This window comes from Triplophysa dalaica, chromosome 12, assembly GCF_015846415.1.
Source record: "Triplophysa dalaica isolate WHDGS20190420 chromosome 12, ASM1584641v1, whole genome shotgun sequence".
Taxonomy (NCBI): domain Eukaryota; kingdom Metazoa; phylum Chordata; class Actinopteri; order Cypriniformes; family Nemacheilidae; genus Triplophysa; species Triplophysa dalaica.
Window position 1 is genome coordinate 3,797,404 of NC_079553.1, and position 111,220 is coordinate 3,908,623.

The window sequence follows — 111,220 nt, forward strand, 5'->3', positions numbered from 1 at the left end:
TCCTTTGCTTGAACCGAGATAAAGCCGATTTCTAATCGTCAGAATAGACGTAAAAAGTTTGGGTTTACCTTTTCTGTTAATCTATTGTCGAAACATTACTTCATAAATTAAGAATGATGCTCAATCATTCACGTAAAAGTTGCGTGACAATACCGAGTTGCGTGTTTTCACACACATTTCTAGCGCGGCAGGCCACTTAAAGGATTAATGCAACATTTTTACAAGAAATTAGAAACTTAATGAAGTGGAGAAATTTCTGTCAGTGTTTTATAGCCTGTAAATTGTGTTGATGTGGGCTTCTCATAATGAGTCGTGACAGTGTCTGCGAGGCGTATCTGTTTTACTGTCGTCTTGCTATATTCAAGCTCATATTTAACAAGACCGCTCGAATAATGGTCGCCGTAGACAATAGTGGTTCCCATAAAACCGAATTAGCCCTCAACACTTAAAAGAATGAAAAATAGAAGATCTCCTCAATTATTATTAGAGCGCTTCTCAAAGTGATGTATCCAGAGATTGCCTATATTGTTTAATGAGGCTTTTAGCACTTTTTATAAGGACCTGAAATGAAGCACTTGAAATATAAAGAACAACCTGAGGTAAAAATTGTGTTCTATACCTTTGATGTGAGGTTTACCTCAGCGGCAGCGCGTCGAGAATGTGGTTCTGTTGGATTATTTCATGATTAGATGTTTTTAGTACTTTGCCGCCCCCTGCCGTCACAATAAATTTCGTAAAAATCGATCCGCTAGTTATGCGTCCGTATTTAACTTATTGTCATTTATTTTTTCCTTTACACTAACTTTCTATTGCACAAATGATCGCATGAATGACCTTAAATTAGAGAGATTTCTGATATTGTACACTCGTAACTCTTAAACCTCATGTAACAGATCCCAGTTTATCACTTAAAAGTCCCAGTGAAATAAAAAATGCCTATATTTCATGAAATAGTGCAGTGTTTATTGTACAACTTTATCAATGTGGTTCATTCTCGTTTTTAAAATCTTGTATCCTTATAATCACTTATTAAAATCTGAAAATGTACTTCCGTCTTTTAATGATCCATCTCAAGTGACATAAATTAGACGGCTTGGGCGGAGCATCCGTTAACTCCTCCCCTTTAACTCTCAGTCTGCTGCCTGTTCTTCAAAACGCAACGAGGGTTTTTATACATACACTCAAATTACAAAGACGAAAGCCACGAACACTGTTTTTCTCATGAGAAATTCCGTCAAAATACGGGAGTAAAAACATTCGCAGCTTCAGGTTTACGGGACTGACATATGAAGGGGAGGAGTTAACGGATGCTCCGCCCAAGCCATCTAACGAACGTCATCTAAGATGGATAGTCACTACAGGACAGAAGTGCATTTTCAGATTTAAAATAAACTTAATGAGGGCACAGGATGGCCCACATTGATAAACTATTTACAATAAACGCTGCAGTATTTCATGCAAAATTGCATTGTCATTTCACTGGGACTCACACTCTTGTCATTTCCATCCTGTATTACTTTCTTCTGCAGAACACAAAATAAGGTTTTTAAATAATGTTGGTAACTAAAGAACGGAAGTACCAATTTACTCACATTGGTTTTGTGGCCATACAATAGAAGTGAATGGGTATGGCCTTCGTTCAATTATTTAAAATATATTTTGTGATCTGCAGAATAAAATCGTATGGGTTTGAAATGACAAGAGGGTGAGTATTGACTGAATTTTCATTTTGGGTGAATCTTTCACTTTAATGGCTTCTAAAAGAATCACAAGCAGGAACCTAAAATATAACATGTGTCACGACATCTCAATCCATCTCCAGTGTTTTGACAAGTCAATGACAGCACATGAACTTAGTTTCCTGTGTTTTTATACATGTTTTATTTCTTGTGAATGGCAACACCTTGGGCAAAATGCAAAAAGACACTCTTTCCCCTACATGTAGTCTGAGAAACAAGAATCGCAAGTGGGTTAAAAGATCAGTTTGCGATCTCTCATTCAGGTAGTGCTTTCATCCCAAACAAAACTAAAAAGCTTGAACTGATTGCAAGACGACATGAAGCATCTCTAGTCTATACACATGCATGGAATGAATTAAACTTATATTCAATGTTTTTCACTTCAGTCATCTTTGCAATTCATATTCAGCAGATTTTCTCTCAATCGAAAAAACGTACTAATCAGTGATTGGAACAGCAAAAGCGACGGTTACCCAGTTATAATGTGAATGCGTGCGAGTCCTGGCACCTCAGAATCGGAATGTAAGTGATGAGGGGTTGCATGAGCAACATGCCATAGATGATATAACATAACTTGAGGGCAACGCTAGTGAACAGCATAGCAGGTCTAAGTTAGTTAGGTTCCCTCACATCCACTTGAGGTAAATGCATTCACAGTGTTCCAAGAGGTCAAGTGGAACAGTTCAACTCAAGCACTATCTCCATGTGACGTCTGGGCCCTAAACCTGTGCATATACATAGATCCCCACCCACCCTCTCTTTACTGCTTGTGTATTCAAACACAAACATCTACATCTCATAAACAGTCTCTAAAAGCATAAGAGACAAATTCAAAACCACATTTCAATCCCTTTTCATTTGCTTAAGTAAACCTTTGTAGTACAAGTGTCTTGTGCATGTGTATACAAGAGGCTTGCATCAGACAGGCCTCTTCTACATAAGGCTTGAGAAGCTTTATGTGTACACTCAACCAAAGTTGTCCTCCAGTGGGTGCACCACAAATTTCACAGTCTCCCACATTCACTTGAGGTGTAAACCGGGTACCGTTTTAAACTTGGCTACTGTGTTAAAGTGATCGGCAGCATATCATACAGCATTCGTCCAGGTACTTCCAGTCCCAGGTGAGACAGGTTTTTTTTGCTGTGCTTTTCTCTCGTTTGCAGTCTTTTATTTTCATCTTGAGGTTCGTTAATGCCTTTTAGTAAAACGAAAAGTAATCCACATTCTTTGTGCCTATCCCTTCCATCCTTCTGCAGATTTGCAAGTTTACCCATGTTATATTTAAGCATCAGCCCTGCCCATTGCAGCGAGTCTTTATTTTCGGTGAATTTCAGGCCTTTTGCTTTGCTTTTTAAGCTTTTGGGAGCAGTAGTGGCAGTGGCTCTCTCGTTTTACCTTACCCACCGACTCCGTACTTCCATCATTATCTCGGTCCTTCTACACAGTGCTCCTTGGGGTGCCATTTAAGGCAACAGTCTTCATGAAAGGGGTGCCAGGTGGCTGGCTGCTTGTTCTTGAGTTGGATGCACCCACTTCGAACACCTCGTGAATGGCTTTGCGGAAACAGTGGAAATTGTAGTCTATCAGTCCTGTACCAAAAAAGTCCAAATAAGCAGTTACAAAACAGAACTGAAGATCAGCTATTAATGAGATATTTTACCTCAAAATTTAAAAGGTTGTCCAAATTGTAGATTTTATAGGATGGGTCACAAGACAATGAAATTTCTGTCATCCTTTACTCACCCACAAGTTGTTCCAAACCTGTATAAATGTTTTTGTTCTGATGGACACAGAGAAAGACGTTTAGAAGAATGCATGTAACCAAACCATTCTGGGTCAGCATTGAGTACCATAGTAGGAAAATAATGGTAGTCAATGGCCCCCTAGAAGGGTTTCCTTTCCCACAAATCCTTAAATATCTTCCTTCGTGTTTTACATAAAGAAATTTATTTGGAATAATGTTTGTAACCAAACCTTTCTGGGTCACTATTAACCACCATAGTTAACGCACTAGTTAACATGTTTGGAACAACTTGGGGAATTTTCCTTTTGGGGCAAACTACCCCTTCCATGATATACCAAAATGAACATTTTTTGTAGCAAAACAGAAATGGTGTAGCCTACCTTTCCGTTCAAAACTTTCCTCTCTCAGGATGCAGACCAGAGCAAGGAACTTCGTGACCTCTTTCAGGTAGAGCACTGTGGTGTTGTTGAGTTTGATGATGGCCATTGACTCCTTGTCATACGCACTGCCGCTACCATCCTCCTTTAAACTACACGGTCAAATCACAAGTCAACGCAAGCCAATAGCTTTTCGTGAAAGAAAACTAGAAAGCAGTTCTTCACTAAAGACCAAAACCAAACTTGCATCCAAAACAATAGATGTACAATAATATTCACATCTAGGCCTTTTGCAGACTAGTCGAATTCTGCCCAGCCATTCATTAGAAAGGGTGTTCACATTCTTTGGTCCATATAGTGTATGCACTTCAATATACGAGTAGCCACACCATACCAAATCTCACCCGTAAATACAAGAGACGTCTATGACCACATCGATCATGTCACAGCAGAGCTCGTAGGACTGCATGTCCACCGGTGAGCTGTCGGTGGCGATGTAAATCTTACTGACGACGTCAAACAGGAAGGCTTTCTCGATCCCTGAATTCTATTAGGAGAGAAACACATACAGAAAAGCATTACATAATGCCCTGCAGCGCTCGATATAGGATCGCACAGTACTAAGAGGATAATAAAACATGCATGAGCACGGCTGCAGTGGAGATGATGGAGCGCATGAAAAAAAAGCTATTTCCACCACACAATGGAAGCATTTTCATTCCAGCTGTGTATTACCATTTCACTTTAGACTTTAAAGTAAATAAAACATACAGATATGAAGATGTTGAGAAGGTTCTCCAGCGTGGGAAGCTGAGGGATGAGCTTCTGCACCACTTTACTGAAAGCCTCGAAGATTGAGTGATCGTAGATGCTTGTCAGATAGAAACTGTGGAGGACAGACATAAAAAACGGTTGATAAGATCAGACAAAAGATCTGGGAATGACTATTTCTTAAAATGCTGACCCTCTGATATCTTGGATATTTATACAATTATTAAAACGGTTAGTAATGGTAATGTGCAACGTGTTTGTAAATGAAACTCTGACTGCATTTACAATGTCAACCGTTTGCAATGCTTAAGCCACATATCAGATTTTATCGCATGCACGCAGACAACTAATTATGATAAAGTGAAGACTTAAGAAATGAATCTAGGCCTAGTTCGTTTATGAGTAACTTTCTCACAACATGACTAAGCATTTAATACAACAAATGCAATCTCACAGGCACTTGAGTGTGTGAAGTATGCTTTTGAAAAAAGAATCAATGTTGCATTGCTTATAATACAATATAAAATAAATAGATTTATAATATGATTTCTCTCTCTACTGGACCTAGGCATTAGACCCTGCGGTGTAAATGCAGAGCATTTGTGAACACGTTTAGGTACACAAATCTGTCGACAAATGAACAAAGATATTCGTTTAGCCATGTCATATGACTCCTTTAATGAACTAAACAGAATTCCGAAACATCTTTAACATTTGACGACATTAATTAACAGTTTGCTAAATAAACTTTGATTCTATGACTTCTGTACAATCTTTTCTGATAACAGAATTATAGAGGCTTAAATCATTTAACATCCCTTATTTGCAAGTCAATAGACAAAAAAATGCAAATATGCCATGTGTTCACCTGAGGTGTAGTTTTTCCAAGCTGGCATCTGCGAGATCATCATTAGCCCTCTGGTGTATGTCCCTCTGGGTCTCAATCTTATGGTCATCAGACAAGCCATCTACTTTATGGATAAACACTTCAAAATTGATCTCCGGGTTGACCCTATATGCCCGTGAAACTGTTAGGTGGAGTCGGCTGAGGGCCTCCACATAGTCATCCTGTGACGCAGAGGAAAAATGCAGTGCGGCATGAGCTGCCATAAAATTGCGATTCACAAATTCAGACTCCTGAAATGTGCGACATCTTTACACTGTGAGCTTAAAGAAACACACAAATGCTTGAGGAAGATTTACTTCAAACCAGAAAACTCTGAAATCTATTTAAAGACATAACAGAAATAACAATCTTCAAAACATAAATACTTCCTTACACTGTACATAGGGAGGTATTCTATGGTTGAAAAGTTTAAAATAAAGACAAATGGACTGCATTACATTCAATTATGATGCAAGACACACATCTATTTACAAATACGTTGTTTGGGTGTATAGAACAATTAGAGTCAAGCCTTGAAATTCCTGTTTCACCTGTGCATCGATGACAAATATCAAGGCCCCGGTTCCTCTGAAAATCATCTCATAGTCAAAGGTCGGATCAAAGAAGTCGACTTGTCCAGGAAAGTCCCAGATCTGAAAGTTGACGAAGGAGCTGCTGGAGATGTCATCTTTGTAGATCTTGTTGGTGCTCTCCAAAAAGAGGGTCTCGTTGGGGGACATCTTATGAAACACCACCTAATCATAGAGACGGTACACGTAAGTTTCCATTCGCCCGATGGGAGCATAACAAAGCCTAGTCCACGAGTCACTTCTTATGAAGAGGTTTTTTGGTGGCAAGGATTAATTCTCAAGGGGCTCAAAGGTTTGCTCTATGCTAATGTGAAATCATACGGTCAAAGTAAGGCAAGCCATTTTAGGGCCTGACCATTGACAACACAAAGACCAAACAACAAAGCTAGATATTAATGTTAAAATGAACAACGCGAGACAAAGTTAAGTACACAATAGGTGTGACAAATGTCATTTATATTGCACAAATATAATACAAGGATTTCTGCTTGTGTGAACTATACCATCTGCATTGAGAGGGTGTGGTGGGTGCCGAACGCATGAAGAACTTTTAATGTGAATATGTCACGTGCCAAGTCAATGTCAAGCGAGTCAGCACAGCCTGAACATGGGACGTGTGTTTTGCTTGGCAAACTGACCGAACGTGTATCTTTGGCCTGCATGGTATCATATGAATGCATGTCTGGGTTAGAAATAGACTAGCTCTAATGGCCGTGCTTGGAGATCCAGCACATGGCCAAAGAGACCGAAGCGTGCCCCAGAGAGCGTGATGTTGCCCGGTTGCTACGGGACTTTGCACCAGTGCTAACTTGCTCGGCTAGTCATCGGTCCAAATAACATCCCTGCCACCTACCTTCTGTATAGACGACTTCCCGCTCCTGCGCAACCCCATCAGAAGGATTCTCGGCTTGCTGTCGGTGGATGAAGAGCTGTCATCGATGTCGCCCTCCTCTTCTCCATAGCCGAAATCTTTAGGAAACGAATCGGCTACCCCGTAACTGTCAGCCAGCGGCGCCTCGAACTGGATCGACATGATAACCCCCCTCCCCAACCCCGTTAAATTGTCACTCGCCCGATTTTGGCGCACAGCTGTTGCGCTTTAATCAGCATGAAATAAATGAGGACTGAATAAACATTAGACCGCTTTAAACTAAAAGTGCAGGACGACAAACTTATTACAGATTCTCCTTTAAATCTTCCGTGTCTTGTGTTTCCCTTCTCGATGAAACGCCTACTTGAGATCTACGTTTGAGGGTGATTGGACGGTTGTTAGGTAACTCGTACGCTGATTGGCTAAAGGAGGTGTCACTCTGCTTAGGTGTTATAAATGCGGGCGGGTCGTTCCGAATCATGTGCTCGGTGGTCACCTGACTGTTTTGGTTGAACGCAGTTTTTTGCCTGACCTTTCACCTGAATTTGCGCATGCTGAACAAGATTATTGATAAATGTTACTGAAGATAAAAACACGTAAAGGATACTAAAAGACTAAATGTAAAAACTAAGATGTTTTTTTTTCTGAATATCAGGCTTTGTAAATTCAGACTTTGTAACATTACAACGTTGACTTACCAAAACTCATGCAACAGACCACAGATAATAATGCTTTTGTTTCTTTTTTACTAATCTAAGGCAATATACTGGGTACACAGGTTTGGCCATTATCTCAGTTTTGCCAAATTTAGTGTAACGATCGCAAGAACGTTGCCTACGTAAGACACAAATATTACGTACATATGCTTTTTGTGAATATATTGTAGGACATTACACCAAACGACATATCAATTATAAACAAGATATTATTCCTAATTTTATCAAATTGTATTTGCTATAGGAGGGTTTAATTAGACATGTCGAACTTTAAATCAAAGAGAACTAATCTAAACAATTTGTGTGTAGGCGTCACGTGTTCTGTTATTGAGGTCATTATGGCAAAGAAAGAATATTTTTCGCACCTGTTCCTCTAAACTATTCCAGTAGATGGTGCTGTGAGCACATCCATCAAATATAAGGAACTGTCGATAATAATGAGCACCTTTTTCGATAAAACGTCGAAAAGGGAGCAGGGGGAATAATAAAGATAATATGTAAGTTGCAAATAACTTTATTCCTTCCTACTTTTCACTTAATGTATAATTCTATTACAGCCAAATGTAAGACATCAATGCATGAAAAGGAAATAAATATACATAAATATATAATTTACACATATTCATTTTTTACAATCTGTCTGATTGAATATTTTAATGCAATTCTTTGTTTACACCATAATACACTTGACTTTAGTTCAAATTGACTAATAAACTATTAATTATCAAACAGTCTATTAACCAGCTTGTTATCTACTTTACGGTAATTCTAACAAAAAATAAATCATTTTGAAATTTGATATGTAAATAGGAAAAAGTTTGTTAAATAATTTAATCCATTTACAGTGTAAAAGTCCATTCGTGCAGCAACATTTGTCTCCTTTGAGAGAAAATGGTGTTTATTTGAAGCCCTCTTCACTCTCCAAAATCTCAAAAAATTGAATAAATAAAATATTCTGTGCCGTTGAAATAGCCTCATAATATTGACAAGATATATTCAGAAGTGATTATAAAATCAATCCCTACCAAAAGATCATTTGAATATCATTTTGGCAATTTAACCATTCTCTAATCTAATAGACATTTAAGTTGTTCTCATATCTGTAAGTCTGTGGGAGCTGCTCGTCTGCTGCTGGCACTGCTGGCCAGTGATGTGCGACGGCTTGGTGACGCTCGCTGCGGGCTGTGCGGGGACTCTGAACTAGATTCTTCAACTGAATCAGGAGTGGTCGGCCTGCTCCTTTTAGCGTCGGACCTGGAGGAAGTATGACCTCGCACTGTTGCATAGGGACAGTGGGCCTTTGCCCCATCCAGAGAATCAGAGTCAGAGACGGTACCTTCTACAACTGTCGAACAATTCCAGGGCGCACTAGCCTTCCACGGCTTTTTTCCCACACAAGATGATGCGTGAGAGGAGTCCCTGTGGTGGCTTGATGAGTCTGAAGGCTCCTGCCTTTTCTTGGTTGGCGGTGAGGGCAGAGAATCCTCCACCTCTTCCTCGTCCTTTGGAGGCGTGATAGAGTCGCAAGGTGGCGAGCGAGTGTCGCTGCTCGTGTTGTTGGAATTGCTGTTGTGCTCTGTAGGACTGTGCTGCGAGTACTTTGGTGCATCGGATCCGTCTTTGTTTGGCATATCACTATGAACGGGCAAGAAAGCCGAGGATGAGTTGATCATGGGGTAGGCAGATCCATCAGGTGGTTTGTCAAGGAGAAGGTTGAATCCGCTGGTTGCAGATGCAATGGTGGTCTTGCGACCCGAGGTGCCGATGCACGTCTGATGCACCACAGAATCTTTCTTCATCTTGTTGGTATAGTAGCTCTCATCTACATCGTCCCTCAGTTGCGGGTAGAACTTCAAGATGGCCTTTTTAATTTTTTTGTAGCCAAGGTGCATGATCTCCAGAATGTTAAGGAACAATGAGATGGCAGCAATGCTTTGCATGAACACCATGAAGACGCTTTTCTCAGTGGGTCGAGATACAAAGCAATCCACCGAGTTTGGGCAGGGCTCCCGCTCACATTTATAAAGTGGATCCAGTTGGAAGCCATAAAGGAGATATTGCCCAGTCATGAACCCCACCTCTACGGCCGAGCGGGTGACTATGTGGGCCACATAGGTGTGGAGCAGAGACCCCCTCAATGGAGCTTTGTTCAGCTTGCCCTGGTCAATCTGCCTCATCTCGCGCTCAATCTTGCGTCGCACCTCTGCCATCTCCACATCCACAGCTCCAAGTTCACTCCTCAGTGCCATCTTTTTACGTTGGCGCTCCTTTTCCAGGGCACGGAGGCGGTAGAGGGCATGGCCCATGTATACCAGCGAGGGCGAGGATACAAATATGACCTGCAGCACCCAGTAGCGGATGAGGGAAATGGGGAACGCTTTGTCATAGCAAACGTTGCGGCAACCAGGCTGCTCGGTGTTGCAGATGAAGTCAGCTTGCTCGTCGTTCCACACGTCCTCTGCGGCCACGCCGAGCACCAGCATGCGAAAGATAAAGAGGATGGTCAGCCAGATCTTCCCCACCATAGTGGAGTGGATATGTACCTCTTCCAAAATGCCACCAAGGAAGTTCCAGTCTCCCATCTTCACTCGGGCATCTTTGTGTCTGTTCAGAGGTGAATCATGAAAAAAACATTTCTTATTTATTTATTGTGAAATACTTTACACATGAAAGTATTTATTATAAATAACAGTATTTGATCAGTTTAATACTTGCTTACATTTGAGTTGATTTTGCATTGAAAAGAAACAAATGGCAAAACTGAGAACCAATAGTTCCTATTTAAAATGTTAATTATATTTCAAATATATAAAATATTTAAGTCTTGTTTATTCATTGTAAATGTACATCCCCCCCCATAAACAAATGTGGAAGATTATGAATCTCAATTTATTTATATAAATGCATAAACCATGCATTTCTCATAGCATCTCAGATTTACATCTCAGATTGTTAAAAAATTATATATAGAGATTTTTGTTAATAGTAAACATTAAAACATAAACAGTGAAATAGCTACGTACCTTACTCACAATAGGAGAAAACAAATGAAATAAAAATCTTCATTGGTATTCAAACCAATAGACAATAAAGAAATAAGCTTGTCCAGCTGATGCCATCCTGGTCATCTACGACTACACAAAGAACAAGCAAGCAGCTCTGCTTAGCACCCACTTATACTCATGCAGGAGAAATCAATGTGTCAGTTACCTTACAACAGCATGGAGAGACTGCCGGTGCTTGAAATCCCTGCCAGTCATACATGCGCGACAAGGCCGCCAAAATATGTAAAAAATCGTTGGTGACCGGCACATCTGATGCAGCACATCACCTGAACTTGCCTGAACCCCAATCTTCTCTCTGTTGGTGTCAGAATAAACAGGGTCTGTTGGCAAGCCGGCTGCTTCTGAATGCCAGCAGCATACAGTGTGTCAATAACCAAGTACACTGCTGTAAACATGAAACGAACATTGAATTGATTCAGCGCAGCAACGCTGCCAAAGTATGCCAAGCGTAAATAAAAGATGTTATGATAAACTCCTCTTAGCTATTAGAGATGTCCCCATGTTTCCAGACAGGCTCATTGCATGTTATCCAGCTGAAAACAATACAAATCCTAATGGTTTTCATTACAAATACCACTATAAACTTTTAGTTGTTTACCATTGAACCCATCACAAAATGTATGTAGTGTGTTTTGGGTTTTATTCCGGTAGGATTTAATGGTGTTCTATTGATTACCATTCACACCATCTCACCCAACAGCAGAGACCCACAGAGACCAAAACAATTCCCATTATAACTCTTAATTACATTATTTTTTTTATTTTTTTGTTGGTTTCTATTTTTTTCACCATCATGTCATTCATGAACTGCGTTTAACGTTTTTTTGTAGAGCACAAAAAGATATTTTGAGAAATGTGTCGATGGTTTTATGTCCATATACAAGGGCAGTCAATAGGAGCCAACATTTGGTTACAAACAGTCATCAAAATATTTTTGTGTTCTGCAGAATAAAGTCATACAGGTGTTGAATGACATGAGGGTAATGGTGAAATAATTTTGTTGAACTATCCCTTGAAGTAAAATTGTTGAAATGCAAAAATGTCCCACAGGTTTGTTGTCTTTTTAACCTTTTTCCTGATTATGCACAGAAAACCAAAATGACATTATTTGTGTAATGTAAAAGAACACAACAAAAAGCGTGGTGTGTTATCCATGAGTGGTCACTTTCCCACACAGTCTGTGTTGGCACTATTTTTATTAATCAATATGAAACAGAATCAATCGGTCATGTCCGATTTCATACTCTGCTGGGTTCTGCCCAGTGTAATTAAGTTGTCTGCCAGTTGTGGCGATATTTTATTCCATTTAAAAGAAATCGATGGTGCAACCCCATTACACTCACTAATATGCATTTGTTGGTTTCAGCAGAGGCCTGTGACGTTCTTTTAGGGGCATATAAGGCAAACCCTGTTTCATAGAGCGAGTCTCTTAATTCATTGCACAATCTGGTTTGTATTGGGCATGTTTTTGATAATTAACTAAATTAAAGAGTCTAATAAAACCGTGCTATGACATGCTATGGGAATTTGACATAATAAAAGCTTAATAGGTTTGCTAAAATGCTTTTCATGCTCCATGATGAATTTTCTTTTTAATGCAATGTCCATCCCCACAAAAACCATATTAATGAGTCAAGTTCATTTATGTTCTGTGTTTAAATGTTAACAAATGTAACAATAATATTTGTGTTGTTTAATATTTTCCTGTTTACTGAAAAAGGTTGACTTATCCGAGTAGCAGCTCACTCATTTATGCTCTCTACACAACTTATACTCTTAAAAAAGCTGCTTCAAAAGGTTCTTCGCTCCGAAGACAGTATCATGTTGCAGCAATAAAACACTGCTCATTTTTTGCATGCAGTCAGTGCCAAAAGATTACATTTTTGATGTACGTTTAGGTGTCTAAGGCAGTCAATCATTTTCTACATACAACACTGAATTAGTTTAATATATATTATTCTACGGGTGAGTGATTTTCACATTGATTTCCTCTCTGGTATTCTTGGTACTGGTTTATTGTTCTGCTGGTCATAAAGCTGATCTGATTGGTCAGATAGGGGAAAATGTCTGATACAAGCCTACGGCCTGTTATCATGAACCCTGTATCTTATCCTTGAATAGCCTTAGAGGACTCGGGTAACATCAGATGTTGCCAATTGCTGTACATTTCTGAATAATACGTTGAAAGCTGACGGTTGAAAAACGAAATTAAAGTAGAATAGAGTTAGCATACTTTCGTTTATAAAACTTGACTGAGAACAAAAACGCTAGAAATCACTAATGTGCCATTATTTCTGCAAAAAAGTATTGCATTGAAACCACGGAAAGTTCCGTTTAGGCTGGCAAGAACAATGCATCTTTATTGACCTATAATCCATTATCTTTTATGGGGACAACTTAAACAGAACTGAGGGAGAAAATAGGCAAGTATTCGGTTTAAAATTTTATTAAAAAATAATCGTTATTATCCAAACAGAACCTAAGAAAGTTTTAACCAATAGAGGAGAAAAACAATTAACATCAAATCTCTAAACTACGAAATGATAACTAGAGGTACAAATGTAATGTAATTGATGACATTAACATTTATATGACACAATTTCATATGGTTGACAGGTCAAGGGCTTATGCAACACTATGTTAAAACTAAAAGTGGTGATCTTAGGTAAAGGTCTGGCACATGCTGAGCAGTGCTACCATCTACAAATAGTTTTTGGTAAAAGCAACAAAATAAGTTACAATAGCTAAAACTATAAAGTAATTTCATAACATATGATAAACATTTATGGTCCATAATAAAAACAAACAAGAGAATACACAAAGTACAAAACATCATATTAAAACATTCTTTGGACTTGTAAATGTAAATTTAACATTGTTATGTGAATTAAATATATAAAGTCAAATACCAAACTTTCTTTGTTTAGTGTTGTAGCATCTAGCTTTACAGTCATAAAACTTGTTGATCCAATGTGAACAATGGTATGGCTTTAACCATTACATATAAACACCCTTACATTGAGGATGCCGGTGACAAAAAGATATTAAAAATGACAGCAAATAAAAGGAAGGCAATGTATCCCACGATACACATCCAGAAGCGTGGGTCTTTTAGGAGTTTTTTATTGTAGTTAGTGAAGAACACATAACCAATGGTCATGCCTGCTACTCCACCCCCAATGTGGGCCACAAAAGAGACCTGACAAATAAAAAAAATGTAGGACCTTCTGCATGAAATTTGATATTACATTTGGTATAATTTAGCCAAATAATAACTGAAAGCTCCGATATAAGGGACCTAGTTTTAAAGACTAGTAATCGAGCCTGTAATGAATATAATGAGTAAATGCTTGCTGTAAATTCTTATCCAAGTCTATAGCCCAAAGCATAAAGAAAACCAGGTAATCTGGTTCTCTTTTCCCAAAATAAAGAAACCGTTAAAATAAAATCCCCTATAAGAGAAACATACTTAATTTTCCTTCTTGAACAATAGATTATATTAGAAGTGCAACTTAACATTTTTCCAATAAATAAAAGATCATCCTTTGTTATACTTTGAACATTTAATTGTTTGGATTATGAACCATAATTATGAGTCTTACCTTCATGCCACTGTCATCAGTAAGAAATCTTCTGTACAGAGCAAAGGCAACATCTGTCCCAACTGGAAGAGAGTTGTATTATTAAAAATGATTAATGCTTCTAGTTTAGTTAATTTAAAATGAGTGTAAAGCGAAAAAATACATGACATACCAATCAGAACAATCATTAGGATGCGAAAAATTCCGAAAACCAGACTCATTTCCTTGAAATTCTATGGGAAAATGGAATTTGGTGGTGTTTAAATATACAGTTTCAATCAGAAGATTCTATGTAAATATACAGACCATCGAAAATGACTAAATCTACTCACCACCACAGCGTTCATGAAGTAACCACCCATAAGGGCATACACACCACCCGAGGCCCCCACAAGGGCGCTGCGAGGATCAAAAATGGAGCTGGCAAGAGACCCTGAAAGTGGGTTTAAACATTTCAGTGTGTTATAAGACTAAAATAAGCGCCAAGAGTTCTAATTTCAATTGATAGTTCACCCAAAAATAAGAGTTCTGTCAACATTTAAATTTCAAACTTTATTTCTTCCACAGAACACAAAAGAAGATATTTTGAAGAAAGTTGGTAATTGTATGGACACAAAACCAATGCAAGTGAAATGTGCCGGTTTAAAATGATAATAGGGTAAATGATGACAGAAGTTTTATTTTTGGTTGAACAACCATTTTAAATAGAATGTCCTCGCACCTGTGCACATACAGTAATATCTAAAAAAATAAATAAATGAAAATTACTAATTATACATCCAAATGCCTACCTGCAAGTACCCCAGCCATATAGACCATGCCCACTTCAAAGCCCTTATGCACCAGCTCCAGAGGAATGCCCAGAAGTAGCTGCATCAGCAAGTTACCCATGATATGTTCCACCCTGAATAAAGAAAGATCAAAGTACATATCAAAGATCAAAGAAAGTCAAATACATATCAAACACCGATAAGGTATTAATGTCTGATCCAGAAACACATCAGATCGGTCATTCCACAGTAGAACAAGTTCAAGTCACCCAGAAATTAAAATTCTGTCATTATTTACTCATCCTCTTGTCATTTCAAACCTGTTTGACTTTCTTCTGCAGAACACCTTAGGGTGCATCCGGAGGCAGCAACAAGCAACGGGATTTTCAGCATCCTGTGTGTTCCGTTTTCAGAGAGTTTGTGTCTGATTTGTTATGGTTGGGATTTATGTTTGACATGAACAAGCGCTTTAAACTTTATACTCCTCACCTGAACCAATGGAGCTGCTAATTATTGATGCTTTCTGGACTTTTATGAACCAGATTCTTGTCTGTCATGGGACCACGTTTCGATCTCTGAGGCTACGACACACCAGGGATCAATTACTTGAGTGGAATACGCCGAATCTAATCCGCAGACAGCATTAACATCTTCAGTTTCCCGATTGCATTCTCAGGACGGAGCATATTAAGTCTGTGCCAGGTGTTGAATGCGATTGAAGAAAAAAACCTTTGCCATCTTTGGTTATTATGGGGAATGTTCAGTCCCTACGAAACATACTTGATGAGTTACAAAGAAATGTTTGGTTTCTTCGGGAATACGGAGACAGTTGGCGTCATGGCGTTCACAGAATCCTGGCTAAGGATCTGGACTTTGATCTGCTTATAGATGGATTTGGCACTCCATTTTGACTGGATCGGTATGCATCGACAACCGGGAAATCCTACTGAGGTGGTCAACAAGCGAGACTGTAGCTCTGTGACTGTCCGAGAATTTTTTTTGCATCCCTTACGTGCTGAATTTCAGCTACTTTGCTCTGGTTGCCATTTTGTGGCCCCTTGGTGGAGGAACAGACGTTACAGGAATACTTTTGTTTAATTGATTTTGTGTCCATACAGTAGAAGTAAATGGGTGCCGGGGCTTTGGTTACCAACTTTCTTCAAATGATCTTCTTTTATGTTTTTTCAGAAGCAAGAAAATCATACTGGTTTGAAATGAAAAGAGGGTGAAACAATAACAGAATTTTCATTTTGGACGAACCATCATTTTAAATGACGTCATAAAAGGTTCTTTTGATTTTTTCACTCGTTTATTCCCATTTTCCCATTATGCGCTGGAATACGCTAAACAAACCGTGTTACAATGGGACCTTTACAACCTGCCCAACAATAGAAAGTCGTACTTCTACAGAAACAAGTGGAAGAAAGCAGCATTATCCCTTACCCAGCGTGCACAAACATGTAGGATATAAACCTCCACGCCTGTTCACGAAGTTCAGGTTTGTAGGTAAGAGGACTCTCCCAGATTCCCACTCCTATAGTTATCCATTGCTTCTGGGGCTTCCATACTGCATAGTAGATGAACACTCCCAACTGTCACAAGTTGAAAAAAATGTTGACACTGATTCCAGGGCACAATTTATTATGTCATATTTATGACAGTAATAGATTATGTATGGAGAAGAATGGATAAATGGACAATACCGCACATGTGGTCAGTATGAATGAAGAAAATGAATTGCGCTAATAACTACTTGGAACTGTGGTTACAGAGAAGAATGGCTTTTCATATTTCTTATTTGGGGGTATATGTTACATACTCCTTTGAAGTCTCCTCGGATAAAAGCTAAATGAATAAATGTAAATGTTCATAATCCTGAGAGATTTGTTTTTTTAAATGTTCTGTCTTTGAGTTAGACATCCAGTGGCAACATCAATTAATCTGGCTTTTTAAACTTTGTGGCTAAAAGATGTGGCATGCACAAATGGAAAAGTGGAGAGATGAGCTCAAAATAATCTCTGTTTTTTTTTAAGGCCATACACCAATTAAAAAAACATTAGTGGAAATCCACAGGTTGCTGTAAACAGTGGTTCCTATACCTAAAAAAAGAATGAATTACACTACTGCCAAGCTTTATATAATATAAAGGTTTCATATCAAATATTTGAATATACCTCTACTATGCTGACAAGGATGATGAAGATAGGAGGAGGGCAGCAGTTGGCTCGCTCCAAATACGTCTCTTGTAGCTCTTCGGGCAGCATCCATTTAGAAACATTCTTTTGAAATTTCTCCACCCGCCGTCCCCGTCTCCTTTGAGTTCCTTGATTCTCATCTTCTCCGTCCCTCTCCACCGGAAATGTGTCCTGTTCTTCAATGTCATTGTCCATTTCTCTATCTTTTTATATTAAAGAAACATTTCAAGTGGGTGAAAAGTAATTTGTCTCCATCTACACCAACAAAGTCATTATAGTTCATGGCAAAAGAATGTAAAGAACACGTCTTTTCACAATTGAACATATTGTCAATAAACAAAACAAGGAAATATGAATTAATTGATCTTAATTTAAAAAAAAGCATAAATAAAACCCTATAGATGATAACTTCTTCAAGACACAATTACTTCCAATCCCATAGTAACATCGGGAGAATCTAAGTAAATCTCGACGTTTGAACGGAAGTGTATATTATTGCAGATTGGGAAAGTTTGGATACTCTCTCTTCCGGAGTTGTGCTTCCCATATAAACAAACTTATCCTGTATGTAGAGGCTTTATTATCATAAATCATCGGAATGTTCTTTTATTGTTAAAAAACATCACAACCAGAAACTTTGGAGACAATCTTAAAATGTGGCGGTAACCTAACGAAAGCGTTTTTAATAAGTTTCATTTAACAATTCATTTTGAGCTGGAAAACATCCGGTGTTTTAAACCATAAAACTACATTGCAATGTATGTATCTGCACAAAAGCGAACATACCTTATTTGTCTTCTCCCCGTCACCTCTCAAAAAAAAACACACGAATAAAATAAACCTTTAAATCTTTCAGTATAATATACATGCAGAACCCGTTGCGAAGCTCCCTAGGACCTAAAGACGTACGTGCTGACAATATTTATAGTCTTGCATCCAGCTTTTCCGGTTACAGTCTTCCTTCCTCTTTCATCTAAATGGGGGGTCTGTGATGTCGACTTTTCTGAAATAAACAACCTCTGACCTGCAAAAGTTTGGTAGACTGCACTCTCTACCTGAGCTTCCGCAAACTGCCACACCTGGAGTCACGTGATCTCATTAACATACATTCTTGCAGGTATGTGCTCTACAACATGAGGAAAAGCAGATCGTCCCTGTCGGAGCATGCTTTCAACTGACAGTCCAAGCTCTGGTCATATAAAGACTGGACTACTGCAAGCATATATTGGCTGGCCCTCCAATAACTCTGTCAAGAAAATTAAATATTTTTTGTTCATTCTCTCCTTTGCTATCTCCAGCTTTAATCCTCTTAGTAGCATGGCCTTCTGAGAAAATGTTTATATGCCCTTCTACTTGTAAGTCGCTTTGGAGCGTCTGCAAAATGTGTAATGTCATTTTGCGTTAAGCGTCTGTGTGCCAAAACTGTGCGCAAACCAACATAAAACTACTATGTTTAAAAAATAAAACCATTAAAACCACAGTTTTACTAGGGATAGATGAGCACCTTAAGAGCGCTTAATATAGATGCCACAGGAGGGCGACATAATATCAACAGCCAGGTTTCTTGCATTCAAACAGAACGTCACGACGCGTTGAATGTTGCGCCATCTTAGGAGAGTGGCTGCTGGTGTGTTCAATGCAGTGTTTTTGTTTATTCTTACACCAGAATCATATTTACATATAAAACTGCAATAGCATTGCACAGAGTCTTTCAGGAAAAGCCCCTGGTTCTTTCACTTTCTAAATGTATCATACAAAACAAGTAATGGACTTGTACATATCAAAACAACAATAGCAGCAGTCTGATCCTCCCAAGATGGTGGCGCCGCTGCAACATAGGGCGTGAGGTCAGTTTCACACCTGCATATACAAATTAAGAGAAAAACACGCTTGACTTTTCACATATCTTTTATTTGTCAAAAAAAGAGAAAACGTTTATGGAGAGTTAAAAAACAGATCGAAGAAATAGGGAGAGTCTGGTATATCTGCTGCAGGTCAGTCACGTTACATTAAACAGAGATGATCACATCAGCCAAGCTTTATACAGCGGTAGTTTGACATGTTTTCCCACAAATCTTTAAAGATTAAACTTCCTTAGAATGCATCTAGATATGCGTGTTTGGTGTTGGGCTATCAGTAACAGGTTCAGCGATAAAAATGAGTTAAATGTGGATAGACCATGGCACCCAAGCACTTATTGGGAAAAAGAAAACATAGTAAAAGGAGGAAATTTCAAATGAAACAAATGGGGCCGGTTCTACAGAAACCGGTTTCTGAGGGGTAGTACCATCTACAATGCTCTTCAAGACACATCTGTAAAACAAAGAGAAGACTATAAAAAAACATCATTTGGAATGGGATGGAAGCCAACAACAATCAAATCTTTTGAGAGAATGTTTACTGGCTAACAAACTCCAGCAGGAAAGTTTTACTTACAGCTTGCAGGCCTGGTGCCATATCTTCGCATAATCTGATCCTGTGTGAATTTCACGAAGGACTCGTATTGTTCTTGGGAAAGCAGATTAAGATCAAAATCATTACACAAATTTTTTTATTTCTCATTAAGAAAAACTTGGTTCTTTAATAATATTTCAAACATATTTGAAATGAAAACGCAAAACTTTTAGATATTATCATGATGTGGAACTGCCATTGTTTTACCTGCCAGCTTTGTGTTTAGTATCTGTTCGTACTCTTCACGGATCTTCTCCTCGTGGTCTTTGATAAGGCGCTCGCACAAATAGCCAACCTGCCTCAGTGTGAAGAGTGGCTGGTCCTTCTTCAAGGATGAGGCACCTAAAAGCAATTATACAGAAAGCTGAATTAAACACAAGAGTCACTAGGAAGTGCACACGTGTATGACACTCTTTAAATTAATTTGAATATACTTTTAATATTTGGTATTGACATTTGTTCTAGTCGTGACAGACCTCTTTGATACTTAATCATTACAATCGGTTTTGTGTTGTCAAACTGTATATGTTCTCACACACACATACACGTCAAACACATTAAACCAACATCGAGACAAATAGTGGTTAACAGCATATACAAATAGATATTTTATTCGAAACATTCATGCACGCCTAAAAACATCTTGTGTTGTGCTGGCGAAAAGACAACATATGAAGGACCTCACAGCTGTGATAATACATAAAACCGAGCACCATTTCAAAGATTACTGTTTTAGCTCATCAAGTTCTCATGCTCTTTGATGCCACAATGTTGATGTTTAATCTTGCATTTCTTGGCTAATGTAGCAGAGATAAACCAGACTATGTCTGTAATGTTTAGGAAATAAACTGAGGCACTGTTTTTTGAAAGGATAATACACTGGTTGCGTTTTTAACGCAGACTCTTTTATAAACTCCCCCCCAAAAAATATATATGCAAAATTAATAAAAATTAATGTTCAAGTGCATCTTGTAAATTATTAGAATGATTATTTAAAGATACAGTTTGTGACTTTTTAGAATTTCCAAAAGCCACTAACAGTGTTATATATTTTGTTAATTTGAGTACTTACAATATCTCAAAAGTTTCCAACGATTTGTAAATCGTAAGAAAATTGTCATTTTAATCAGTGACACAGGGCCATGTCTGGAGGTCGCCTGTCAATGGCGTCATATCCACTCTAGATGGTAAGCCTGCAACCTTTAGTCAAAAAAGAAATTACGGAACGCAGGAAAGCAAACTAGACGCTGTTATATGATTGGCTGAGGTGGCTAGACCTTGCATCAACTTAAGAACAGTCTCTGGCATTACCCTCGGTTTCTGCATTTACTGCCATAGAAACCATGACAAAACAGCCTCGTGGACAAATGTGAAAGTATAAGCTTGTAGAGTCTATCTAGCAACTATCTTGTTATGCTCCGTCGTTATGGAGCACAATTATTCTTTACCGTTTGCAGCTGGTTCTGTCAACATAGACATTTTTACTAGACATTGATTTAGCATGCGTTTTACTAGACAGATGAGTAACTGTTTAGATTCCTTTACTGACAGAAAACGTATGATTTTTATATCGATCAACCAGATTTGAATGTCTTTTTTTAATTTACCATGAGTGTCTAGTTTTTGTCTAGAAGACAGTTCCAATTTTCCAGCTTCTTCAAAACTTCAAGCTACGCAGTTGTTGTTGTTTTTAACATATCTGTTTTGAATGTGTGCCCCCTAGCAGCAGATTTTACAAACTGCGCCTTTAATGACATGGATGGATTCTTCAGTCAAATTAAAAATGACCAATACACTGTCTAGCTATTTACATTCATGCTTTTGGCCAATGCTTTATCCAAAGGGACTTACATTGCATTGTATTAAACATTTATTTCTGACTATGCGCAATCCCTGGGTGCGAACCCATGACCTTTGCATGCTCTAATCAATGAGCCACAGGAAAGCTATTGTCCAGAAACAATAATTTACTACATAGCCTTGCTACTTTTATGTCTCAAGTATCACACTTTTCCCTCCTCTAACATAAGTTCAATATTTTTAAAATAAAAAAATTCACGGGCATTTTTAATGTGGAAACTAGCTGACACAGTGGAATGTCAATCATCACACTGTCTGGGTTTATTTATCTATAAACTGGGTTTATTTTATATATAGAGACTTTTTAATTAAGAGACCATTCAAAATTAAGGCACCATTCAAAATGTTCATTTAATCAGCATTTCTAGATGTATTATGCCCATTCCAGTCCAGTGTCTGTTGAATTTCAACTATCAAACCTCATAAGTAACAAAGTCATCTAACAGTATTGTGAAAGACTGACAAGCATGACAAGACACAAGAAAACAGTGATAAACTATCATTTTGAACTTCTCGTGAATACATGTACAAATATAACTGTATTATTGCTTCAAAATGAATATGAACTTGTTTCTTGCAGTATTTGAGGTCTAAAAAAATAATAATAATAATCACATCTTTTCTATTACTTTGACCTGTTTCTCCAGTTCATTTTCTGCAAATGAATGCAAATGGAAACTATATTTCTATTGGAAATTTGGGAGAAGTATTGTTAGTAGTTCAGAGACACATACCTATAAATACCAAATTCAGAAAAAACAATAATTAATTTTGTAATATACATGTCCATGTGGATTTGCTAAACAAACCTAATTCAAATGGAGAAACGCTACCATTAGTTTAAACGAATAAACAAATGATTAACCTGAATGTGAATATGTCATTCCTTGGATTAATTATCAGACATAACTAAACAGTTGGTTTTCATCCTTCTGGGAATAAGGCTTTTGAGCGGACTGACCTGTGGGAGAACTTGGTGAGGTGAGGGAGGGGCTGGAGCTCTGGACGTCATTGGAACTGCAGGCCTCGGTTTGGTTGAAGGCCCCTTCCAACTGCCGTCGCCTCTGATAGCGGCTATACTCCTGACGAATGTTCTGAAAGATTTGCTCTGTTGGGACAAACAATATCAATTGAAAGATTACGAAGCTAGCAACAGAACGAAAATACCTTTGCCTCAACCGTTTTGGGTCATTCAGGTTTTTTCGCAAAGAATAAATTAAAGGAACAGATCCCCAAAAATCTAAATTCTTCATTTAAAGACCCTCAAACTGTTCCAATTCTGTATGTTTTTGTTGTTCTTATAAACATCAAGAAAGATATTTGAAAGAATGTTTGTAACCGAGCAGTTCTTGGCCACCCTACTACCTATACCTCCATACTACCAAAGTAAGAAAAATTGCTTTATACATTTCTTTGTTCTGTTGAACACAAAAGAAGATATTTTGAAGAAGTTAGGAAAGCAAACAGTTCTGGGGCACTTTTTTCCTACTCAAGAGTCTACTTTATTTCTCAACTCTGCCACATGTACAGTACATACATGTACAGAGGATGGAAATTATGTTACTCTCAGACCCATGGTGCATACAAATAACAATACACAGAACAAATATATATATATATATATATATATATATATATATATATATATATATATATAAATACTATGGTAGTCAATGGTGGCCAAGAACTGTTGGTCACAAGCTTTCTTCCAAATGTGTTTCTCTGTGTTCATCAGAACAAATACATTTAAACAGATATGCTACAACTCGAGGGCGAGTAAATGAAGACTGAATTTGTATTTTTGGGGGAAGTGTCCCTTTAACCAATGTTTAATTATCTTCGATTAATAATTCTGAGGTGGAGAAAATTAACAACATGACGTGCCTTCGATTATCCCCTGCATGACTTAGATAACCACACACACTATGCACAGAGGATATCCTGCTTAATTCAGAACCAGTCCCATCACAAAGTACAGAATGAGGTTTCACTTCACTTTTACAAGCAGCCGAAATGACACTCCATGTCACCAATGAGTCATCACAGCCAATCCCAACATACCAAATCAGAAAAAAGGGATGCTAGACGGTTTCATTTGGCTTTGTGGTGGGGCAGGCTTATTTCTGGAAGCTGAATCTAGGTGACTAGGCTGCATTGCGGAGGGGTCGAAGAATTTCTTTAGCCTCGTTTACTAGAAAACTAGGTTGGGTTTGGTCCCCAGTCCTAATTTTCGACACCAGCAGACGACTCACAGCACAAACCAACAATATGGCTTCCGTGAGTTTAATGACTGAAATCATGTTCTCTTCATTTATCGAGTAAAAGGTCAGGGGAATGACTCTAAAACTATAAAAGTGGGTCATTTAAAGGTTGCGTGGAGGAATATATCAATTCTTTCAATCTCACAAGCAAACATGACCGCACATATCTATGGGACACTGCGGCACTTATCTTGGGTGGAGAGCTCAAGGTTTTCCTTTTAGTTGTGTCTGCCATCAACTAGAGGTGGGAAGAGGGTGAAACTCGAGGGGTGCCAGCTACTCTCTCTCGAAGCTAATGCATTCCAGCAAAGCAGGCAGTGTGGCTACAAGCCTAACTGAAGAAGAGACTTCCTGTATTTATAATGCAGCTCTCATTTGATTTGTTTTTATTTAGTTAAACACACTTTTTGTGTCCAAGGAGAGGTGTGATGAAGGGGCTCAATCATAACAATACATTGGTTTTCGCTCCAGATATCATTATAAGGGCCTAACCTTCACAAAGGAATTTTAAACAATCTTGTAATAAGGGTCTCTCTCACACGCACTCCTTTCAAATCGCTTTGTTAAATCTACACCGAATGGTTTTACTACAAGACAAAGAAAGCTTTCAAAATGGCTCCAAGTGTTCATATACTACGAACGAAAACTTAGAGGCACCGCCACAGAAAGACGCAAAGATTTTGATAGTCTACGAACAACGCCAGCCCCTGTGAATGACAGGTGAAGCCCCTCTCCCACTGCTGGGCTGGCGGTATCAAATGCTGCCAAATGCTGAGACTGGGTCCAACAGGTTACTAAGCAACTGTAACCTTATATGGTCAAACCAAGCAATCAATCACAGTGGCTTCCTGCGAAGTGATTCAAGACCCAAAACCACAGAACAGGGATAATACGACTACAATGGAGGTGTGGGATGAACTGGACTTGGGGGAGGGGAGTGTTAAGGGTGTGTAGAGATGGGGCGTCTCATTCACTTCGGGCTTTGAGGAGGGAATTTAAAAACCCCATACAGCCAGGAAGTGCCCCCGAGCTAGGGTCCCATGCCTAGGGTGTGTTACTGCAGGGAGCGGGTATTGCTTTGTTCGGCGTTGATGTGCCCCAGATTAATAAGCAATTTGAAGTCCATGGCCTTGTTATTAGACAACTAGATAAAGAAAATCTAAAATAAAGGAAATAAGGGATGCTCCTAAAAAGAAATGCCTCTCAATGGTGGATAACTGTCTAGAGACATAAAAAGAGCGATGTTACTCCTGAAAAACAATAGTCTTTGGTTTCACAAAGTACACAGGCACTGGTATGACAGAATAACCTAGCACATAAATTCATGATGTACATCAACATGCAAGTTGATATTATGTTGCAAGTTTGCAATTTTTACTTATTTCCCTCATGGTTTAACTCATCTCAAGTGTCGTCACGGAAGATTTAAACGTTTACAAGCTGTAAAAACGGCATTTGGGCGGGTTCGGCAAGAGTCCATAAGATCCTTTTCAAAGCAGACTGTGTATAAAGGAAATTAGATAATTAAATTATGATATTAAATATTAACATTGCATTATTGAAATTGCGTGTTTGCACTTATATTTTAACAAACGCCTGGTTGAAGTATTTTGTCTTAAATTACGCCACTGCAACCTTACTATGGTCCACATAACGTTACCTACATTTCCTCTTTGTTTGGAAATACTAGTTCAGTCCTGCTAATAAACCAACAAGCCGTAAGCCAAACGTTAACCAGCCCGGTCAGAGGCAGTCAGTTACACAAAGGCATTTTCAAGTGTATTGTTTTCAACAGTAATAGTCGACGACTGTGTTCACACACTAAGCCACGGGAGTTAAATGAAGCTCTGTGTCAGCTAGTCTGCATTAGCTGCCGCTTTCAGTTCAGCTAGCGGAGCTCAAAACAGCTATTCATCCTAACTGCATAATTTCCTTCACCCCAAAACAGACCCTTTACAACCACCACCTCATCCCTTCGTAAACGGTGGTACAAACTTCCCTCGGGAAACCGCGACGAAACGTTCAAAGAACGAACTGTCGAAATTCAAAAAACCACTAACGTTAGCTGGCTAGCTGAGATTAAACAACCCCCCATCCCCTCCTACATGTCAAACATACCAACGTTCAACGGCGAGAATCGAGCCTTTCTCACCTGGAGTTAGCCTGTGTTCTCCAATAGTTTGGGGCGACATCGAGTGTACTGGGCTCTCTGTTGGCGGGCGAAGATTGCACCTCTGCGGGGAAGGAGTAGTCGGAGTCCCGGGTAGAGGATTGCACCTCCTCCGCTTTGGGGACTGCGGGCTGAGAAGGGCCTCGAACTCCATGGATCGCTTCAACGTCGCGCCGCAAGCCATGGTCGCTGAATGAACGTTACAATTACCCAAATCAAACGATAAAACTAAATGTTTTCAAGACAAAATGCCGTCGAATCCCCTTTTAATTTCGCCTTTTTTGTTGTTGCGCTTTGTACAGTGTCGGTGGCCCCCCCAACGTTCGCCACACCGGTTTAAACACCAAGTGCCAGATTTGTAGCAAAAATGCTAAAACGACTCGCTCGAGGACTGTACCATTCTCGAAAGGGTGGGAACAGTTTTGTTTATGATATTTGTTTGAATTAAATCCTATTTAAACGCTTTACATGGCAATCATCCACGTTTATACGGCGTCATATTTCACATTAATGTTATTCTTATTTTAAATAAGTTTATTTAATGGGTGATGATAAAACAGTAGTACGCGCTCCAACCAGTGGGTTGAGGTTTTTGTTTTGGCCCTGTCTTCAACCTACAGGTTCCAGTGACGTGAAATGTTATTACAAATCAAACCTATTAATGAAAGTGAAATTTACTTGCTTGACTTGAATAAACACCATCTTATCAATCTACACGACATGCTTTCGTAAAGAAAACTTTTGCTATATTTTAACTAAAAACGATGTTATACTATATAAGCTATACTTTCCTAGGTCTACATATATCAAATCCCTTTATTTTCGCTCAACCATATAAAGTGCAACAGTAGGTATGACATATATGTAGCTTTACTAGTATCAAAGAGATACAATACTTTACAGTAGACATTTCTTGTTCACATTTACACAGTAAACATTTCTGTACAAGTGTTAGACCATATTATAAAGAATGACACATAATTTACATGTAACTACACATGTAGATATATATAGACACAAATAATATTACTATGTATGTTATTGTTCAATAGCCTAGGCCTATGTAAAATATCCTTGCGTACAAAATTATATTTTTACTTTGCTACTTATTTTGCAATATATTTTCTTAATTTTTCTTAATTATTATATTTTTACAAACCTATAGTATGACTTAGCCTATACTACACATGAATCATGATGTTTTTTTATTTTTTTCATAACTTCACTCCAGTGAAAATGATATCAAATTTAGGCCTAGCTGATTAATAACACTGTGATGAAAAAAATATAACATTCGACCCATTCAAACAATTCTGTTTTATTGAATAAATGAGTGAAATCCAGACAATCGATTAGTTTAACTTAAAGCTCTAAAGCATGACATGATGTTAACTATCTTCTTAAAACCTAAACTTAATTTTAACTAAAGGCTATAAAATCTAGTTAAGAGGATAAATTACATCAACTACGTAGCTTTAGCAGTTTTTGGATCTTTGCCTTTTTGTCAAATAATGTATTGTAGATACTAATTCTTAATAAATTAAGAAAAACAAGCCATAAAGAACTATTATGTACCCATATCGTGATAACATAATTCTAGTAGGCCTACCACAAAGCTTAAGGTAGACTGTATATTAAAGCAGAGCTATCATGCTTTGTCATGCATTCTGACTTCTTTACACTCTTAAACGTGCTGGCTTCTGCTTAACATGGTCAACTTATTAAAAAACGAGTTGGACGTATGACATAGTGTTTCTGCACTTGATACACTCCCCCAGCACTCCAACTTGATTATGAAAGTTTTTTCTAATTCCGGATCCCTGTGTCGTCACATCCTATTCCTTTTATTGGCCAAAATCAAGTTGAAGGGGAAAGAGCCTGCACATGATCCAACCTATGAGCTTACCATCAAGGTTATCTGCGCTGTGTCAAGGTGGGCTGCATTGCAGCTCGTGACTCTTGCGATAGTGAAGTTTAGGTGTGTCTGTTCACAGCATTTCATTGATGGATGTTATATAAACGGTGGATATAACGCTGGATTTGGAGATAGTTTGAAACTGATAGATGGTGCGATGCCAGTGCTTAAATATGCCGGACATGAACTGAACACAGTAAGTCAAACTAAGTCATACGTCTGTGTTTTGTTGGCAGTCGGCGTGTACATGCATAATGTATAAAACACGAAGGGATTAATGTGACAATGTGTTGCTTGCTCGTGCTGTAGTTCCATCCCACTCTCTCCACTTGTCCCACCTCTAGCATCTCATGTTTTTCCTAAAATAATCGCACAGTTGTATCTCTCTTTTATAAATTTGATTAAAACTAAATACCATTCGAAGATACGTATGCAATACAACTATATAGGCACTCAAGATTAATATGAGATTGGCAGAAACTGCCTGTGATACATGATCTTTAAGAAGGTCATTTTAATTTTTGCTTGCTGTCTCCATTAATGCTGTTGGTATTTTATTTCACTCAAACTACTTATGTTTTGGCAGATGCCTTTTTTATACGCTTGGGTCTAAAGTAGCTGATGAGTCAGCTGTATTGAGAGTGTTTAGTAGATCATTTTCCTCTGTTAGAACAGGATTATCTAAGATCATCTCATAAAATACACAGACCTATTGTATGTTAAAAAATTAAATTTCATTTTGTGTTTACAACTTTTACATTTAAATGAGAATAAGATACTGAAACTCACCGCAGAATCTAAACATAGTACTAATGAACATAAAAAACATACACGAAATGAGTCATGTGTAAAATTCAAGGCATGTATATCAGAAATAGTTTATAAAGTAAAGTAATAACTGACAGTAGTTCTTCATATTGCTTACCTTATTGTTATATGTTTAAGATAAACGCTGTGGTCGAGTGAAAATGTTATCACATTTTTTAACAAAATACTCAGACCATCACATGTATTATATCTGAATGCTGTTTTCCTGCCTATCTACACTCTCAGAAATAGTATCTCGGTTACTTTGTTCGAGGGCCTGGTCAGTGTTCTTTCTGGCAGCCCCAAGATCATTTTCTTCACCTCGATGACTGCTTTCCGATGTACGTTCCCTCCATGCCTTGCAGAATCCCAGCAATGCCAATAGCTCTCCCCGAAGGTCACGGCATCGCAGAGCGTACAGGACCGGGTTTACGCATGAGTTCACTAGGCAGAGTGTGCTACAGAAAGCAAACATTCGCTGTTGTTTGTTCGAAATGGTCACAGAGGCATCCACCATCATAACGGAAAGGACTGGCAGCCAACACACTGCAAGGATTAAGAGGATCAGACTAAAGGTCTGTGCAAGCTGGATGTCCATGCGCATTCTAGCTTGTCCTCTGAGAGTTTGTCTCCCTATCTGTGATCCATCCATTGCCGCTTCATGCCGATTTGCTTTCCACAGTATGAGGATGTATGCCACCATGATGAGAAAGAGTGCCACAAGTTGCAGGCCCGTCCAGCAGGCCAGGTAGTGATGATCCACATAAGGGAAAAGACGAGAGCAAGGAGGATCCAACTGGGTTGTACATCTCCAACCCATCAGAGGCAGGAAGGAAATGAGAACTGTCACACACCACAACAACAAAATAGCCAGAATGGCCCTGGCGCGTGTGAGTAGCACCTTGTAATTGGTGGCCTGGTAGATGCAGAGATAGCGATCTAGCGCTGTCAGCAACAGACTTCCCAACGAGCCTGTGAAAGCCATTGTGACACCGCCCAGCTTGAACAGATACATATCAGGGCCATCGTCACGACTATACAGATGGAAATCTAAAAAACTGACGGTGAAGAAACAGCTGGCAAAGGTGTCAGCCAGTGCCAAGCTGGTGATGAAGAGGTATGTTGGGCGACTTCGCAGAGTGGCAGAGCTGGCTATGACTCCCAGGACCAGAACATTCTCAAGGAACGTCACAGGGCCGGCTAGGAAGCAGATTGAGCCAATAGCATTCTTCTCTAGTTGAGTCAGGACCGTGTAGCATTTAAGACTGTTGCACAAGTTTTCACCTGCAACAGTTTAAGAATAGCACAGTTGGATTATTATTATTCTAAGATCATCTAGTATTGCATGACAGTATTACTATTAATAATGTACATTTTCACAGAATGTTTCTTAATAGAAATTGCAAAGAGATGACAGAGATGATGAGAAACTACCTGTTTTTGAAAGGTTAAGTGTACTTTCGTTTATATAACGTACAGTTGTTGCTTCTTGAGAATGTTCGGTTTGGCCCTCCATATTGAATCAAACGTGCTGAAAAATATAAAATAAAATTCCTAATATTTGAATCCATAAAATCTTATTGTTCAGTTTTCCCACATGAGGCTTGCTTTGGCTACTCTCGCCACACAGTTTGTAGACAATAGTCATCAACCCTAAAAGGTTAAGTTTAACACATTGCAACTGTTGTTAAAATACAAACTGTTAAATGTTAGAATACAAACAAAACAAAGTTTTTGAATTCCAAGTTCTGAATTTGACACAATGCGCATGAATAAAACGCACACACAAAATCCATACAAGTGAAACATGTCTCCAAGCAATATTTTTATAGGCTAATACATTCTATAAATAAAGCTGCACATTATTCATGCATGGGAGATGATGTTTTACTGGATGAGGAGGAAACAGCCTAGCTCTTAGAACTTATAAATGATTTAAACAAAATATTGATGAACATAAATTACCTTTTTGACCTTTGTTTTTTTATTTATAAAATTCTTCAACACAAATCACTGTGGTCTATGTTAAAGATGATATTGCCCTCTATTGTCAAAAATACCAAATGGGGTAAACAGGATATTTAAATGAGCATTTGTCAAGACTATGTCGTATTAACATTTCACATAATTTCTGAAACAAAAGCTAAGTCAATACATGCAATCTTTTAAGCGAAAATGTTGTAAACATTTGTTTCACATAGTCTAGTCAAATACTTTTTGTTTATTCTTTTTTTAATAATATCAGCATTTCTTAATAATCTTAATAATTCACATGATTTCTTGAAGCTGATTCCCACTCTCTCAAGTTAAATGTTTTTTTGTAAGTACTTAAAAAATTTACTGTGTGACCTGTATTCACAATCATGTAAATGGTTTACACATAAATTAAATTTCTTAAAAGAAAAAAGAAAGTAAAAGAAAAAGCCATTGGAGACATATCAGTTCACACAGGAAGTTTGAAATAGACTAAACATGGATCAAATAATGTGATTGCTTACCTTTCTGTTTTGCCGTTGGTAAAATGGTGTATTTTCACTGTAAAGCAGATATTGTTTCACTGTCTTTCGCAAATCAGTCCTTTTCTGCAGTTGCCTCTGATTACAACAGCATGCACCACACCCCCAATGAAAAACAGAAAGAGAGAGAGAGAAAGAGAACCACAATAAATTAAGTTCCAGTATCGCTTCCTTCCAGACATTTATTATCACATTAACTACTGTAATGTATTTATCAATCAGGAGAGATGGATGTAATTAAACCCATTAGGCACTATTTTAGACCAAAGAAAAGTCACAGATGAAAAGAATCAAACCTAGTTTCCGTTTCACCAAATATCACCCAAAGAGGAACTTTTGTGTCACCATAAAATAACAGTTGAATATTAAATGCTAAAACATCTCCCTGCCAGAGAAATTGTAGAATAAAAAAAATGTGATGTATTACACAAGCTTAAAGCAACTGGCTGAGTGTTTAAGCTTTAATAATAATTTAATAATATTTAATAAATAATTCGTTTTTACATTTGAATATTCAAGTCACATAGCGACTGGATTTGGTAACGTATGGTCACATTTAGTAACATGTTTACAGATTCGTCAATTTATTTCTTCTCAAGTAGAATCTCAAAATTCTGAAAATAAGAGAGATCCTAAATATATGTTTATGAAATGCCAATTAGCAGCATGACATACCATAAATGTATGTTGTTACATTTTAACATTTATATTTATGTAAATATACATATTGCAGGCCTACTTGTAATTATCTTATTTCATATTTGGTGTTTAATATTGTGTCAATATGTCCAACTATCACAAAAATGCTACAAACAGCCCTTGATACTTCAGGAAGGCCACACCCTTGCAAAGCAGTGTTCCAGATGTGCAGATATTCACTATATGACATTCATGCATTCTTCAGATTGTCCTTATGCAAAACAACTAACAATGTATTTAAGATATATTTTAGGATTTTGTTTTTTTCCCTGAAAAAATAACATGTGACCTTGTTGTTTCTATCTATTTGTCTCTATGAGAACAAAAAAACACCTTGTAGATAATACGAAAGAGTGTTGATTTGAAAATGTAAAATGCATAAAGCTTTGTGTGAGGGTTATGAGATGACATATGTTGTACAGTATCAAAGTATTGCTTTGTGTTTTGTATTTCTGGTCGTGTGTTTACATCTTGATGGTCCACCTCCAACAAATAATCTACTCAAGTCACATGATAGACCAAAACTGACCTACTTTCCAAACTTAGGACAAGCCCCCCTGGAAACTAGAAACCGGAAACCAACGTTTGCATGCCGAAGGTGTGTACTTCCGTCACCAAATAGGGATTTTGATTAAACAGTCAGACTAGGGCTCTGTTATGCAACAGGTTTACTTGTGGAACAATGAGAATGACATCATATAGGCTTCAGCTGAGTGAACCATGGTTAAACAATACATAAAACACATTTATAATTGAAAAACAACTGTGAAAGGAAATATATAAATACAACAAAACCACTGTAGCAAAAATTACAAGTTAAGAGTTTTGGGTGCAATATTTATTAAGAAAAAAAGTACGGAAACCGTTTTGGTAAAATTGGCAAAATAGCAGGAAGCAAGAGGTCAAGGTTTAAATGTGGCCAAAACTAAATGCTTATCTTCTTACAACAGCTGTTCAATTTACAGCACCACCATCTAGGTGGACATTTTTGTTCAAAAACACCAAATGGGCCATATGTGCACGTCATTGATTTATGAATATCCTGCACCCCCAAAACAACACCTTTGTCTGTAGATTCTGTTATAAAAGTGAAACACATTTTCCTCCCATTGTCATTCACCGACAACGTGTTTTATCTACACGTTGTCACACGCCAGCAGGTGATGTGTGATACATTTAAAAGGTAGTTTCGAAGAGGAAGGTATTTCCTTTATCCCAGTCACACCTTCCCAACGGCTATGCTAATGGCTGCTGCTTCTCAAACCTATTCATTTGTATGTCCCCTAACAATATATTTAGATTTGCTAATCTTGATTCTGTTCTTTTTTGCCTCTTATCATTATATTCATAACATATCACGTGTCTTGTTTATTTTTCTTTTATATACAAGATCTATGGAAGCTTCGTTTTTATCTAGCCGTTTTGGACAACTGAAGACGAAACGTGTGTTCATCACGAAAGCCACGAATCTTTTGCGTTATTTAGATACGCAAAGTCTTGAAAACGAACATCGTTTATTGATCCACACTTGTTTACTGGGAGCTGACTAATGACGCATTACGCACTTTCAAGAGTGTTGTGCCTGTTGCTACAAAGCGAGGACGATACAAAAGATTGTGCCTAGTAGGTACATTTCAGTGATCGTATTTGGAGATATCGCAACCGGAACACACCATGTGACATTCTTTTTTTATATTACAGTAACACGGGAAAAACAATTTTTTTCTTTTGAAAAAACAAAAATTCCCCATACACGTATTACCGTCCGTGACGCAGAAAGCGTGGCAACAGGCGTGTTCGCGGCTCCTATTGGTCAGACGATGCAAGGGTCGGTCCCTCATTGGTCAGGACTTCGCACAGCAGAACTACTTATGCTTTGTTGAGGATCCATTTTGTTGGTAGACGGAGACAAACTGGTGAAGGAGGTGAATGCCGTTCCGTTGTATCCTCGGATTTCACAAAGGCAAATATTTCAGGAAATATTCTCTCAACTAAAAGCTACGGTTTACGGACTTAATCTAGAGACGGCAAAGGGGCTTTTTCCATCACAGCCTGAGGAAGTCGGTAAGTTGTTTTACTGACTTAAAAACACAGGGAGTCGTCGACGATACTGGCGCCATGTTACGTTCAAGAGTCTTTGTTTTGGTACGGGGCCAGAAAACACGACCTAACTCGCTTATTTTTTACATTTAAGCGACTGTTGCGTTGCTGTTGAGTATTGTAATCTTACAGGTACAGTTGTGATATCGAATGAATTTAAAATGTGGATGTTTTATTGGAAAATCGCTATATTAAAAATACGACGTTGATCGTTGTGATAACCTTACGTAATGTCCTCACGTCACAAAACATGCATTAAATGACTTTTCTTTTGTGACTATTGAAAACCGTATTTTCAACGATTTTTTTTTGTTTTACTCCAATGCTGGTTATCTTATTTTTTATGTTAGATTAAATTAGACACGCAGTGCTTATGATGATGTGTGCACTCCTATTGAATTTCCTTTTTTTTTTTAAATAGATCTACGACTTCTAGAGCACCGTGCGCTGAGCTGAATTCATGTTCATCTCGGTTTCACGAAAAAACAACGCTCATTGGCACATGAAAACCTCAGATCCTGCTGGAAATAGATGTGCAGCGAGGAGTATATCAACTACTTTAAGGACCTGGAGCCCGGTTGGCGAAGAGAAATTAAGAAGTAAAGAAACCTACGCACTCAACTTTTTTACAACAGCTAGGTAAGCGGAGGAAGTGACTGGGGGATGGGCAGAGGCGGCAGAGACGCCATGACTGTCTCGTTCTACACGTAGCCCTTTGTTGTTGCTGTGCTCAATTACTTTGTGATATTTAACTGAAGCAGTCTTTAAACTTTTGTTGCACCCTTAACTATTGTGTCTGCAAATGCTTTGCTGTTATTACTTTCAAATTAACATTATTTTTATTACTTTTAGATTAATGCATTTTTTTATTACTTTTAGATTCATGTATTTTTATCTATTTTGTTGAATAGGTGACATCCAATCAAATCAGTATGGGAGGTGGTGAGAGATACAACATTCCAGATCGTCCAGCACCCAAGAAGAGCCATCAGATTGGCAGGGGGAAGCAGAGAAGTCGAGACCAGAATGGAGTTGTGCATTCTGCCGCCTCGGGAGCCTTAGGGGTGCCCCATCACCGCAGGGTTGAGAGGGGCACCAACTATTCTTGGTCTCCAGAGGCGTGGCAGGCCATGTCTGTGGACAAGAAGAATGCCTCTGTTCGTTTTCCCACACCGTATGATCAGAATTGGGAGGGTACCCTGTCCCAGCTGAACAAACTGTTGTCAGCTCAGTGTGGTCAGAACTATGCTGGGGCCAAGTTTAGTGAGCCCCCATCACCAAGTGTGCTGCCCAAGCCACCGAGCCATTGGGTGTCTCTTCCAATGGGCGATCACCGTGAAATTATGACCTTCCAGTTGAAGAGCCTTCTGAAGGTTCAGGCCTAAGAAGGTGTCCGACTGCTGCTCTTTTCAAGCCAATCTATGAAGAAAGCTCCGTTTTGGTCTCTTGCCCTCCCCTAGAATGCTCCAATGATGTAATACATTTTACAGCTATTTTTAGATTTGTCTTAATAAGGTGGTGAACTTTTGGCAGGCAGATGTTTCTGCTAATGCTACTCACCTTTTTATTTTTGAAGATATCCTTTCGACTAGTTATTACATCATTGAGGTCTTAAGGGGTGGTTGTGAGTTACTATCGGAGTTTTACGCCATGACAAATGATGAACTGGATATCCTCCTCGCATGCTCATTGCTCTGTTATGCTCCTGTTTTGTTTTGTTCTTTTTTTGATGGCTGTTTGTGACAGTCGGTGTGTTTTTCTTCTCAACCCGCCTAGAATAGATCTAAAAAAAATACATTTTCTACGTCTTCAGTTTTTGCTTGCTGAGGATGATTGCACACTCTCGATTTGAGTTTTATTCATGTAGGGAGTGGCAGAAACCTCTTGGTGCTAAGCACAGCAGCATTGGTAGCGTTCTAGTGCTTACTGCATTCCCAGGTGTCTCTTTTGTTTTACTTTTTGGGAAGTAAAAGCCACCTGACTTCGTTCTGCAGGGAGACTTTATCAAATAGACTATGAAGGGGAACAAGCTTAAGTGAACATAGGTCATATGACTTGCCTCAAGCCTAATGAGGTGGCACAATGGACCTTGTGCTTTCAACACCTGTACTTTTTTATGGCGCTGTGCGCATTGCACTATAGGTGTTGAAACGCACTATGGTTCATCAACTATGTTGCAGCAATTGAACTTTTATGCATCCCTTGTTATAGCTTAGAAAACTAAGTGGGATTTTTAATGTTTACCAAAGCTTTGTAATACGCTACTTTATGTTGGAATCCCCTTGCTGACCAAATTTGGTTACAAGTGCCATAAATAGTTTTGGTTAAGACATTAGGCCTATATCAAAGGTTTTGATTCTTTGACAAATCACTTCTGGATTTAAAATTTTCTATCATTTTCTTTGCTGTATTTAGAACGATCGCAGAGCAATTTTGCGGAGGAGGGTTGTGGCTGCAAGACCACAGGATGGTTTTGTTTCATGGCCTTGTTTGCTCTGCGATGGGTTTTGATAATTGACATTTATGAAATGTGTGTATAATGATGCGGGGGACTTGAGGCGTAAAGCGTAAGTGCAGTGTGGACGTTTACATACAGTGTTTAAAGGAGTTAGCCCGTCAGTAATTTACACACACTCTCCCCTTTGTTATTTTTGCACTGCTGTTTATGTGTTCTAAAGTTTCAGACAATGTTGGTCTTTCAACTGTGGAAATGTGATTTAAGCACCCCCTTCCCACTTACTTATGAGTGTGGTTAACTACCTCTCTTGCAGAACGTGATCTTAATAGCTATCTTAAAGATGACAAAACAAAGTTGATGAGTTTGGATCTGTGTAATGGAGCCATGTAAATAATGAAATGTATAAAATGTTGTAGCATATTGTACATTTGTGCAGGGATATTTGAAACCTGCTGATAAAGTATTTTTAGTAATAACACTGAATGTATAAGTCATGCTAAGGACGTGGCTTGTTTTCAAATGCTGAAGAATATTTTGTTAAGAAAAAAGATAAAAAAATGCCTATAGTGCGTCAATACCCCTCCACTGTGCGACTGATGCCAGTGATCTTGCACATTTTTTGTATTATGCACTAGGTAGGGGCAAAGTGAGCTCTATGTGCAAAATAAAAAAAATATAAATAAGATCTGACCTTTTGAAATTGAAAGGGACTTTTATACTTAAATTTTTTTTCACCTTATGGAAATGAAAAAATGTTTTTATTTCACTTTACTGAAGCATTTATTTTGTCCTTTAAGTTAAGTAGCAGCATACATTTGCACCAAAGCACTGGTCTTTCCTCCGCAGACTAATGTTTTATGCCAATGATGTTGCGGCAATTGCAGATTACATTTTAACCTTTCAAAAGTAAATTATTTTAATGTAATGTGTAAAAGTCCTTTTCCTAAATTGAATGTACCCTGATAAATTGGCTTTGAATTTGTCCCAACTGAACATGTCACTGTAATGAAAACTGAAAGCCCATATAGCAAGAATTGGTTTAAAATTAATAAAAAAAAGTAATTAGGATGTCTAAAATGAAAAAATAAAACCCTTCCCTCCCCCAATATTACCTGTGTGTGATGATTTTTTTTGTCTGTGAGTTCAGTACAAGAAACACTATTAGATATGTTGCATGATAAATTGTCACATTTTGGTGTATTGCTAGTTATAGTCTCTTGTAATTTTCAGTAAGTACCATAGTGAACAGTTTGTCAGTGAAAGGGGTAACAGGTGAATAGCAAATTTAATGAAGCGAAGTTAATATATTAATGAGGTTAATATATTAGTTAATGAAGTGACGCAGGTTATTCAATTTTTACGTTTTAGACACCTTCATTCTTTAGTCCCGCATCTCCTGTAACACAAGACACGCCCCCCAGTGCAAAAGTACAAGTAGCTCATACACAAGCTGCCTAGCAGGAGCATTTATGACATCTACAGAAACGGATGGTGCTTTTATTATGTATTTGAACGATACCATAACGTTACAGGCTAATATTAAGAAATACAAGAACGTTACAGTTTTAGTAATTGTAGACTAAGATACACAACCATACAACTGCGATACAAAGAGAATCTGGAGTAAGGGAAATTAATGGTTACAGTGTAAATAATCAGGGGTCAATGGACAATATGAGCTCTACAGCCAGCTCTGGTAGAAGTGAGGCAAATGCTTATCCAATTATCTACCATAAAAGCTATTGGGATGAACTAACGTCAATCTTAATAAGGTTAGTATAATAGAATTGAACAACGTTGGGTGTAGTAGTTTCCGTTGTGTATTGGCACAGCACCATCAGCTGTCAAAGTACGTATCTTATCTTATTTCAGTTGGATACAAATGTTTACGTAAATTATTATTGAACAAACCACAGACTTAACAACTACATAGTTCAGACGAAACAGTGAACCGTATCGTGTGTAACGTAGACGTACATTAGAAAGGTTGCAAAAGTATACGGAAATAAAAAGCGACCTTTATTTTGAAAAGTTGACGTCATTCTGTGGTTAACGAGGAGCTGTTCGCGCATGCGCAGACCACAGCGTCTCACCTGTCAACGACTTTCATCAAAAGTGGAGCCATCCGCAGAGTATATCGCCAGCTCAGACTGATGTTAAAACCAACGCTCGGGTATACAAGATGGCTTTATTAAAAGCAAATATGTAATCTCGTCAGCAGTGTTCTGGAGCCGTTTTTATCGTTGTCTGTCACCGTTTCCACCGACGTCCGTGACCGTACATCGCTCACAACCTGTCCATTCTTACATCCATTTATTCATCCATCCACCTTAGACAAACACAAACAGACAGCCCCCCAAAGCTCAGACCTCATAGCGGAAGTCACCGCACGACTGACAACGGTAAGCAGCAATTAACCGGAGACGATAACTGTCTATAGCCAACACACCGGAGCCTAACGTTAGCAGGTTAGTGTGTGCTCATGACATTTGATTTTTCGATGTGGAGGTTATTCTCAGTGTGGATCGGACATATCGTTAAGTCGCGATGTTTTGAGGTAAACAGGCTATGAACCATTCATGCATAGTGGTCACAACGAACTGCCACCGAGGACATCAGATGGGCCTGCCATCACATAATGGTCCCTTGTTTACATCTGGGAAGCACAATGCCTGAAAATAGCTGACGAATTGGTTATTGTATTGTATGGTTATTTTATTTCATTTTTTCATTATTTCAAGGCCCCAACTATACTGCTTTTAACGGTGTATAAAATTTGGTTTTGGTTGGAATTTTTGGTTCAGTAAAATGGTTTGGGTTAGTGGAATGAGTTCCTTGACAAACGGGTAACCATAGGTTTTTACATCATTTTAGTAAAACCCCAGTAACCACAAATGCATATGGTCTTACCAAAGTAACCGTAGTTTAACCATGTGTGTTGTAAAACTATGATGATGCAAATGGTTACCTAATTGTTACTATAATATAACTATTGTTCGGTGTCAAAGGGTATTTGGTCTGTTTCAGCAAATCCTGAAGCATGATTTATTATGTCAACGTTTCTTTGAAGAATGCATGTACACGATAATAACAAATGATTGTGAATTAGACTGCAAATGATAAATCCAGCTGTATTTATTTTCCCTCAGTCAGTCCTTTTAGGCCCTTTTGTTGTTATTTCGCTTTGGGTTATAGCTTAAGGTGTCTCACTTACATTCAGTCTCGCATGTTAATAATTCAACAGCCTCCCACACTGTCCTCACCTTTGTTAGGACACTGAAGGCTCGCCGTGCTTGAGTGTAAACATCTATGGTGCAGTCAAGCCTAAGGTTCAATTTGGGTGTGAGCTCACATATAGTCATTTCATAATCGACCGCATGATCTTCATTGTAACATGACTCATTTGAATACTCTCTTTTTAATGGAGCTTAACCGTTCTGCATTGTTCTCTGTTTTTCTTCTCTTAAAGGGTAATGTTCATGCGTGATCTCGGAATCGGCTTTTAGTCCTTTTGTTTAGGACGATGAACGCAGAGGAGTTGGAACTCCTCGGTGACTCGAAGTACAGAAACTATGTGGCAGCTGTAGATAAGGCCCTAAAAAACTTTGAGTACTCCAGCGAATGGGCCGATCTGATCTCAGCGCTCGGGAAGCTCAACAAGGTGATTGCCGCATCCCCAGTAGTCACTTACAGACAAAGGTGAGCAGGTGGCAGTAGGTGATCGTTTATTCTGTATTTTGTTACAGGTATTGCAAAACAATGGCAAATACCAGGTTGTGCCCAAGAAACTGACAATTGGGAAGCGTTTGGCCCAATGCCTCCACCCGGCGCTGCCCAGTGGGGTTCACCGCAAGGCCCTGGAGACCTACGAGATCATCTTCAAGATCATCGGACCGAAGCGCCTGGCAAAAGATCTTTTTCTTTATAGGTAGAAGTTGCGTAAAATTGATGTTTAATCTTAATTTTACTTTTATTGGCTAATCCATAATGTTTCCGTACTCCTCAGTTCTGGGCTCTTCCCTTTACTATCCAATGCTGCTATGTCTGTTAAGCCGGTGTTACTTGGGTTGTATGAGATTTACTACCTGCCCTTGGGGAAGACTCTCAAACCAGGCCTGCAGGGGCTCCTGACCGGTGTACTGCCTGGTCTGGAGGAGGGCTCGGAGTACTATGACAGGTAAAATTGCTGTTAATATAATTCATAATTGAGGAAACATCTTTTACTATAAGTGACATATTCTTGATTATACCCAATCAATGGTGCACATTTTTAAATCTTATTTTATCTCTTGTGAAAAGAACCAATACCCTTCTGGAGAAAGTGGCAGCAGCTGTAGAACAGCCGGCATTCTACAGTGCCCTATGGGGCAGTATTCTGACCAGCCCTGCTGTACGCTTGCCTGGAGTCTCTTTCGTCCTTCTGCACCTCAACCGTAAACTGTCCATGGAGGATCAGCTTTACATCATCGGCAGTGACATTGAACTGATGGTACACAGATCATTGACTTAAGCAAAAAAAAATATTATAATAATTGATGGTTGCTTTTTTTTTACAGTAAAATGAGTAGAAATTCAAAAACATGTTTCTATCCAGGAAATAATGTTGGTAATAATGTTATCATTTTTATCAGGTGGAGGCAGTTAGCACGTCAGTTCAAGACTCCAGTGTGTTAGTACAAAGAAGCACCTTGGACCTCATTCTGTTCTGCTTTCCTTTTCATATGAGCCAGGTAACACCATACACAGCATTCACTTAAAACCTCTGGAGCTCTCATCATGCCCCACTAAACTATATTCACTTTAATATTTCTTTCACTTTAAGGTTTTCATGTTTTCACTGGTGTAAAAGACAAGTTTTTGTATATTTGGCGTTGTAAGTTATTTTCCATCACAAAGATACTATACACTATAAAACAGCTGCGGAAAAAATGAAGAGACCATTTAAAAATTATTTTCAGCTTTTCTGAATGTACTATTAATAGGTATGTGTTAAGGTAAAATTATCTTATTTTTTTCATTCTGTGAACTACTAACAATATTTCTACCAGATTTAAAATAAAAATATTTCTATTTGCATTTATTAGCAGAAAATCTAAATCAAAAGGAAATTAACCTAATCTCAAATATTGCTGTTCATATTCACTTTTAAGCAAGTAATATTTGTACATGTATGGAAAAGTTCAAAATATGTTTTTTATGTGATAAAATCACAGTTTTCATGTGTCTCTTTATTTATATAGCGCTTTTTACAATTTTTATTGTTACAAAGCAGCTGTACATGAAACATTGACTATAAGCGAAACATTTTAAGGTATAAAAGTACAAACAAAAAAGGTGAAAATTTTGATTTTCTTTCAGCAATAGTGGCACCCGTTGCCGACCCCTTTTATACAGAATACAACTTCAATGTCTGGTTCTTTAACTGTCTGGTTGTTTTAGGCAACACGTCCAGATATGATCAGGATTCTGTCAGCTGCACTTCATGTGGTCCTGAGGAGAGATATGTCTTTGAACCGTAGGCTTTATGCTTGGCTGCTGGGTGAGACATGCACCTCACAAATCCCTCTCATATGGCTTTGGTTTTTCTTTGTTCCTTAGTTTCAGTGATACGGCTCTTCATGACTTTCTACTTTCTCTTTCATTTCTTGTTTTGTACATAGAGCATTTTATTATAATGGGGACATTTAATGATATTTTGAAATGGCATTAACAAACCAGCAGTAATATCTATGCATGTCAACAACCAAATGCGTACATAATGTCATATCTGTAATATAAATCTTGATGTTTGTTAACTGTTTGGTTGGTTGACTTCATTTTGCTTCTTACTTGCCACCTCTTGCTGTGGATATTCGCTGGTAAGTATGAGTGCTATGACAGGAGCTACAAGTAGTCGGTTATCATGTTTTCATAATGCTTCCTTGTTCATTTTCTCGCATCTCTATATACCTGTGAGTCAATAACATTTCCTGTTATGTCTGTGCTTGGGGTTTTAGGTTTTGATAACAACGGTGTAAAAACAGGCCCTCGCAGCACCCGACTCAGTAATCCAGAGGAACACGTCACACACTATTTTAACACTTACTCCAAGGACATGCTCATTCAGGTATGCTGAATGGTTCATATTTTCTTATTAGAAAATAAAGTGGGCAGAAACATAAATCAGGGCATGAAAAGTGTCAAATTAAAAAGCAAAAATTTAATCAAAAGAGATTCATCCAAAATGATCTTATTGTATCCCTCAAAGGAATAATTTTTTGTTGTTGTTCTGAGGAATGCACAGGGCCCTAAAAAAAACATAAAAAAGCTGAGTTTGTGTTGCTTTGGAAGATTAAACAAATTTTGTATAGTCTGTGCTTACACACAGGTGCATCTCTTTAAGTCTTCAGTCTCAATGTGGTCTGCATGCGTGACTTAGCTTGCAGTGAGACACTACTCCCAAAACAGGCCCAGACCGAACGTTTCATGAACCTGTGTTTAAAATGTCATGATACACTTGGGATTAAGTTTTGGAGGACTGTTGGCATTTATCTCTTTATTTTATCGAAGGGGGAATTGTTTGATTGCTTGCCATCTGGTTTGGGCCATTGTTGATTCTCGCTTGTTTGGGAAGTGGCTTACTGCAGGGACCGTCTGTTTCTCTGCCTGTGCGGCCATGCGTTAGTCGAGGTGTGAAATCTCTGAGGAGCTGGATCAAACAGTTACAGACATATTTGTAGTGTAATGGAGAGTCAAACTTTTCATTTTAGGAATAGTGCACAGTGAAGAACCTGACTTGCAGTACAGGCGCAGAAAACAAATCGACCATTTTTAGTGTTTCTGCATGTACTATGTATAGGTATTTGTTTTGGTAAAATGTTCATATTTGTTTCGTTCTATAAACTACTAACAATAATTTTGTAACACTTTACAATAAGGTCCTATTTGTTAACATTAGTAAATGCATTAGCGAACATTTGCTAAGAATGAACAATTTAGTTTTTCAGCATTTATTAATCCTTGTCAATGTTAGTTCATGTCAATACAGATATTCATGTTAGTTCATGGTGAATTAACTGTTGTTAACAGTGACAACATTTGAATTTAATAATGTATTCATAAATGAGGAATTGCTGAGTTATGGACATGACATTTTGCGTTATGGACGTGACCTAAAATGCTCAGAGAATGAATTTGTGACGATTATATTAAACCATCTGTTTATATTTTACTGAACCCTTGTTGATAGAATCTAAACATCTAAAATGTCAGTCTATGAAAAAAAAAAAATTTAAAAAAGGGAAATAAATATGCGTTATGGATGTGACAAAGAAGGATGTGTTTTTTGGGAGACGAGATTTCTGTAAAATAAAATGCAGAATCCTGAAGCAATAATACCCATTGAATGGAGAAGGGATGCCTCTTTATGGAACATAAAATAGTTACTTTATATTAATTTTCATGTGTCCATTTATGAGGAGTATGTAGCGTTATGGATGTGACAATCCTGAAAATGGCACTCACCTGACTATGAAAAATCATACACTAAAAATAAACCAAATGCTTTACAAAATTGAAGACATGGGTATTTGAACCAACAAATGTTAAAATCTGTGCTGTTACTAAATATTGCAGGTAAAAACTTAAACGTTTCGTGGTAAGGTTTACATTTTCACGGAATTGCCCAAATGATGAAATTAAAATGAATTAATAAATGCTGAAGAAGTATTGTTCCTTGTTAGTAGTTCAAATAAGCCAATGCATTAACCAATTGTTAACAAATAGCACCTTATTGTAAAGTTTTATCCATATTTCTACTAAATTTCAAATAAAAATATTGTTTCTTTTTGCTTTGTATTTTTTACGCCTTAAATACTGTAAAGAAAGAAAGTTCATAATCACTTTTAGACAATACAGCATTAATATTTCTACAAGTATTTAGAAAAAGCTCACAAATTAATTTTTATATAAGAACCTCAATTGTTATCATAGTTATCATGTGTCTTTACATCATGTCATGTCAGCCAGACACATGGCTGTTTCACTACTGAGGTTTGATTTAGTTGAAATTCAACAGACACTGACTGGACTGGAATTGCCTCAATACATCTAGAAATGCTGATAAATAAACTTTCGAAAATGCATTTGCAGTGGTGTTTTAAAGATTATTTCAGAGATGCAGCTTCTCAGAGAGGTTTTAAATGTGATGCAGAAAAATACACAATGGAAGAACGTGAACGCAGAACAAAACATCATCATAATGCCTTGCATTCATATTCTTAAAATCTGAGTCCTCTACAGAATCTAAGAAGGGCATCTGATCTGTGTTTTTAGACATGCCTACGGCAATCATCTAGTTTGTTTTGCAGTAGTTTTGTCCATCTCTAAAGTAGATTGATACAGTGTGACTGTGCTTGTAGGCGATGGTGGGGATTCTGCAGGGGAAGGCCAGAGGAGGCGAGGAGGAGAGCGTCCTGATGCACGACTTGAAGCCATTTCGCATTCTCATCAGCCTGCTCGACAAGCCTGAGCTTGGTAAAGCTACAAAATAGTTTTGTCATATTTGCTCAAATTCGTGCCTAGGGTGACTCACTTTTAAATGTTTTTATCCTCTTAGGCCCAGCAATCTTGGAGGATGTTCTCATTGAAGTGTTTCGCACCCTCCACACTCAATGTCGTGCTGAGTTGGACCTTCAGAACCAGAACCCGTTTAGCAAAGACCAAACTCAGCTTAGCAGGTCTGAAATGCATTGTATATGCTCACTTTGGTGAATTGAATAACACTGTTTACTTTGAAAGGTTGTAACTTTTTTGTTGTTTTTTCAGCAAGCTCAGAGAAAACAAAAGGACGGCAGAACTCATTAAAACGGCCAATCTTTTGTTTAACTCCTTTGAGCCCTATTACATGTGGGATTACATTGCATGCTGGTTTGAGGAGTGCTGCAGGTGTGTTAAATGGATACAGATGTTTTATTTTTAAACCTGGTGCTTTTATTCTTGATTAACATTCCTTTTTTCTTTTAGATGGACTCAGAGCAGTCATTTCCCAGGCCACACTGTGAGCTCTGAGATGTCGGCACGCTCATTGGTTGAGTTCTGTGAGCTTGTGGACTTCCTATTGGACATTGTTTCATTGGTTGGTAACCTTTGGCTTCACTTGCATGTGTTGGATAATTAAACTAGAAATATAGAAATATTCTGGTTTTTTTTTTTAAGTTAGATGCCCTTAAAATGCCATCCCATCTTAAGAAAACTACTTTTTTAATGCAAGAACACACAAATGTCATCCTACAAATCTATTTAGATATTTTCTATACACTGATAACTGATGATTATTGAAGTAGGATAAATTGTATACTAAATTCCAAGTCTTTTGAACCATATGATAGCTCTTTAAACAGGTCAAAACATTCTCACTGAGCGCGATTACATGCACAGTCTTACTCCATCTATGCTTAATAAGCTGATAACGTGTAAGATCATGTAAATGCGTAAAACCTTTTTCTTTTATCAGGTAAAGGTCATAAATGGGACTATCAAAAAGCACTCGGGAGTAAACGTTTTTTTGTCGTTTACTCCGATTTCGCATTGCATGTAAACGCCTTTACCTGTTTTCTTTCAGTTTTGTTTGTACGCATGTCTGTCGGCGAAATTGTTCAAGTCTCAAACGGAAGTAACGGACAGTAAAATAATGTATAAAAGTCCGCTCTTGAATCCAGTTTATGTAGAAACAGAAATGAAATACCATTGTTGCATATGCAGGTACTGAGTGCTTGAGAAGAGATATAAAAATACAGCTTCTGAACGATTTCCCGCAGCATTTATAATTACTAGTCGGACTATCGGCGGCATCACTGCACATGAGAAACCAGTGCTCCGACAAAACGGAAACGGTTGAACACCCTGTTGTGCTGATGCAAGAGTTGTACTATGGCAGCTGAGAAGGCCATTCTGTGTGGGTTTTTTTTTTTTGACGAATTTTCGAAGCCTGATATAATTGTTACAAATACGTGTTGACTACTGCAAAATACATGTCTTCTTATATCCAAACACATTTTTAAATGACTTTAAATGGTTCCATTGTGCGAGCCATCTCTTTGATACCATGTGGGTTATATACATGTTGCTGCTATAAGATTCTTGACACACCCACCAAACAAGAGAAAACGTTTCTCAAACCCTTTTGGACACCGTTTCAAGGAAAGGTGTCGTTCTACCCGGAAACCGGAGCAAAACGTTGCGCACCGGTTTGAGCTCGAATTTGCCCTTGGCAAGTCTCAAACTGCGGTTAAAGTGGTTTTCAGCATACCCAGTTTATTTATTTGCATGTAAACACATGAAAAGAGGTTTCTTTTATAAGCTGACTTTTGATCGATATCTGTTTATTTAGTACATTCTTCCACATTCTTTCCATTGCATTACAAAACACACAGTTTGTTGTCAGTGCCGTTTGAGGTTATTGTTGTCCAACCTGAACTGCAGCTGCTATATTTTTGGATAAACGTTTCCTTTTAGGTTTAGTTTATATTGAAGGTATCCACGCATTTAAGCGTGTCCACAAAATCTGTATGCGTGTGGTATTGTCCTTGATAAAATGTTTGCGAGTGTTTCGGATCTTCACATCCTGATCTAGGAGAGGTTCTCTACACCCACAAACAAAGATTTCCAAAAGTTTCCAAATGTGTGTTTTCTGGCCTCTGCTCTACTTGCTTCCGTCTGTTGAAAATCTCTGCTCTTTCTTTTTCTTCCTCAAAGCCTACTAGAAGCATGAGGGTTATCTGCCAGGTACAGTACTGCTCTTTCTTGCCTCACTACACCTCACCTGGGTTTGGCAAACTTTCCAGAAACATCCATGTTCTGTTCTAGGACATCGTACTGTTTGACATCATTAGATAGTACAGATATATTCTATCTAAAATTCTCAAATATACCATGTTGTAAAAACTTAGATTTAATTAATATAATACTTAAATTACATGTATTATGTCTATTATTGGTATAACTAAAATTTATTTCAAAATGGTTAACAAAGTTATCTGTGGATGTTGCGGAAAAACTATAATCTTGCATGTGATGTACATTTGCCGAATTGCTCATTTTTAAAGATCTTAAGCCTTTTACACTTGCATCCCCTTTTTTACCTCACACCTAAAAGTTCAATATTTTAATTTATGCTTGAGAGTTTCACCGCCACTCATGATGTTTGAGCTTCTACCTCTGTGCTTCAGAGATGGACCTCTGGCTAGCTCAAATATAAGCCTGTGCTCTTCTCTCACTCGTCTATCTCTCTCTCTGTCGGTCTCTAGGAGACGTACATAGAGATCCAGACCGAGCATTTACCTCAGTTGCTCCTGCGGATGGTTTCTGCTCTTACCACACATCTGCAGACTCTGGGTCTCAGAGAGCTCACCTACTGTCTTCGCCTCTGCTCAAAGATCCTCAGCAAGGTTCAACCCCCATTGGTGTCACCCCTCACGCTGCCCTACGGATCATCCCAAACCGCCAATACCCCTTCAGCTAGAGACAAAGAGGAGAAAAGGGTGAGTAATATGTAAAATATGAATCGCATAGTTCGGTTCGTTTCTTGGTTACGGATGAAAGGCATCAGTCAAATAAAAGTCAATTTTGATTTTGAATGCTTTGATAAAAGCAACATAGGGAAGCACGTTGGCATCAGTTTGTAGTGCCTTTTTAGGCTACAAACGATAATCTTCACTCTCATGTCTACCTTGTTCTTTATAAGGTGTGTTTAGGCGTTCCACATTGGGGATCTGAAGTTTAGATTAATCATTAACTTGACTTTGTGTTCATTTTATCTTACTGCCAATATCAACAGTTCTTTGTCAACTGTGTATGTCTTTCAATTGTTTAGTCACTAAATGAAGGAGTGTCCCTGCGGTATTAGTCCGTTAAAGACAAGCCAATGTGGCTGGCCTAGAAACAACCATCCTTCTGCTTTATGGTGTTTATCTCCCTCTGTGCATGCCTTCAGTCTCTGACTCACTGCTCAGGGTCCACACTCATTAGACCCCCACAGAAGTTTGTGAGGGAATGGCCTGCCTGCTACCTGGCACTAGGAGTAGATGTGTCTCTACTGTAGCGGGATAGAAATGATGCCAGACTTCCTGAATGGTTCTAGAATGCAGAGAGGGAATACGGATGGCGCGTTCATGCGTAGATGAGTTACTTCTCTCTAGCGGGAGCCAAGTGTGGCCTCTGAGGCCCGAGAGACTGTCATTTCCACTCCGGTGAAAATAGTTTCCATCCCTTTAAGCTTTACTGTTTCCCCCTTTGAGGGCTCATGCGGCACAGTGCTTACCACCTGAGTCTGGCTCTTGGGTGCTTTAGGGTTCTGTGACTGGAAGCACTGACTTGTGGAATTCTGTGTAGTTTTTGTAGCCGATTCACAGTATGACAGAAAAGCTTTGTGATAAGACTGCTTAAACAGTGTTTTGACACTAAACAACCTCTTTTGTTTGTGTGTCCCTAAATAAAATATAAAAATGTAATAGTACACCATAAAAAGATACAATAATACTTTTTTAATGCTTTCCCATCTTGTTCAGACACTTCCAATCCCTCTAGATGTTCCTGATGTATTTGAGGATGGTGAAAACCCTTCAAACACCAGATCATCTGAGAATGGATTCACTGATTTCATCCAGTACCAGGGTGAACGCAGGGATTCAGCTGATGGCACACAGCACACTGAGGATGATGCGTCCTGCCCTGAAGATTCACACATCCCTTCCAAACCTAAACCCAAATCTGGGCTCGGTAGTTCTGCCCACCCCCCCAAACCCCAGGACAAGCCAGTAATGCAGTGCTGCCTTGAGCATTTCCAGGAGTTTCTTTCTCTCTTGGTGAAGCTTTACATCACCCCCGGAGTTCACGCTCTGGAGGCAGGGAAAATCTTCAGTGCTGACATGGACACTCTTACTGTGGTGGCGGGTAAAAGAAGGAATGATGATTTTGAAGAGCAAGTGTCTTCTCAGCAGAAGGACTGTCTGGCTGCATTCACTGCTGCCTGCCAGCTGTTTCTGGAGTGCTCTAGTTTTCCAGTGTACATCGCCGAGGGCAATTTGAAGTCCTCACCTAGCAGAGAAGAGCAGGCAGGTAAGAAATTACAATAGCATCAATTATAAAGTAAAAAAAAACACAAGGTTTATCACTATAAACTTTAAAGTGATAACGACCCCCCCAAAAAAAATATTTTGTTAAGGACCCCCCCTTTGTAAATGTATATGTAAATATGTATTTTATGTACGAAGACATGGTTAAGCTGTGTAAGATAAATAGCGTGCTTGCTATTATAAAAAAATCCAAACCTAAATCATTGGCTTCACCTAGAGTAATGTTAGATATATAAACCAACAGTAAAGAGAACTGGATTCTTTCAATTCAAGTGTATTATACTGCAAAAACATTCAAGAAAAATCATGTTTCCTGATGGTTGCAAAAAATACTGCTCTACAGACCTTGGTTAGTGATATAAACTGGAGTGAACGCATTAAAAAAAAATAATAATAAACAATAAATAATCTATATAATGAAATATCTATCGTGCTGTAGATCTATATTTATATATATTGAATGTCTACATAAAAAGTTCTGGATTGTATGTAGAAAGCAAGGTAGATAACTGTTTAATAAGCATAAACTTTGAAACTAAAAATAGTAATGTCCTGTAGAACATTTTCTTCCCAGTCCTTAGTTTGAAAAACGTGGAAAAAGTACAGACTGTGTTTCCCACTCTCATGCACTTAAGGAAAATTTGGTTCAATTTATGCTTTTATAAACACAATATCTGTCTCAAAATGTTGCATATTCGTATTCTCCTGATGCTTCTTAAACAGGTGAGAGTGTTCAGCCGGCACTGTGGCTTCAAACTCTGATGGATGCATGCTGTTCAGCGGCTGATGTCAGCATCAAGGCAGTGGCTATCTCTGTTGTTATGGATTTGGTCGGACTGACACAATCAGTAGCTATGGTGACTGCCGAGCGTGTGGCCAGTCCAGACTCGGACCAGCCAATGAGTCCTAGCCAGGGGCGTGTTTCTGTGGTGATTCGACCGCCACTCACACCGGGCATCTTGAAGTACATTGGAGAGAAAACAGATTTCTTTAAGGTTTGGATTACTTCTTTTTAAACTTTCTCTGTTTTGTTCAGTCCCTCTTGTTACCTTGATCAACATTTCTTCTCTCCTGTAGAATGTGGCACTTATATTATGGGATCAGTTAGGTGAGGAGACCCCCCAGCATCACAAACGTAGTGTGGAGCTGTTTTACCAGCTTCACAACCTGGCTCCCTCCCCCAGCATCTGTGAAGATGTCATTAGCCAGCAGCTCATGCATCGGGACAAGGTTGGTCATGCATGCATGTGCACATACGTAAACACACAAAAATATTTTCACATCTTCTCACACCAAATTCTATTTTAGAGAATACGTTTGGAGGCCCATGTAAAATTCTCTGTTCTTTGGCACCTGACCAGAGATCTTAACATCACCAAGTCCTCTCCTTTCAATCGCACGTTTGACAGGTAACAGCAGTTCCACAGTAGAAAAACTCTAATGATGGAAATATCACTTCTCAAGAACAATGTCTATTGGTCTTTCAACATCTTTACCATTTTCTACATCCCCTAGGTCTCTTTTTATCATGTTAGACAGCCTCAGTTTTTGGGACGGCTCGGCGAGTGCTGTTGGCCGGGCCTGGCTGAACCAGGTTTTGCAAAGACATGACATTGCTCGTGTTCTTGAGCCTCTATTGCTTTTGCTCCTGCATCCTAAAACCCACCGTGTGTCTATCCAGCGTGTTCAAGCACAGCGTCACCTGGCACAGACCTTTCCCAGCCCGGCAGAACAAGAGACCTCTGACCCCATTTATATGAGGGATATGAGCCACAATGAAAGTGAGAGGCTTCCTAGTATTTAAAATTTATTTTAATCTTTTTGTATATTCTCTTTATTTGTTACCACTACAAATATGTTGATGAACATTTCCTTGTCCCCTTTGCAGATTATGGCCAAATCAGTTGCCACAGTGGTGACCAAATGTGTGGCAGAGGCCTCCCATTGGATGATATGGAGCCCTTCAGTCTGACGGTTAACCCGTTGAGTGACAGTCTTTCACTCTTGAGCTTAAGCAGCGAGAATTTGCAGCTCTGTGGCGAATACCAACCTCCGGATCAGCAGGAAGAGCCCCAGAGCTCGGATTCAAGTGCCTCTCAGACTTCCACGGTCGACAATGGCAGCTTTGATGAAATTGAGGGAGGTGGTAGTTCTGTAAATATGTGTGATCATGCACTTTGTCAGTCCTCTTTGACGGAGGAAGAGTGCTTGCACAAAATGGTTTCTGCTGTACTTGATGAGGTACTGGACAGGGTGGTGGAAATGGCCGAGAAAGGGTCTGGTGAGACACCATCATCTCCTGAGGCCTGGCCTCAGACAGACTCCGATAGCACCAACTCTTCAACGGATATGTCCACTGGGCCATGCATCAACCTGCCCTCCTTCTCCAACACCCTACCCAGAACGCTCCCAGAACTGGTTGCAGGAGGTACCTTAGAGTTCCTGGCCGTGGCCTCAATTGATGCTTCTGGGGAGGAAGAGCATCGGGAAGGCATCGCTCGCCATAGCTCCTCCCCTTCGATCATCACTCTACCGGACATCGGTGCTAATGGAACCACTGAGCAAAGCCTCCAGGTCAACGACCCACATCGCAAGCGCAGCCACAGCAGCACCCAGCTCAGCCTAAAGGGCAAGATTATGGAGCGACTGGTGGATAAATCCCCTGGGGCCAAGCCCAAAATTAAAAAATCCAAGAGAAAAGATGATGCAAGGCATAAAACAAACCAAGCAGAGAAAAGCAGGCCACCAAACATCTTCTTTGGGGACAGTCTGGACTTGGAAAACTGGTACAGCTGTGGCGAGGGAGAAGTGTCTGAGATTGAGAGCGATATGGGTTCTCCCAGTGGTGGTGGAAATGACGGGACGGGTGGATCTCGTACATCTGGGTCACCTGCTCGGTTTAACATCCATCCTCTGTACCAGCATGTTCTGCTCTATCTTCAACTGTATGATTCCTCTCGTACTCTTCATGCCCTGTCCGCCATTGCAGCCATGCTTCGTACTTTACCGGCAGGATTTGTGAGCGCCATCTCCACAACAAGCATAAATAACACATACACACCCCATCTCTCTCTTCTGCAGAACCTGTTAGCACGACATCGCGTCTCCGTCATGGGCAAGGATTTCTACTGCCCCATCCCGCAGGACTCGCACTCGCACTCATTCCGAAGTGCCATGTTCTTAGAGATCATCATCTCGCTTTGCCTCTATTTTCTGCGTAGCTATTACTCGGCCCACGTGAACTCCACATCAGAGGACTTGGCTGGCAACCATGCCATGCAGCTGACCAGTGTTGAAGTGTTAACCCTTCTCTTCAGCGAACTTTCCAAGGTCACCGGAGGCTCAGCCAAGGGCTTTGCAAGCTTCATTTGTGACGTGCTTTCCAAATGCAAGGTGCAGAAGGTGGTCCTACACTGTTTGCTTTCCACCATCTTCAGTGTGCAGAAGTGGCACGAACACCGCATAAGGGGCACCAATGTGGCGGTGGTTGAGGAAGGCCTATCAGAGGACACTGTCATAAACCTTTCAGAGGACCAGCTAGACAATTGCAGCGCCATACAGTCGCAGCTCCTGCGCCTGTTACAGAGCCTGGTGGTGTTAGAACACCGCGTGCTGATCCCAGCGGATGAAGTTGGTGAGGGAGTTCCAGGGTCAACCGGGTCTGTCGGAGGAGCTAATGGACCCGGGGCTGGGTTTGAGCTGATCGGAGGCGAGGTAGAGCATGTAATACCGCAACAACCGATGGCCTCCCTACAGTACCTGCACGGGCAGCCCATCACGGCGCAAGGGATGTTCCTGTGTGCAGTAATCCGGGCCCTGCATCAGCACCACGCCTGCAAGATGCACCCACAGTGGATCGGCCTCATCACGACCACTCTGCCTTACATGGGAAAAGTGCTCCGGCGAGTGGTTGCGTCCGTTACGCTGCAGCTGTGCAAAAACCTTGACAACCTTATACAGCAATACCGCTATGAGACAGGCCTCATAGACACCAGGTACTGGTCCACTTGTGCTGTGTAGAACAGGGTCATGTGCCAGTGCCGCAAGAACAAACCTTAATTTAATTTATAAGAAAAACATCACACAAAACAATCAAAAAGTCATTATTTTGCTTGTAGTCATGTGGTGATATTTTTACATCCACAAGATGGCACAATCACAAATAAATCACTTACTGCAATAAAGAAATAGTTCACCCCAAAAAGATCTGCCTTTATTTATTCAACCTCATGTCACTAAAAACCTGTGTATGAGTCTTTCTTCTATTGAAGACAAAAAATATATTTTGAGAAATGTCTCGGTGATTTTGTGTACATACATTGGAAGTCAAATACAGCCCATTTTGATCCAGTGGTTACCAACATTCTTCAAAATATCTTATTTTGTGTTCTGTGGAAGAAAGTCACACAGGTTTGGAAATTGGTAAATGATTTTTCATTTTTTGGTGAACTATCCCTTTAACAATGTCCTCATGGGCTTTTTAAAATTGTCTTTCAAGAAGTTAAATCAGTTTTATGCACATTTGAAGCAATGCTTTCTGAGAGTTTATGTATGCTTGTGGTAATTATTACTTTTACAGGCCTCAGTGGATGGCACTGTGTATTCCTCCTGACCTGATTCTGACTGTACTGGAAGGAATGACAGCCATAATCCATTATTGTCTGCTAGACCCAACTTCACAATATCACCAGGTGAGGGAGCTAGTCAGCCAGTTATGTGTTGTATCCTAACGTTTTCAGGCTCTTGGTAAACCCAATACATTCTTTTTTAAATCCTTTGCTTATTTAAAATATGATCAAATGATAATTAATTATAAATAGAAACATTGAATTAATCATATAAATATGTGAGGGGTGTTTGATGTTATCTGCATGTATCCCTCAGCTTCAGGCAAATGTTGATCAGAAGCATCTGGCAGAGGCCCGGGCGGGCATTCTCTCCATTTTGCACACCATCATGTCCTCTGTGACCCTGCTGTGGGGCGTCCTTTATCTGGTTGACAGTTCTGACAGGCCTGCTGCGGCCTCTGCCTGCTCCTCCTCCAACATCAACCTGGGATCCACAAAGGTGCTTCAGAAAGACTAAAATTCTGTCTGTAGACCTGTGCTAAGATCTTGCCTTAGTTCATGTTCTGTGTTTACTAAATATGGTTTCACTGTTTGTTCACAGAATCTCAGGCAGCAAATTCTCGAGCTGCTAGGTCCAATCTCAATGAATCACGGTGCTCACTTCATGGCTGCTATAGCATATGTTTGGAATGAAAGGAAGCAGGCGAAAACTCCGTCTAGGAATAAGGTATGAATAACCAGCATCATTTAACTTTGAGAATCCAAAGCCACATGGATTGTTCGCTTTCATGTATGTGTAGGGATGTAACAATATTATCGATATCGGGTTATCGCAATAGCAAAATTGTCTCAATATTATCAGTCACATGACTGTATAAAGCAATATGTCTTCCAGGCATCACATAGAGAATGTAAGAAAAAATTATTGATTGTCATTTGACCCATCTCATACTATAACCAGGAGCCCTTTTAACTACCACTCAAATGTGTAGGGCCCTGCAAGCTTGGGGGCCCCCTAGTGGCTACAAGCGGTAAAATCATTTGACGCTAGATTTACATTTATGTATTTGGCATACGCTTTTATCCAAAGTGACTTACATTGCATAATCCTATACATTTATTTCTAAGTATGTGCAATCCGCTGGGATCGAACCCACGACCTTGGTGTTGATAACGCCATGCTCTTACCACTTAGCTACAGAAAAGTCAAATAAAAGTAATCTAATACTAAATTAATTTATTTGTGCTGTTATGTGGCTCAACGTAAAATAAATCCTTTGTATATTTGTATGTAAATATGTCTCATTAATTCCATGTGCTCAATACTGCTGTGCAATTCAAATAAAAATGTCAGGCAATGTTTGGGGGGCTTCATCTCTTGACTTTACTTAGGGCCCCCACAATGGTAAATACGCCCCTGACTATAATCAAAACTGTTGCTTAGAGGTATGAGTTAGAGGATAAAGAAAAATAGATGCTTATGTCACGTTTCAAAGTCATCATTTGTCATTGTAAATATTGCAATAAATGTTGCACCATGGACTTTATACCTATGTGTTATCTTACAGTGAGATTTTAATCCCTATGTATGTGTCTTTATTTCAGGTAATCCCGACGGCAAGTGAGGACCAGCTTCTCCTTGTAGAACTCGTTCGTTCAGTAAGTGCCATGCGCACTGAGACAGTGATCCAGACTGTGAAGGAGGTCCTCAAACAACCACCAGCCATTGCCAAAGAGAAGGTATTGTTAAACTGTAATAGAGGAGCGACTATGCTAGATTCCCATTACCAAGGAGAAGAACTAATTTGAAATTGTGAATTTTAAGAATATCTATGTTTAGGACTCACTTTAGCATTTCTTTATTTCACACAGAAGCATCTTTCCCTGGAAGTCTGCATGCTTCAGTTTTTTTATGCTTATGTGCAGAGGTGAGTTACTTGACCATCTATAATAATATGGGTATATATTTAAAATGATTATGTATATATGTATTTGAATGTAAATATGCTTTCATCTCCTGTAGGATTCCAGTGTCTAGTCTGGTTGATAGCTGGCCATCACTTTTGGCATTGCTGAAAGACTCTGTACAGCTTAGCTTACCTGCTCCCGGACAGTTCCTCATCCTTGGGTATCTATTACTGTCTTTCTTTTATTTTGAAGTATTTTGTATTTTTGTTTCTCTATTGAGATTCATTAAGCATTACATTTCTTCTCCAGTGTACTAAATGAGTTCATCCTCAAGAATCCCACCCTAGAGAGCAAGAAGGACCAGAGAGAGCTACAGGTGACCTTTTCCTTACCAATTACTGTGCTCACATTCACAAAACCGTATTTTTGGCATGATTCTGATTAGCAATACCATTATATCTCACAAATTTTACATCTACACTTATTACAAATTTGTGACTCCTCAGGATGTGACTCATAAGATTGTCGAAGCCATTGGCACGATTGCTGGCTCATCTTTAGAACAGACCACATGGCTCAGAAGAAACCTGGAGGTCAAACCTTCTCCTCAGATCATGGTGGAAGGTACCAGTCTGGAGGCAGATGTAGAAGGTCAGTGACTTCTAGTGTGTGCCGTGCACTAGTGCTTGTGTTTATGAAGGCGCGCACTAACAGTATGTGCATTACAGATCTAATGCTCACAGTGATGGAGGCTTCCAGCTTCACTCCATCTGTGTACAGCGTTCACGCCCTCACATTGCTGGCAGAGGTAAACATGGAATGTCACACACATATACACGCTTTGCATCTGTACAACCAATGCAACGAACCTTGAAACCGTCAGCTCTGATGCCTCAGACTGTGAAAGGTAGTTGGGTATTTTAATGGAAATATTCAGTATAGTGGAGTGTTGCACCAAGAATGTAACATTTGGAGATATTAAGCTGAACTGCAAACACTTCTGCAACACATTCACTATGCACAACTATTTTTGTGCTGATATGTTTGTGTTTGTGTGTGGTATTACTCTCTTCAGATGAATGTGCTTACGTTGCATGGATGCTTAAATAAATCTGGCTTTCTTGCAGGTTCTGGCTCATCTATTAGATATGGTCTTCTATAGTGATGAGAAGGAGAGGGTGATCCCTCTGTTGGTCAACCTCATGCACTACGTAGTGCCCTACCTGCGCAACCACAGGTACCTTCCCTTTAATAATGAGGAAATTCTAGTGTTTAGAAGCAAAGCTATTCAGATGCGGTGCTTTCCTATGTGGGTGATTCTCACCAAATGTCTCTTTAAAAGATGTTAGATGTGTTTTTTTATAATACTTGCAGCAACAAGTTTACTTTTTAGGCATTAAAAACAAGTCATCTCATGTTTAAAAGCATTCGATTCAAACATTTCTTTCAAAATAAAGCCTTAAAAGTCTCATCACCGTAACCCTCTGAAAATATCAGTAACAATGTTTTGCAAAAAAGAGAAGCCATGCCATTTTCATGACCAAATGTCTTTTATTGAATATTTCTATAGAAGTTTTAAATTTAACATTTTTAAATGTGAAAATCTAATATCCTGTACACAGTATGACATGAAAATATTACACTAGAGAAAGATTAAAAAATCTGTCTATTGTGGTAGACATTTGGAAGTTTTTTTTGCATTTCCTGTATATTTTCAACGGAAAATACCAAAATAATTCATTCCTATGTTAAAAAATATATTCTTTGTGCAAGGTATTGTGCACTAAAATCTGTATTATGATCATTTTTTGTGTTTCTAAATTATATGTTTTAAATTTCAGATTATTACTGCCATGACTTTTCAGTGTTTTCGTGACCCAAGTTGATTTTGCACCGAACTTGTAGCTGGTTAAGTTGCACAATTGATGAAAATATATAGAAAGTGATTCTAAGTTTCCATCCTATAACCAGCGCTCACAACGCCCCCAGTTATCGTGCATGTATACAGCTGCTGAGCAGCCTCAGTGGATATCAGTACACACGGAGAGCCTGGAAAAAAGAGGCCTTTGACTTGTTCATGGACCATACGTTCTTCCAGATGGACTCCTCGTGTGTTAGCCAGTGAGTGTCATCATGTGCAGTGCATCATTGTGTTTGGAAAGCAGCGGTGTGACCTCTCTATTCACCACATTTCTCTCTCTCTCTCTTTTTCAGCTGGAGAGCAATCATAGACCACCTGATGACTCATGATAAAACCACATTCAGAGACCTGATGAGTGAGTTTTTTGCTCAACTGTAATTGTGGAGCAATGTTTGTGGTATATTTGAGTTTCTTGGTGTTAATGCGTGTCTGTATGCAGCACGAGTTGCCGTGGCCCAGAGCAGCTCTCTGAGTCTTTTCACCAATCGAGATGCCGAGCTTGAGCAGAGAGCCATGCTACTAAAAAGACTGGCCTTCACCATCTACAGCAGTGAGGTGGACCAATATCAGAAGTACTTGCCGGACATCCAAGGTACAAAAACTAGCAGAAGGAAATTGAATAGTAACCTTGAAATAATGCTGGCTTTAAACGCACGTTGATTTGTTTTCAGAGCGTCTTGTGGAGAGCCTGCGACTTCCTCAAGTCCCCATCCTCCATGCTCAGGTCTTTCTCTTCTTTAGGGTGCTGCTGCTCCGCATGTCCCCGCAACACCTAACCTCACTCTGGCCCACTATGATCACTGAGCTGGTGAGAACATGACATATTTCATAAATTTAGTAAAAGACAATAATACATTGTATGGGTCAAAATTATTGATTTGTGCCAAAAATCATTAAGATATTATGAAGAGATCATGTTCCATAAAGATATTTTGTAAATTGTCTACCTTAAATATATAAAAACTTTATTTTTGTGAGTGGATGGCCTATTGATGACACAGTGCCCCTGATTAACTACTTCGAAGGGCATTTTCTAAATATTTAGATTTTTTGCGCTTTTTCTCCTGAGTTTAAATGGTTGCATCTCAGACAGATATTGTCCTATTCTAGCAACTCATACATAAATAGAAAGCTTATATATTCAAGATTATGTTAAAGGTTGTCCAGGGTCACATATTATCAGCAATATCTTGAAATGACTGATAAAATAACAGAAGATAAGAGAAGGATGTCGTGTTGTGGTGAACCGTAAAAAAAAGGCGTAAAAGTCTTTTCTTCTCTCAGGTTCAGGTGTTCTTACTCATGGAACAGGAACTCACTGCAGATGAGGACATCACCAGGTTTAACCATCATAAATACAATGAGTATAAATAAATGTGAGTGACTCTGTTGAGTACTTACAGACGTGATCCTTTTTCAGAATCTCAGGCCCGTCAGTAGCAGGGCTAGAAACAACATACTCAGGGGGCAATGGCTTCTCTACCTCCTACAACAGCCAGCGCTGGCTCAACCTCTACCTGTCTGCCTGTAAGCTGCTGGATCTAGCCCTCGCTCTACCGTCCGAGAGCCTGCCTCAGTTCCAGATGTGGGTGGCAACATTCAGTTTCAATTTGAATAAAAGTCAGCATCCTTCTTAATTCGAAAGAAATGCTAAGAAATGAACTTTGCCACAGGTATCGGTGGGCATTCATCCCGGAGGCATCAGATGATTCTGGTATGGAGGTCCGAAGACAGGGGACGCATCAAAGAGAGTTCAAGCCGTATGTTGTCAGATTGGTGAAGCTCCTGAGAAAAAGGGCCAAGGTAACACAACCAACGGTAGCCTTTAAACAATCGTACACTTAAAGGTGCACTAAGTAATTTTCCATAAAGAAATAAAAAGTGCATTTGCAGTTTTATTTTAAATGGAGGCAGATGTTTGGCAACCCTCCACCATTAATGGACACTTTCTCTCTCTCTCTAAGTGCATTTGTTTTAAGTGATGCTCCATGTACTCCACTAGGTGTCAGCATAAGATAAACAGGCAAAGTTATATCATGGATCTAGAAAAATTAATTTCTTTCCTAATGTTACAAAGGCTCTATCACTTTTATTAAGATAAAGTACCAGCATTCAATAGTTTAAGCATAGGATCACTAACACCATTCAGTAGATTTCCAAATGCTCTGCTGAGCCTTGCATGTTCTTTTAACCCCATGAAAACATCTGTATTAATCCTAGAAAAATCCAGAAGAGGATTGCTCCACTCGCACATTATCCTGGGATCCCGGGCAGCTCCTACTTACACTCAATGTGATCCGCAGCATGGAACAGCTCCTCCCATTCTTCAATCTTCTCAGCCAAGTTTTCAGCAGCAAGGGCAGCAGCCGCTCCGGATCGTACCACAGCCCAACTCCCAGTGACGGCCCTTTCCCTGGCAAGGACGGAAAATTGGAGAGCCAGAAAGTATTCTGGAGCCGAACAAGACAGAACATTGAGGAGATGGTTGAGAAGGACTTTCTGGAGGGACTCATTAAAACGTGACATGAAGTGATCAAAAATCCATTGAGCTAACGCTAACACCTCATCTTAAAAAAAAGACAAAAAATAAGTTTGTACATTTTTTGCTTTTCTAATTAATGTCTTTTTCCCAAAAGCTATACTACTTAATTTAAAATCTTTTACTTGTAAATAAGGACACCTGTGATGTTTTTTCATTTGTTTGAGCTTTAGGATAGTATGAAGATATGTGCACTTAGGATAGTATGAAGATACGTGCCGTTTCATATTGTGGTTGCTTGCCTAATAAAAAGACGTATCATTTAAATAGAAACATTTTGGAATTTCCTCATCCGCAGACAGGCGTAGCAGACCTCCGTATCTAACTCATCCAATTTGCACTTTTATTATTTTCTCTTCAATTAAGATTTTAAGGGTGTCAACGAAACATCTTGTGTAAGAAAACTAAGTTTAAATGGACAATTTTTAAGTAATGTTGCTGATCAGACTGATCAAAGCCATAATGAAAAAACTATTATTGCATATCAGAGGATGTGGCAGAATAAATGGAATAAATTTAGAAATGATTAACGTGCTTCACATCTGTTTTTCCTTCATTAAATACAAATGTACTTTAACAAAATTTAACTATTCACTATTTTCTCAGCATTTAAACATAATGGGGTGGTTACTCAGACAGGGGTTCTCTTGAATCAGGCCTTAGTAAATAAGGATATTTAAGTCATTTTAGAAAAAATACTTTACAATTTGTTTTAAGTAAGTCTGAAACCGGGCTTAAGAACTGTCTGGGAATCCGCCCCACGTGATAATGTTAAACAAACTTCAGTGCATACATTAAGTGTGACTCAGTTATTCACATAAAACATTGTCAAATGAATATTTTTTTCAATACAGAATACAGACATGAACACTATATTATACAATAACATAATCTAAAGAGTGAAATGAGTCGTGGCTATATTATAATATAATTGTAGTAACCACCAATAATACCATATTAGTTTAAATAGAAATAACATGGTTATTGTGGAGAGACCATGTAAATTGATGGTAACTGTGGTTTTACTGCAAATAAACCATAAAAACTAATGTCATTTTCTTTAGATAAAACAAAAGGAAAGAAAGAAGGAAAGATGAATAAATATGGGCGCAGATAGTAAAAGGCAATGTGGGTTTGATGTGACGTGTGACCTGACTCATGCGTGGGGGCGGAGTGATGCCGCAAATAAATAAATATTGAGTCCAAAAGGGACCTCGGCTTCCCGTAAGCGTTGCGTTTCGTTCTCCTTGTTCAGCAATTGTCCGATACTGGACAGAGCCACGGGGTCAATGAAAAGGAAGGAGTCGTGTTTTTAGAGATGAGGAGAACGACGCGAGCCGTTTGAAGGTTTCGGGTGACTGGAAGCTTAATCCTTCATCTGGATGAGAGAAGAGCCGAGCATCATCGGATAATTCATCCAACCCAACGCGCAAATAACAAGGAATATCTTTGAAGACTTGATATAAATAGTCCTGAAGTTTGCTCTTTTGACGGACACATTTGGTGGATGAAATAATCGTTACGCGTCACCGGTGTGATCCCGCATCCCCACGAGGCGAATAGACAGCGTTGCGTTGCGCAGGCGTTAGCTCGATATTTTTACCGTAGTAAATGCATTTACATGCCTGTATCGTATCGCATTAGTATCGTTTTGTATGTATACGTGTATTTTTTTGCGTTGTAAATGACACCGAGCGGTAATCTCGTTCGTCATCTGTGGTAAAATTTCAGCTTGGCCTTAATAATAGTAACACGTATCGTCTTGTGGTTAAGAATCTATTCAAACGCCACACACGAAAGGCTTTGAGGTGGACTCGAGTCTTTCACACGGGAACACAGGGCGTTGTTTAAGTTCTAAGCGAGAGAAGGAAGATGTCGGGTCAGACTCTGACCGATCGCATCGCCGCGGCGCAGTACAGCCTCACTGGGTCTGAGGTGGCGCGCGCTGTGTGTAAAGCCACCACACATGAGGTGATGGCACCCAAGAAGAAACATCTAGAATGTAAGTCGTTTCAAGTCTCAGGCCTTGTTGAGGCCTATTAATTGTGCGTTATCAATAATTTAAGCTCATCTTCCCGTGCACTGTTTGCCTATAGGTACACATACATGCAATTACGGTGGCCCATCAAAGGTCATCAAATGCCACTGGGGGAACCGGAGAGGCCTACAGTGATGTTATCCTTGCTTATAAAATACAGATTCCATTATGAACTTGCATCCTCTGGTATTAAAACCATTACAAAATTACCTTTTGTAAGGTTTAATCGTTCCCATTACCAGTTTGGACGCACTACGACTCATACAGTACATTATAGCGTTTAAATGTTGTCAAAATACTGTGATGGTTTCCGCCGCGTTTTTCTGTAGGGATGGGACCAGTGTTGTGGAAATGAGATGTGACTAATAGGCCCTCATTTCACAGTGTGTCTGTCACTAAGCAGAGAGACACAAGAATGAGTAGAGAACATGGCCACCTTCCACCGCGTGGCTTGGAATCACACTCTGTTTATTGCACCGGTCCAGGTCATGTGTTTAAAAAAGGATTATTGTACACATATGAACTATAAATATGATAAGCGTTCGTTCATGTTAGTATTTTAACTCAAAGTAATGACTGCAGAGTGTGTTCCGTTCTGACAAAGGCCTTTACTTCCTAGCATTACAATATTTTTCCACAGCACCTACACCGAAATGCCTAGATTGGTTTATGGATGTTCAGAGTCATGAACAGATAGGTTGAAATACGAATGCTGGTTGTGTGGCCTTTTCATTCACTGTAACTATAGACTGAAGTAAGTAACTGTAAGTTTGGGGTGAGTGCACCGAACATTGATGACATGACAGGAAGTGCACTCGAAATGTGTTATAAACCACCCGGATGAGGTCAAGCAGCAGATGGCCTGGAATTGTTTCTGCAAACCTAGTCTGCTTTCACTGGGTCTCAGATTCACCCCTGCTGAATTATACATTCCCCGTTCAAGGGTCCAAAAGGTGTCACCGTGAGCATTTACTGGGACAACTGGAAGGTTCTCTTTGAAAGTTTACAACTCTGTATATTTTTAATCTCAACTCTTTCATTTCATCTACAGATTGACAAATAAGGATGTTTTCATCTATAGACCTCTTAGTTACTTGCTTGACAATGCAAACTGCAAGATTTCAGAAAGAACAGAACACAATTTTGTATTAAAGCGGGCTAACAATCTTGAGTACCTATAGAGTAGTATTGCATACTTCGTGTCTTCGAAGAGTATTTAGTTTGATCACATTTATAAAAGATAGATACAGCCTTACGATTGTTTCGGAAAACATACGGGTGCGGGGGGGAGGTGTAGGCTGAACCAAAGCACATGCGCACCCATTGTCAACAAAACACAGACATTTTCACTCACCGCATCTTTTATCGCTGGGACGGCTCCATATATCAGTTTCAAACGATCTCCAAATCATGCGTTATATCCACAGTTTATATAACATTCATCACCCAAATGCAGAGTAAACACACAAACACCTGAACTTCGCGAACGTATGCTCTCTCTCTACTGCTTACAATTGAAAGTGACGTCTGTGCATGCTCCTTCTCCTGCTCTCCTTGCTGCCGTGTGGCTGTGCCGTGTGCTTTTCCGGTAGAATTGTCCAATAATGGACTAAGAAAAGTTGTTACAAAACAGTTTTATATGTTCGAAAAAAACTTTCTGAAACCTGTACGATCACTAGCGGAGTGTATCCAGCACACAAATACTATGTAATACGTCCAACTCGTTTTTTGACAATTTTACCATGTTAAGCATGAGAAGACAGCACGTTTAACATTGTGAAGAAGTCAGAATGCAAGAAACACCGTTGCAGGGCCCGTTTAAAGTGTGTTTATATACTGTACCTCAAGCATTAAAGTAGGATTTAAAATGATGTACACAGATTTTAAATTGGCTTGTGTTGAAATCCGAGCGCTGTCTATTTGAAATATGAGATATTGTGTTTCTGTCGGTCGGCCCTTAAATCAATGGCTTTCAAACAGTCCTGATCAGCATCACAAAAGATCTCTGTTTGTGGCAGGTGTCCTAGTCTCCTAAGCACTGGGACACTCCCACATCTCTCTCAGAGGAGCACTAGGAATCACAACATGTCAATTACGCCAGAGATTGAACTGCTTGGTTCAGGATCACATGTGTCCAAATCTTTTTCTTTATTTTCTACTTTAAATTTATTTATAGTTTTAAACTGATTAGTATTTTGTGTATTCAACATGCATCCTTGTGAAAACACTATGAGCCAGCAATCTCTTTAATGTTTCTAGATGTGCTGACTCATTAGTGCCCCTGCCATTTTGTATCGTACGCATGCATTTCAATAGCACAATGTCAGTCATCAATGCTTCTTTGATGGACATGGCGCTTGTTTTGTTGATGTTATTTCTAGATCTTTTTATATAAAAAATGAGGAACTATGAAATATTGTGACTTGCATTTTACAACATGAATCTGATGTAGGGATTGAACAGAATCAGAACACCTCAGGATCCATGTGGAAACCTGGCAGCATTGTGATGCTGAATTGATGCATGAAGAGGCTGTTGGTGGAAATGTTTTAATTTAGTTTTCATTTAATTATAATGTCTTTGGGTTAAAACCATAATTCTAAAAGCATATTCCGGGCATACGTCAATAAATCATGCTTCTGTTTGTGAAATTGACTGCCTCAGGGGAAATCAGTAGTCTAGATCCACAGTGGCCCCAATAAGTATTTGGACACTTAAAGGCGCAGTTTGTAACAATTTTGCAGTAAAAGATCCAAAAACCATTAGGCTAGTGTTATATATTTTGTTACAGATCATTCCACGCACCTTCAAAGCGTCATCAAGCTATGGCATTGTTGTTGTTTTGATTGTGTGCCCTTTGGCGGCGGTTTTTATGTAATCACATTAGATGGCAAAAACTAAGTAGCATCTACAAACGATTCTGATCGTTTCCGTACAAGTAACTTCACTTTGATGTCCTACATTACATGCCATGAAACCTGGAGAAGGGAATGAAAAAGGTCTTCTCATTGATAGTCTTAAACCATCAGCTGTGTCGCAGCTTTTTGTGGAAAGCAGAACATTTTGAAAGTTCTTGCAAAGTCAGCTGGTCAGTAATCAGGTTAAAATATGAGCAGTATGATTTGCAATTGATGCAAGTGAGTATGATTTATGTATACTTATAGAGAAGTGAACCAATAATGATCAATGGAATGTAAGTCACAGGCATCTGATTCTTCAGCGATAGATCAGCTAGCTTTATCATCAAACCTCTGTAGTTGTAGGTGTTCTTTTTGACATCAAGAATGGGGAAAGTATGACCAAGTGGGGCCAGACAGTCTGGTCAGGATTTCAAGTTCAACATCTCGCACTTCAGTTTCACACGTCTACAGTATGCTGATTTTGTCTAATGAGCGTAGGGTCCTTGGAGACGTTCGACAGACTCAGAATCATTTATTCGTGTCTCATAGAGCAAGTTACTGGGGGCACCAGGGCAACATTTCAGGAGTTTGTCTTATACCTTAAAGGGATAGTTCATTCAAAAATAAAAATGTCATCATTTGATTACCCTGATGTTGATCAAAACACGTTTATGACACAAAAGAAGATATTTTGAGAAATGTCTCAGTGCTTTTGTGTCCAAATAATACAACTCAATGGGGGACAATGTCTTTTGGGTACTAACATTCTTCAAAATATCTTTCGTGATCCATAGAAGAAAAAGTCATCATCGTTTGGAATGACATTAGGGTCTTCTATTAGTCTTCTGCCATCTGTATGTACTACACGCAGGTTTATATAGAAGAATGTATTCAAAGTGAATGTATATACAAATGTATCCTTATATATAACCGTTCGGTATGTTCATGTGAAACGTGGGAAGATTTAAGATATTAATGTGTTACTTCCCGTTTATGTTTTACATTTCTTTGCTTGCGGCAGACCTCAAATTAAGTAGTGTGGTCTCACTAAGATACATTTTTTTGTGCATCTCAGTGAATCTTCTGTTCCCCTCTATATCTGTCATTCGCAAGCTCGCTCTTTCAATCTGTCTTTTTCGAGAGCTGCAAATAAAACAGCGCACATGATCTACTCTGCAGCGTGTACTGCACTGATGTCACACAGCACAAGAAATCAGCAGTGCTGTGATGTCACATCTGAAAATACAGCCTTCAGCCAATCACCAAGAAGTGGAGCATTAGCTAGCCGAGTGCTTTCAGCACCTTGGACAGTGACACCCCCACAGCAACTGAACCAACACCTTCCTCCATTGTGACTGCCAACTCCCATTTTCCAGCACCCCTCCCCCACTCTTAGAGGTCATTGCGTCTTTGAAGCCCTATTCGTTGTGTAGTCATTGAGTGTGTTTAGTTTAAACTTTGACGTGCTTTATGCTGTAGTTTGTAATCGCCTGCACACAAGGTATTCACACACACGCAACATATTCACACTCAAGTGTAGGAAGACTCTTCTGTTCATTCATTGCACAGATGTTCATAGTCCTGCTATGCTAAGTAGTGAAGGCGCTAAATTTAACTCTCTGTTAATCAGGAAACGTGCATGCTGGCAGTCATGTACATGGCAGCAATGAATGCTGTTAGTACACTGCTGTGCCATGAATAATGCAAGCAGAGATGTGTTTCTTGTGTAATCTGCCTACCACATTGAAGCGTCCACAGGAGCCATGCTCTCTGGTGGGAGACCTGAGTGTATGTCACAGACCTGGAAAGGGACCGTCGTCTGAGATTAGGTCACATAGGACTTTAACGATTTTCACACCGAAGAGAAGTCAGACAGGTTGAGACACATATACATGTTATACATGTAGGAGCGGTGTATTTACATTGGGGGAAGGGTACGTGTTGGATTTGTTGGGAGAGGTAAACACTGAGATTATAATATTACGATCATGTCTATCTGGTGTAGATACTGTATGCTGGGGTAAAGGCTTTGGTATTTATTAATGCAAAAATATTTGAAGCGAAACCAAATACACGTTTGGGAACTAAGAAATATATTAGGATTAAATGGTAGGAATTAGGGACCATCAAAAGAAATATTATTCTTAAAGGTCCAGTGTAAGAAATGTAGCTGCTTTTAGTGGTGAGGTTTGCGAATTTCAACCAACGGCTCAGTACACCGCTCACCCTCCCTTTCGAAGCACTACAGTGGCTACCACATGACTTAGACGTCTTCATGTTTTCGATTCTTTGCAGAATGAGATAACGTATTTAAGAAATGTGTAGAGCAGTTTGTCCGTTTGTGGCAACTGTAGAAACAACATTTCGAATGACCTGCGGCGTAGATAGAAGCAGTTCATTCTAAGGTATTAAAAACATAACACTTTATTGTGTAAGGTCTTTATACACCTCTGAACACATAGTTATGTATGTTATATTGCACTTCTATGAGTGTATCCTCAAAGCACCTTTAAAGGTGACTTTCAACTTTTTTTTTTGTATTGCAACGCAGAACACACAGCTAAATTCAATATCAGTAAAATGGGCAAATCTTTCTTTCAAAGGTTTGTCATTGGAAAAGACAGATCTTATCAATGATTGTTTACATTAAATGGATGTAGCTCACATCTTAAGTACAGAAAAGAAAATCTTATGATGATCTGTTGCTCTCTTGTATAGGCTGGTTTATTCTGGTTTCTTCATGGATGCTAGATACAACACTGCTTGCCAGTGAGGGCACATGGGTAATCTCTCAGTATTTCTGCTCCAGGGAAATGGCTATAAATAAAGATGGCTTTTCATGCTTCATTCATGTGCAGCGGAATATGGCTGTTTTTGCAAACACCCTCATGACACCCACACTAGTGTTTAACACATATTTTAGTTAAACACTAAAAACATTTATTGCAGAACATGTATCGGTTTGTATAACAATGAACAATAGCCATGACAAAACTGTCAGTTTAGTAAAACAAGGAAATCTGCTGTTGCAATAGGTGTTGGGATACAGAAAATAAGGGTTTAAAGATAATACAACTTGATATGTAGTTTTATGGTAAGTTGTTAGATAGTTATGCAAGGGTGTTAATTTGTTATTTTATAACTTTAACAAACCTAAGAGGACAAGCAGAATTTGTTTGAATGCAACAAATTACAAAATCTCATTGTAAGGTTTGCAGCTGGGTACAGTATATGTAGACATGACCAAACTTAACAAACAGGTCACGTTGTCCGCTTGTCTGAGAAAATCTGAATGGCAGTATGACATGCGATATCTAAATGGATTTTTCCTTCTTCTCTTTGGAACCTAGCTATTTTTTTATATATATTCAAATCTCAGTGAGAGGAAAAAATAAAGAACTTCATTATGGATATGTGATGGAGATAGGTTGTGTGGTAGCTCTTTTGAAGGCATTTTGAGTAAAACAGCAAAACATGCATTTTTCCCACAATCAGCGCCGGCGTTCGACCGAGCGTCCAGAGTTGAAAAATGCTCAACTTTGAGCAGAACGCTGTATGTGCAGCGGGGTTTTTCTGCCGAGCTCCTGCCGTTTTCAGCCACGTAAATGTGCCTTGGTTGTCATAGCCCCTCACCGGATGTGAGGAGACTAGCTTTTCGGTTTCAGCATTTGATGTTTGGCGTTAAGCCAAAAGACAGTAAAATAATGATATTTAATACAATTATAGAAAAAATATGCTGTTTGTTAATGGAATTTGAGTTTTCCATGGCTATATTTCAACCACTTGTTGGATGGTTTGTCCTTCAAACTGTAGCATATTACAATAGCGGTCTTCGCTGCTGCTTGTGCACACGTTCATTCCACTTAAATGTTTGTGGTAGATTTTCTTTTAACATTACTTGGGGACACTCACTGTTTATTGGCTTATAACTGTTCTTTTGTTGCACTGCGTGGCTGTACACATCACTTAATGAAATGTTTTATGTCCTCATATATGACAAAGAAGACGCGACACCCGACTAAGTGCTGTGAACATGTTGCCAGGGAAACAGGCTTTTTTAGTATGTCTGTCACCCCTCCTACTCATGTCTTTAGAGGAGTGAAAATTACCAGCTCAACAGCTGATTGTTTGGTGCTTATTAACGCATAGCATGATACTTGATGTTGGTGTTTAGTTTGTAATAGAGCAGTCTTTATAAATAAATTCACATTTCTATTAATGCACAATAGCATGTACAGTCTGGATTTAAACGATTATGTGTGTTTTAACAGCTTATTTCTCTGACACTACCTCATGTGTGCATTTCTATGGGATAATTGATACATTTTTGGATCATCAGAGAAGCAGAATTAAGTCTGAAAGGTGAACTTTGTAGATGTGTAGCACATAGAGTTACTATAAAAACAATCTAAGTCAACGGAAATTCTCCACCATTCTCCCCACACAGCTCATGATCTGCCACTGATATTGTATTCAGCTCTTGATATTGAACGGGGAAAGTGGCCCATGGGCCAAGCTTTCGGTCGATAATAGTCTGGGATCACAGCTGCAGGGTAGTTTAGTTTTTTAGACTCATATGAGATGGCAGTGCAGTTGCTTTGTACACCCAAGGTCTGTAATTACTGACTATGTGAATACTGATACGCAAGGTGTTTGTGTTTTTAGTATTTTGTGTCGGTAAGCATTCCTGCTGCTGTGTAATTTAAGAACTTTGGGACGCTACCTTATCGCCCCGTTATCTCCTAATCACTATCCCTAAATAATTAAGCAAGCCAGGTCAGATCTATTGTCTATATCAGTGGTTCCCCCTGACCGAGCTATGAGAGGTGACTATGGGAGTATGCAACACTTATTAACATAAAGAATGATTACAGAATACAGTGTGGAGAAAATGACTTTAAAGGGATAGTACACGAAAAAATTTAAATTTACCCAACCTTTATGTTGTTCCAAACTTGTACGACTTTGTTTCTTCTGTATGACAAAAATACATTTTGAAGAACGTTTGTAGCCAAACAACACTGGCCCCCATTGGCTTTCATTGTATGGACACAAAACTGAGACTGTTTGAAAATGTTTTCTTTTGTGTTCTACAGAAGACAATGAGTGCGTTTACAAGCACAGTCTTACTCCGATTATGCTTAATATGCTGATAACATGTAAGGTCATGTAAATAAGTCAAACGTTTTTCTTTTCTCGGGGAAAGCTCATAAACGGCATAAATAATGGTAAATAAATAGTTTTTTGCGCATTACTCTGATTTCGTGCTGCGTGTAAACCCCTTTACCGGTTTTCTCTCAGTTTTGTTTATGTGCGCATGTATGACAACGCAAAAGTAAAAGTCCCAAACGGAAGTAATAGTAAAACGAATCATGCAGTTGATGTAGAAAGTGTCAAAATGAAGAACTATTGTTGCATATTCTGGTTCTGCGGACTCAAACTTCCATGCAAACTCGGTTGTCTGCGTAGCCGGTTTATTACTATGAATGTAAACATGTGAAAACAGGTTTCTTTTTTAGCTGATTTTTTATAGATATCCGTTTATTTTGTGCATGTTCATTGAAGAAAGTGTCATATACAGATGTTAAACCACATGAGGGCGAATTTTCATTTTTGGGTGAGCTATCCCTTTAAGACTCCACCTTTGTCCACGACAACTAAACATAACAAAGCTATGCAAGTCACTCACTTTCTGCCTTTCACTTAATATTTAGTTATTATACTGTGTGTCATAGCCGGTTTTGTGTGTTATTTTGGACATAGTAAAATGTGTTGCAGAGTCTTAATATTACTATTATTTACAATATTTCATATTACTTTCCATTTTATTATGGTTTATATGAGTGTAACTGTAGTATGTGTGTGATTACAGAAGTAAGGGGTACACAGAAGGATGTGTTTTGTATTACAAAAATCCTTCTTTAACACAATTCCCAGACTCAATCTTCAATTATAGTGTGACTCATAATGGATTGTAATTTATTTCCAGGTGCCTAAACAAGTGATAATAATGCTCTCATTGGACAGATGGTTCCTGAATAACTATTGTGCCTCTCTGCAAGAATTTGATGAAGACTAAATGATTAATTTTAGACAAGACCATCTTCATGTTTTACAGAGAAGTTTATGAGACTGAACAAATCTGCTTTATTACCAGCTCTTGGTAATGCAGTTTAGGGACTCATACTTTAACTCTTCAAGAGCTAATGTAAGAATCATTGCCATTTGTTGCTATATTTGTTTTCTCTCAGTGTTACACATTTCCAAAAGTAGGAATTTGCCTTCATAACATAACTGTTTCCTGTTGGAGTAGCTTGACATTGTACACACATAATCCCATTCCTGCCGCCAAAAGCCTTTAGAGGGCTTTGTGTGGACTTTGTGGTTATGTAATTTCATCTTGTGTGTAACCTTCCTCTTTCAGTCAAGGTGACTATATCCCAAAACACCCGGCGTATTTTAACCTCATTTCACCCCTGCAATAATAAAGACTTTTATGTGATGAGAGCTGACCTCTGGGAATTGTCTGTGTCCGTTGTCGCAGTGAAATTTACATTAAAATCTCGAAGTCAAATCATAATATCGTCTATGGATTGATAGTATAGACACAGTTATGGTGCTTGACTATAGATAATAGGTTTGTTATGACAACACAGCCTCTCTCTGTCAGTTTCTTCTCATCTAAATCGATCTGTGTGTTTTTCCACTATTTCACATTCTGCTCCTCGCTCTTGTCTCTATGTTGCTCTTTTTGAGCATTTTTACAGAACTGTCAAATGTCACACTGAATGGCAAATCTTTTTGTTGTTCACTGCAAGTGCATCACAGAGTTCCTATCATGCGGCATTCTTTAATGTTATGACAGCACTCTAGTTTAAGGCAAGGCTTTTTTTCCTTCACAACTGCACTTTCAAGCCACGTACACCCGGCGCAATGCGATTTAGCCCGACGCAGTTTTTGGGTTTTCCTGACCTGCGCCGCGTTGTTTAAATAGCAAATGCACTTGCGCTCATTTGTGCCCCCATGGGCGTGCTGATCTAAAAAGAGGTGTTTCAGGCGCAGTGTTGGCGCGTTGCTATTTTGTGGAACTGAAAATAAACTGTGCCATTGAACAACTCAAACCTAGTCTAAATATATCTTTAATTTTTAAATATATCTAAAGCAATATTTTTTTGTTTTAAAAAAGAGCGCATTAGTAGAAAATGCGCCTCTAGGCGGGTCCACAACGCGCTTTCACGTTATACTTATCACACAGAGGGAAACGCAACTCAAACATGCCAAATATAAAAAAATCGATGGATTACAATGTAAAAGATTATAATTGTGCACATAAAGATAGAAATCCGGCTTGTCATTGAGCTAAAAATGAACATTTCTTTACATCTAATTCTCATCATTGATGTATGATGTCTGTTTTGTGCATCTTAAAATGATTGATTAATTGTTTGGGTATAACTAATACAGTATGTTATGGTTTACATGTTAATGTTTATAGATGAGTTTTGGTAATCTAATTTCCCATGCTTGTATATTTCTTCACAGATTTGATCCAGGCAACCCAGGAGTCCAATGTCAATATTCCTCAGATGGCTGATACCCTGTTCGAGAGAGCAGGGAATGCCAGCTGGGTCGTGGTCTTTAAGGCTTTGGTTTCCACTCATCACCTGATGGTCCATGGCAATGAGGTGAGGTGCAATTCCCTTTCGCTTTGGAGAAACGAGTAGTTTACTACAGAATTATTATCATGATACTTTTGAGCTAAAGCGTTGTTTTGAATGAAATGTATTATTTAGGATATTGGATTGGCCCAGAACAAATCTGCAGACTTTATTTTCACTTACGTTTGCACTGATGAGGGAATATTATGAGGAAATATACAGTATATTTATGTGGTCAATGTGTTAAACTGACCTGGCTCTACTGTCGTCTATTTGCTGAGATCCAAATACTTCCATGGGTCACGTCACATTTCATGGAATGATACTAAGCTGAAGTATAATGTTGTAAACATCTTCCACTTCTTTAAATGTTCAAGCAATGTAGGTATTAGTATTTTCTTTTTTGTTTGTGAAAATGACTTCACAGACCTGCACACAATTTGCATTTCAACCATCTGAAATGTAATATACAGAGCAGTTATAAAAAGCTTAATCCAAATAGCTTTAATTGATTCTAGCCTTGAGTGCATTTATTTGCATTTTTGAACGACTTTACTACAAGGTCTGCATAATATTAAACCAACCTCAACATTACGGACTGAAATGAACCTTACGGAATCGTCCCCTGAATTTTGACTGTTTCCTAAGGACCTTTTCCACACAGCTGACCAGCTACTTCCCTCAAAGCGTCATTTACTTCTCTTCACGCCGGTTATCACACCCATCCGATAGATGGGCAGATGTTCCAGCCCTCCCTCTGAAAGCCCAGTTTTAACATTGAGTCGAGGCTGAAGCGCTGCTGACAGACACGCTGCAGAGTGAAAAAGGCAGGTGGCAGCGGAAGAAAGAAAGAGATAAAGAGAGAATAGAATGGACAGGGAAATAAAAGAGGGTGGAGGAACACAGAGATTGAGAGGCACAGAGATAAACAGATGTGAGATGTGCAGAGATGAAGAGGTGAGTTAGGAGTGTGTGCTAGGGCACTGAGGGTTGAAAAGTGTGTGCATGTGTGCTAAAAACCACGTGCAACCCCAAATACTCAAAAACAATATGAGGCACAAAGAATAACCATTCCATTCTGCCTAATACAATGCATTCTGGAAACATAATATAGTAGATGAGCTCACTACCTAATGTTCTAATTATGGGGAACGATTAGATTATGAATGTGATATGCTAGTACCTTCTACCCAGCTTTGTCTGAAAGAACAGATGTGCTAAGTAATAGTTGTCACTATATTTTGTTATCATAACAATTTGTTATTGTGGTTAGAAAAGTAGCGGATACATTTGACTATTTTTATTATAATAGTCTTTTGGATTCTCATTGGGCAGTCGTTGCATTTTCTAGTTGCATATTGAAGCGGGCGTAACACACAGGGTTTCTGCAAATCTCATTTTCATCTTGAGTACCTATAGAGTAGTATTGCATACTTCGTATCTTCATAGAGTATTTAGTTTGATCGCATTTATAAAAGATAGATACAGTTGTACATTTGTTTCCGAAAACATACGGCGCGTGTGGGGGGGAGGGGTAGACTGAACCAAAGCACGCGTGCACCCATTGTCAACAAAACACAGACATCTGTTTCACTCACCACATGCTGTTCATGTCCGGCATCTTTCAGCGCTTGGACGGCTCCATATATCATTTTCAAACGATCTCTAAATCCAGTGTCATATCCACAGTTTATATTACATTCATCACCCAAATGCAGTGAACAGACAAACACCTGAACTTTGCAAACGTATGATCTCTCTCTCTCCTGCACACAAGTGAAAGTGATGTCGGCGCATGCTCCTTCTCCTGCTCTCCTTGCTGCCGTGTGGCCGAGTGCTTTTCCGGGATAATTGTCCGATAAGGGACTAAGAAAAGTTGTTACAAAACAGTTTTATATGTTCGAAAAAAACTTTCTGAAACCTGTACGATCACTGGTGGAGTGTATCCAGCACACAAATACTATGTACGTCCAACTCGTTTTTTGACAAGTTGACCATGTTAAGCATGAGACGACAGCACGTTTAACATTTTAAAGAATTCAGAATGCATGAAACACCGTTGCAGGGCCACTTTAATGACACATGTATATGACCATTGTCCCTTGACAGCCATTTTCCTAAAAAGTCATTTTTTTCATTGCTCTGTTGTAATTGCTTCTCACATCTCACAAAGCCGTCGGATCTAAGATGTAAGCTGCCGTGTTTACAACGTTTGCTATAAGAATTAATCTGGAACGACTAAACGCTTAATTCTCAGATGTATGCAAGGCTCACTGCAAAAACTTTTAATCATTTTGACATTTGTGAATGTACTCCGGTCTGTTACTGCGGGGACATTTCAGAGCCTCTAAACGTGCTGGGCATAGAAAAGAAATGTGATTGTTTGCTTCACCTGTCAGTCAGATGGCCTCTTGGGCGGGCCTTCGCCAAAGAAAGCGGCGATAAGTTCGGTCTGGCTACGTGAGACTACTGACTGCGTACCAATATTATTGTTGATCTGCGATCCAAGTCACTTTATTATAGCTTTGTTAGCTGACATATTTGTCTTCCTTCATGTAGGTTCAGGAGAAAATATACACTTTTATGCAATGAAAAAAGGAGAGAAATTGTCCTCTGAAACATAGATATTTAAATTGGTTAATAATATTCCCATGACCATTCTGAAAAAGAATTATGTTAATGTTGTTGGTTCATTAGACATGGCTTCTGGGAAAACACTACATCATCATCTTAATCCAAAAACATAGGTATTCCTATCATATTCACTTAATCCGTGATAAAGAAAGGAATAGTCTGTTGTTAGTTCAGCTCCCTATGGGAAGCACGAAGTGTCCGACCCGACGGCCGTCTCTTTACTCCTCCCCTCCTGCAACCGGCGTGTATGGGTCAGAGCCATTGTGAGAGAGAATCGCGTCTTCTCCGTTGACTCCAACTGAACAGTTTTTTTTAAGTTTCCAGGGTTTGTAGTTTCCAGACGTTACTAGTAACGCATGCAGCTGCGACTAAACAGACCAACCGAGGACAACATCTAACCGAAAGAAATAAAGCATTTAAAGAGAAAACATAACTTCCTTGAATTATCTGAAGGCTCTATGAATCACGTGACGCTCCAGCGTTTTGGATTTCTCTCTCACAAAGGCTCTGGTATGGGTCAACTCGAACAAGCCTAATAGATACAACCCAATGTTAATACAAAAATGAAACAATGTCATTTTATTTTTGATTGGATTGTTTTCTAAAATAACGTGCAACATCATAAAGTTTTGTGAGAAACATATGGGTTTGATGATAGCAACAAAGTACACTGCTTTTCTAATGACTTATTGTGAAATAATACTTTTCCTCTTACAATTTAAGAGATAATAAACGGGGTATAATGCAATGTATTCGATAAGTAGTAATCTAGGGTTTCATGCCAAACATACTCAAAGATGATGTCATGCTGGGATAGTTTTTTAATGCACATCAGATTTTTCTTTTAACATTTGAAGTATGTATATAGTATCCATTTTCTTTGGAGTCTTTTCAAATACACACACGGCCTCTGTATTGTATCCTGGTCTTATTTGCATAGTTCTTCATCTAATGTGTTGGTGAAAGCTGTTTTTAACTGCTGCATTGAGTGTGCTGGTCACATTACATTTATACATTTGGCAGACACTTTACATTGCATTATCCTATACGTTTGTTTCTAAGTATATGCAATCCACTGGGATCGAACCCACGTCCTTGGCGCCATGTTCTAACCACTGAGCTACAGGAAAGCTCAAATTGTCTACAATGTAAATCAAAGAAAGATCGTCACTTCCACTTAATGCTTTATTGTTTTTATTTAATACTCCTTACTGTGATATAATGGACTTTAAATGACTGTACTGCGTTTATTTAGATGCATCTCTCATTTTTCACACCATTACACTATTGATTAAAGATTTTTTTTGTTTTCAGAGATTCATCCAGTACCTTGCCTCCAGGAACACTCTTTTCAATCTTAGTAATTTTTTGGACAAAACTGGCTCTCATGGTGAGTAATCTGACCTTTGATAATGAGACAGTTCAGCATCGTTCATTGATCTTACATGGGCAGTTTTAATGAATTGCACTGCTGTCCGTTTAACATTGCTCCGCATTCAGGGACATCTGAAAATGTGGGTGTAGTATATTAATTTGAATATGAACTACTATGAAATCTAGCAGAGTGAGTGCTACTCGTAGAAAATTTGTGTTTTTTGTCATTTACTTTACATTCCAGAATTTGTTTTTCACTATTCTTGACGTTTTTACCCACCCAACAAAATATGTTTTAAGAATGTTTTGCTAACATTTCTATTATTTCTAAATGTTTTTAAATGTTCCGTTAACATTGTAAGAATAACGTTTTTATGCCAGCGTTTTCGTTACATTTAACAGTGACATAAAATGTTGATTCATCACTATTTGAATGTTACGCCAAGAAGTTTAACAAAAAATTTAGCCAACGTTCTGAAAATGTTTCCTGTTAGTTGGTGTAGTCTTCCTAATCATTAAAAATGAATGTTGAGGCCCCGAGTGGTCAGTTTAAAAAAAAAAGATTTTTCTATTTATTTTAAGGTTACGACATGTCAACATTTATCAGACGCTACAGCAGGTATCTGAACGAGAAGGCATTTGCTTACAGACAGATGGCTTTTGACTTCGCCCGAGTGAAGAAAGGGTAAATAACCTGAATTCATTTCCCTTTGCTTCTGTTTTGTGGTTGTGAAGGAATAGGGACCTTTTTAATAGGGACATTGCCAAGGTCTCGCTTTAGAGGCAAAATATTGCTTCAGCATACATAGTGGCTGATTGAGATGCTGTAGACATCTTTGGCACAAGACAGCACATTGCAAGGACATGTTAAATGGTCTTTCTTTACAGCAATATTCACACTTCCTTCTCTATTACAGTCATATTTGCATTTACAATTTATTGTTTTGTTTATCATGATATGCTAAAGCTGCTACCCAACTGGGAAGACCAATTTTTCTTTACACCTTGAAGTGAATGTTCTTGTGTATTTATTTCTCAGTACTGACGGTGTGATGAGAACTATGTCTACAGACAAACTTTTAAAAGGCATGCCCACACTGCAAAGTCAGATCGATGCTCTGCTGGAGTTTGACGTGAGTGTTTTCATCATCGCATTATGTTTTTCACTTGCTCTTGCATTTTTATATATGGCAAAATGTTATCACAACTAGAAGTTCAATAAAATTTAGTTAAATGAACAGTTTACCCAAAAATGAAAAATCTCGCCCTTAAGTTTTTTCCAAATCTGTATAGATGTCTTTGTTCTGATGAACACAGAGAAAGACATTTGGATGAATACTTGTCCACCATTGACAACCATTGTAGGAAAATTGCTTTATAAATGTTTCTGTATGTTAAACACAAAAGAAGATATTTTGAAGCAAACAGTACTTTTGACTTTCCAACTAGGGTACAGTAGTCAATGGTGCCCAAGAACTGTTTGGTTACAAGCATTCTTCCAAATATCTTTCTCTGTGTTCATCAGAACAAAAAAATGTATACAGATTTGGAACAACTCGAGGGTGAGTAAATGATGACAGAATTTGTATTTTTGGGTGAACTGTCCCTTTAAGTTTTGACAGGAGTTATTCCCAGACGTTAAAAATCGTTAAGAGCGTTTGCCTGTTTGACTTGACCTTCAGTCTTTCTGGTTTCCTGGTTCTTTAAGGTTCATCCAAAAGATCTCGTCAATGGAGCGATCAATGCTGCGTTCCTGTTGCTCTTCAAGGACCTGATCAAGCTGTATGCATGCTACAATGACGGCATCATTAACCTTTTAGGTACATTGTTTTCCTCAGATTAAATTTGGTTTAATTTCTTCAAGTCCAACAATGGGCTTTTTGCTCTCCCATACATTTTGAAAAATATTTTCTCAATATTTGTAGAGAAATTCTTCCAGATGAAGAAAGGACAGTGCAAAGACGCATTGGAAATCTATAAAAGATTCTTGACACGAATGACCAGAGTCTCAGAGTTCCTCAAAATCGCGGAGGTAAATTAAATTTGTTGTGTCACATTGCTCAATGTTAGATTTTATTAGATGTTCAGGGGTTGTCAAATAACCTCATCTTTTTTTCCTCCCAACAGCAAGTGGGAATTGACAAAAACGATATTCCAGAACTTACCCAGGTGAGTGCATTTTTCTTCTTTCCATCCTTAAATCCATTCCTATCTGTACTAACATAGCATGTAAAGGAAGTGTTGTGGTGTTTCTAACATTAAGTGTTGCATGAACCGCAAATCCTAGAGACAATAGCATTTTTTTTCAATCTGAACAAGTTCTTAAAACTAGTTTGTCGACCTTAAGCGTGATCAGTTGGTAGCTGGTTTGTTACTGGACAAAGATGGTCTACCAGACAATGATCAGCTGAAAAACAGCTACCATCCACACGCAGCATTCATCATCCAATGCTGGAAATCTCAGCAGGACAGACAGGGATGTTTTATATAGCAGGTCATTCAGAAGGGCACGTGTTCCATGGATCCATTCTGTCCTCTGTGCGGCCCTCGGATTGACAGATTCTGTACCCTGTCTTCTTATTTCAGAGGTGCAGATTGATCACACAGGCTGAGAGTGTAAGTAGTGTCAAGTGCATTCCACTTTTGGGAAGCCTACAGCCCAGGAAAGAGCTGCAGTCAAATCTCATGAGCGCTCATTAAACAATCTGCACACGAATACTGTTTTTTAAGCTGAACTTGAATGGGATTTGAGGACAATGAGCAGAGTAGAAGCAATGCTTGCGGTGCGAGACGACGAATTTAGATGCAACCGCATTTGCATCCTAGTCAAGCTGAGGAACCATCAAGAACAGAGTTTCCACAATTTTTCAAATGCATGATGACACATGAAGTACACGTAAAAGGTTCTTCACAGCGATGACGTAGAACAGTGGTTCTCAAATGGGGGTACTGCAGAGGGTACATGAGAGAAAATTAGGATTAAATAATGAAGATCAATAAATTCTGATAATAGTATTGTTATATGAAATAAGGACTACACAAAGATGCACAAAAAAATAAATTAGATATAATAACTGTTTGACTCTCATTTCACTGAATTTTAAGGTAAAATGTAGTTTTCTGCTCAAGGGGTACTTGGCTTGAAGAAATCATAAAAAGGGGTACTTAAGCCAAAAAAGTTTGAGAACCACTGCCGTAGAAGAACTATTTTGGTTCCACAGATTACCATTCTGTCAAAAAAGAACCATCTCTTTCTTGTAATCTGAAGAACCTTTTTTCGCCAGAAAAAACCTAGTTTGTAAAAAAAAAGGTTCTTTGTGGAACCATTTAGACAAAAAAGCTTCGGTAACATGTATGTATAATGCATTATGAAGAGTTATTAAAGGGTAAAATGCATTATAATTCTTCATAATGTGTGTTGCAATACATTATATGTAGTTGTAAAGAATTATAACCAATTTAAAATGTGTAGTGTAACAATGAATTGCTAAGTGTTATAATGTATTAACTGTAATAACAATTATTTATAAGACATTACAATCATTGAGAGGTGCATTACAGTGCTTTAAAACTATTTTTATAATGCATTATACATACATGCTTCAAGGAAAGTGTTACCAAAGGTTCTTTTATGGAATCGTGTAGCACCTTTATGTTTAAGAGTGTGAAGTTAAGACATAGATCCAACAAGCACCAATAGGGTTAACACATTCATCCAACAAAAGACAAACAATTGCTGGAATTTAGCGTTTGTTAATACATAAAACAAGGTGCCTTTAAAACAAGATTTAGCACATTTAAAAAAGGATTGAATTACATTTCTTTTTTTAAGAGTAGTATGATCATGTCTTGGCTAAATATCAAACAAATTAAAATAGCACATTTTTATTTATCAAAATATTGTCATATTGACACATGCAGTTTCTGCAGTTGTGGAAGCTCTGTTAAGTTGTTAGGAGTGATTGTTTTACGCTGGCAGAGAGTGGGAAGATGAGTGGACTATGGCTTGCTCTGTATGCATGTTCTGAGTGATGTCTGGCCAGGATGGTTTGCGTCTTCAAGTACTTTGGATAGGTGATGCCAGACAGGTAATGATAAAGGGAGATTTGCACGACTGACTAGGTTCTGGATTGAGCAGTGGTTTTCAGTGGTGGGGTTGTGTCCCTGGGTTACACAGCTGTGTGTAATACTGACATTTGAGATGTTTAATCTGAAGAAATTATTTATTTAAATAGGGTGCATTTTTAATGCCATTTGAAGGGGTCATATGGCTCGAATACGTGTTTTTCTGTATCTTTGGTGTGTTATAAATTGCCCATGCATGTATGAGGCAGGTTAAATTGCAAATATTAAAGTGTCGGAACAAAAGATGCAATCTATGCAAAAGTAAATGCTCATCCAGACCTGTCTGAAACGCCTCGTGTAACCACACCCCCACAAGTCTACGCCAGTTCGTGGTATCAGTTGACTAAGATCGCCCAAATGTATACCCAAGTAAGGTGGGCATATCTGTCAGTACATTTGCTTTGGAACCTGATGTTCCAAATATGGTAAGAGGCGTTACATTTCCGTCACTCGCTTGCAGTATTCGACCAATCACTACCACTGGTTAACTGGCCAATCATAGCACACCTCGCTTTTCAGAGCGATGAGCTTTGTATAAAATCGGCGCGTTTCAGAGAGGCGGGGCAAAGAAGAGATTCAAACATGCATGAGGAAAGAACAGCGTTTTTAACCTTAAATCGTGTAAACACATTACATTACATATAAAATAAATGATAATATTCTTTTTAGCCCTTTAAATTCACCCCCAAAATTTTAATCTCTCGTCATTTACTCATCGTCATGTCATTCCAAACTTGTTTGACTTTCTTTCTTCTCCTGAACAGAGAGGAAGAAATTTTTAATGATGTTGTTAACATTGACTTCCATAATGTGGACACAAAACCACATTTCTAAAAATATTTTCTTTTGTGTTAAACACAAGAAAGTCACATATGTTGTTTGAACGGCATGAGGGTCAATAAATAATAACATAATGTTTCATTTTAGGCGAACTGTTGATTCTTAGCTGTTCTTATTCTTCTAAATACAGGCTTTAGTTGTTGTGGAATCCATTGATAGCTGCAAATTCTGTTGCATTCTTACTTTGTTGTACTTCCAGTAGTGATCTAGTGGGCCCGTCATAGACAACAGCATTGTTGACATCAGGGCCATTTATTTTTGCTGCTATTAGTCAGCTGAAATATGAGCCTGAGAGTAAATACTAAGGCTTGGTCCCATTCATTCAATTCAGTCCTGGACCCACAATTGAGACTGATGCATAATAACAGTAAATGGGGTCTTACTTTTTACTATAGAAAGCTACTTTGGCGCGTGTATCAGGAGCAGAAGTGAGCTTAACCACATACACATTTATAGTAAACACAGTTAAAGATTACTGTTATCAGCACTGTATTGAACATGTGTTAATTAATGGATTAAATGTATGCAAATTGATCTCTATTATACCTTTTGTTAATGTGTGTGTGTATACCTGGTAAACCCTACGATATGGGGACAAAATGTCCCCACAAAGATGGCAACATCTAAAATCCTTGTTCTTGTTTTGATCCCCATGAGGAAACGAGCTTATAAATCATACACAATTAACTTTTTTGAAAATCCACACAGTTTGTACATTATAAAAACCATTGCGTCTATGGAATTACCCCATAAAACATAGAACAAAAACCAACATGTGTGTGTGTGAGAGAGAGAGAGCAGCAGTTACTTAGTTTTCATTTCTCACTGGCCGTTTTCAAGACACCCGTCTGTGTGCGAGGACCCCAGTGTAATTATGCATAAGAGTTCTGACATAAAGACCTGGTTTTATTCCTACTGCTGGAAATATTGTGTAAATTCTGTGTGTGTTTTGTACTTTTTGTAGAACCAGAAAACCAGTTACTGGTGTGGCATTTTTGCATTTTGTTATCATAATAGCAAATATGGACTGCTAATTTAACATAATAGTTTAATCATTTGTTTGGCCTATTTAGCTGTAACTGCATGGTATTTTTACCCACCTGCGTTTATGTGGCATGTCCAGTGCATGAGTAAGCATGATGCAGTGCATTGTGGGTTCTACTGGGACTATCAACCAAAGCATTGTGGTCTGCATTTAAACCATCGTGGTATTTTTGTAAATCTTAATAGCATAAATACAGCAGGCCTATTGCTAAAATATATAGAAATCATTTCTTACACATGAACTTGGTTGTCATTTTAGTTGAGTTCTTATGCTCTATACATCCATTATCTTCAGCTTCCTTCAGACTCCTGTGTCACATTGTGTTTGTGAAACGTTGTGTCCTAAATGGTAGGTCACTATAACACAGCATTGTTTTGTGCTTCTGTAGGCCCCTGAGAGTCTGCTGGAGTCTCTGGAGACACATCTTAACACGCTTGAGGGGAAGAAAGTGTAAGTTTGTTTGGCCTTTAAAGGAACATGGAAGTGTTCACTAGTGAATTACAGATTTTTTTAAAACAGCCTTCTCCTTTTTACATTCCCTTCTTTTTTACTTTTAGTTTAACTGTAACTGTATATAGTGCATATAAATATTCCACTGATGATAAAACAAATACTAATACTGTCCCTTTGCTTTGTTAACAGTGATGAGTAAGTATTTTTTCCTCATTGTGTGTTTCAAAATTTCTTTATGTCAGACATGAATGTGTTTTCATACTGTTGGTTATGTTGTCGTCATTGTGTGGTTTTCGGTTCTATGGAACAGATGTTTGAACTTCTGCATTAATACTGAAGTTCACGCTGTCTATAGAATAAACATTTTAGTCCCTTATTAGTCACTTTATTAATATTAAGTTCAGTCTGTAAGAAATAAAGCAGAACGAATTTAATAGTGCCAACCCGGAATTGACTTGGGTGTCTTGTAACAGAATCCCCCCACATTAAGTATGCATGTTAGCTGTTAGCATTTAACATGATTATTGTTTCATAAAAAATAGAACCGTTGTCTTAAAGCCACAATATGGAATCATTTTGTTATGAAATATCCCAAAATCTGTATATTTCATGCAGTTGTAAACTAACATTATCCCAAATGTTCCCAAGAATGTGCAAATCCAGAGAAATTCCTATTTAAATAATGTCTCGTCCCTTATCTCCCTTGTATTTGTTGGATATAAGTGACTTAATATCCGCTGCTCTACACTCCCCTCAGTTTCTGGTTGTAGAAACTACGGCAACACGCAAATGCGGAAATGCTTATACAGCATCTGTTGTTCTGTTATTATGGATCATAATTACTCTTTGGCGAGTTAAAGAAACCCAAAAAAGCGCAAACGTAGTTAACCACCATAGTAAGATGTATCGTTGGGTAAATTAACGATGTAGCAATCTAGTTGATGACGCCACACAGGTGGAGGAGTAATGACGTGAACTAATAAATACGTTCAGATCGAATTAATATAAAATTTTTGCTTTAAATAACATACATTGCATTTAAGGACTACTGTTGTTATCCTATTTTTGTTATCTGTTGTTTTATTTCATGATATTTAATTCATTTATTAGTATCCTCCTACGTCATTCCGCCCAGGGATTCCCCAGGGTCCTAGCGCACGCACACGCAGATCATGCACACATTTAAAAAACAGCGCTTCTATTTCCTTGACAACCTGAAAGATGTCCAATTAGATTTGTATAAATTTCGAGTGATAGATAAGGAATGCACTGCAAGTTGCTTACTTTGATCAAAAGCTTGATGAAGTCTAAATGTCATAATAATTCGGAACGATGCTTCTAACCACAGCTCTAGACCTGTAGTTACAACCACTGGCTTTGCAATGCTGCGTGGGATTGATAATCGGAACGTTGTTTTTGGTAAACACTTAAATCGTTGAACTATGCTGGACCGACGGAACTTGCGACCATAGTTGACTGACGATGCTTTTGGGAAACGCACCCCTGGATGGTGAAAAAGACATGTCCCATAATTCCACTTTCCTACATAACGTCATTTAGGTTTTATTTTGTTGTTGTTTAGAAAGTGCACCATCTAGCGGTCCAAATGTACATATTGTGGCTTTAACGGATATGTTTTCCTCGATCTGCTTGCGGTTTAAAGAGGGATTTTATTTTATGGCCTCTTTTCAAAGTTGTTTTAAAGTTTTCTTTGTTTCACTTTCTACCACTAGGTCACCAACTAAGGTGAGTAATGTCTCGCAAACTACCAATGTTTTTCACGTATGTATGTAATACTTTCAAGAAATCGTAATGTTTTTTGTGTATTAAATTGAACTATAATGAATCCAACATGCCATATAGAGAGGATCTCCTACAAATAATGGAACGCCTGCTGGTACCCCTGCGAAAACAGCAGAACCAGCTGCAGTTCCTGAGCCCACCACAGCACCAGAACCTGCCAAAGCAGCCCCAGTTACAACCACCACCAAGTGAGTCCAAACTGTCCTGTTGTTTAAAATAAAAACAAAACCATCCTTAATATGTTCTGACTATAGACCCATCGCTCTTACCCACTTTTTTTGCAGTAGCGGTTTTAATGATCTAGTGGATTTCGATCTTCTGGCACCAAGTGCAGGGGGTTCAGCTGCTTCCACAGCATCATGGGGAGGTGAGCTGTTGTGTCTGGTTAAGAAATTTGTCACACTTCAGGTCAACTGATTATATTTAATATGTCCATGATTACACAGATTAAAAGAAACAAGAGTTTTAGATTGAAATTCTGTGTGTTAACCACGTATACTGCCACTGTATCGCAAGTTAATTTTTAAAGCTGCACTGCAGGGCTATTTTAAATGAATAAGGCCATTTAGGAGAATATTAAGTGAGCACTCAGAGTTTATTAACACAGACTAATGGGAAATGTTTCTCCAACCAAGCTTTTCGAATCCCATTCGTAAGCTTCAGTTTCTTTCAAGATGAAAGATTTAAGTGGGATCAGTATCAGTAGTGCTTATGTCTAACACAATCTTTCTGTTTTTTTCCGCTTTGGGTTCAGATCTGCTGGGAGAGGGTGAGTAGAGATTTACGTTTCATTTAATGTAGAGGTCTATTAAGAGCAATATGTATGTTACAAAGTAAAATAGTTAATCTATGTTCTGAACCATCATGGATCCGAATGGATATTATTTTTCCTTTAATAATAAAACTGCATTGTTATTGTAGAAGAAACATATTTTTCAGCATTTGTTTTTGTCACCATCTTTGAATGGATGTCTAACACATGTTGGCTCAAGTCAACAAATTTCCATGTTTTATTAAGTGAGCTGGACCTGCTTAAAAGGAACTCTTTCAACAAACTTTTCAGTATCCAAAGCTTCACTGTTGTCTTTTTGAAATGGCAGTGGTGATCCGGCTACATCTTTATTACGTCGTTATGCACAAAACTTACCACAAAAATCATTTTTTCTCCACCATCACTTCTTTCCCTCTCTTTTATCCTACACTGTCTTCCTCTCAACGCTTTGGTTTGCTTGTGATTTGGCCGTTGTGGGGTTCCAGACACTCTGGCCGCTCCTGCCGCTAGCTCTGACGCGCCGCTCTCTAAGGCTGACTCTGCTTCTGCAGCTCCTGCGGCTGATGAACCAGCGGCTGATGCCAACGCCGCCCCGGCCGCTGCCTCGCTGCCAGTGCCTGCGCCCGCTTCCACCATTTCAGACATGGACCTGTTTGGAGGTCGGTCAGGTTGTTTCTGGGTTTAAGAGTGCTTTTATATGAACATGGAGAGAGATTGTTGGATTAACGCTTGTAACCAAACAGTTCTTGGAAAACGTTGACTACCACAGTAGGACAAATGGCAATGTCAAAAGTTCCCAAGAACTGTTTGCTTTCCTACTTTCTTCAAAATATCTTCTTTTGTGTACTATGGTAGTCAGCGGTGGCCAAGAATTAGGATTAGACTATACAGCCATAATCAATTTGTATAATGAAGAAAACTACTGATTCAGTCACGCATGATTAGCTTGAAAGCTTTCGTTGCAATTATTCACCACTGGTTTTAAAGGCATGACAGACATCTTGGAACAAGACAAACAGCAAACAAATAACAGCTCACCTTAGTTCACCTGAATTTGAACATTTATTTCATTCTAAATATAGTTTAAATGTATCAACATATTTACTGACATGACTTATTGATAAACAATTATAATTAAACGTTATTTGGAGAACTATTAATACTCGATGCACAAGCCTGTGTTTCACTTTTGATAAGGATTTTATGTTTTTTTTTTTAATAGAATCAATCTTTCAATGAAAGATATTTGTAGTGTACCTGTAGCGTACTTGCAATAGTTTCACTTTCGCACAATCAGATACACTAAAATGTATCTTTAGTTGGACTTTAAGTTTGCCAATTTAGTATACCACAAATACAATCGCAATGTATTTTCATCAAGTACATCAAATGTAAATGTAATGTATTTCAAATACATTTTAGTATACTTGTTATTCATTAAGGACCATATGAATATTTCAAGTCAAGGTCACGTCTTATGTTTTGTTTTTGTATTATGGTGTATGTGTTGCTAATGGAGAATTTTCACAACCAAACAAGGTGATTAGGACCTCGAGTGAAGCAGAAGGGTTTTGTATCATCCTAAAGAGGTTAATTTTAGGATAATTACCGGCTGCCCGATCATTATCTCACTCATTACGCTGCTACTTACCAAAGAAATACATAACTAGACATTATTGATTTGAATTGAAATAATTTGTTTATGAGAGAGGATAGAATCCATGTAGCGCTACAGGAAACATGGAGCTTACCGCATTGTAGGAAATTGATTGTCAGGGACAGTGGTCAAATATTTAGTTTAGCGTTCATCGTAAGAAAATATCTGACCACAAAGTGCTGCAGCTGACCAATCAGAAACAAGTATTTCAGAATGTAAGGTATATAAAATAAAGTTTATATACCTTGTGCTGTGAATTCAGTTGATTTAATTGTCCCATTAAATCAATGGCTTATTTTATTTTGCTAATAAAGGAAATAAATCCTACCTGGCTTCATTATCAAAATCGCAGTCAAATGAGTCGTGATGGTGTGAAATGTGCTTCACAGTCCATCATTGCTTAAGCTCACATGAGTCATGCTGTCAACGGCATACACTTTGACCAAAAGTCATTGACAGGATGTGACACGCAGCTAAACTCATTTCTCTCGATGTGTACAGACTATAGACACAGCGAAGTTAACTGTATACAGCCTAGATTGGTCTTTTCTTATTACCAGTCGGGATGTATAGAGTGTTCCTGCTCATTTTATGTCACAGACATTGAAATCTCTTTCTCTGCCTGTCTCTCTCGCTTCATGCCTGTTTCTTTTCTTCTCTGTTGGCTTTTGTTGGTCTGGTTTGGTCCAGACGCATTTGCCCCCTCCCCAGGCGATGGTCCGAGCGAGGGCGTGGCCCCAGCAGCTGCTGCATGTGGCGGATCTGGTGGGTGCTTATCCATACACAAGATCCATTAAGACTCTTCATTTATGTGTGTTTATATATAAAGATTTATGCGTGTGACTTTCAATGGAAATCTAACTACTTTGCATGTGTCAGCTGTTTTGTATGTACAGTGCATGTGTACAGTAGTGGCTAAAAGTGATGTCCTGGAGGGGCATATTTGTACAACATTTGTATTTTATGCCCCCTCAAGTTAGATTATATAAGTTTATTAGAAATTATTTGGCAAAAGACCCAGTACAGATTTTTGGGGAATAAATGACCCCGGACCACAAAACAAGTCATAAGGGTCTGTTTTTCTAAATGAAATAAATACGCTTACCATTGATGGTATGGTTTGTTAGGATAGGACAATCTTTGGCAAAATTTGAAATTCTTCAATCTGAGGGTGCAAAGAAATCAATATATTGAGAAAATCGCCTTTAAATTTGTCCATCTGAAAGAAACAGGTTTGTTGCAACGCTCTCTCTGGGCTCACCGCTGTAATGACGTTGTGCAGAATAGATGACGGAAATAGATACAGATTTTCCCAATTCCCCAAAAGCGGGAGTTTGTAGGCGTGTTTCTGCCATTTTTGGTGAAGATTTTGCTCCATTTATGCTATATTTACAGTAGGAAATTAAAAAGAAAAATTCTTGGAACATGATCTATACCTGATATAATAATGATTTTTGGCATAAAAGGAAAATTGTATTGTTTTATGGCTCCAACTATACCCGTGCTCATTATGACTGGTTTTGTGGTCACGGGTCACATATGGTTTTATTTGAATATCCCAAAAAGGCATAGATAAACATAAAAAAGTGTTCGTTTTTCAAAATATTTATCATTCATATTTGTACCAAGTCTCCTGGACCTTGAGTCAATAAGCTTAACTCAAGCGCCTTGCATCATTTTTTGCCGAGCCTCCTTAAATTCTCAAGGCTGAGCTTTACTTTATACTCCTTTACTTTATACAACTATTCAACATGAATACCATATCTTTGAAAATATATTTGAATAAATAAAAAGCAAAGATGACATCCTTTTGACGTTACTGTATACTGTATGCGTGATTATTCTTTGCATTGCTTTAGTTATTAAACCCTCCTTTTACTTGAGGATTCATCATTCTGTCCATGACCTGCTTGAGAGATCTCAGATCGCAGCTCACATCCTTCTGTCCCGTCGAAATGATCTTCCATAGCTTGTTTCACTGCTGTGTTAACCATATTAATCGACTCGCATCCAAATACCCATGTTTCCGTTCCCTGATCAATTATATGTTAGTATCAGAGATTCATTCTAACCTTAATGTTTATTTTCATGAGCAGAGTGGATGTATTTACTGTACATAATGTTGCATGCTACAAGAGATATTTGACCTTATTGTTTGAACTGTAACATTAATAAAACATGCCTCTATTTTAATTATTACCATGTAGGAGAATATCAAACTGCTTTTAACATTCTCATGGTTGTACTACGGTTAATAGTGCCTTAAACGTGACGGATTCCATTTTAGTACTCCTGAAGTTGCAAGCTTTCAATGTGTTTCCTCTTTTCATTTGCACTGTTTGTTATTTAACAAAGCTTCCCCATCCCATTGTCACCCCTCCCCAATAAAGACCCCTGGACCACGTCTGAGGGGAGTGCGAGCGTCGCTCCAGAGCTGGACCTCTTTGCCATGAAACCCGTAGAGAGCGCAGTCACTGAGGTCACATCCCCTACTAGTGCCGAAGCGAGCATCTCGCCAGAAGCCGCTCTTGCTGCTTCCTCTCCACCCACCGCCACCGCATCCGCAACATCTGCAACAACTGAGCCCGCGGCCGCCCCGACACTAGACCTCTTTAGTGGTAAAATCTCTGCTTTAACTCTGCCTGTGTTTGCTCTACTCTGCATTATGCTCTAACTTGCCAAGCTAGTTCCCTAACATTATTACGATTTTTTTGTTGTTCTCAATCTCATATTTCGTTTATTTTGGTCATTCTGGTCTCGGGAGTGAATCGTGGCATTAACCACCTTCATTGCAGAGGTGCAATGTTCATCAAAATGAGATGACATTTTTAAATTGTATTCGTCTAGCTTGAAAAAGGGTGGTCAATGTCCCGGATTTACGCTTGGCCTTTAAAATGCACCGCAGTCGGTCAAAATCCAGGATTTGCGGTGTCCTGCAAACCTTTTGACCTCAATGCGAATGTTGCGAGTTCATTGAAATCGGTTCATGCTTTTTTACATGTTGATATTTCTGTACAGTTCTGAAATATGCAAAAAAAACAAGGTTTTCCCTCTCTCTGTCTCCGTTGTATCTGTGATGATATGGAATGCCTCGAATCATAACGCATATGTGTGTCCTTGTTTATAGATATGTTTGATTCTATGCCCGATCAAGGCTCCTCCACTGAGCCCAAAGCAACCACTCCTAGCGTAGACCTATTCGGTGCAGGTACAGGAATTGATTGCCGTACTTTACGTCTCGTCTGTTATAGTCTTCATCTTCTTTCCCATCTGTTTTTGCACTGCTCCGTCTTGGGTTGTCCTCATAGTGGAACGTGGACTTGTGCATGTTTGCGCCCTCAAAAGCACGAATTTGTGTCCTTCGTGTGCTCATGCACCCTTCTGACTTCGCTCGCATTTTCTCTTCGTCTTCCTGCTCTGTCTTCAAGATCTTCCTGCTGTCTCTCGCGGGCCTTCGCCTCTGCCTGAGGCCAGTGTGACTGGTGATCTGTTGTCTGGTGAGTGTCTGTCCTTTGTCACTGAAGTTTTATTCTTTTACCTCGAATTTGTACTTTTCGCAAATAGGGTACAAACCTGACATTTAAATAATATCAGACTTTTTCTCCATTGCTAAAAAGGATTGGACGATTTTCACCCTATTTGAGAAAAGTTGCAATCTTATTTGCTTACACTTCACATTTACTCCAAACCGTTAATATTCAGGAAGCTAGAGGAATCAAAGCCTGTCCTCTTTTTTGTGTTTCTCTCACATAGACTCGTTCGTTGCTCCAGCTGTTGCTCCTGTGGCCGCGACACCTGCGGCTCCAGCTTCTGCTGTCTCTCCTCCTAAAGCCGCGACAGGACCTGTGCTGGATCTCCTTGGTGTGTCCTTTAAACTCCATCACACAAAAACGCACATCCGGAGGAGCAGAGATTGAGCTTAAATACACAGATCACATCCAGATGTTTCCACAATAGTGTAATCCTCTGACTTACAATGACCTGTGAATTGTAAAAGGGTTGTTGCCCAACGTTTGTCTTGAGTCTTTTCACATCGATTATGTTGTTTGGTGTTCCTTTTACTCTTATAGTGTAGATTGATGGGACATGACACTTGCAACACCAAGGGTGTGGGTTCAATTCAAGATAACACATACAGCCGGGGAAAAGTTTTGTTAAGAGACCATTCCACAGCATTTTTAGACGTATTGGAGCCATTGTAGTCCAGTGTTTGTTGAGTTTCAACCAAATCAAGCATCAGGAGTGACATAAAGTCATCCAACAGCAACGTGAAACACTGACAGCATGACAAGACACATGAAAACAGAACACATTAAAAGTTTCGAACGTTTTTAAATACATGTACAAATATTATTCACTTTAAAGCAATGCAACCGTTATAGTTGTGAAGGTATTTAGGAAAAGTTAAAGTATTCTTTCTGATGTGATAACCTTATTTTTATCACAGTTTTCATGTATCTTGTCATGCTGTCATTCTTCCACATTCTTGTTGGATGTAAATATATAAATATGTACCTTCAAGTCACTTTGGATAAAAGAGTCTGCCAAATGCATGAATATATAACCATTTTCCAAGTTTATACTTTTAAGAATTGGTAAGTATAACATGTTACATTTCATAATCTTCTGATTCATGGTGTAATTTCTGCAAATGCTACCGATGGTGTTTTGTTGGTGTTTGGTTATTCATTTGTAACTGTAAATGAGCCAGCGAAGAATTCGACAACAGAGACTTTTGTTCGGTGTGTGTGTTTGCCCGGTTTGCATGCTGTGCTATCATGTGTATTTGAGTGCATGGGAATGTACACAGTATGCATGTTTGCGCATACATGCGTCAGTGTTTATTGCTGTCTGCGTCAGTGTTTATGGGTTGGCGTGGGAGTGTGTCGTCTGGTGGAAGATCTCGGCTCAATCTCTCCATCTGCCCCTCTCTCAGTGTATGCAGCTGTAAGGCTCACTAATGCTTCTCCTCCTTCATGCTGCGCTGCGGGACGTCCTTCGCCCGGACAGACACGTTTGGGGACGCCACCTTGGATTGCCAGACCAGTGCGCCGTCAGGTGACCTGCTTGGGGGTATGTGTCATATATGCTGACAGAATTTTTCCTCTTTGTGTTCACGAGGAACCTTTAAGTGAGATGTGGGTGTGTTTATGATGATGGGTGGATTTTGATTGGCTTTCATTCCTCAATGTAGGATTGATTTCACCAGTTGCCCCCACAGTTGCCCCTACCCAAGTGCCATCTTCAGCCCCAGCCGACCTGCTGGAGTCGGATTTTGATGCCTTTGGCTCTGTGCCGGTACCCACGACCACGCCGGCATCAGACAATGCCGCTGTGGCGCCCTCTGGTGGCTTTGATGCATCTGGTGAGGCGATACCTCTATTGGAAATATGTGTGCTGTCAAATGTTAAACAATTTATGGCTTATTTGACAAAACAAATATTTTAAGCTTGTCTGCAGTGCTTTTTTTTGCAATATTCGCCGACCTTCTTATGTAATATACAGAGGATTTTGCTTTGCCAAAGGCGTTTTTACCAAGCAGTTGCTCCTGTTCTTTTAATCTCTTTGTGTTCTGTTTCATCCTCGCTCTGCTTTCTTGCTCTCTTAATATGCCTTTTTCTCGACTTCCTCATCTGTCTCACCTTTCCTGGTTTCTGTTTATCTCCGTGCCTCCCTTCTGATATCTCTCCTCACACACTGCTCTGGCTCATTGCTTGCACCCGCTGTGCGTTTGGTGAGTTGGCGAGAGAGCTCCGGTCAGGGCTTTGCGGCATGTAGCATTTTACCCAATCACGCTGCTGGGTTCGGGAAGTGTGAATGTACTAGAGTTGTGTTTTCACTTTCTTTGTCTTCTGTCCCTCTCTGTGCGGTGTGCCACCTGCTTGCCCGTATTACTGCATCAGAATGCATTGCTTGCCTTAGTGTTATAAGTCTTGCCTTTAGGTGACCTTTGCTGTAAAACTTTAGGAATTTGAGTCTGGTTTTTACCAAACTCCTCCTTAAGTACACTTAAGTATTTTTTATTTGGTTGCAGTGTATTTCCCTGAGGATATTTCCTTCTGAGCCTGACTGAATGTATCAAATTATGTTGTGCTGGCATCCTTTAACTCGATATGTGCAATGCTACAAATTGCACGTTCGTGAAGATGTTCTTATGTGTTGATAGTTTCGCAGCTTCCTAATGCATGTCCTAAAAACCCCTGGATGCAGATTTGAATACCTCGTATCATGAACGTTACAAGATTTTTGGGGATATTTCTATGTTGTTGCTGTCTTTTGTTAGACTCACGTACTGCAATATTTGACTGGTTATATTATGCAAGTGACCAGTTGTTTGTCCAGAACATAGCACAGGCCTATGAAGCTCTGACCAACAGATTATCTATTATAACCTCTATTAAACCCAGTTTTCTGTGTCCACCGTAGTGTTTGATGGATTAGGAGACCTTCTGATGCCAGCCATAACGCCTCAGAGCACAGGCGGGACTCCTATGGCTGCCGGGAGCACACCAGTGACACCTGGGATATTGCCGACAATGGCGTCGGTCATGATGGGGATGACCCCGACGATGATCCCGACAATGGCACCTGTCCAACCAATCAAACCCATTGGTGGAGACTTGGACTCTTCGCTTGCCAGTTTGGTTGGAAGTATGTACTGTATGAAAAAGGGTAGACCTGGTGTGTAAGGGTCAATGAATTTTAGGAAGTGCCAGCGTGTACTTATCTTTCTGTTTCTTTCTCTTTTCTAGACTTGGGGATGGGAAATCCAAAGAAGTAAGTTTTGTGTTTGTCATAGTGTTTCTTCTCGCTCTGTGTCTATTATGGATACCTTTTAATCTTGCCACTAATCTATAATGTCCATGTGCGGGTTATGAATGACTTAATCTGACCTATATTGACAGTTCAATAGACAGTGTTTTCAGGGATGTGGCAGGTGAATTGATTTATCTTGCCTTGGAGGACAAGTCAATCTTGTTTCATTTTTTGCAGCCCTTAAATATCTCGTTTCATTTATGAATGATTTATGTGTACTACGTTAACTGACATCTGTTTTTTCGGTACAGGGACAACCAGTGGAATGAGAAGAAGCTGACAGGAGGAGCTAACTGGACACCTCATTTAGCCCCAACTAGCTGGGGAACCCCCGGCGCTCAAATGGTAAGACTTACCCCTCTGGTGCTCCTTATTCATCCTCCAAGTCAAAAGTGACCAAAGATCTTAAATCTATCTTGTTTGTGTTTGTTTTCAGTGAAATAAGGATTTATATTTTTCCTTTACTATTTCAATTTTTTAAGGATTTGAATGGTTTTATGTACATTTTTTCATTTAATATAATATTAATATTAAATAATTTCCCGTTCCCATTTATTTCCTAGACCATTAAGCCTTTTTGAATCGCCTCCTTTTTTGTGTTGTGTACCATTCTGATAAAGTGAAAAAAATAAATTAAAGAGGACAAACAGAGGGTTCGATTTATTTAAGATTGGATTATTTTGGAGATTTTGTCATGATTCTGTTTTCTCTTGTGTTTGTATTTAGCCTGGCTCTTCTCCTGGAGCCCCAGGTGCTGCCGCCCCTCCTGGAGCTATGGCACCGCCCATGGCAGCACAGCCAGGCTTTGGCATGGTGAGAAATCATCCTTTTACCACAGAACAAATCAACAGGGTCTCTGTATTGTTTTGCCTCATTACTCCTCTTCATTGTTCTCCCAGCCCGCAGCAGCAGGAGTGGGTGCTCCCATGATGCCCCAGCCGATGATGGGTCAACCCATGATGAGGCCGCCATTTGTAGGATCAGGAGCACCAGTAAACAACTTATTCTCAAACACACACAAAAAACAAACACTTTCTATTCTTGATGTCGATCCTGCATATTTATTTCCATAACCCTGCACGGTTGTCTTCTCAGTTGTCTCCAGGGCAAGTTGTTCAGAGCCCCAAAAAGCCTCCCACCAAGGACCCCCTCGCAGATCTCAACATCAAGGATTTCTTATAATCCCTCAGGTATCTTCAGTAAGACATTATTAAACATCATTTCACTTTATTGAGCAATATAATACAACATTTCGTCTCTGTTCCGATTTCAGTATTTTTCTCAAAGATTGAGCTCCACTGAGAGAGGGCTGCTGTCTGTTTACATCCCCAGATGCCTGAGGACCCCTCAGCTAGAGATCCACCGATCCCCCCTCAAATCCATTCCGCCCTTCCCAGCGTACCTGTGTCATGTTGTAGCACAAACTGTGAAGTGAATCGTAGAGAAAAACAAGCCGAAAAATGACGGTGTGCTTATTTCAATGTGTTTTTGTTTAAATGAAACAAAACTATTTAAAAAACACAAATGATGAAGAAAGACTTAAAAAGTGTATGTAGGTCAACTTTTTTCCAACGTTTAAGAATGAAATGAATGACGTGTGTATGTTCCCCTCAACTGTACTTTGGGGGCCTCCTTGATGTGACGGCCCACCCGAAAAATGTTCATTTGTGCGCTATTTGTTGTATGTTCTTTGGCAGCAGTGTGCAATTTATCATTTGCGAAAGGTACACTGCATAGTGACAAAACAGACTCTGTGAGCAACTCATTGATGTGAACCTGGTAGTAAAATTATAAGAAGTCAGTTTGTCATCATCCATAATCCATTGAAATGGTTGTTTACAAATATAAAAATATATGAATATATATGAATATGTATAAAGTAATAACATATCCAGGCTCCTTTATTCCACATAGATAACTCGATTGGTGGTAACATGTCCTTTTTTGTAACGCTGTAGTTTAATTGTCAATCCACTGTTAGCATACTTGCATCCATTTGGTTTATCTCATGAAACAACACTTAAAGGGACAGTTCACCCAAAAATAAAAATTCTGTCATCATTTACTCCCATTCGGGTTGTTCGATATCGGTATACATTTCTTTGTTCTGATGAACACAGAGAAAGATATTTGGAAGAATGTTTATAACCAAACAGTTCTTGGACCTCATTGACTACCATAGAAGAAAAAAATTGGTTGTTCGGTTGAACACACAAAAAAGATATTTTGAAGAATGTAGGACAGCAAACAGTTCTGGGGCACTTTTGACTACCATTGTCATTTTTCCTACTATGTTAGGCAACTGTTTCTATTCTTCCAAATATCTTTCTCTATTTTCAACCTAACAAAGAAATTCAGACAGGTTTGGAACAACAAGCGAGTAATTCATGACCGAATTTTCGTTTTTGGGGGAACTATGCCTCTTTTCTCTTAATGACGTGACCAATATGTACAGCAACTTGTTAAACTGGTTATCTGGATGTTTTCCCCCAAATTTTACAGTTGTAGTCAGTGGAATGCTGTGTTTGAGTCTCTTATATAGTTCCTTGTGCTCGTTGAATTTCAAACTGAAGCTGGTACATGTAGTGTTATTTTGTATAATTGTAGAAGAACCATTCACAGGTTTGGTTCTCAGTCTTACCCTCCCATATAGCACATTCTACTCCTCGTTTGTTATACGTGATGGTCAAATCATGCTCCCTCTGTTGGTGAGTGGGATATTGTAGTTTGCACAACAGAATGGAGTGCAGAGCAGAAATCTAGAATGAAAACACTGGTTTTATGAAAAGGAGCGTTTTCATTCTGGACCATGTAGGGCTTAGGTGCACGTGCGGTTTTATTAGCAGTGATAGACTCTTAGATCCTTGCAACAGTTTTCAGAGGTTGTCACTGTTAAACAGTGTTACAGAATGGACATCCCTGTAGGAACTCTCTAGAACTCTTTATTCCCTTTGTTGTCATGGACGTGACAAAGGCAGATATTCGGCTCTCTTTTTCAATTCTCAAAATGTATTTATTTTCAGTTTTCGATTCATATTGACACCCCTACATAGTGCATGTAAGCCCTTTGAGATGCAATAAACACTGATGGGAGGAATTGCCCACCTGAGTTCCAGTGTCTGTTTTCAACAGAGATTACATCTTTTTGTAAGATGCATGTTGTCCTTTTCATATATGAAGAAATAGTTCACCTTCACTATTAAAATTAAGTCATTTTTACACACAATCTTATCATTTCAAACCTGTATGACTTTCTTCTTCTGCAGAACACGTTATTTTGTCCCCATTGATTTGCATTGGTTTTGTGTCCATACAATAGAAGTCAATGGGTACCAATGGCTTTTGATTACCAACATTTTAAAATACCTTATGTTTTACAGAAGAAAGAAAATAATGTAAATGAGTGACAAAACATTTTGAAGGTGAACTATTCGTTTAATGAATAGCTATTGTGTATATATACCTGGTCTTACTAAATTACTGTAGTAAAACCATGATTTGTTTTCATAATGATGTCATTTGATTCAGCAGTTGTTGGATTATCGAAAAACAAACACAGTTTTTTTGTCCTCCTTGACCAACATAAATCTCACTTTATTTGGTCTTTAAAATAGTACAGAGTTTTTTAACCAACGTTGAAAAATATAAATGCAGATTTATATTACGATTTTTACATTTCCTATATTGCTTTCCTCCATATCGTAATTACAAACAAATCTAATGATATTTACCAATGACTATAGTAAACTTTAAATAACCCTGTGTAGTTTTGAAAGCAATGCGTGGTTTTATTACACTACTCCACGCTTTACATTAAATACATACTTACAGTTCTACAGTAGCCTGTTACTCTGACAGGTCCTCTGATGTATTAAAAATTAAATTAGCACCAGAAATCAACAAGGACAACCTGAAGGTAGTTAACTGTCTGCATTGTTACAGAAGACAGCAACATAGATGTCAATGGAAGCCCATGAAGAGAGTTTACAGTTTAGTCATCAAAGACACACAACCATAACATCTATATAATGATAACCTACAGAAACAAAACGCTTTAAAAAACAGCATCAATAAGCAGATACTTTCTTAAAAAAAGTAAATCCACAAATAAACAATTTCTCTCAGAAAAATAAGTATTTTTCCTGTGTCGACAACATCTAGGACCAAATAAATGCCTCCCATGGCAAAACAACACTAACTTTCTAATTCAAAAATGATAACGTTTATGACCTAATCTTTAATAAGACCGACTAGAAATACACATCTGATTCAAACCAAAAGTTATCTGGTAAAATAAATTATGGTATCAAAATATCCTTACTTGGAATAGTTCATGACTTTTGTGATGAATTCAAGAGCTTTGACGAATGCAGCAGTCTGTGAAGTGCGCAAATGGGAGGCGCTGAAGTTGTCTGGGGTCTCTCAGGTCGCGTGGCACTTGCTGGAGTCCCCGTGCACCCAATGACAGATCTGCGCGTACTTCAGCGGCGTGATCCTCACCGCCACATTGTAATCCTGTTGCACCCCGTTCACATCCACCCACTGGTGACCCGAGAAAACCCCGATGATCTTCCTCTTCCATTTCTTCTTGCCGGGTTCTTTGAGACGAATGTAGATGCCCGAACCGCTGGATCCGGGCTTGGCATCGCAGTACTGGTACAACAAGTCGTTGGACTCCTCCGATACAGAGCAGAAGCGGTACACCAGGTTGCCCGGCCGGTCATCGTCGAAGCCTGAGAAGTGGATACGGCCAGCCGGCAGCTTTTTGACTGAGGGTATGACGCCTAGATCCATGAAGTTGGTCTTTTGCGCCCTCTTGAGCTCCAGAATGGCGTAATCATAGTCGGCCACTACGCTTTCGGAAATGCCTTTAAACCAGCCCTTCGGTACCTGCATCTGTTTCACCCGCGTCCAGCGGAACGAGGGCGGCGCGGAAACGGCGCTCCTCCGGCTGCGGTTTCTCCTCCCTTTGCCCCTGCGCTCGTGCTTCTCTGCGACCTCTTCGTCTGTTTCCCCTTCTTCTATTTTATTTCTCTGTCCCTTTCCCTTCCGTCCTTTCCCTTTTCTGCCTTTCCCTCGGCGAGATCGCTCCTTCAGCAACCCCACGCTGAGTTTCTGTACTCCGTCCAGGTAGTCCGTGCCGTTGTGGATGCAATGCGCGGCCGTCAGCACGTGTTTGGGGGACACCAGGACTCCAGAGCAGCCCGTGGAAATCTTCACAGACGTCGAGAAAGGATACTTTAAAGAGTATTGCTTTTCCGCGATGGTGAAGCGCGTGTCCGTGCCGTAGACCTCTCGCCTGCGTCGGGCGCGCGACGGAGAGCTTCCCGTCCAGTCGCTCGCGTTCAGCTCCTGCACAGCGACGGTGGTGAGGGTGCGCGTGCCGTTGTCGTACATCGTCTCGTAAGAGAGAATCTTCTCTAAATCATCCAGGCTGGGCACCGGGAGACCCCGCTGGCACTCTATGCCACATACTCCGTGGAGCTCGCTTTGCGGTTTGGCCGAAAACTCTGAGCTGTCCAGACGAACCGTTCGTTTTTCTTGCACAAGAGGCACCTTCTTCTGCGGCCAGGTGTACTCGTCATCACCTGTGGCATCGTTGGCTGCTGCAGCCACCAGCACAGCTAGCGCCGAGATGGAGAGCAGGAGTTTTAAGGGTACCGGGCCCATTGTAGAGAAACCTCTGGTCCCAAAAGAGAACGAGAGAAAAACAGTCAGATACTGAAGAACGGGGCATTATTGTCATTGAGAAATATGTAAGAACACATGTTAAAGAAGTATACTGTGCATTATTTTAATAAAACAGGATGTCCAACTGGGACGTATTTCGTTATAATAAAAAATCCACGCATGACCATTAGGGGGAGACAAATAATAAGATATGAAGCATTACTTTAGAAGTCTGATGTGGAATTCCAAGCGGAGCTTTGCGCCCTTGAAGATCATTGTGAAAATATTACTTAGATTCTTCTTCTTTTTTCGAAAATATGTCTAAGAGTTCCCACTTCAAGGGCTTTGCACTTCATAGTGAGGTCATACACTTCTGATTGGAATTTGTCCTCTACAGCATTCCTATGTCTTATTCTCATTATACCATACCACAGATATTTAGACTCAATCGTAATTTAACTATTAAATCAACAACACTTTTTTCACAGATTCCTAAACAAACTTATGACAACAACTCCAATTTCCGTTTAAAATGGCAAGACACAAAGACACATCTGCACAACTGTGAAAAATAAGTAAAACTTAGTGTGCCAAATTAGCTGTACTAGCTTTGGAGACTGAACAGATACAATAGCACACAAATAGTCCAGCGCCAGGCTGACAGAAGAAAATCTACAGTTCAAGGAAAATTACGCTGTGGAGACTGAAGTTTTGTGGCAGGGAGTGTAAGATTGTTGACCCAGTGAGTCAGAGCTTGGTCAGAGTTAGTGGCTTGGAAACTTTCCCTACTGTCCTGCTAAATGTCAAAATTAAGTCCATATCGAGGCTCTGGTAATATAATTATTTACACTGCCAATAAATCAGAAGAGTACATTTCAACATAAACACTCTCATGACTTAATGATATTTTTTATGTCTGAAATCGAATCAGCAAAAACATTCAGCATTTATACATTTCCATTAAAACAACGACAATAGACACACTATCCAAACAGTACTTCTGCATTCATCAGTGTATCGAGTTGCAGATTTCTTTAAATGAGTTTTAAATGTGGGTGCATTTTATTTTTTTCAGCAGACCATCAATTTGCCCCAAACTGAAAAGACTATTGTCTGCCTGAAGCTGTAATATGCGATTCACCGTAAGATTTCATAAAGTCCCTTAATTAGGAAACATTTGCAGTATTTTCAATGGCACAATACATTTTCCAGATGTGCAGTATACAGTGTGTGCATCATGGCAGAAATTATTACGCATCCACTGAGAAAAGCATAAATACACAATGGGTGGAAGTTGCCAGCAAAGCACAAAGCTAAGCATTTGGAGACACATTGCCAGCAGGCTGACATTCATCCTACAATAGACTACAGAGTCCCGTTCCACAAAAACAGCACCACGAGTGGTCAATTTGGGGGTGATGAGAGTGGGTCAGAATATATATTTCTACAGCATCCTTGATTTAGTATACTTTCCAAAATCCACTTTTCATACCCAACCTTTGCTCTGGTATACTATCACTGTGGACCATATCAAGGTCTGCATGGATTGTCTCCACAGACAAAACCGCCCGACATCATTGGAGGAAAAATGTGTGGGTGCACGGATGCGTGGAAGGGTGGCTATGGATCAAGGCAATGACAAACCAAATGAAGAATTGGTGTGAGGTGAAGCTCTCACGGAGGTCAAACAAAATTCCAGAAACACTGCATGATAAAATGTGCAGACAGTCTGAGGCTTATAAATAATTCAAAATCAACAGTCTCTCTGACATTCGTCCATCACTGCAGAAACATCTCTATGACATCGCCGTTGACTAATATACCCTACACAACATGTATTGCTAATGCAGAGCAACAGCTGGGTAGATTAAAGAGGTATTATATGTCCTAAGCTTTCAGCTTTGGAAAAGACTAGGAGGGATTTTTTTAACGAAGCAGAAAATTTCCCATCCATGCTCCCCTTTTTCCGTTCAGAGTCTAAAAGCGAATCTGCGCATTTTTAACCATTATTTTGTCCAATCAAATGGTGGCGCTGTTGGTCTCACTTGAAACGATTTTGACATCGACTGGTTAGTTCATTTACAGTTGGCTCAATGCATGGCTTTCTCTTACTGTCAGTCATTCGTGCATGATCATTTACAACAACAATTTCCAGTTATCAGTAGATACTTTTCCTTAATAAATGATAATAATTTCAGCCGATCATCACTTTTGTACAGTATGCTGCGTAGCTATTAAATGTGATATTTTACTGAACACATAACGTAAGGTTACCATGGTACATTTTTGCAAGTGCTAAACTTCATCAGAAGTAAATCATTTTCTCATTTTTACGAAAAAATGTATGAATCGAGTTGTTTACCATCTTTTTGTTGATCTATGCAGTTTGTATCTTTTTCCTCTCAGAAAACAAAACACATATTTTACAGACAGAATCTCTGCAATCCAGCTATGTGTTCAAAATCACGAATGACTAGAAAAATAATTTTTTTTTTTGATTTTGCACAGGCTGCAACGAAGCACTTAACTTTTGAAACTTTGTCAAAAGAACTAGACGACCATGATAATATAGGACCTGTTAACGAAAACCTTTGCGCATGTATTTCATACATCAAATTCAGGAGGCCTATATGCCACCAGTGATAACCTTTACTAAAAGGTGAAAAGCTTCATACCTGCTATCATTCGATTGATGGATATGTAAAATCCTCAAAGGGGTGCTTGTTATTTAAAAAGAAGCAGCGTTTGGTGATATAGGAATTTTCATCTCAGAATTCTTCTTGGTTAGTTGATAGTCGGTTTCTTCTCATATCTGCTCCACCTTCAAGACAGTGAGAGCACAGAGGCGAAGTCCTCGGTAGGAATTACACTTGACGTTTGAAGGAACTGGAGGAAAAAAGTCCAACAAGATTTTCACAAAGGATTTCGTGTAGGGGAGGGACCATCGTGCCTTCAACGATGGAGCGGAGAAAGTGAATTTAGCTCACCATAATAACTCTGAGATTTTGAATAAACCTTTTTTTCTGGTCAAATTCAAAGACTCGTTCATTCCATGTCCTCAGTGGAGCTTTCATTGGATCTGGACGATGATTCGTTCCACTGTGCGCACAATAGCGCAGCAGCGCGCTTTATTGAAGTTATGTCCCGTTCCCACATCACTTGTCTCAGTGTAAACGATGTGTTAAACACGGAAGCAGGGGGTCTTTAAATAAATGGATGCCTTAACATTTGTGTTTATTCATGTTTTGGGGTGCTATGAGAGCTGCCCCTCATTTTTTTGACTGTTGAAAAAAAACCTGGTTTATGCTGGTCATGTGCTGGTTTAAGTTGGTCCTTAGCTGGTCCATAGCAGGTTTAAGATGGTAAAACCAGTATCAAACATACCTAACCCAGCATATGGTGTTTTTTTTAACAGGTTGAGTACTTCATTTTGGTGTAACGTACAACAGGTGGGACATGTCCTGACAGATTTTTTGCTAAGGCTGTGTTTCTCCTGTTAAAAACAACATGCATCGGTCTTGTATCACCGATTAAGCATCTCAAACACGCCATTCATCAGAATGAAATGACACATGTTGCAGTACGGCACAAAGACAAGTCTCTCTGCTACACCAGAGGCTCGTCTGTAAAGGTCTCGCGAGACTCCAACCAAACGCTTCCACAAGGTTGCGTTAAATATTATCTCGCGAGAGTGTTTCCCCAATCACTTGCCATGCTGTTTTGAAAATAGATGTAATGCACGTTTTCTTTATTTATCGTTAAAACTTTTTATTGAGAGCTTTTCTGCCTCATTAGGAACAACAGCTGCTGGCTACATGTGAGGTAGATTTTAATAGCTATTTATTATGTTTGGTGGTGAGGGTCCTTCAAGACTCATCTGAAATGGGATTTACTAACATTAAAAGTATTTTGATGGCAATGTGGTTGTTATATTTACCTGTTGCTTGAATGAATGCACAGCTCACCAGAAAATGATATGACCATATTATATATATATAATTTAAGGTATAATATTTGGGCCAATGTACAGCAGATATTTTGAACCTCCTTTCTGTGTCTCATGTTGGTGTGATCTGTCAGGCCATAGAATTGAAGCTTACCAGGACAGGGGCCTAGTAAATATTCATCCTTGATATCTTTTATGACTTGATTGCTGATAGAATACTGAACAAACGCAGACAGCAGAAGCCAGTTAGCAGACATATTGATTTGCCCAACCAGCAGGGGATGTGAATGACTGACAACTAATACTTTGACCTGAAATTACCCGATATGTTTTGAATCATTTGGAGAGGATTAATTTATGTAGGTTATTGTGAATATTGGTAAACTCCATATAGAGAGAACTGAACTGTACTTTTGAATTCAAAGGCATATATAGATAACACACAGTAATCCTTTTTTATTGTCTGACTAAATAGTAATAAATGAATATTATGAATTACGTCTAATGCGTCTAATTCAATATAATGAAATAAAAATAATGTCATCAAATGCAACATTTATAAAACTTTATAAATTGTTGTTGTGAACATATCTGATTTGAATGTGCGCCCTCTAGTGGTGGATTTTACAAACTGTACCTTTAACTTCTTATAATTTAGCATCTTTAATGTGTTGCCTTAAATTAGCAGAAATGTTCTCTTTCCATTTTCTAAAACAGCTTCTTCCCATCTATTCTGTGGTCTTACTCAATGATATGTTTTCCTTATTTAGTTATCCCTTTCAATGTCATGTTGTAGTAACTAAAATTGCATTAGTTTATAATGAAAAAAGTTATATTTGCACTATATTATTTTTGTCTATAAAACATATGTCAGACAATAAGCATTCACCTTCAAACTAAAACCTTTTTGAGACAATAAGAAGCATTTCATTCAGTTTTTGACCAGTAGTGTAAATAAAGATATTTAAGATCACTTTCACATACATTGTACTTATTTCTAATGTGCGTACCCTGTCTATAACATGTGTTATGCTCCTTTTAGCCAAAGGATCAGGAAAGGGTAAATTTAACAACCGGTCAACAATGAGAATTCAAATCAGCACCTTTCTGGGCGATGAGTTTTATGTCAAGTTTGAACAGAGGAAGGTGATCTCACTGGTTTAGACTGCAACCTCCACCCTCCGACTTGGAGAATGTGTCGCCACAAGAATCATCACAAGCCGCCTTTCACAGAAAAGGTACTGTTTTTTCTAATGATCACTTTCGTGTTTTTGCCATTTAAGAAAAAAGACAGGACAGGAAATGATGGGGAAAGGGGGATCAGAACATGACACAAGAGTTCTTATGTGCTTGAAGCTTGTGCACTAGCTGTTAGACTTTGGGTACAAATAAAAGTTTCATAATATCAGGTTTATAATTCTGTGGTGTAAACTGTTACTGATTTTGGAGGTTAGTCATTAATCCATTTGCAGACATTCTGACATTGAAATATGGAGAGAGCGACTTGTGTGTGGGTGATTTTTCTGGTTGTGGGATACACTAGTCGCATAGACGGTTCTTTGTCTGAAGTAATTCTCTAACAGGAAATCATGTTTTTATGAATGGGAATGAAGAGTTTTGTACAATAGTTCACTGATTTACAGCTGTTTTGTTGTAGGTTTGGAAAGATTTTCATCTTCAAGCGTGTCTCATACAGCCTATTGGATACCAACATAGATCATTAGAGGTTTGAAAAAAGCTGAAAAGCTGTTCCTTTCGGAAATTAAAGCATGAGATGAGTCTGCTCTCAAGAAGCTAGTCATGATTGGATTCCAGAGTCAGATTAATTTTGCTGCCTAAGAAGAAAACTCGCAGACCCGAAAATTTGAGAGCAGAAAACGTGACCGTTGTTTTGAATGACTGCTCAGGCAAATCCTTAAGGTAATGTCGATTAAAGGGTGAGATGTTTATTCACGCGTGCCACACTCATAAACCATTTCAGCAGGCTTTCACGACCCGCCTCTCCTTAACTTAATACAGCTTCCACACAGACAGAGCGAGCCATTTATAGGGAGGCTCTCTCCTACACTATCCTTGAGTTCATGCTGAAGTTGTCGACTGTAAATATTTAGACACATCCAAATAGATCAAAGGTCAAGATGAAGTGTCATTACAAAGCAAACAAATACAGCAGGAAAGCAAACATAGTATATATGTATATATATATATATATATATATATATGCATATATCTGTAATGCCCACTTTTTAGATGGACAAAGTATATACACATACTGATTTTACACAAGGAGCTATATGCTAAATATAAACAAAATTGGTATATTTTATGGACGGTATGTACATAATTGTCATGTTGAGTTTCATGTTAAATTATGACATTTCCAAATACTTAAACAAGGATGAATGTGTTATTTAGGCACTACGTAAGCGTTAACAAAACTCAGCACTGCGGTTCAAACCACACCCTCTAGAGGAGGTTTTTTCAGAGCAGAATACCTGTTTTAATGTTTGCATACGTACAGGAAGTTTTAAGGATATCTTGATAAAAAGTGGCCCACCTAGGCTGAGATAGTCGGACAAAATTTTCTAAGAGGGATTGACCTCCTGCGCTCGAGGCGAAGCTGCCAACATACACAAGAGAGGAGCAGAGCACTTGAAGCATGCAAACAGCTAACACTAAGTAAACAGAAAAGGTTCCTAAGCAAACACACTGATTTGGCACCAGTAGGTTTTCTAGTTCAAGACTCGTCCAGACTTGATCTATAGTCCGGCTGTTCTCGGGTCAGCGGCTTGATGGAAAACAAGTTTGCTTCCCTTTTTGGTTGCAAGGTTGATGCTTAGTTCACTGCTTTTATAAGTGTCAGGAGTTTGTTGTCTGGTGTTCATCAGCCAGTACTGTTCAGATGAGCCGACAGGTCATATATGTTTCAGTACATACATAGTCAAGCTCTGGAAATTTAACTTGGGAGTATTCAGGACATTTTCAGGTCAGAAGTGCCATAAGCACCCACATACACACAACATTTTATTGAGGTCCATTTAATCACCAAGCTTTGCCTTCAAAGAAAATGAGATTAGATGTTTTAATGCTTTGATAACATTATGACCTCCACACAACTGGCAAATGTGCTGGCAGAAAATCAAGTGGCTTTATATATTAAACTCCTCATTCATTTCAGCCTTTATCTTTGGTTCTCGATCAAAGAACCACACAAGTTCAAAGCTGCACTTCTTTCTCCTTTTGACCCTGAAACTGACTCACATTTTTTAAGCCACTCACTTTACATGAGAGCACTGCATGGCTGATTTCAACTTTATTGCTCTCCTTATCTCTCAGACACTCGTTCTCTATTTTGCATGTCGTAGGCCAATTCTTTTTCCATTTTTCATTCATGGACTGATCTGCTTGGTTAGTGGATCACTCAGTCCTCCTTACAGAACCACAGTAAATTTCTGCGAGGACGTTATGACATGTCAACAATATAATTATTTTGTTGCAAAGAGATGGAAAAGAGGGGTTTGGGTTTATTGTCGAGGTCATGCTGTGATCTAAAAAGTGGAGTATGAATATTATCTCATGAATTTTAATGCAGTCATGTAACTTTCGCTCTGTAGTTCTTGCTGAAAAGCAGGTAGCGGGAACTAGAAATGAACGATTAATGCTTATGACTGGTGAAGTCGTGAGTTGTTTCAACTTCTAAGTGACAAGATTTTTTCCTTTCTTGTTTCCAAAAACATGATCCCGAATAGCTTTATCTCTTGTTTAGTACGTTTTTATGAAAAAAGGTGGAAAATAATTGTGCATGTAAGGTTAAAATAAATACAGTTGACAGGCTTTAATATATTTGAGAGGATACCTTAAATGTTCTTTCATGCTCCCACTCGCTCTCTTGCTCTGCTTTTCTTTGTGTCATATGTATTGTGTGATATGTGTGTGTTCTCTCAGTTCTTTGGAAACACACCAGGATCTGAGGTGTGCGTTATCACCCCTGGTGAGGTTCTAATGCAATATCACGACCATGCTTGTTAAAAGTGGCATAAACATCTCTAGCAGGGTACTAATGCATTTAAATGTCGGCGTGTTGTGATACAGCTCAGCGGGACCTTCTGTTAGAGAAGTCCACAGGGCAGGACCCTACTGTGTGTTACAGGTTTATGTATATTCTCTAATGAGGTGTCTAGTGAATAAAAGATTTATTCAGTGTTTTATTTGTTGGTGATCAGTAAGATGTGCCAAGACACTTTTATCGTCTTTGTTAAAATGTAAAATTGCTCGATTAGCAGATTGTTTGTTTCATTGTTTCAAATGAATGGACATTTCTGAACCAAGGCTACCTTCAAAATTCTTTCTTTGTCTCTCAGCACATAAAGTACTATTGTATCACGATTACAGTTCAGTTGTAGCCTACTATATATTTTCATTATTTAGTGCAGAATTATCCACTTCCTCCCACTGTGGGTTCTCATTGATCGGCTCATCTCATAAACTGTAATTTTCCCAGTGATACAGTTTTTATTGACAGGTACTGTATACAGTATATCATGACACAAGGAGTACAATTTCCTCATTCCTGGAAGTTTAGGTGAGTGTGCGTTAATATCGTACCGCACAGCTGCAACAGCATTAAGTGTTGTTTTTCATGGATTTGTGGGGAAGTTGAGCGATACTCTGTAATCAGAAGCACACTTTACTTTTCTAGATATTTTCCCATTCAGCTGATCTGAGGCCAAGTTTTTGATCTCCTTTCAGATTTGCAGATAGACAGAGGTTATAAGAGCTCGGTTTAGTATTTGCATGAAGTTCTTGAGTTCGTTTTATTGTAAAGAACTCAACCACGCCGGCTCAGAGGGTTTACACATCCGACAGCTAAATGTCCAGATAGCATGGTTCTAAAATTCCCATGTGATTATAAAATCACTAGATTGGACAGCTGGTCCTGTTATTATGAACCAGATAACACAGAGCCGTCAGAGATAATTGCATGTTTACCCTTTATGTCAAATCTTGTATTTATTATTTTGAAAGAAAGAAAGCTGACACTTTGACTTCCAAAATCACTGATAGAAAAATCAAAATGATAAAACATTTCAGCAACATATTTATTATGTTTGCTGTATTGCTTTATGCTTCTAGTTCTTCACAAGATGTACGAGCTTGTCTTGCATAGATTAAGACTAGTATTTACTACTGTCGCTATCGTTAAAATTCCTTGTTTAATAACAGTTCACTTTGTAGGTCCTCCTTGCCTCCTAATATGTTTTGCTTTATACACTACGTACGGCACACTACCCTTGTCACTGTCTAAAATCAGTTAAAGGGATAGTTCACCCAAAAATAAAAATTACATTTGCTCAACCTAGAGTTCCAAATCTGCGTAAATTTCCTTGTTCTGATGAACACAGAGAAAGATATTTGGAAGAATGCTTTAAACTAAACAGTTCTCGACCATGCACCATTCACTAGTAGGAATTAGTAGTAAAAGTAGTCTACTTTTTTTGTCATTATATAGTAGTAAATTTATATACAATTATAATAGTAGTCAAAAGTGCCCAGAACTGTTTGCTACATTCTTCAAAATATCTTCTTTTGTGTTCAACAGAAAAAAATCATATGGTAGTCTATGGTGGCCAAGAACTGTTTGGTTACAAGCATTCTTCCAAATATCTTTATCAGAACAAAGACATTTATACAGATTTTGAACTACTTGAGGGTGAGTTGATGAAGACAGAATTGTCATTTTTGGGGCTTTTAAAATATATTTTAGTTTTTCTTATTTATTTTGCTGAAGTACATTCTTCTTTCACATACCTGCAATGTTTAGACCTAGTGTCAAATGCTTGTGGGGGTCAAGATATATTTTTCCTGCATTACGCCGCTCTTACATGCAGTAGTGTGGAATGAGAAATTGGTTTGTTTTTTATCTGAGCCAGTATATCACATAGTCCTGCCCAGTTTTACTCCATACAAAATAGCAAGTGTTTGCACAGTCAGTATTTGTCTTTTTGTCACCTAATTTATGAAGCTTAACTTTATCTGAAAAATCTCCCTAGCCGGGATTATATTCAATAGCATACATCTTCTAAAACCTGCCACTGTCAGAGCTGGTATCTGTTTACTGTTCTTATGAATTATATCTGGTATATTTCTGACATGTTTAGTCACCTCAGTAGCTAATACACCGTGCATCGTGCAAGACCTACTGAAACCATAATCTGGACATCATAGACATCATCTTCTTATATCTTTTCCTTCTTATTTTATCATAAAATTATATATTAGAAGCAGAGGGCTTATTTTAAAGCAGAGGCTAAGGAAGGCAATAAAGCATCTAATACTCTAAACAGTGCAACAGGTAGAATTATGAGTCATTCTTGGAGGTCGCTGTATTGTAACCCCCAACTGTGTTGGTAGTTTAACTTTAAATGTTCTTAATTTAGATGTCTCTCATGTTAACTGTGTGCAAAGTCAAGATAAGGTGACAATTTCTTTAGGTTGAAATGGAAAGCACTGGAGCACTTGACTCACACTTTATTTAGGGAAGTGTCTAAAGGTCACAGTGTGCATTTGCATTTGCTTCTGCAAAAACATTCTCATTATCGCATATATCCTGCCTCTTTTCTTTGCTTTCACTATGTACCGTTTACAGAACTGTAATATAGCGTGACTTTTATGAAAATGTCTTAAATCCAAACATTCTGGACAGTTTTCCTCGTATTTCTTCATATTGAACAGTAATATGCAAAGTTTTTGTGCTCCGGCATGCAATGTTGGCTCAGGGTCAAATGCACTGGGATTTCAAAGCAGTCATGATGACTAAGCGCTGTAAAGTACACCCCAACAGTTTGTCTGTCTCTGAATGTACATCCCAGCATACTGTACCTATACTCGATACCATG

The 111,220-nt window shown here is 38.8% G+C and overlaps 9 protein-coding genes across 16 annotated transcripts; 3 read left to right on the forward strand and 6 right to left on the reverse strand.

The window, feature by feature from the left end:
* Positions 1-1,853: 1,853 nt before the first annotated feature.
* rragca (Ras-related GTP binding Ca) lies at positions 1,854-7,332 on the reverse strand. The gene is made up of 7 exons (XM_056763521.1): positions 6,961-7,332; positions 6,069-6,272; positions 5,500-5,699; positions 4,632-4,746; positions 4,265-4,407; positions 3,864-4,012; positions 1,854-3,328 (listed from the first exon to the last, which is right to left on the reverse strand). The coding sequence occupies exons 1-7, from the start codon at positions 7,138-7,140 to the stop codon at positions 3,177-3,179; spliced, it is 1,143 nt and encodes a 380-aa protein (XP_056619499.1). The 5' UTR covers positions 7,141-7,332; the 3' UTR covers positions 1,854-3,176.
* Positions 7,333-8,788: 1,456 nt separating this feature from the next.
* On the reverse strand, positions 8,789-10,276 carry gja9a (gap junction protein alpha 9a). The gene has a single exon (XM_056762422.1). It carries the CDS (start codon positions 10,274-10,276, stop codon positions 8,789-8,791), a length of 1,488 nt encoding a protein of 495 aa, XP_056618400.1.
* Positions 10,277-13,189: 2,913 nt separating this feature from the next.
* Positions 13,190-18,370, reverse strand: rhbdl2 (rhomboid, veinlet-like 2 (Drosophila)). Its single transcript, XM_056762619.1, has 8 exons — positions 18,092-18,370; positions 17,285-17,508; positions 16,554-16,702; positions 15,132-15,244; positions 14,673-14,773; positions 14,513-14,573; positions 14,362-14,423; positions 13,190-13,958 (listed from the first exon to the last, which is right to left on the reverse strand). The coding sequence occupies exons 2-8, from the start codon at positions 17,498-17,500 to the stop codon at positions 13,773-13,775; spliced, it is 888 nt and encodes a 295-aa protein (XP_056618597.1). The 5' UTR covers positions 17,501-17,508; positions 18,092-18,370; the 3' UTR covers positions 13,190-13,772.
* An 825-nt stretch (positions 18,371-19,195) lies between these two features.
* akirin1 (akirin 1) lies at positions 19,196-26,407 on the reverse strand. The gene is made up of 5 exons (XM_056763130.1): positions 26,033-26,407; positions 22,581-22,727; positions 19,967-20,101; positions 19,742-19,813; positions 19,196-19,618 (listed from the first exon to the last, which is right to left on the reverse strand). The coding sequence occupies exons 1-5, from the start codon at positions 26,232-26,234 to the stop codon at positions 19,608-19,610; spliced, it is 567 nt and encodes a 188-aa protein (XP_056619108.1). The 5' UTR covers positions 26,235-26,407; the 3' UTR covers positions 19,196-19,607.
* A 1,157-nt stretch (positions 26,408-27,564) lies between these two features.
* cnr2 (cannabinoid receptor 2) lies at positions 27,565-31,382 on the reverse strand. Its single transcript, XM_056762801.1, has 3 exons — positions 31,271-31,382; positions 30,207-30,303; positions 27,565-30,056 (listed from the first exon to the last, which is right to left on the reverse strand). Exons 2-3 carry the CDS (start codon positions 30,286-30,288, stop codon positions 28,978-28,980), a joined length of 1,161 nt encoding a protein of 386 aa, XP_056618779.1. The 5' UTR covers positions 30,289-30,303; positions 31,271-31,382; the 3' UTR covers positions 27,565-28,977.
* A 2,490-nt stretch (positions 31,383-33,872) lies between these two features.
* On the forward strand, positions 33,873-37,651 carry pnrc2 (proline-rich nuclear receptor coactivator 2). The gene is made up of 3 exons (XM_056763223.1): positions 33,873-34,051; positions 34,509-34,726; positions 34,999-37,651. The coding sequence occupies exon 3, from the start codon at positions 35,020-35,022 to the stop codon at positions 35,470-35,472; it is 453 nt and encodes a 150-aa protein (XP_056619201.1). The 5' UTR covers positions 33,873-34,051; positions 34,509-34,726; positions 34,999-35,019; the 3' UTR covers positions 35,473-37,651.
* A 987-nt stretch (positions 37,652-38,638) lies between these two features.
* dop1a (DOP1 leucine zipper like protein A) lies at positions 38,639-61,127 on the forward strand. Of its 4 annotated transcripts, none has more exons than XM_056762089.1 (38): positions 38,639-39,013; positions 40,015-40,206; positions 40,292-40,473; positions 40,552-40,722; positions 40,845-41,034; positions 41,177-41,275; positions 41,985-42,084; positions 42,542-42,651; positions 44,945-45,059; positions 45,142-45,262; positions 45,351-45,470; positions 45,549-45,660; positions 47,280-47,309; positions 47,831-48,064; positions 49,091-49,640; positions 50,381-50,652; positions 50,735-50,887; positions 50,966-51,066; positions 51,173-51,438; positions 51,546-53,652; positions 54,237-54,348; positions 54,542-54,724; positions 54,827-54,952; positions 55,831-55,965; positions 56,098-56,153; positions 56,249-56,353; positions 56,443-56,509; positions 56,640-56,784; positions 56,862-56,941; positions 57,261-57,370; positions 58,105-58,254; positions 58,348-58,409; positions 58,494-58,646; positions 58,726-58,862; positions 59,339-59,394; positions 59,475-59,639; positions 59,728-59,857; positions 60,275-61,127. In XM_056762089.1, the coding sequence occupies exons 2-38, from the start codon at positions 40,069-40,071 to the stop codon at positions 60,575-60,577; spliced, it is 7,446 nt and encodes a 2,481-aa protein (XP_056618067.1). In that variant the 5' UTR covers positions 38,639-39,013; positions 40,015-40,068; the 3' UTR covers positions 60,578-61,127. The 4 variants fall into 4 exon arrangements, with proteins under 4 accessions (XP_056618067.1, XP_056618066.1, XP_056618068.1 ...); XM_056762088.1 differs by having other exon boundaries at positions 38,639-38,947; XM_056762090.1 differs by having other exon boundaries at positions 38,639-38,947; positions 42,569-42,651.
* Positions 61,128-61,611: 484 nt separating this feature from the next.
* Positions 61,612-97,817, forward strand: snap91a (synaptosome associated protein 91a). 5 transcript variants are annotated; one of them, XM_056762098.1, is made up of 28 exons: positions 61,612-62,595; positions 73,074-73,216; positions 77,138-77,213; positions 77,780-77,882; positions 78,237-78,330; positions 78,906-79,017; positions 79,123-79,229; positions 79,325-79,366; positions 83,596-83,657; positions 85,394-85,406; positions 85,524-85,651; positions 85,748-85,830; positions 86,218-86,232; positions 86,721-86,894; positions 88,583-88,657; positions 90,283-90,510; positions 91,020-91,100; positions 91,321-91,389; positions 91,646-91,753; positions 92,903-92,965; positions 93,087-93,257; positions 94,334-94,543; positions 94,645-94,669; positions 94,960-95,053; positions 95,435-95,521; positions 95,608-95,700; positions 95,804-95,898; positions 95,982-97,817. In XM_056762098.1, the coding sequence occupies exons 1-27, from the start codon at positions 62,466-62,468 to the stop codon at positions 95,888-95,890; spliced, it is 2,673 nt and encodes an 890-aa protein (XP_056618076.1). In that variant the 5' UTR covers positions 61,612-62,465; the 3' UTR covers positions 95,891-95,898; positions 95,982-97,817. The 5 variants fall into 5 exon arrangements, with proteins under 5 accessions (XP_056618076.1, XP_056618075.1, XP_056618077.1 ...); XM_056762097.1 differs by having other exon boundaries at positions 61,613-62,595; positions 85,751-85,830; positions 94,319-94,543; XM_056762096.1 differs by having other exon boundaries at positions 61,615-62,595; positions 94,319-94,543.
* Positions 97,818-98,275: 458 nt separating this feature from the next.
* On the reverse strand, positions 98,276-103,489 carry prss35 (serine protease 35). Its single transcript, XM_056762577.1, has 2 exons — positions 103,054-103,489; positions 98,276-100,391 (listed from the first exon to the last, which is right to left on the reverse strand). Exon 2 carries the CDS (start codon positions 100,376-100,378, stop codon positions 99,131-99,133), a length of 1,248 nt encoding a protein of 415 aa, XP_056618555.1. The 5' UTR covers positions 100,379-100,391; positions 103,054-103,489; the 3' UTR covers positions 98,276-99,130.
* Positions 103,490-111,220: the final 7,731 nt, after the last annotated feature.

Bases quoted from the DNA above. Each gene is read 5' to 3' on its own strand.
- rragca (XM_056763521.1), bottom strand. From the start codon at position 7,140: ATGTCGATCCAGTTCGAGGCGCCGCTGGCTGACAGTTACGGGGTAGCC. The intron at 6,273-6,960 runs GTAGGTGGCAGG...CTCTATGATTAG, and splicing joins GGAAGTCGTCTATACAGAAG to GTGGTGTTTCATAAGATGTC. The intron at 4,408-4,631 runs GTATGTTTTATT...CTCTCCTAATAG, and splicing joins TTCTCAACATCTTCATATCT to AATTCAGGGATCGAGAAAGC.
- gja9a (XM_056762422.1), bottom strand. From the start codon at position 10,276: ATGGGAGACTGGAACTTCCTTGGTGGCATTTTGGAAGAGGTACATATC.
- rhbdl2 (XM_056762619.1), bottom strand. From the start codon at position 17,500: ATGGACAATGACATTGAAGAACAGGACACATTTCCGGTGGAGAGGGAC. The intron at 14,774-15,131 runs GTAGGCATTTGG...ACCCACTTTCAG, and splicing joins TATGGCTGGGGTACTTGCAG to GGTCTCTTGCCAGCTCCATT. The intron at 13,959-14,361 runs GTAAGACTCATA...TTTATTTGTCAG, and splicing joins CTGATGACAGTGGCATGAAG to GTCTCTTTTGTGGCCCACAT.
- akirin1 (XM_056763130.1), bottom strand. From the start codon at position 26,234: ATGGCTTGCGGCGCGACGTTGAAGCGATCCATGGAGTTCGAGGCCCTT. The intron at 22,728-26,032 runs GTGAGAAAGGCT...TTGTCCCAACAG, and splicing joins AGAACACAGGCTAACTCCAG to AGCAAATCTTTCAGAACATT. The intron at 20,102-22,580 runs GTCAGTCCGCTC...AATTGCTTTTAG, and splicing joins CTCACCAAGTTCTCCCACAG to GTGCCTCATCCTTGAAGAAG.
- cnr2 (XM_056762801.1), bottom strand. From the start codon at position 30,288: ATGGAGGGCCAAACCGAACATTCTCAAGAAGCAACAACTGTACGTTAT. The intron at 30,057-30,206 runs GTAGTTTCTCAT...AAACTGTTGCAG, and splicing joins ACTTAACCTTTCAAAAACAG to GTGAAAACTTGTGCAACAGT.
- pnrc2 (XM_056763223.1), top strand. From the start codon at position 35,020: ATGGGAGGTGGTGAGAGATACAACATTCCAGATCGTCCAGCACCCAAG.
- dop1a (XM_056762089.1), top strand. From the start codon at position 40,069: ATGAACGCAGAGGAGTTGGAACTCCTCGGTGACTCGAAGTACAGAAAC. The intron at 41,035-41,176 runs GTACACAGATCA...CATTTTTATCAG, and splicing joins GCAGTGACATTGAACTGATG to GTGGAGGCAGTTAGCACGTC. The intron at 50,888-50,965 runs GTTGGTCATGCA...ATTCTATTTTAG, and splicing joins AGCTCATGCATCGGGACAAG to AGAATACGTTTGGAGGCCCA.
- snap91a (XM_056762096.1), top strand. From the start codon at position 62,466: ATGTCGGGTCAGACTCTGACCGATCGCATCGCCGCGGCGCAGTACAGC. The intron at 79,367-83,595 runs GTGAGTGCATTT...GTGCTTCTGTAG, and splicing joins ATATTCCAGAACTTACCCAG to GCCCCTGAGAGTCTGCTGGA. The intron at 91,101-91,320 runs GTACAGGAATTG...TCTGTCTTCAAG, and splicing joins CGTAGACCTATTCGGTGCAG to ATCTTCCTGCTGTCTCTCGC.
- prss35 (XM_056762577.1), bottom strand. From the start codon at position 100,378: ATGGGCCCGGTACCCTTAAAACTCCTGCTCTCCATCTCGGCGCTAGCT.